Raw genomic sequence first — 136168 nt, forward strand, 5'->3', positions numbered from 1 at the left:
TCTGCAGCTCTCCCACACAGTCGTACTGCCAGTTCCCCAAATAGAGAGCGCACAAACAGGGCCCCCACTCCCACCAACAGGCTGGTCTAGCCTGATGTGGTCTGGATGGATATAGTGACAGCGCCAGTCTCATATGTACCCTCGCCCATCGCATCATTTGCCAAATCTCACTCGATGGGTTGTTAGTGGAGTAGATAAAATATCTAGACTGTGACTTATAACATAGAGAATAGAGCTGCAATAATCACCAAGTGAGTACAATAATCGTGTGTGTTCAGAATAATATCGCTCTCACTCTTTTACTTGCATCACCTGGCAGAATGTGAGCCCGCTCAGAAAAACAGATTTTAAAAAGTAGATGGAGGTAGCGGTCGCGGTTTCAAGCTGTTCTGTGTTTAAAGGGCATCTGAGGCTTTTCTTGCGTCACCTGTGTCGAACTCTGAACTGGTGCTATATTTTCCTCCCTGTTTGTACACACTGTGTAAAGAGTTTACATGAATGTCCCCATTCCCCCGAGCCTTTGACCCTCACTTTGTTGCAACTGTACATTCCACTGTCTAATAGTCGGGGGTGAAATGGGTTGAGGTTTAATCAATCAACGGCTTTGTTTTCATCTCACCCTGTTTATATGTTTATATGTGTCCCTACAAAATGGAGTGGTGACGTAGACCATGATGAACAGCTTTCAGAAAAATATGCTCTGATTTGAGAGTCTGCACACACACATTTCCTTTTGAATTTGATAATTATAATCACAAAAGCACATTGTAGGAAGCAGTATTATAAGAGCACATCTCTATTTAAAATGCTTTGAAGGGACCAGGAGGGGCAATTATACAAACAAACGAAAAAAACATAAATGATGATTCATACACAAATGTAGAATTGCCGTACATGTGTAATGAATAGTGAATTATGACAATCAGGATGTACCCACAGCAGCAGCTCACAGGTTGCCCTGGTATTCCAACATCAGAGCTCAAAGCCCCTCCCAAAGACTCAAGCACACACACTGGTAACACACACACACACTCTTTCACACACGCCCTTCTAAAGCCAAGCTGTTTGAAAAAGCACAGTCTCCAGTTGTTTCTTTTTCCCCATAATCTTGCCTAATGTTAAATTTTTTATGTCACATCTGTTGCACCGCTGATAATGAGCACACTGGTATAAAATGCCACATGGACCAGAGAATGATTTATTGGTTTTCACAATTTCTGGAATCTGATCTACAGAATGATATATCAAGTACTCTCTTTGGGGAAAAAATGGACACTATTGCTTTTTGAATGCTGCCTGACTTTAAATTGAATTTGTTGGGAAACAGCTTCCCAAGTTTTCGGCAATTTGCAGGCCCTCTTGTAAAACATAATACCTTCTCTGAAAAAAAAACAACTTTTCTTATCTTTCACTGCAACGAATTGATTACACCCAAAAAGCTGTCATGCTGCATTACAGCCGAGTCGATTCTGAATAGTGTTTAGAAGAGAAACAATCCTTACTAAATATCATTTAGTGCATATTTAAAGATCTCACACAGCTTGACCCTTAAGGAGGCAGAGAAGAGAGAATAGAAATATAAAGCAGGCACATTTTCCTCTCAAACAATTGACACTTTTCCCCTAATTTTTCAACAAGAAGCACAAAGTTACAAATGATTTCGGAAGAAAATCAGCAAACAGCCCCAGGTATCGAAAATAGATCATCGATGTTACTCTTGCTTCGCCCAGTTTTATAAACCTGCATATCGTAACATGAAGCGTTTATGAATGTTAGGCCTTTGGTGCTTCAATGACAGTGGCTGAGGTTGTGATTGTAGTTTAAAACACTTGCATCAAAGGCCTGTCGGTGTTTTCCAACAAGGAACTCTGAATTCAAGGAACCATTTTAAAGCTCCCTGTCCTCCGTGATGTTGCCCCAAGGCCGCCCACCGCGGGGGTGACGGGGTTGGATGGGTTTTCATGGACAAAGTGAATTTTTCCAGTCGTTCACTACGCCGAGTGTGTAAAATCGATTCTTTGCGGCATTGAGATGAAAACAGTAGCTCGTGTAAAGGGGCTGGTGTCAAAGAGTAGGCAGCTCGAGGAGAGGGGATTAGTTTGGGGACATGTGTTTGAAGGCTACATTAATAAGGCGCGCTTTGACTCGCCTCCACTGAGAGTGCTTGTGATATGAAAGACCCAAAGAGATGAGAGGAAGGGTTTGTCAGGATGTGACAGTCTGAGAGCCATTTAGTGGCTGTTCTTTCTGTGCCCCTTTCACTTTGCTTTGTCTTTGGTGTGGGCCGAATTAGAAACCGCTCAAGTGAGGTTATCCTAGGACAAAGTTTGACGGGCCTCAATTATGAACAGTATGTGCAATATATAATTAGCAGTCCTGCAATTTTACCATGGCAGTGCTCTTTGCCTCTGAAATAACCCTGCCTCTTTGCCTGCAAGGACCTGTAACCATGTTTTTTTTTTTCCCAGTGCCTCTAAGACTTTGTTCTTGCAAGAAATCTCCAGTTGATCTAGAGTTGTTGTATTGCAGTATTAGATCAGCAGCTTGGACGGAATAACACTTTAGCCCAAAGAAGAGACTGCGAAAACCGGTGTGTTGGTTTTCGCAGAAACAAGGAGACCGAGCTCGAGATGCAAAGTGTGTCGGGTTGCAGCCGCGGCATTCGACTGAGCGCTCCCCCGGTCCTCACAAAGTGCGAAACTGCAAGCTCGCAGCACAACGAGTTAAGCCTCACGCTGGGCGCTCTGTAGCTATGCCAGGTTCAAGCCCTGGGTTTCATATTGAGTGAAGTCAAATGAAAGAAATTCACTTACTCATGCTGTTCCACACTCAAATCCATAACTCCCAGCGTTAAATTTGCTGCATTTGCATCTGGTGAGCGTTGGGGAGGAAGTATTCACGCTTCGCTGCTTTCCCCGAGTAAAGTCCGAGATGAAAACCCCAGAGTTTGCGTGACAATGCTCTCTGGAGTGATTTTCAAGACTAGTGTTATTGGACTGTGATTTCAACATGGCTGCAGGCTCGGAGGGCTTGTTGAAGACACTCACAGTGAACGCCCCTGGCAATCAGAAAAACTCATGCAAACTTGAAATGAAATGAAACATAGAAGAATTATACATATATAAATATATCTTAAGTGAGATGTTTGTGTATGATATTATAATTGTGAAGAAAAGTGTGATATATATATAGGCCTAGATTAAATTATATACTGTAAAATGTCATCATCTCTTCAGTTTTATATATTAGTGACCATTTTGTACAGATTTTTTCCTTTTTTAATTCATCAAGAGAGATATTGCATTTCACACGGGCAGATTATTTATTCATATGCAGAACATTTTTATATTTGTTTGAAAATATTATCTGTATAGATGACAGTTAGCCTCTGTAATATACACTGGAGTTCATTTTTAAATTCTAGGGTTTTCTTTATTAGCACTCTGAGTTTGATTTTGTTTTGATTTATGAAAAGCTTTTCCCTTAAAACGCTTGTCCAGCACACTGTCTGCACCTTGGCCTCTATGTAAAGGGTCACCTTGAGGTGTAGGACCAACGCCTGTGCTTAGGGGGCTTCTCTTGCTACTACTCATTTGCTGTCAGGGGTTGTTTTCTGTTCTTTTTGTCTGTTTTTGGTTCTGCCCCATCCTGTATTTGTGATTCAGTAATGTTGGAGATAGTGAGAAACACAGATGTTGTGGTAACTACTGTGAAAGGTGAGTTTGTGGGCCCACCTGCTTCATATAGAGCCTTGCTGCTGCTGATAGATAGATTGATTTATTTGGCTTTAACTGTCCTCTGTGTGTTATGGCTGCTTGTGAACAGGAGAGGCAGCGATGTGGATGTGGATGCTCAGTGGAAAAGCATTCACAGAGAATAGAGAACAGGCTCTTTTACCATTACAACAGGTGGAAATGCATTTTTGTCGCTCATTCTGTTCCAGTCGTTGCACAAAGTGACTTTAGGTAGCAGTGAAGCTAAACCACACAATCGTTAAGTAAAACCACAGAGATGGATCAATAAGGGAATTATATGGATTTATAGCTTTTTTTTCTCTTATTTTGCCATTGTATCTTTTTTTTTTATAATGAACCTACATTCTGTAGTATGTATATGAGATTTTTACATGAATGTGTGGATGTTCAAAAATCTTGGCATCAAAAATAGAAAACAAAAACAAATCGATATGTAAATAGACCAAGTCATTCCTAGCGAGTTCAACAAATTGTTATGTCCAAAAGAAAATGTTTTATTAATAAAATATGATGGGTACAAAGGTATAAACAAAACAATGCATGTATAGTCTCAAGCAATCGCACGGTGCAGTTGAAAAAATGTTGTCTACATGTTTTCTCAAAAAAATGAGAAAGAGAGAGAGGGAGAAAAGAGGTTCCATGTTAGAGGTTTACAACTGTAGAGAATGAAACATTATTTTGGTATCTGTGACACAGGCATGCTCAATCTTACTGTGATCTGTTATGTGGTGATGATGAAGATGATGATGTCGATGATGATGATGGTGGTGGCTAAGAGTGATGAACGATTCAGAACGCTTGAATGCACCCCAACCAGAAAACCCACCAATAATGGTGTACTCTTTCCACAGAGTGATTCTCCCATTTGTAGAGTAGTGTGATATAAGAACAAAATAATACAGAAAATAGATCTATAATATAATGATATATAAATTTAAAAGCCTACCGATACTGGAGATACTAATTTATCAGTGTGGATGCCATGATATTCTGTGAGAAATGTGTGTGTTTTTCCCGTGAGAAGACAGTAGGCAGTTGAACCTGCCTTCTTTTGTACATAATTTGCTGTGATTGTGTGTCTAATAAAGTGCAGCTCTCTTGTACAGTCGTGGCGTCTGGATCTTGCTTCATGCTGAGTACTTACAGTGGGGTCAAAGGTGTCTGGTTGTCTGTTATAGGATGGCTCTTTGGAAACGTGGATACAAAGCTGTGGATGTTCAGGTCCCAACACTCACTTTGTAGAGGAAATGCAAATACTGAAATAATTGTAAAAAAGTAGGCCTATTAGGTAAAAATAAAGCTATGGGATCTTATATTTTTTTTATTTTTTAAAAGGTAAGAACAACAAATTTTGTTTTACATATAAAGCCATATGGAGCCACACAAAGTATTAAAAATGTATTTGAGTAAGATTTGGAATCAAAGTCTTGGACTGTTGCATTACAAATAATTTGTAATTATTTCTACTCAATTCTATTTACAGAGCAAAAATGTTTGAGAAAAATGAAACTTCCGTAGTTACTTCCATAGACCGGTTATGTAATTTTATATATGTACAGAACATTTTTTTTATGCTCGTTCTCTTCTCTGTATGTTTAAGTGTGATTCCAGTTGCGTTATGAAAAGTCTTGGAGCAGAAGCGGCTCAGGTGTCCTGGCGCTGTGCCGGCCACCGGCCGTCTGTCCGCCTGTATGGCGTGTTCCTCAAATCTGAGGCGGAACACAGACAGGTTTAGTGAGGTTAAAGATAGAGTTTCAGGAGCTCACAGCATGTAAAACATCAAACATGACAACACACACACATTTAATACATCCCCATCTGGCTCCTCCGGGAAGTGTCACATTACATTTACCTGTGATGATGTCCTCCAGAGCGCCATCCTTCCCCTCGCGTACCTGGGGCTTCACCTGCCGCTTCTTCAGCTCCGCTATCAGGTCCATCTGGGGCATCTTGGGCATCATAGGCGACTGGCAACGGTCCAAAAAATAACAGCCGATTATAATCCTAGATATTTCTAATCAGGCATTTTTGGGCCTTGATAGTCCATTAGTCGAGTTGTGAGTCATTAGGGTTTTAGTGAAACGTTTGGGGGACACTTGTTGTTTTAGATGATAATTTGGGGCAATATGAGGTATTTCCTGAAAAATTTTAATTGTGTGCATCTCTGGCATCACAGCAATATTCAGAAATATGCATCTGATTTTGATAAATGTTAGATCTAAAATGGCTACTTTGTATGATTAAAGTCATTTGCACAAGGATGGTTTTGCAAAATGGCAGTAAAAAAACTCTTTAGTTTCTTTAGTCAGGAACACCCCTAATGTATTTCTGTACATTTATAATAACACACCAACAACCAATCAATAATAATCTCTAATATATGATTTATATAGGGATTATATAAAGAGTGGACCTTAAATCTCCTACCTTTTGTGCCCCAGCCTTGTTGGGAGATGGTGATTCTTTTTCCTTACTGATCTCACTCTCCATTTTCTTTTTCTGCTCATTGTCCTGCTCTGCTTTCTGGGTTCAGTCAGGGACACAGGAAAGAGTTGGGATGATTCAAGCATTGGAACACATTGTAAGGGATAAATATCAGAAACCTACCGCACATCCTCACCTTGTAGGCCTTGATGAAGCGTACAAATGTGGGGAAAAACATGGAAGGCTGTGTGGTTTTGGGGTTCTCTCCGAAATACTCCACTACAGAGCCATACGCCTCCTGGAGGGAGAAAGACAGAGTGAGAGAAGATGTGACATGTTTGTTTATAGAAGGTGTGATAAGGTGTGTCAATGAAAGTTTGTTTTGGATTGTGCTCTAACCACTGCTGTCTTGCTGTCTTTGACTAAAGACTCCAACAGATCACAGTTGGTCTTGATGAAGTCCTTCAGCACCGGGCTGTCGTCCTGCACCAGGAACTCTTTCTTGGTCATCTCCATTCCCCGTTCTAGTGAGCGGATATCATGAAGAATACCGTCCAAGGATACTGAAAAAGAAACACAAATATGTTTAATCTCATGAATGATTTACAGTAGCGAAACTACATAATTATATAGTGTGAGTGTACGTATGTACCGAGGGCAGCCTTGTCCACAAAGTGTAGATCTGAGTAGAAGGAGACCAGGTCGGGGTATTTCTCCTGGACGATGCTGGTGATGAAGTGAAGCAGCGTCTGGGAGCGATCTGTGGACTTGGTCTCCAGCAGCTGAAAAGTAAAGACAATGATGGAGTGGATTTTTTTTTAAGGATTTCAAGGTGTTTTTCATTGTTTTTAAGGTACTCCGAATGTTTGTCTTGAAGTGCAAGAGTCAGTATGTAAAAGCAGGACTACTTACAAGGTCCAGACTCTGCAGACGAAACCCGTAGGCTGTGCCCCTCTTGCTGCTGTTCATATAGTTACCAAAGGCTAGAATGATCTGAAGGAGAACAGATGAGATGACTTACACACACTCACAGATTTTGGATGCTCCATTTGCACGCTGTAGTCTCTTTTACTTACTTCTAACATCTTCTTCAGTTTGTCGGAAGACTTTATGGACATGGAAGCAGAAATGATCGAGTTCAATTGCTGTGGATGAGGAAAAAACAAAAGAAATACATTAGTTTTAGAACCTAAATCTCAAGTCACACGCACAACTGAAAAGTCGCCTTCCCAACGGTTACAGTCCGCTTGACAAACTGACCGGCTGCAGACGCTTGACAGTCTCCGGGAAGTTGCCCATGAAGGTGAGGGTGTTTATTCGCTGGCTCAGACGAGGAATCTTCCCGAAGCGAATCATAAATTGGTCTTCGTCAGACAGCTCCTCCATTGGACGGCCCTCCTTCTCGTAGTTGAGCAGCAGCTTCACTTCATAGTCTGATGGTATGAACCGCTCCAGTAACTCCAGGAAGTCTAAGGTCAAAGTCCGCTGGTCATACCTGGACAGAGAGTGGTGAATATAGTAACATTTGGACAGTTAGGATAGAAAGCGCAAAGGACGAGTCTCAAAAATGTCAGGTGGAGAATAGAGAGAATGAAGACACATGGATGGAACAATACAGCAGATGGTCAGAGAAGTTCGTACCTCTCTATGGCAGTGCAGATGTCAGGCGGGCTCATTCCCCCCTTGCGCAGCGTGATGGCCAGATTCTTGGCCTTGTTGGGCTCGATCAGCGACACCTTGCTGGGGGTCTTCTGGGCCACCTTCTTCTTTACAGAGGACAGGTCTGCTGGGGCAGCCTGGGCCTTGGTCTTAAACTGCTCCTCAAACATCTCCATGTTCAACTCCTGATATACACAGAGAGCGAGAGGTGGATGGTAAGAGATAGGAAGCAGAGAGGGTTAGGGGGGAAAACAAATCGTTGTTGGGTATTCTCACATCAAACTGCAGTATTCTGTCAGGATATACAGTGCATGTAGAGAATGGAGTGTGGGCCCTCTTACCCCTAAGATCTGCTCGTCATCCAGCTCGTTGAAGACAGTGCCTGACACCTGGTTGGGTTTTAAAGCCTGCCAGTTTAATAATGGCATCCTGAACTTGGTCTGGATGGGCTTCCTGCTCTTAAACCCTGAGGAAAGAGGGAGTGATACAAAGAGAGAGAACATGAGAGAGAGGACAAATGGTGTAAGATCTTTGCTAATCCATTGCATGACAGGCGATTGTTTTCCAACTTATGATGCTTGTCGGTACATCTTAGAGCCTATCGTCAACCCTTTCCTTCTCAGTCAGTCTCCTTACCAGGCTGAGCATTGGGTGCTCCAGGCGGAGGCGGGGGTCCACTGCCAGGCGGGGGAGGGGGAGGTGGCAGACCTCCTCCGGGAGCGGGAGGAGGCGGAGGTGGAGGTGGGACAGCTCCGCCAGCCCCCGGTGGAGGTGGAGGTGGCGGTGGAGGTGGGACAGCTCCGCCAGCTCCTGGTGGAGGTGGAGGTGGAGGCGGAGGAGGAGGAGACGCAATCTCCCCTGGACAACCAGGCAGGGGAGGGGGTGGAGGAGGAGGGGGCGGAGCGGCGGAGGCGGGGAGGCTGGACGCTGAGGAGGCAGAATCGGGAGCATCGTGGCCTTGGGCGCCGGGGCGGGGGGGATCAGAGGCCGGCGCCGGGACGTATTCGACCACGGTGACGGGCACCACCTGGATGTCCAAACCCCCCGAGGCGGTGCGTCCCAACCGGATCAGACCCTTGTCCTGCAGCTCCTGGACCTTCTGCTCCAGCTCTGAGGAGCTCAGAGGGGAAGTCTGGGTCAAACGATCCCTGTCCCGCTCCCTCTCCCTGTCCAGCTCCCGCTCCCTCTCCCTCTGCTGCAGGGTACTGACCTGGGAACAGGACTCTCGCAGGCTTTCCTGTAACACACACACACACACACACACACACACATAGATACATAAGTTATCTCCACAAGAAGGAAGTTTCGTGTTTAAACAGCAGGAGGAGATTCATCTGAGAAGATAGGTGCAAATACTCTCTTATCTTTGAATTTTTAAATTAAAAAGATGACTTATTGAAATAAAGTCAACTGCCATCATTTTAACCTGATTTCAGTAAATCATTGCAAGAGTGGTGCACCTCTCTTGGCTAATTAATCTCATTAAACCATGTACAGGTCATGGGGCAGTACTTACCTTGAGCAGCTCAGTCTCCTTGGTGGCCTGCATGAGCAGAGTTTCTAGCTCAGTCATTCTCTCTGCAGTCTGACTCTCAATCTCCTGTAGCCTGGCACTCAGCTACAACACAACACATAAACAACACCAACAGCATTTAACAACCTACACCATCATGGACAATTTGCAGGAATTTGCCTCTCCTTTATCTCGATTTCTTTCATTTTTCATTTGGTCTGTGTATTCATGGCTGACCTGTGAGTTGTGCTCCTGCAGGTCGTCCACATGCTCCAGCACCCCTCCTCTGTTCTCAGCATCCTCCAGCAGGGCTCCTACATCAAACACATTGTCCAGGTAGGCCTGGATCTGGACCTGCAGCTTCTCACTCTCTGTCAGCTTCAGACTCTAACACACACACACACATACACACACACATTAAGTATCATAGCACGAGTCAAGTCAATTAGGGACTTGATCGCTCAACCATCTTGTGAAACAGCAAAAAACCCTGCTTACCTCCAGATACTGGTCTAATCCGTGGTGAGTAAACTCATACTGCAGATGGACCCGGAAGTTCATGTTCTCCACTGAATGGACCACGATGTTTATGAACTGCATGCAAGCCACCTGAAGATGGAGGCAATCACATACGGCAATTAATTACCAGTCAGCCTCTCAGTATATGTGGGAAACTATCAGGCAGATAGTAAGTTTGTGGACCTACCATGAAGTCGATGTTGCTGTCATCATTGGTGAAGTACTCCATCAGTTTCTCAAAGCGGTTCTTTTCTCTGCTCACCTAAGATAAGAGGATAGGCATAGACATATCTAAATGTTTACAGGAATATTCATTTACATTGCTGCCCACATGGGGGCGTAAGCAGCCAGGTCGCCCGACTTACTCTGACCATAAACGCAGACTGTTTTTTGATAACTGATATCCATTACATGTGGCAACCTTTTCAACAATGCATGCATCAGGTATATTTCGTAGTTCTTCATTGTACTTGTGTTTAGAATTCCAACATGCACGTACACACACACACACACACACACACACACATACACAGACACACGCAACTCAGTTCTACATGAGTTCTAAACATGACCACAGTGCATGTGAGGGGTGGACTGTGTCAGTCATAATAAGATGAGTAATAGGAGAGGGGAAGTCTGGAACAATGGTATGACTGAATGAGCAACAGTCAAATGGGAACATGCAATGTGATGAAATTAATAATATAAACTCTTCTCACCTCTTTGAAGTTGTCAAAGGCAGAGAGAATGATGTCATGTCCCCCTCTGACGAGGCACACGGCAGCCAACAGCTCCAACACGAGGGCTTTGGTCCTGTCACAGAGGAGGGGGGTAAGATATGGGTCGACAGATGGATAACACACACACACACACACACTCACACAAATGCACTTACCTGGGATTCCTGCTGTTGAGACTGAGGGTGATCTCGTTGACACAGCGTGGATGAGTCATCACCAGGTTAAAACCCGACTGCAAGCAAAAGAAGAACATAAGCAGCTGACCCAAGAGAGCTGATGTGTTCAAAAAAGTGCAGAAAATGTGTGTTGTGTGTTTTGTTTCCGTGTGTAGTCGGAGTGTAGGCTTGTCAGAGAAGAGCTACACTGCAAAAAACAAGTCATTTAATCAACAGCAAGTCATTTAATCTGACATTAAGTCTTTTCCAGCAAACAAGTGAAAACAATGTACTGAAACAAGTGAAACTGCAGTGGAGACAAGTGGACTTATGTCACCCCACTGGAAGAATCTAATTTCATGACTGAATATGACATGAATGACTTGTTCAGATGGATTGGTTTTGCAGCGTAAGGGAAGAAGTCCGGGTGTAAGACTCTACCTGGTAGTTCATGATGGCTCGCAGACACATTATGCATACATGCACGTCGTCTCTCTGGGTGGCTAAATGGGGCTTTTTATGAATCTTGTTCACCAGAGTGGTGCTTAACCTGCAAAGGGAATACAAGAATAGGGAGACGTGAGCTAAGAAAAACGACGTGCAAATGGTTACATGCTGAGGCCCAGATCTGCTAAGAGGGGTGCAAGTTATTACCACGTACAAAAATAATGGTTGTAACTGTCTGCAATTCTGTCATGCAAATGAGTTTGACCATAGTTAGTAGTTAGCCAATTATAACAAGACCCCAGGCGCTGTTTTGATCTTCCACTGTGCGTGTCTGACAGCTGAAACATGGCATCAGGTGGAAGGGGAAAAAAAGAATGAACTTCTCAACAAATGAGCGAAGAATATGTGTGAAGGAGGCTGCGAAATATTAATGTATTCTTCATGGTGGCAATGTCTCCATGTCAAGAGGAACTGCTGTCTAGCAAATAAATACCTGTGAAATTTAATGAGGTGGGGAGCAATAAAGAAAGTGTCATATAATTAATCTCCGTAACACTGAAACATCTGAAAAGGCATATTGATTAGGTTAAAAACACATTTAGTTGGCGCCCCCAATTTGCTGCATATTTTATAGTAACAAAAAGCTTCTACATTTGGTTAATTAATCAGAGCCATCACTTTTTATGAGTGCATCTGCATTAGTGAAGCCACACACATTTAGTAGATCTGGGCCTGAATATGCAATTAAAAAGACTGATTTGCAGAAAGACAGAGATAAGGTTCGGCTCGACACAGTTCAGCCCCTCTGAGACATTACACCGTGATCACGCCGTTTCTCCCTTGTATGATTCTGTTTTACGTTTGTATGTGCAATCATTTGAAGTTGAAAGTTCCCTTTTGGTCAGAATTCATAATGCAGAGTTCACTATGTATACAATCTCATCATGTATACAACATCTTTGGGTTCTTCATATGATCATTTGTGAATTATGGACATCAATCTAACTCATAACTTATTGACTCCGCTGATCCTTGCTGCTGTACCTGACTAATCCTTCATGTCAGGAGGTTCCTACCTTACAGTCAGGGCCCGAGCCGCTCTGCTCATGCCATGTGACTGGGAGCTGCTGGTGGTCTTATTCAAGTCTTCCATTGACCTCTCTGTAGGCTTTCCTCTCTCCGACAGTGTGCCGCCATTCTCAAGTCCCTCTGTGTCAAACCTGCGGAAACGTTTATACATACAGGATGAACATACATACAGATATGTATCATTTTACTGGACAAGCGCCACCGGTTTCTGAGAGAGAGTTCATATGCTGCTGGCACTCACGTGGCATCGCTCTGTGCATGGGACAGGTACTCCACCAAAATATCCAGACCTTTATTCTCCTCATTGAGAAACTCCTGGGCCCATCTAGAGAGAAACAGAGAGAATGGATTGAGCACATTTTTGTTGTTATGTACTATATATTCTGTGCTCAGATTGGTTTTCTTTGCTCTGCTGCACACTGGACTCAAACTGCCTATTAAGCATCAAACCAGTGGGGCCCATCCTGACTTCACATGCTCACCCGATGTGATTGGTACGAAGGGAAATCTCCAAGTCTTTAAGGACCTGGGTGGCATCCTGGATCCGCTTCTTCAGCTGGAACAAGAGAGAGTCAGTATTCATGAGCCTTTGTGGACTGAGAAGACTTAAAAAGTGTTAAATATGAAAACAAGGTGAGGTTTTGCACCCACCCTGCGTGGCACCCCTCCTTGGTCGTGGTAGAAGCTCTTGATCTTGGTCAGATAGGTGGAGGGGGGGCTCTTCACCTGGAAGCGCTCCTGGGACAGACGGCGTCACAGAGGACAAGGTCAAAGTTTGCATTTGACAGAACTAGCAGTGCACAGTGTCTATAGTTAGCATCGCTTGTGCTATTAAACACAACGGCCACAAACCGCTCTCTGTTTCCATGCCGACGCCTCTAAGGCATCCGTTGCCACCACAAGAGTCTTGTTGCAGGGTTTTACACTGCGCTCTGCTCTGTACCACACATCCATTTGGGAGTTTTATGTAAATGTACAGTGCAGTACAGTGTTTCATTACTGTGCTCCAGTGAACAGAACTGTAAAGCTTAATAAGATAATGGTATGTTAAGGTCTAAATGTGAAACCAGCTCTTAATCAGTGCTTTACGTTTTAGGTAATAGTGCTCTTACCTGATCACAGACCAGCTCCCACTTCTTTTCATTGTCATACTGACTCAGTAGCTTCAGTTTATCTGGGGGCAAGTTCATGTAGCTCTGAAAGAGAAGAGAGAGGCCGGTAAAAACCTACAGAAACTGAAGTGATCAGCTGGATTATGTACTTCAGAATGTGATTTTGGGAGGATGCAGCAGGAATATTATATATATGTATTTATTATTTCTGGCACATAATTGTCAGGTTGTAGCTTAAGGATTCTTTTTGTTCTGCATTTCATGTTAAGGCCTCTACTGCCGTTCAGCACGTAATTATTCCACATCGTCATTTGAGCGTCGCTCCTGCGTATGCTGTGATGTCAAATGTTATCAGACCGCAAATGCTTCTTCAGAGTAAAGCAGAAGGATGAAACTGCCAGGCTGAACCACAGAGATGACTCAGTGTTTACATGTATGTATTGATGGTTGTCAATGGGTACGATCTGCTGCAGAACACACAATACAATTTTGTACTGGTACATAACGTTTCGAGAAATGATTGAATCTACCCTTTCAGAGCCTATATGTATGTGACAATTAAGTCTAAAAATTCTCACTAGAATGCCCATACTGAAGCCCATACTGACGATTGTCCTGGGTTAATGAAACGAGGCACATACAGTGGCATGAAAATGTATGTGAACCCACTCCACTACTAAGCAATTCATTTTTTTTTTTTAACAAACTTGACTTAAAGAGAGATCATCATAAAAGTTCTAACACTCATAAAGAATGGTGTGGTGCGGCAAATAATGCAGAAGTCAAAACCTTTCATCATTCACTCATCAAAAAATAGTCAAATTCAATTATCTACATTTAACTAAATACTCTCACATGCTAGATTTTTTTCTTTTCATTATGAGTTTGTACTGTCACGCACATTTCTATAAGCTGCTCTTCACTTTATGAAGCACTTTGCACGGATCTCAGGAACCCCCCACCTTCACAAAAAAAAAACAAAAAAAAAAAAAACAAATCAGAAACTATGCAAATGAATATAGTTTGAGCGGCTATATACTGAAAGCAGGTGGGGCGATTTTCGTGGGTTTAGCTCGACTCAACCTCTGCCTATAAATGCCATTTCTGAGTAATCGCTCTCTTCCTATGGTGAGGCGTGACATGTAATGTGTAATGTATTTAGAGACAGCGCCCCCATCCAAAGGGAATGAGTCATAAGTCATTGAATGGCTTAATGAATGTGGAAACAATATAAACCGTACTATGGCTGTCCCATTCACCAGAGCTCAACCCAATTGAACAATTATGGAAGATTCTGGACTAAATGAAGGAATTTCTCGGGGAAGAAAGATGTTGTATCCTTCAAATAGACTTAAAATCTATCTCAAAGGCCACTCAAGCTGTTCTGCTTTGAGCCAATCACCCTAATGAGACATTCAGTGTTGATGTTTATTGGGATAGTTACCTGTAATCTCAACTGTACATAGGTTTAAGACAAAATTAGCGCAAGTATGCATGGTCGTGAACTGCTACCCAGCATTATGAGAGACTGACCTACACTAAAATATGTTGTTAAAATTATTGTTTTATTCTTTTTTTAATTGGTGTGAATCTGTTACTAAAAGTTACTGTTCTTGGTAAGGAGTATGTTTGATCATTTTCTGATGAGTAACTTAAATAATGAAAGAAAATGTCATATCGCATCATCGTTTACCTTTTAGAACTTTAGGATTATTTTATACATGGATTTTAAATAAAACAAAAGTTGAAAGCTCTTTGGCTACTGTTGATGTGCATTGAGCATGTAATCCTATTCTTCATTGGGTGTTATTAGAAGGCATTTTTGAATCTTGACTCTACCAATGAGGGTGTGGTTGTACAGTGTGCATGCTCAAGCAACAGTTTGTGGTTTTGTTTTTCACACAAAAGAAGAAAAAAGAAAGAAAAAACGGAAATGGCCTCTTGCCTTGCTGGGGAGTAACAGGTTTGTGTTTGGTGGGGTGAGGGAGGGGTCCCATGGTGGTTTTTGTAGGACAACACTTATAACAGAAAAAACACAGTAAGACTGGTGTGCATGTTCATTTGCATTGACTGACATGAACATCAAGGGTGTCACAATTTAGAGAGACAGTGTAGAAACTAAGGGGAAGTCCAATTCTCAGGTCCTGGCTGAGTTACTCAAAATCTGGACTCCCAATTCAACATGATCACTTCTCTCTCTCTTGCCGTGCCTCTTATACACAGTTAGGGACAGATGGCACAGGATGATGTGTGTTTAGATTTTAGATTAATAGGAATTTGGTGAAGGGGGAAGTGAGGTCATACTCTCACATCACGCAGAGGGACTGCAGGGCAGGAAACAGGCAGAGGCCGCACTGGTTCAGTTTCAGAGAGGATCTGCACAATCTGTCACACATATATTCCTAAATAGTTTCCCCAAAACCGTAATGATGATTACAAAAATGAAATCGCTTTGTGACTCGTGTCTTCAAGCATGATGACATGTGCATTCTCAGAGGAACAAAGGGTTTGTCATCTGAGTGTAAATGAAAAGGTTGGTGGATGATATTTAGGAGAAGAAAGTGTTTAGCGATGAGTCAGACATGAACTTTTGTCAGTTGTGATTGTTGTGAAATTCCAGAAACTTTCCCCTTTTTCAGGATTTTTGATACAACTTTGGGAATTTTGAGGTAAATTTTAGAATTATGGACACTTTCGGAATGTATATATTACTTTAGAATATTTTGAACATTATTATTGATTGTCTTTGTACCTATATTATATTGGAAAGGAAAAAAATACTTAATGAGAGAGAATCCTGAGAAGGCGTGATGCTGTTTTAAAACTGTTTGCCAACTTTTCATTTTCTTTTACAGCAAATGCCACTACTGTCAGTTTAAATAAGGATCATTTCTCAGACAAAGGGACTCTCACACTCAGAAAAGGTTACTAAGACAAAAAAAAGTAAAGTTGTTGGCCAATACTCTTTCTAGTTACCATCCTCTAAAGGGGAAACATCTTGCTGTTGTTGTTCTCTTTATGTGGCTCCTGCTTCAGCGCTGTTGTGTCTGCAGACATTGACAACAACCTGCTGAATGTCACTAATTAGTTCTCCTGGTTGAACTGATCAGCTAACAGGTGAAGTCAGATAAAGGTGAGTTTGAGTTTGAGCTCGCAAGTGGGAGCTAACCTTTAAAGATCAGTTTTGTCAGAGAGAAATGTTTTATACATCCTCAGATTCCTTGGACAGTTCATCCTGTGTGTCTCCTTTTGAAAACATTCATTATTGTCTCCCATAGCCAAGAGACAGAAGAGGAGATTTTGTCCCACTCATAACCTGTGATGTCACACCAAAGCACCATATGGAAAGATGGTGAAGTTTTATTTTTCTGCGAGGGAGCAGATAGCAGCGCTACAGCAGCACCGTATAAAATAAAAAATATATAAATCTAATTTCGATGTAAAACTTCAGACAAACTTTTTTATGAGTTCACATTCTCAAACTTCTAATCGATGTTAATGGAGCAGCTGCAGGCTATTTGTCAGCCTGACGTAACAGCTTAGAGCCTTGGTTCTCTTGGTTATTTCTGTTTGTTAATACGAGTTAGACTATCCTAAACCATAAAAATCAGATTCTTAAATTGATTGGTATTCCACTCCATTTGGTGTTTTTCCACCACATCTAAAAATAATGTATCAAAAATAAAGTCAGATTCAAGTGCTTTGTCATCCCTGACACTAAATAACATAGGTTTTGATAGCCTGCCTTATTTTGAATACTTAAAATATTCATCACCTTCATCAGGCTGCATGTTTTTCCAAGTTGTTGCAAAAATGTCGAAATAATGATGAAACATTTTGCCTTCCGGTCTTATGGTCTTTCTCATGTAAACTGTGTTGCTCAACTTCCTCTTGGGGCCAGCTGCCCAGGCAGCTCCAACAGACGCTTTCAAATGAACAAGAGTGAATGAAACAAGCCAATTTGATGAAGCCGACCACAATTGTTGGTCAGTTTGTTGATGACTTATCTCCACTACTCTCCACTGGCTACTACCAATTTTCCACTCCACTTTTGTGCGAACATCATTGGGCAAAGTGACAGGTCAAATCACTCCTTGCTAGATCTTGTGCCATTCAGATGGCTTGTTAAGTGGCTCTCTGAGCTCACCAGACACACTGCCCTCTGGATCCAAGTATCTTAAAAGACTATGATGAGATTGCCAATGGGAAAAAAAGGCTAACGTAATGTCCTGTGTGTTCAGTCAAATTGGTGTTTGGCAGCTCAAATCACTATAGTCAGAGTGCAAAAATGCTCAAGACACAAATCAGAGTACTTGCTACTTATTATAAGCTGTAAACTGATAAATTTGATGTATGTTTTTTTCTTAGCCTCTTTGCCATGTGTACCTTCATAATCTTCTTAGCCTCTACATGTAAATACCTAACTGGCATTGTGCAAGAAATATAGCAAGTGTATGAAGTCTGTATTGTCATGTGTTGTGCAGGGTGTGTGCCCTCTGCCCTCCTCTCTGCTCACTCACCAGCACCACGTTGAAGCGCCCCTCCAGCTCCTCCTCTGGGGGCATGGGCAGTTTGGGGGGAGCCGGCTGCTTCTTCTGCAGGGTCGGCGTGGGGTCGCTCATGCCCGAACCGGCCCCTACTGAGTTCCTGGCCTCCCGGCCCTCGGCCTGCTCCTGCTCCATGCCCCCTGACGCCACATTCCCCATCACTAATCTCCACAAGTAATCCAGGAGGAAAGATTGAGGTAAACTCCCTCTCCTGAGAATTCGGTGTATTCCGAAAACAAGAGCGAGCCCGCGACTCTACAAACACTCCAAAACTCAGCGAGGAAAAAAATCGTAAAAATCGCAAGCAGGCCTAAATCAAACCACGTCCTCTGTTTTTTGCCCTTTGGCCTTTCAGTGAGAGCAACATCAAGCCACCGGCCTACTGCATCTGCCTCGGTCCTGAGGAGAGGGAGGCTGACGAAACAAGGCTGCTCACCCTCATGTCTGTCCTCTCTTCAACCTGTCCCTCTCTCTCACAACCTAACAAACCTTGAAAGTGCCTGCTGTTATGGCACTCTGAAAACGACCCGCCTCTATCTTCCCTCGCTGCTCTTTACACCAGTTGACCGAGAACTCCTCTGGTGAGATCAGCACAGAGGGCTGCGAGAGGAAGAAGTTGGGGACTTTGACACACACTGCAGCACAGACAGAAACCGCAGCAGCACAAAAGCAGAAGAGTAACTTCCTGTACGAGGTAGCAGCAAACACACAGAGGCTGGGGGTGGAGAGGGCCGGGCGGAAGATGAACGCGGTACAGGCAGGGCGCATGGCAGGAGGATGGAGGTGAGGTGTGGGGACGGGAGAGAGCAGTGACAGTGTCCGAGGATGAGAGACACAGATATGCAGGCATTACACAAACGTAAGGTGAAGAAAAGCAACTCACTGAGACAACTTTTCCTCCCTTTACCATGAATCCACCTGCTTTGAAATATAAAAGTTATTAATTTTCTTGGAGCTAACTTCCTTTCCATTTAGCCTAAGTAATTCTGACCATTTCCATTCACATGTGACTGAATTGTTTGTGTGTTGTTTTGTGTCAGGTGAGGTGCACTTTGGGTAAGGCAGAGAGGATTGTCCAATAGCGTCACACTGTGTTTGAAGCCGACTCCTACAGGGAGTGCTGCTGCCTTCAAGGTCTCCTCGTGAATTCCTGATTCCTGCTGTTTGGAAATCATAAATCAAAACAGCAGCAGAATGAAGAGGAGAAAGTGTGCATCAGGCATGTAATTGGTATTTTAATTAGTTAAATAGAAAAAAGCTACATATCATAGTAGAATACATTACTTTTATCATCAGTTGCTGACATGGCTTCTGTGCCCGCCAGACTGATGCCCCCAAAACATCATTTCTCTGCAACTTTGGTAGCATAGACAACTACAACTTTCCCAGTTGTATTTATCACTTTGATGGATCATTCATGTGCACTTTAACTCCTAAGTACTATATTTCAAACAACACTTTGAGGCAACATATCATCCCAGGGAGTGCCAGTGCCTGTTGGTATTATGTGTCCAGGTATAACTCTGAGAATAACAAATTATTTATTATTGATTAACTTGGCTGAACATTACTACCAGGAAAAATCTGACCAATAACAGCTATTTGAATGAATAAAAACTGTTATTTGATACCAATGCCACGCTGCGCCCAGCAGCGGGCGCACTTTCACTTTCGCCTTGTTGTTTATGATGCCTTCAAGTGTTGTCGGAAATATTGTAATTGTGAGGTGAATGCACGTTACCGACCCAACACAGTGGTACATACGACTGGGAAAAGCCGGAGTTATCCGGTGATATCCAAGTTGTCGTCTGTGACGTTTAGGGGCGGGGAGCATGGATGACGTGCCAAAATGTGCTGGTTAAAGTGATGTTTACAGCAAATTTTGGTTAATAATTACAATAACAATTGCACGCCTGATGTGAATTTATCTTCTTCATTCTGCCACTACAGCCAGGTGCCACTTGAGTTCTAAAATTTAAAAAAAAAATCTCTAATTTTTTTGTAGTTTTAGTGTTAGTACTTTCGACCAAAAACACTTGAACCCCGATAAGTCTTTTAAGTAGGAGTTTACGAGGAGCACGTGAAGGCAGCACAAGTAGTTAACTAGCATTCCAAGATGACGGATCCAACGTCGCCAGAGGACCACTGGAAAGTAAGTAGCTTACTAACTTCATCATTTTCTTTAAATGTTATGTTCATTTGATGTGTCACAGCGGTGATTTGTGATGAACACTGTGTCGATGACAAGCAGCTGAAGTTGTGCTATCGAGCAGATGAGCTTTGTTAGCTTGTCAGCTAACGTTAGCTAGCTAACTTTTGCTAACGTTGCAGTGCTGTAACATTAACTTTGTTAAAGGGCAGCAACAGTAAAGTTAGGCGTATGTGAGGTAAGAAAGTGTCTTGGTCAACTTTGCCTTGTCAAGAGCATTGACTGAAACTTCACATGACGTGCTGTGTCCTCATTATCTCCGTGTGTTTGTAGCTGACCACTAATTAGCTAGTTAGGAAAATGCAGCTGTCACAAAGAAGGATGTGTCACTTTGCCTTAACCTTAGTTGTGGTGGTGTTAGTGTGGTTTGTGGTGTGGTGTGGTGTCGTACATCAGCCCTGCCCCCCAAGTACCCCCAGATAGAGATGCTGTAGACTTCAGACCCCCATTTGATAAAGGGGTTTGTCTCAGGGATCCTCATCTGGGACGTTTTGTTGTCTTTGTGTTTTTGTTGTCTCGGCTGTATGTAGGGAGATGACGGGGGGAGTGAAACCTCTGATCAGATAGTTAGTATTAGTAACCTTTATTTACACAGGGAAAACATATTGAGGGCAAGTACAAATATGCCATGTTTACAAAATAGCAATATAACGCAGTAATACAATAATAAAATACGATGATATAAGGAAATATGGACAACACCCACATACACACACCTAACCCCTCTCTCATTTAGACACATAGACCTACATACCTAACCTCAGAAAAGTTTATTTTTATTTATATACACTCTGTGTATACTTATACCATTCAGCTTCTAGTGAATGGCATAATGGTGTGATTAAACTATTCGTTATTTTTCTGGGGACCCCCTGGAACCCCTCAGGGACCCCTGGAGACCCCGGACCTAAACGGAACCACTGCTGTCATGTGGTGTGTCCTAGATTAGACAAAGGGCCTATGCTGAAAGCACAGGTCATTCCTGATTTAGCCAAATCAGGACAATTGTCAGTGGGGGTTTAGACTACCTGTGTCAGGCTGGCTATTGGTCTATTGTTGAAGTAGTTAAGGCAGCATCATTTCCCTTGTTATTCCACTCTCTCAGTCTCTCTGTTTTCTCCTCTCTACATCTTCTACTGTCTGGTGATGGCTCTGCAGACTGACGGTGCTTTCAGCGACAATGGCTTTGACCACAGTGAGTATTTAGTTAGTTCAACTCCCAGTGTTGGAAATCAGCTGTCATGTCATTCAATATTTATACTATGTGATGTCAACCTTGAGTTTCTGGTCTCAGGGATCTGTCTGTCAAGCTGTGTCTGGTTTTGCGTCTCACAATGAAATTATTTTGACATCTTCCTTCCCCTGTAGGTTTCTTTACTGAGACAAGAAAGGGTACCGTTGTCTCCAGAGCCAACAGCATCGGCTCGACAAGTGCCTCCTCAGTACCAAATACAGGTATCATGTTGGTAATGCACTGAATTTGACAGACAGTCATAGAAAATGTCAGAATTTGTGCTACTTTTAGATAGTGACGTAAATGTTGGAAATAAATCAGATTGTTTGTGCGACTGCCTGAAGAAATTTAATGATTTAATAAAAATGCATGCACTTGTAGGCTTTATTATGTGTCTCTCACACTTTTTTACATTATTTTTTTTTAATGCCTTCAAATTTAATTTCCAAGTGACCCAGTTCAGTTTGCCTTTTGAATGTGCTTTTGTCATTGAGCACAGTTATTCTTAGTGTTGTCACGGTCTGAGCTCAGCAGCACGTTTCTTCATCAGTGTCTTGCTTCTCTCTGGTACAGATGATGAAGACAGTGACTACAGGCATGAGACGTCATATAAAGACTCCTATAAAGACCGGCGGAGACAAGCGCACACACAGGCTGAGCAGAAACGTAGGGATGCTATCAAGGTAAGGCCACAGTAGACAGCGGTAGGACGTATGTCTAATCATTTTGGAAAAGTTTTAGAATTGGATCGTATTTTTAGATTTCCATTTTCCCTGTAGTCATGAATGGATTTCTCTCTTATTCTAGAAAGGCTATGATGACCTCCAGTCAATAGTACCAACCTGCCAGCAGCAGTCTGAATTTGCTGTGGGAGCACAGAAGATCAGCAAGGCTACTATTTTGCAGAAAAGTAAGATGTGGTTTATAGTGTCTCTCTACATACAATGAGATCCATAAGCATTAGGACAGTGACATGGTTTGAAGCTTTGGCTACCTACAACGATTACTTTGGATGTTAAATAACTCTGTGACTATAAGGTTAGAATGAAGATTGTCGGCTTTAGTTTGGGAAGAATCTTTCTGCCGTATTGGATGAACAGATAAAGGACTACAGCCTTTTTTGTACATTGCCCATCTATTTCAGGGTGCTAAAACTATATGAACGGATAAAGATTACCCTTTATTACAACCAAATACATCTCTCAGGACTTCATCTTGTAAGTGGGATTGGGTATACAGGTGAAGCACAATTTATACAATAACAGTGCTATAAAAGGACTATAATAATGTTCCCACAAAAGTGTTTCTACAGTCTTCTTTAATTTACAGACTGAGATGGAAAAAGGGAAGATGACAGGATTTCCAGATACAGGAAACGACTGTGGAGAGATCACGCCTCTGGGAAAATAGAAAATTGCCACCAAGTCCTTTTTAATGCTTGTGTAAGTCAGTAAATCCCTGACTGGTGCATATTTTTTTTTTTTTTTTTTTTACAGCCATTGACTACATCCATTTTCTTCACAAAGAGAAGAAGAAGCAAGAGGAGGAAGTGTCCATGCTGAGGAAAGAAGTGATGGCATTGAAGATCATGAAAACGTAAGACAGTGGTTCACAAACTTTATCAGCCAAGCCCCCTGTTGTGTCTTTTCTGGTGTAAAACAAAGGCCCAGTGGCTGGTGAAACAGGCTCTCCCTGCTTTAGGATGAAACCCATAAAGACATTTTGCTTCATTTGCATTCATAGACAGATGAATAGATACATGGAAATGGAAATTCTGGTGCCAGACAAGCAGTGAAAGCATTTCTTAGCTGATGGCCTACTGAGTTTGATGCTGGCACAGAACATAGTAGAGGCAATATGAGATCTGCTGTTCCACATATGAAATTCATAAGCTGAGGGAAATAACGTATAAGAACTTAAAATTACGCGTTAGGATATTTTATGTTATCAGAATGCGCTTAAAGGGATAGTTCAGGTTTTTGGGAATTGGGCTATTTTTCTTACTACAGTCAGACAAACTCGCGGATGCCTTTTTTATGTCTCTTTGTGCAGTTTGAAGGTATGGGAATGGTTAGCTTAGCTCAATTGCTGGAAGTCTAGGGGATCAAGTAGCAGCTCTTCTCAGAAGTAGGGAAGCTGCAGAGGCCAACCAATACATTTAGGGTGTAGGGAGAGTTTAGGATTTCTTTGCTGAAGAGATGTGGCCACTACTCCCATTCTGACTTAAACTTGTTTCTGTGGACCAGTAGCAGCTAAACTGTAACTTCTGCAGCATTGTAATAATGCCAGTGCCTTGTGGTTTATCACAGGAACTATGAGCACATAGTGAAGGCCCACCAGAACAACCCACAGCAGGGAGAGGAGCAGGTATCTGACCAGGTCAAGTTCAGCATCTTTCAGAGCATCATGGACTCGCTGTTCCAGTCTTTCAGCAGCTCCGTTTCAGTGAGCAGCTTCCAAGAACTCTCCGCCTGCGTCTTCAGCTGGATCGAGGAGCACTGCAAGCCCCAGGTGAGGAACATTTCCACACACAGCGGACAGCAGATCAAACACCATAATAACTAGTACCGAAGCTAGTGGCCAGCATTGCTTTGTCCATTTTGAGATGTTTAGAGACTATGGCAGTGTGGTTAACCTGTGCCTCCTCTGTTCCTTCCTAGACGCTGAGAGAGTTTGTTGTTGGAGTGCTCCGGCAGCTCAACGGCCAGCTGTATTGATCCTGTACAACCTCTGGACCCAACTCGCTCCCAGAAATTGACTCTGGGTTTACTCTGGCCACTCAGGGTGCGGTAAAAACTTCACTCAGCCAGTTCTGTCGCCCTCAGGCCACACTGCAGTATTTACACTCACTTCAGCCCATCAGTGACTTGCAGGCTGCAATTGGATTGCCTCAACCCAAACCGTTGGTGGAGATGAAATGTTGCATTGGATTGAGTGGTTATATGTGTGAGAAAGAGCCCATGACAGTTTACATAAACGCATAGCATGATTATATTTCAGCCTCTGCTGACTAGTCATGTTCCTTACCACTATTCTGATAGGAAATGCAGGAAAGCTTTCTCATCTAACACAGGAGCTCAAAATATTGTCAAAATGACATCAAGAGTTTGCAACTGAATGCTTTAGATGCACTGGGTAGACAAAATACAACTGTAGCCTGCATCTTAATGTAGTCACTGTCTGCAGGAGCCACGGCGCTGCCTCTGTTCAGACAAATCAAAGCCATAGCCAATGGGAGGTTTTGTAACCAAGAGTCTCCTCCTTATAGATTCAGTTCAAGGACAACAATTTTATTGACAATTTTGCTTCTGAAATGTAGGCGGCATAAAGGTTTAAAATTTAAGGATCATTGACAAAATAATTCAACCATATTGCAAATGTAAAAAGCGTTTAAATATGGGCAATCACATCTAAAAAAAATAGTCTAGCCTACATGGAAAAAATTTGTCGTGTTGAACTCGTACCAGTTCGGTGGAAGAGTTGCTGTGACGAACACGTAATTTTCAGTGTTCACTGAAGAGTCAGGTTCATGAATAATGACTCTTGCATTGTTGTTTGAACCAAGACTTAAATATCAGCTGACTTTGCAGCCATGGCTTGAGCTCTGACATTTTTTGCACCTGCTTTGTGCACATTTACCACTTCTCCAGTTGACAGTGCTCAAAGGTAGGAGTCAGTTATCAAGCAGAGGTAGGATTAATCTGGCCGTAAAACGAAAGTACGCCTTGTTTTCCTGCAAAATTCAGTTGTTAATTTGAACAAGACTAAAAAACAACTTGTGAAAGTTATGGAATAGGAAGTGCATGTGCCACCGGTTTGATCAGAGTGCAATGTTTAATGTGAAAGTGTTGAGATGTCAAGAACACGCCTTTCATATTGCAGTTTGCTCATCAATGGGCAGAGAATTAATTTATTTTTTTAATCAACACTCAACATAATTTCTTCTGTTGATGCAGTGGTTTTAATGCCAACATGCTAAATGACAGCCTTTGCATTTACTTTGTCACTGGCTCTCATGTTAGGATCAGGGAGGGGTCGTTCCAAACGGTGCAGTATGGCGCAGCACCACATGTGAATTTTCAACACCACCGCGTAAAATGTCCTGTCAGACGATGTAGGATTGAGCAGGATTGACTTTTGACCTGTCTCGTTTTGTTGCCTGTTGTCCTTTTAATAATTCTCAAAAATTTGCCTAGTATATCACCATCCTAAGAGTGAAGTCAACACTGTGAAGAAATGTATGAAACTGTTGTCCTCGCTGTTTAATTTACCTAAAATAAAATGTGGAAATAAGAAGATGAGGTAAAAATCCAAGAGCTGGACAAGGTCTCAGGTCTCCATCTTTACAGCCAGTGTTCCTGTGAAACCTCTTACATGTTTTCAGAAATAATGGAGGAAGATTTTGAGTTTGGTGATTTTATTGGAGCAACATTCTGTTCACAGTTCAGTGTCAAAAGTTATCGTCAGGAACATTTAAAGTCTTTACAACTCTGACTGTTAGAAATATTCAATGACAGAATGTACAATGGGATGATCAACAAGGTGAAGTGAAAATGGGACAAAGACCCACAAAGTAACTGAAAATTGTGAACGACTGTCCATGCTTTGTACGTTACAAGTCTGTAAATGCAGTTTTCAAACATTGGCACCAAGACAGACTTGAAACGTTACATTTCAGTGACATGTAAACTATAAGCAGAACAACAAACTATGTAAAACTGTCAAAGGTGTAATGAATAATTTGCTGAGATTTTCACCGTGAGCTCAGGACATCATTGGTTTTATGTTCAGGCTTTAAAAAAGGGAATGTTTTGAGTAGATATTATTTGGGAGATGACAATCTCTGTGCTGTCTAATGCTGTAATGTAGTGTTGGTGTCTTGCAAATGCAGTCAACAGATGGTGATTGAGCTATTTTTGTATACATATACTTTCAAAATGTATTGTTTTTCCATGTCTTGACTTTTATTAAACATTGTTCAAAAAGATATTAAAGATATTTGCTCAAAAAAATCTTGAAAGTTATAAATAAAGTACTTGCTCTGGTTTATAGATAGTTCACACATGTAATCTATTTCCACAGCTTAGCACCACATAGGCTTACATTGATGAATCAACTAAAAACAAGTTTTCCTGTTCTGTCAAGTACTTGGTACAACCACCTTACAGTCCTCATCCGTCTCCACACCGACTTCTTCCTGTGAGGAGAGAACCGGGAACATCATTCATTAGTATTGTGACCAAAAATGATAGCATACAAACAAAATAACCATATCTATCATACTATTATTTTCCATCAAGCAGGTGGCATGAAGTTGTGGCTTGAATTGTAGCATTTCAACTCACTAGGAACTGCTTCTTGCTCTTGGGATATCCCTCCAGAATTGCATTCATCATGTCTGATGCCTGAGAGAAGCACAGCACAAAGCAGTTTGAACATTTGGTTGTGAGAAAAAGCATATAAACGTTTGTTTGTCTTAGTTTGTGTCAGAAGGACATTGTAATCATGTAAATTATTTAAAACGAAGGTCTATGGCAAATACAAGAACTCTTTATCTACTAATGTACTTGTCATATTAGTCTTGATTTAAGGAACAAAATATGTATTGCATTTTATAACAACATCTGGACCAACAGGCATTCTGAATGAAATTAACTTTCTAAATTGCCAATATGCTAATATTCTACAATAAGTAACTGTGTAAACTAAAACTGCAAAATACTTTAATGCATCATTTATTGTTTAGCCCTCATTTTAATGTAAGTGGGTAGTCAGAATATACATCACCATTCGCTTCCTCTTTTTCCACTCTTTCACGTAAACATTGCGATCTTTGTAAACCTAAAAAAAAAAAAAAGGGAAAATACTATAAGACATGTACTACATTTTATGAATTGGTAAATTACAACAATCTTTACTAGATTTCTGAGATGAAGGTTCACTCTAACTGACAAGCAGGAGTGCATTCCCCCACCTTCTCTTTCTCTTCTGGTGTGACGTGGTTTGTGGCCGACTTTATCTTCTCCAGACGCTCTCTGTACCCAGAACACTCTGCTTTCAGCTCACGGATCTCTGACATCATTTCCTCTGTAGTCAGGGAGCTGCTGAGCTCCTTCAGCTCTGTTACCACAGATTACACAAGATTGCACAACATCCCCTTAAAAAAAAGGCAGTACAACAAAAACAACATGGTGCCTCAGGCTTAGAGAAGTCCCATCCAAAATATTTACTGTACTTGTTAATGAAACCGCAACAACCCGTGGCCTACAACAATGTGCACTGCAAACATCTTGACACTGTAAGCTTTGACGAAGATAAACCACAAAAAAACAACCTTTGAAGAATAATTTTGTCTATCTGGAAACCATACATCACAGAAAACAGTGTAACCCACCTGCATCCAGCTGTCTGCAGCCCTGGCTGATGGTCTGCACCTCTGTGTTGAGCGCGGAGATCTGACTGTCCATTGCCTTCAGATCTGCATCATTCACGTCTTTGAACTGAGCCTGTGGGGACGTTTGTGGTCAGTTTGAATTGAAAATACAACATTACTCCAAGGATCCGGCTGTACAAACGGGATGTGTTATTTCAGAGCCGACTCCCTTAAGGCCACACTAAGCTATGTATGGACAGACTAACCTGATCGGCGAAATAAATCTTTTGCTTGCCGTATATTTTCTCCTTGATCTTGCCCTCCAGAGCCAGCTGCTCCATGGCTTTGACCACCGCCTGGTAAAACAGGAATTGGCAAATTCATCATTAACTGTAGCTCAAGTCAACGCGCACGGCATTTTTACAGATTAGTTTTAACCTCACCGTTTTGCCAAATCCATGCTGCTTTTGTAAGTTACAGAAGACATCTTGGGCGCTGTAGGGACGGTTCTTCTCATTCAGGTAGGCAAGGATGAGCGTCCCGCCTGTGGATGACAGCAGGACAATCTGATAATATGAGCATAAACAAAAGATCCCCACTCTTAGATTTTATATACCTCAAACACCTCTTACAGTCCTTGAGATTAATTGATAACAATACGAATGTGACCTTCCTCAAGCACTTTGATAAGTTATATGATCCTCCTGCCTTTTGAAGAACAAATCTGAAATGTAGACTCTGACTCTTCTTATCTATCAGACTCTGATAGATAAGGAATTGATTGAGAGATTTTGTATTTTGTTAATATGTACAAACTTTGTGATGTAGTCACTCTTCCTTTGAATTCAATTGCCTGTCAATCTGTATTTTGTGTTTGCTTATAATAAAAAAAAAATAAAATCAGATAATACAGTATGAGGGATGCCAACAGTTATGCTCAGAAACATTACACACACAGAGAGAGTCTGTGTCAGTTCACCAGACAAGCACGACATTTTAACATATAATAATATTTTCATATCATTCATATAATAAACATCATACTTTAACATTAAAGCGTTAACTTGGAACTTTTGGTGATTTTAAGAAAACAAATTCCTGATGGACTAACATTAACATTTTTTGACTGCCTAGCGCTAAAGGCATAACATTAAGTAAGAGATTCATAATTCATGTTCTTGTGTTGATATCAGCTTGTCCCACATTGTTAGCCCAATGACAGAAGAAAATAAATACTATTTTGATCACAGGTTTCATTCTCCCCACTGTGATCTCCCCAACTGCAAGTTATGCAGTTCTTTTCTAAATTATATCAAACACAAATCTCCCCAGATTCGGTTCTTTAAAACATCAAATCTGGCTCCGTGGTGAAACGTGGATATATTTGGGGTCCTTACCTGAGAGGAGCTAGCTTACCTTGTTGGCTGTCTGGCTAACGTTAGCTAGTATCGCTTCATTCAGTGAATACTGTCTGCTAGCTGTAAAGTCTAACGAACGTTGTCAGCTGGATAACAATGTCAACAATACTGGCTATCTACAGTCACTATATCCAAACATCTAACTAACTAACTAACTTGAAACTTACCGTTATCCTTCTTACTCATTTTCCTCGACTTTGACTCGAACTCAGCCAAGTTTCGCGCGGAATATGCGTCACAGAAAAGATCGTTTATGTTTTAGGTACGAGGGCTCACTCGATAGTACAGAAAACCGTTTTTTAGGTCGGCAAATGTGGGCGTTATCCCTCACGCCCTCCTCCATGCCTCTAAAACATCCAATTAAAAACGTAATTTTTAGCTCTGGATATTATTAACCGTACTTTCAATTTTATGCGTATTTGCTCCAAATAAACCTAAGATGTTTTAACTGAAAATACCTGCCTTTTCGTCGGCCACACTTCGTGATGAGGTTTGTGGTACCCGGAAATCGGGGCGGAGTAAGAGCTCTTCGTTTTTTCCTCCTCTCATGTCACAGTAAAAACACAGGCTCCGACTCGGACCGTCACAGCAAAAACTCTTATTTCATGCAGTAAATTGACTAAATAAGCCGAAATTTGAAAAATGACAGTGAATGACTAACTTGAAATACTATTTTGTCGTCACTGCATTTCACCATTAATAAGAGAATATACTGTATATTACAAAGATGCGGTTGTTGGCCCTGATTGCAAACGCTTGCTTTTTTGCCTGGAGACTTCTGATTAGTCTAAAGAGCTTTGTTCATCTGAGATTACGTTTCTGTGTGTGGAGAGCAACAGCTTCACGCATTTTTTGGCTTCATCAATTATTTTGGATGTGAACTGACAGATGATAAATGTATAAATCCAGTGTCCAACCACTAGAAATGACCCCCTGTGGCGCTTCCGTGAACTTTCTTTTCCTGTGAGGCAGTTTCAGAAGATATTAAATGTCAAATCATTTTGATTTTGATTTGAGTCTAGTTCCAACATCATTATCACAAAACATAACAAACATAATTATAAAACTGTTTTGTAAGTAACCATTAACATAAAAGCATAATCCACACAAATTTAATTGCAAACATTTTATTTAATAAGATTTGCACATCAAAACATATCAAAACCAATTACAGAGAGGAAAATACACTACTGTGCACATTACATTATTATACTGACTATAGATCACTCATATTGAGGAACTGACTCTTCATGGAGCAACAATGAGCAACATTCTTGTTAAAACTGAAGTGATCGAAACAAGTCATCCTCTTCTTCAGCCTCAAAATCCCAACAATTTCCCATCAATTCACATTTTTTCTAGTCCATCTCCATGAACGTGGATCCAGCAGTTCTATCTATTGTACTAAATCCCTCACAGCTATGATTTTCTTTTCAAAATGACAATGAAATGGAGCAATTTGTTTTTCTCTATTAAAAACCCAGCATTCTCAGTCTGATTGTTTGAAATACGTATTTCAGTAAATCCCAGCTGTGGCTCATTTAAGTTTGAATGACCAAGTGCCGTTCCCATTTTAACATAAAAACATAATAGAGGGCTTTGTTTGTCCATCACAGGGAAATCGGGCTGACCAGCACAAAATAATGTTTACTGCACCCCTGTTTTCTTTTCACATACAATAACAAGCTGATTTAAACCTTTACAAACTCACACTTTTAAATAGGCTATCAGGAAAAGTTTCTATACCAGATTTTCATGTAAACATGTTTCCCCCCTACAACAGTAAAAGATTCATGAATTGAAGAATATTTGATTTTTCTCTTTAAAAGATCAGCATGACTGTCAACTACATGAGATACAAAGATGGGGACAAAGATATAGTAATTTGCTTAAATATTGCTATTGAACAAGAAAGAACAAAACAAATAACAAACCTGTGAGGGCTCATCCAAGGTATTAAACATGGACACAATATGTTCACTGAGCTGTATTGAAGAAAATGAAACACATTTAACTCCTCATTTAATTCACACAAAGAAAAACAGGGTGCGTACCTCACCTTGAGGGACACATCCATGAATGCAATGAGCATCAAACATTGTAACATGACATCCTAAATTCCTCTGGGTCTGGTACCTTAAGACTATACCGTCACATTCTCTCTGTAAAATAGATAAAATAAGCTTTCTAAAATGTATGAAGATGCCTTCAAAGGATAAACAGAGGAAGAAAAATGGAAAACAGAAATGAAAAATGCACAAAGAGCAGTAATTGAAGCTTCAATCCAAATAGTATACCATGCTTCATCATCGAAGACCATGCTATCCAGATCCACAGCTACTGACAAGTGCTTAACAAAGATGTGAATTCATCTCCGTAAACAATTCACATCAAATACACCATGTTGTCTTCAAATAGACCAGAGCCACATGCTACTTGAAAAGACAGTAAGGGCACTAAACTTCATCAGCAGCCTGGTGAACTGCTGTTTCTGAAAGAGTGCCGGGAAAGATTAACAATCTGGGTCTTCTTTATCGTTTTGCCTTGTAAACACCAAATGAAAAAACTCTGCTCAATATCAACTTCATTACCACTGTTTCCAATCACTAAATAAACTTGAACATGAAATGATATCAATACCGAAGAGACTGCTCAAACTTTTCAGTTGGAGGTTGTGTAAAGTTGTAAAACAGTTTGTCAGCGCAAACCAACAGGAATGTCATATTTGGTCCCATGTTAAATAGCCCTGTGTGTCTACACCTCCAGGCAGAGGACAGTTTATCAATATGGGTACTGTTATGTTTCATTCCTAGTGATCAACAAAGTACCCTTATTACTTACAGGCGCATAAAATCACAAGACTGCAACAAGGCTCAATAATGCTGGTTCATTTAATGTTTCAAGACTTTTTTGTTGTTGTTTCATTTCCTATTGCTCAGCCTACAAAATAAACGTTTTCTGGATGATGGTGGTTTACGTTAAAAGCACGGGAGAAAGAGGTTGAAAAGTGAGATAGAAAAAAAAATACTTCACAGTGTGATATCAACTGATGCCAATCAGAAGTAGGGCTGCTGGAACCTAAAATCATCTCTCATGTGTGCACACCACACACACACACACACACACACACACACACACAGCTCATCAACATATATACTGATCATAAAGATGCACATGTACACACGCACACACGTAGCTCATCAACATATACACTGCTCATTAAGATCCACGCATGCACACACACACACACACACCCACACACACCCCTCACTGTGGTTTCCCCAGCAGGCTGGACAGGAAGTTGGACCCCTGGCTATCTCCCCGTCTAGCACCCCCTCCTCCCCCAAAGGGATCCATCTGGTTCAGTTCAGACTGATCCAGCATTTCAAAGTCCTCTCCGTCCAAGTCTGTGTCCAGCTCGGAGCTGGACTGCTTGCGGTAGCTGCGGTGGGCCCCGGCCCTGGGGGGGCCCTCTCTGCGCTGGGCGGCGGGAGGCCGAGGCTGCATCGCCCCGGCCAGCGCCGCCTGGATCATGTTGCTGGCGATGACTCCGGCCAAGTCGCCTGCGAAATCAGAGGCGGGCGGCAGGCCGCTGAGGGAAAGCTCCGTATCCAGATCCTCCTGGTCCGAGTCCAGGTGAGCGTCCACGTCCAGCACCGAAGCCCGGGGACCGGCCATCCCGGACAGACCCAAACTTGGCAGCCCGATGCTGGTGTCGTCGTCGTCGTCCATCAGAGTGGCATCTGGGTTTATGGAGGGGAAGTCTGGGAGGTCCCGAGCAAAGGATTCCTCAGGGTCACTGTGTCTGTCAAGATCTGATCAAGGAGAGACAGAAAGGGGCAAGGTCAGGGACAAGAACTCTCTAGAAACAACAACAACAACAACAACAACAACCACCCACATCAGCAGTAAGTGTGTACTTGCCTTCAGAGCCCTCTGTGAGCGGAGTCTGGCCGCGGGACAGGTTGAACGTCCCATTATCAGTGTAGGACACCTCAGCATCGGAGTGCTCAGAGTCGGTCAGCGCAAGTTCCTTGGCAACAACAGCATCGTCAAACTAGGAGAGACGATAGATTGAAAAGGTTGATTAGATTTTAAATTCAGCACTGTGTCGTTTTGCAGATGTTAGTCTATACTACACCATAAACATCGACCCTGCGCTGCCATAGAGGGCCTGCCATCTTTCTCTCTTGAAGTGTCAAGTTATTTTCACTCGGACACTCTGCAGGCTTCACTACAAACACACTACTCATGAACTGAGTGATTGGGTTACCCGAGTACTGGCTAGAGTCGGATATATAGGAGCAACAATCTCTCTTAAGAATCACACGATTATTGGCTTTTCACAATAGTAAGGATTTAAGTATGACAAAAGATAAATAACTTAATATTGTGTTGGAAGCTATAATCAAAGAAAACACTGGATTCACTCTTCATAATCAGTAAATTCTTGGTGATTATTAGGGTGTATGGACTATTTGCTACTAGCTAAACCACCTGTTTTCAATAAGTAAATGGCTGTTATTAAATACATAACAAATATATCCGTCAATGATTTTCTTTTTGTCAACTATTGTCAACTATAATTGCCAACTATTGAAATATTTGAAAATTGCAACCAATGTCAATTTCAGTGTCCATCCTTAGCGTTGTGATGCATTTCACTGATAAAAACGGCACAGGAAAAACTAATGTTAGTACTACAGAATAATTGTCAAATTATTCATATTTATTTAAGAGGTGATGTGAGAAGTGAGCATATAATGGCAAAGCCTAGTAAAATCATATATATTTAGAACTATACTGAGCTCTAGAAAGAGCTATTATTGTAATTTTATGTTAAATAACAATAAATCTTTGGGTTGAAAGTGACGTTAATGCAGTCTGTTGTCACAATTATTGTGTTAGAGTCCAATTTGAGGAAAACCTTTGAAAAGCATGGCTATCTTTAAAGCTCCAACAGAAAAAAAAATCCTTATTGGCCGACATATTTTAGATTTATTATGTCCCTAATTATGTGTAATGGTTTCACACCTAAAAGGCCCATGTAAGTCGGGCCATAACACTTCTGCCATAACACAATTCTGGCGACAGCAGAGAGAACAAGTAGGACCATGTTCAATAACAATGATGTCAACGGAAACAGTGACAGCTTAACTCAAATACTGAGCAGCTTTTGAAATGAAACAATTTACCGCTGGGCAGAAAGCAGCCAACTCCTCCTCACTGTCACTGGCTTCACCGGAGGCTGCGCCGCGGATGGGTTTACGCAGGACTGCAGAGCAAAACAACAAACACATGCAGACCAAAGTTCATATAGATTAAGGTACTCACTTGAGACAGACAGATTGAGGTGGGAGAGAGAAAATTTCCACTAATTCATAGTTAAATTCCAGTATACAGGATAACTGGTTTAGGGGGGGATTACATTAGTGACGCCAAGACAGGCTGTGATATGGTCAAACATGCTTACAACTACATGTCAAGTCTGACATATGAAATATAGGAAAACCGGGGTATTCAACTCATGTTCATCTGCACTGACTCAATACTGCATTGAATACAATGATAAACATTGGATGTACTACTTACACTGATTATCAATAGGCTTTGACATCATGTATCCGCGGACACTGAAGTCCAGCCGCTGCAGGACTGGCTCCAGCTTCACACACACATGCTGCAAAACCCTGTGGTAGGCTGCCAGAGGAGCCAGGAGAACAGCCAACACTAGAGGAGAGAGGAAAAGAAAGGAAGAAAGAAAGAAAAATTGCTGTTTTGCTGTTTGGGACAAGGGATAAACGCATTAATTTGTGGTTTATATAGACTTAACTCAATAGATTAAGTTTCTGAGTTACTCTCCTCAGCATAGAGACACACCCACAAGTCCATGTAAGATTCAACAGAGAGGCAGACAGAGTGAAGCAGAGGGAGCCACAGGGAGTTAACATGAACAAGCTGCTGTGGATTGTTATAGACGTCAGAGCAGAGGGCCTTGGCAGGGCTTGTGTCCCCGGCTCTCCAGCCCGCACTGGTTGGAGGTTAGGAGATTAGCCCTTTCTCAGCCTGACCTCCTTAGCCATCTAGCTGGCTCCCTCCCTCCTTCTCTCCCTCCTTGTGTGCCTCATCCTGGCTTTAATCACCTCACAGGCTAGGCCCTGGTACTAGCGCCCTGCAGATCTGGTTTCACCACCCATGCATTTTTAACAGGACCAGTCAGGCTGAGTTTCCCTGCCAATATAGTCCTCTGAATGGGCCCGGGCCTGTAGTTAGGACTGGGTAAAACTACTGGCACTCACCAGCAGAGTATGAGAGCACCAATCCAGGAATGTAGCGTCCTACCACAGCCAGACAGGTGAACACTCCACAGGTCAGGATGCAAAACTGAGAAAAAACAAAATACATGAAATGTAAGAAGGAATTGGGCACATTTTTGCATGCCATGTGGGAGTGTCCTCTAGTACACTCTTTTTGGAAGGGGGTACTGGAAAAACTCACAAAGTGGATAGGGCAACCCCTTCCAAAAACACCACAATCTTGCCACAAGGAATCACCAAAGCAGAGTTTGGGCTAGCCTTAGCAGGCTTTATCAGGGCAGCCAGGCTCATTTTACAGAACTGGAAGACTCCACACGGACGGATTGGTTGAGGCTAATGACTGAAACTGCCTCTTTTGAGGATATGATTGCCAGAGTGAATGATCTCAAAGGGAAATCTAATGTGGCCTGGAATCACTTCCTCATATATATATTAAGGATGTAACGTCTTAGAGTGTGGAGTTTTTTGTGGGCTAAGGTGGGGACTTAGGCTACATATTCTATTATGTTGTATTAATGGAATACACCAAGTTTTTGTGAGTTTGAGGTAGGGATTTATAGGTGTTGTCTTGACTGGATGCTTTGATTGACTGCCACTCTTCATTTTATTTTATATTCTGTTTTATATTATTTATTTACTTTTTGTATTATTATTATTTTCATTTTATGTCTGTTTTTGTTTGTGCTTATGTTTCCATAGTTATCTTTGTCTGTTTCACTATTTCTATGTGAAAAATTTAATAAAAACTTAAATGACAAAAAAAAAAAAAAAAAAAAATGCATGTGCAATTAACTCAGCACCTACAATGTATGTAAACTATGGTGTATGACTCAATGCTGACATATGAAACTGGGCAGATTATTAATGAATTTTGCTGGCTTGTGCTATGTCAAATAAATGCTGTCAGAATGTCATATCACAGGTGAGTTTGCGGTCTTTACCTTGCCTGGGTTGAGTCGTTTGTACTGCACCATGCTGGAGGCGAAGGCCGCTCCGCTGACCCAGGCCTCAGCAATGTGGTGGCACAGTTCAGGCACACTGAGGACGCCAGGCTGCACCAGACCCCAGCTACAGAGACAGACAGAATTACCAAACACCTTTATCCTCCTCCTCATTATCATCACAGTCATCTTCATGACAATACTGGCTGGTGGTTACAGTAGAGGAAGAACAGTAGCATACCTTTCATTTTCTGATTCATCCAATTTTTTGACTGTGGAGAGAAAGAACATCCATCACCTTAAGAAACCTCATACACTGAGTGTACAAAATATTACAAACACCCTCATTAAGTTACACCTGCTTTTGCACAATCAGTGTCTCAATTCCACCTTTAACTTTTCTCCTCTTTTTCATTTACGATCTCCTCTTAAGTATAAAAGTGAAATTTGTACGTGAAATCAATAGCTTTCACCTGGATTCAGCCGGTCAATCGATTTTATATTTTATACACTCAGTGTGTAACACCAGCTCAAGTGAAGAGGGGAAGGGAAGATTAATAGTATCGAGTAGAATATGTAGGCCCCTATCACTTGCAATGTCTAGAGTGACTGCTGACAGCGGATTGCACATCTACCCTAATAGTAAAAGTGCATTAACTAGATCAAACTAGATCTTTGGTACAACTAACACAAGAAAGCCAAGACACTCAGCAGGGAAAGTAAAAGCACAGAGCAGGTGAGAGACCCGTGAACCTAACAACCCCACAGGAGTAACTTGTGGCACCTCTAATCTCAGGCCAAATCTTATTCCTCCAGGTATCAACACAGACAACCACAGCCAGACCAGAAGCCAGCAGGAACAGCAGGCGGAACGAGGTCAAGGCAAAGAACCTAGAGGGAAAAAACAAAGGGAGCACACATATGAACATGCATTCCCAATAAAAATTAACAAATTTCTATTTGTCAGTATTGGATTAAAATTAATCTCAGCTAAATTCTTTTTCATAACCTCTTTGGCTTAAACACATGTACTTGATGCTGTATCTTAATTTAACCACAAAACCTTTTGAGTGATGATAAAAAGTCTTGACAAAACAATTACATGTCACTAGTAACAATAGTAGTAATAGTAATAATACCACACCTTCATTTCTCTATAGACAAGGACCCTCTCCTATACCTGAATACTGTACTAAAGCAAGTACAATGGACAAGATTTTGCTCCTGTTGAACATGTTCACACACACTTTAAAGAGTACCAAGAATACCACTAATATTCAGCATTACAATGTTATTCATATGTCCAGACAGTGAGTAGTTTGGTCTGTATTTGTGATCCACTGTTTCCTTTTGTCAGAAACAAGAAAGAAGAGTTTATCCCACTCCCTGATGTGTGTTATGCTCATGAGTAACTCCATAGAAGATGAATTACAATAGGTAGTAAAGGTGACTTGGACAGTACCAAGGATAACAAGAGAACATTTTCTGGTTCAGACCTGATATTACTGCTCTAATATAAATTACACTTGGATGGAACAATTCAGACAAGTGTTATATGAATCCATTTGGTCTGTCGCCCATTCACTAACAATGGAGCAGCTGCAGGCCGTACATCTTGATATCAGCACAGATAACAGGCTTCGTTTCTCTGGTTTCTATCTTTGGGAGAGAGTTGTCCGTGTTCACACATATTGATCGGACTGCCTTGGGCCTTAGGAATAATTCAGGCTCTGTGTGAATTCTTAAACTGAGTGGTGCTCCACTTTAAGATCACAAGGTTTCACAGTTTCGTGGCCACAACAATGTAACATGATTCTGCCAATCAGCAATTAGAAGAGATTAACCTAAAATAATTTGTTGGTAGAACAAGGCCTATTAGTACTTGGGATAGCGGTGCATATTAGTAGCTACAGTGAGAAAAGTAAATCACACAAAGGTAAAATGTTTAAGTAGAACTAGACCAACATGTTCAAAATGGATTGTGCTTTCAGAGTGAAAACCAAGACGGGGAATTCCCCACTGTGCAGCCTGGGCCACACAATCCCCGCTACTCTCAGAAAGGTTACCCATATCACCTCCCCATCTCCATACTACATGTGACTTGCCATTTTCAGTCACTTCATGCATTAGTCTGGGTTACTCTGCATCTCTCTGGGCTGAAACTAGCCTGTGCTACTGAGTGTGTGCTGAAGCACAAGTAAAAGGGGAGAGAGAATGAAGGGCCTGACATGCCCACTGGTCTAATCAAATAAAGACTGCATGCCTGAGCCGAGGGAACAGGCTGACCGGCCTCTCTCTCCCTCCGGGCCTCAGGTCAGTGGTTCTTGGCACACAACAACCTCAAGGTCACCAAATTTAGCCAAAAACTCTGATGTACATGTCCCACACTTTCTACCTTTACTTTCTTCTCTATGTTTAACAGGGGATTTTCTTGTTTGTACAGTATACTATAGTTTAAGGTTGGCCTAATGTGAAGGTGCCTGTGTGAAGTTGGGTATACATGATGGCACATACAGGACAGACTGCAACTCTCCATCGTGTGCCAATACTTGATGTGTTATAAAGAGCTAGTTTACCCTATGTCATATACAACGAGAAACACCAATAATCAAATTCCTGTTACTTCTGTTGAAAATACACTTGATTTCGTATAAACTACAGATTCTATTTTCAGCCTCCCAAACACAAGCATCAACAATCAAATTAGCAAATAGGATAATCAACACCAACACACTGAGATTAAGATTAAGGAAATGCCAGACATCACTGTTAGATTAGTCTTTGTACAGTATTTTAGCCTTGCTATACTCTCTGCTTTGCCTGTCTATAAATAGCAACACGAGTGAGCCATCTGCCTTATCTTGAAATGACAGGTGAAACGTTTGCATTGTGGGAAAGCAGTCGTTGGCTTTGGCGTAACGACTAAGCGCGGCCTTTGTATTGTCTGTATTTAGGTTACCATAACACTGTAAAAACACTAATGAAAACGCAAGCTTGATATCAAGTAGCACTAACATTACAAGTTACATAGCGGAAACTTACCAGAACACAACGTTGACCACTGTGTACACAAGTATACACTGAAAGGGTCGTTCCCACACTAAGACGGACTGCAGGTAGGTCAGGACGGGCTCGTACGGTCCTAACCTCGCCTGAAGAGAGGCTTTGACAGCCCGCACCTGGCCGTCTCTCTCGCTGGAGCATGGTCGACTTCGCAGGCAGACATTTGACCCCTGTTTTGCAGAACAATCCCCCTTGGGCGCATCTCCCATTGTCCCAGTGTGCGCCATCTTAGTGTCTAGCATCGATTAAGTAAACCTGTAAAATAAAGACTTTAGTGGAAACCGGTAACCAGTTTGAGGGGCAAGACAGCGCCACGGAACAGCTGAGCTGACAAGATCGGCTACCGTTAACAAACGTATGCTAACGGCTGCTAAGCTAGCGCGACTAGCTGAATCATCGTGCTAGCGTCTAACACTAGCTGTCTGGCTATGTTATAAGCAAGCTTGTCGCCGTAACTAGTGTGATAACATTGTAAGAACACCTGGCACTCACTATATTGACATTTTTGCAGAAGTGTAGCGCTCTCAAATAGATATTGACAATATGGCGTAACCTGTTTTTCTGTTACTGTAAGACAGTAGGCTGGCTGTGAACACGTGAGACCTCAGTCGTCCAATCAGAATCCGCAGGCCCCCTCTGTCATGCTGCATTCATGTCGGATGGGAAAAACAGACGATACAACCCAACGGTTAAAAGCAACGATTTGTCCGTTTTCTGCTGTTTCATACTTGTACATGCACTTAGAAGGTGATGCATTAGATTTTATGTTTTTACAGTAAACCAGACATTGAAATGTCAATCACAAACGAAAAATACAACAAGCAATCCAACAAGTAATTTAAAGAGCTGTAACTTGTGATGAAAGTCGTTCTTTCGTTTTAGTTTAAATGAAACCAGCATGCCCTAACTTGACTACAGATATTTCATACGTCAAACGAAACAAAGTCGTCCATCACCAAACCTGAGTGCCCAAGTACTATTTAGTGGTCTAAGATAACATGGACCCACAACACCACAAAACTGGTCAGAATAGCGCATGTACTTCCTTGGGAGGCAGAGGAAGTTTGGTATCTCTCTAACTTCTACCGCTGCACTGTAGGAAACATACTGACTGGGTTGATCACAGCATGATATGGCAGCTGCTCTGTTCAGGACCTCAAAGCACTGCAGCGGGTGGTGAAGGTGACCCAGTCCATCACTGGGACCTCTCTCCCATCCATAGGACATCTATAGCAAGCATTGCCTGAGGAAGGCCCACAACATCATCAAAGTCCCCACACCCCAGCCATACTAGTCTGTTCTCCCTCCTTCCATCCGGCAGGCAGTAGAGATACATTAAATGCTGGACCACCAGACTCAGGGACAGTTTTTACCCCTAAGACATCAGGCTCCTGAATATTGCCTAAACAGTTCATGTTCTGTCACACATGTCTGTGATTACACACTTTATTGTATAGTATATACCATACAATATCTATATTATGTGTCCTACATCTACAGGCCTATATATGTGCATATAATGGTATATTTAATACATTATAATATATATTGTACATGAAATATCTATAGGCTATCCAGATCAGATTTTACATTATTTATCTTATTGTATATTACTATATCACATCTCCCTATTATATATTATACTAATATCATCAAATTCACACTACTTTTGCACAAATAGCCTACTGTTACTTTGCACATCCTGTGTAGGCTATAGGTTCATGCCAATTTACCTCTGTTATACTTACACAACCTGGAGTTGCACAACTTAGTTTGTATTATATTTGGATATTTTCCTTTGCTTTTACTGTAAATATTTTGCACAAGTATTGTTACTCTATATTAGTGTCTCTATGTTTACTATCTGCTTTTTGTTCCCTCTTGTCTTTAATATTTTTCTTTTTTACTATCTGAAGATCCGCAAGTAAGCATTTCATTGCAATGTCTGTGCTATGTATAGACTATATGACAAACTTGAACTTTATCACCTGCAAGCTCACATGAACGCTATTTTCAAGTACGAAAACCACCTTTCTCGTGTGTGTGAATGCAGCATCAGTGCCGCATTCTTACCCCCCCCCCCCCCCCCCCCCAACCCCACCACCACCACCAGTGGAGCAGTTCCAGGGCAGATTGTAGAAATAACGGGCGAGTGACCTCGGCCACGTCCAAAGACGGTTCCCCAACCGCAGTCCCTGTATGCTAGACGGCCTGGAACGCACCCAATACCCACGGTGACGCTGTAGTTGTCGTTACCAAGCGGGAAGGAGCGGGTTGTTGCAGCAGATTGACCCGCCTCTGTTTTTCTTATGGTATTTGGCTAGCTGGCTAGCTAGCTAAAGAAGAAACATGCCGCGGGAAATCATAACGCTTCAACTTGGACAATGTGGAAATCAAAGTATGTTTAAAAAGCGTACAGTTTAGCTAGCTTGGTAGCTCTTACCTCGCAAGCTAGCTTGCTAGCCGTGCAGGGGTTGTAACTTAGCTAAACATTTAGCTGAAATGGATCTGTCATGCATACTGCTAGCTAACGTTAACCGCTTTCATCTGCTAACTTACTAGTATCAGGTCTAACTTAGCTAACACTTTGTTTTCGCTGGATCCGAGTACATAGCGTTATATGTCCCACCATGGAATATAAGAGAACGGTAACGTTAACGTTACTGATTTAGGGCTAACGTTACGTATTTGCTAGCTAGCAAGGAGCATTTCAATTGATATCCAACACAAGGTACAGTGTCATTCCAGTAACGTTATAATTGCTGCGTTTACCATCTGGCTAGTCGGCTAACGTTATTGTGACAGCAGCTAATTATAATAAGTAAACGTCCCGTTAACGAGCTCCCTTGTACATTTTGCAGTTGGTTTTGAGTTCTGGAAGCAGCTGTGTGCAGAGCATGGCATCAGCCCGGAGGGGATTGTTGAGGAGTTTGCAACTGAAGGGACCGACAGAAAGGATGTATTCTTCTATCAGGTAACTGGAGCATCCACGGACTACATTATTCCCTTCGCTCTTCTGTCATGGCCTACAGTACTAGTAGGCAATTTGACATTCAGTAATAATCTCATAGAGTATAAGAGGAGAAAATAGATCTATTGATGCAGGTGGCCTACCTGCGTCTCTTCCACACATGCTATATTCAGACCCTCTTCATTTGGTAGAGGCAGTGATGATGCATATGCGTGCAACTCCATTGTAAACCACCAGATGGAGCAGTTGCAATGTAAATTGAAGCAGCATAGCCCTTGCAAGGGCAAAGTAACCTACAGACTGCAGATCATGAACATAGGTTGATGTATTTTGCTCAGTATTACCACCTAACCCCTACCTGTGTCTATAACCCCACAGGCCGACGATGAGCACTACATCCCTCGTGCCGTTCTCCTGGATCTGGAGCCCAGGGTGATCCACTCCATCCTCAACTCCCCTTATGCCAACCTGTACAACCCAGAGAACATCTACCTGTCTGAGCACGGTGGAGGAGCCGGGAACAACTGGGCTAGTGGCTTCTCACAGGTGATCGTCGGAAATGACAAGTTGCGATTCACTCTGTGTGGTTAATCCCAATTGAACAGATAAAAACTGAATAAATCTAAAAATGTGCTTTCCCAGGGTGAAAAAATCCATGAAGACATCTTTGATATCATTGACCGGGAGGCGGACGGCAGCGACAGTTTGGAGGCAAGTCCCCAGTTTATCACAAGGCGACTGTCCCTGTTTCACACTTGTTTCATGAGGGTTTACAGAGTGTGAGGGTGGGCTGGTCAGGGCTGTGACAGTATGGAAATCGGTATGAAACTGATCAAAAAGTAATGTAATATTGCTGTATGTGGTAGTATCATGGTATAGCCAGCTGAATATAGTCAAATTACCCTCTCACCCTCAATTTAGAACTGGTATAATAAACATTTCTATCCCTCTCCTACCCAAGAGCAACTGAGGTGTATCACTGCATCAGGAGCCTAAACCAAACATGGCAGACAGTATGAAATTAGATAAAACATCACAATTATTGTTTTTAGTTTTCATGATTAGTTTATTTCAGATTCAACCCGTGGGCTACATTCTCACGAAAACATTCACTTACAACAAAACAAAGACGAAAAAAACAAAATAAACTAAATCGTAAAAGGCGGTTATGGCGGCATGCCTTTTTATTGATGCAGTAATGGTTGCTGCTGGTGTGAGTAAAGGCTTATCTGCAGGAGTTTGGGTGGGCTCCAAGACCTCCTACACCTCTGTTCACACACTGACTGTCCTACATAAGGAGAGCTTCAGTGGGAAACGAGAAAGGGAACAGATTTTTCTATCTGTACAAAAGGAGATAATTTGTGATTGTAGCCATATGTGACTGACGTGTGAAACAAGTCGACTTGTAGTTTTTTTTTTCTTTCTTTCAGTCTCATCCCCTTGCATTTCTACTGTGGTAGAAAACAGACTTCCTTTGAGCGTAGAAATGAGTGACTTGATTGAAACTACTTGGAAAATGGGTGCCCACGCGTGTCATCTTAAAACCAGCAAAGCCCCAGCCATGCCTCCAGTATTATTCCAAGACGTCTTTTTTTTTTTTTTTTTAAACTTTCTTCAACTGCCAGCCTCCCATAAAACAACACTCGCGTTTCCCCTTGGAGGTCTGCAATTTCTGTAACTCATTCACATTATGACCCCACATTATTATTTAGTGTGTGCACTCATGTGTGCATTGGATAGGAAGGTTGGCCGAACTGCCGTGTGTGTGTGTGTGTTGGCAGGGTGTGGCGTGTAGGATGTCTGGTGATAATAGCTGGGCAAGCGTAGAAGGCAGGTATTACAGGGCCGTCTTGGGGGGGAGAGGGAGCCTATTTGTGAGGTGGGGCTGCACTCCCATTTATATAACTGCCTAGGAAGAGAGGCAATTGCTCACCCACACACATTCAGCTTTCTGCATCAGTACAGTATACAGTAAGCTTAACACAAACGTGGCACCTGGCTGTACATTTGTCTTGAAGTGCAAGTAATAAGTAACCTTTTCTCTTTGTAGGGGTTTGTCCTGTGTCATTCTATTGCTGGGGGGACGGGCTCAGGGCTGGGTTCCTATCTACTGGAGAAACTCAATGACAGGTCAGCGCACACACACACACACACACACACACACTTGTCATTTCTTTAAGTTGGACCAATAATAACTGAACATTGATGAAGAATCTAAATTCATGCCTCATTCTACAATTGTGGCACCTTAATTCCTGTGACCTGGTTTGTCAGATATACTGTATATCATATGTGTTTGTGTGTGTATGTGCATATTTTTCACATTTCTAGGTACCCAAAGAAGCTGGTGCAGACTTATTCTGTCTTCCCTAACCAGGATGAGATGAGTGACGTGGTCGTCCAGCCATACAACTCACTGCTCACCCTGAAGAGGCTCACCCAGAATGCAGACTGCGTGGTGAGCAGCACTCCTAAATGGATGTTGGTTAATCCCATTGCTGTCTTTGTCTTTTCTCTGGGATGAGATTTAGGGTGCCTCAAACTCTGGAGCATTGACTTCTGTAGTTCGGTTCATTTCTGTAGATGAGAACAATGACAGTTGACCTCGTGTGGCAGCAAATAACCGCACAACACCACTTGAAACTGTGAGTCAGTGTGACTTTTGTTTACAAGCCCTGGTTCGCTTGTAATTGTGCAGTGTGAACCTGAGCAAACCAAATACAAAATGCAAAAAAGTTAACTTTTCCACTATGATTCGGACCAAAGAATACAAATGTGATAATCGCATACTTAAAACAGGAAACAATACATTTTTTTCCTGGGAAAGGGTTCTACCAAATTCCCAATAAAACTATACTGTGATGCCAGACTCTTACATGAATTTGGCTTCAAGTTTTCTTCTGATGTAAGAGAGGGAGGGTGGGGGGGAGGTTGGTTGTAAGTACTTGTTTACAGGTTACAGGTGTATCATACACTGTTGTCACAGTGCCATAAACGGAGCTGACTTTTAAAAATAGTTGCCTATACTGCACTGGACAAGTTTAGGCAAGACCTGTTTTAGTTTTCATTTAAGGGATTTAAATGGATATGAGTATAGTGACTGTTACTTAAGCGTGAAATTGTGTGGTTTGTTCATATGATTACCAAATTGTAGCTTGTCATTTTAAATTATGTAATTGATATTACAATACATTTTCAGGTCCACAATTCTGACTTTGACCATGCATTGATACATGCTTTGATACCACTGAATGCAATTCTGTCCAAATGAACAGTCTCTCTATAACAGTGGTTCTCAACCTGGGGGTCGGGACTCCCCAAGGGGTCGCGGGATAATTTTGGGGGGTTGCAAGATGATTTATGGGATAGGAAAAAATATATTTCTACTATACAAATGTATTAACTTGTGTATTTTTCTGATTTGTTTTTGTGAAATACTGAATAGGTTTCAGCCTCTAGGCCTCCTCTGATAATTAATGATATTTAATCAGATAATCTCTGCGCATGCTTGCCTGTGACGGGGTTTTGAGGCATCACTTCATTTTAAGGGGTCACAAGACAAAAAGGTTGAGAGCCACTTCTCTAACACACCATCGACTAGGTGTTGTCAAGCCACTCATTTGAAAATGCACTGGCCTAATTTGTGACGCCATATGACTGATATAACCTAATGTTTTTACTTTTAACAGTCCCTCTGTGTAAGAGCTCATTCTTATGCTACCTCACTGCTTGTGTACCAGGCTAATAAGGGAGCAAACCTCAGCGCCAACGTTGAGGCATTACAAATCTAGCTTATTAAATCTCAGTCATAAATTGATGATTGTATTAGTCTGAGATGCTCTGACAGTCTAATGGTGTTTCCTCTCTAATACCTACTTCCTCCAGGGCCTTACATAAGGCCCTCACGTTGATTAAATTAGCCAGAGAGCTAATAGAATCTGCCCAAGAATTGGTCCCCCTGTTGCGACTGTACAGTGTGCCTTTTATGTTCAGCCCTCCTAACAACAGCACACTGTGTTGCTTCTTAAGAGGTTCCCTGACTGCTTCATTACTCTAAGGCCCTCTCACTCTTTCTTTAACATCATAGCAGCGTATTGCCTTTCACCCTGTTCTAGTGCTGGAAAGAATCAGCCTCCTATCTCCTCTTGGTTTGTTTGATAATTGCGTTCTGTCTTTGTGTGTGTTGTGTGTCAGGTGGTGTTGGATAACACAGCTCTAAATCGCATCGCCACAGACCGACTGCATATCCAGAACCCCTCCTTCTCCCAGATCAATCAGCTGGTGAGTGACAGATCCTCCAGTTATGTTCCCAGGTCACAGTCATCAGGTGTCATCCTGTTTTTCACATGGGACTAGTTTGCAGTCTACCTGTGTTTGACCAAAGACAAAAGCCGAGACAAACTGTCTGAGAGAGACATCTTGCTCGTGGCAAAAATTACAAGATTTACAAACCAGTTTGGCAAGCCACTTGCACGTCAGACTGGATTTTAGCTTTCTCAGAAATGAGTGACACATAGGTGCTTTTTAAAAAAGGTTTGTCAGATGTCTCACTGTCGGTTTGCTTTCAGGGAGCCTGCACTTCAACATTTTGAATGTAGGCAATATCTCTGCAAGTTATTTGCAAGCTCTTCCCAAGCTTTGTCTCTAACTAAACCTTTCGACACGCAGGTTTCCACCATCATGTCTGCCAGCACAACCACCCTGCGTTACCCAGGATACATGAACAACGACCTTATCGGTTTGATTGCGTCCCTTATCCCCACACCCCGCCTCCACTTCCTTATGACTGGGTACACACCGCTCACCACTGACCAATCGGTGAGTTGAGTTCATTGGCCGGACACAGGGATCCATTTTTGATGAGTGATACAGCGAAATGTGATGTCGTGCTGCTGTTGGGTCTGTGTGCTTCCCGAAGCTTTCCACTACCACTCCTTTCCTTCACTTCCTCACCACAACCCATCTCGGTTGTATCACATGAGACAATAAAAGTGATTCAGCATCATTAATGAGATGTCAGTTGATGATCTCATGCCAATAAACATAATATCTTCTATTTGTAGATATCAGGAAGTTAGGATTTGGAAGGAAGTTGTATTTTCTGATGGTGTTCAGTCAAAATAATTCCATTTGCAAGTCTGACTTGAGTCTCTGCTTTTGTGCAAGATCCTTCATGTTTGTTGCTTTTGTAACAGTTTGTAGTTATTAGTGTATTATTGGTATGTTAGTACTTATTTTACCGCAAAATTCGATTGTTGATTGATAATGAAAAAAATGATTTTTGTGATGCAAATAGACCGCGTGTACTCTACATCCGATCAACAAAATACCAAGTCATTTTGAATTACTCTCCCTCCTGCGTCTCAGGTGGCCAGTGTGAGGAAAACCACAGTGCTGGATGTGATGCGGAGGCTTCTGCAGCCCAAGAATGTAATGGTGTCCACCGGCAGAGACCGACAGACCAACCACTGCTACATCGCCATCCTCAACATCATCCAGGGAGAGGTCGACCCCACACAGGTAGGTGTGCGTGTGTGTGTGCGTCTGTGTGTGTGTTTTAACGTGCAGTGTCAAACTATCACCTCAAGCATTCCAAATTTCCTAGAATCCACAAACAGCAGTGTTTTGCATGTTTGGAGAGTATGCAAACCTGTTTCTGCGAACTCTAGGTGCATAAAAGCCTCCAAAGGATCCGGGAACGTAAACTGGCCAATTTCATCCCGTGGGGTCCCGCCAGCATCCAGGTGGCCTTGTCCAGGAAGTCCCCTTACCTGCCCTCCGCCCACCGAGTCAGCGGCCTGATGATGGCCAATCACACCAGCATCTCCTCTGTAAGTGCTCAGCGTAGTTATGTCAACCTAGGCCTGTTCAGTTACATTCTGTTCTAGTATGTATTTACAGAGTAGATTTACTAACAAGCGAGACCTGTGTTTGTTTTGAGTAAATACTTGAGGACATGCATCGTCCTAAAATTGAAGCTGAGCTGCCACAGTAGCAGTTTAAGGGGAATTCCACAGAAATTAAGTTTTGGGTTGTTATGCTGCAAAAGTAGACATCTTCTTAAAATACAGATTTTTTCGCTAGTTTGAATCATGAGCTGTCAAGATCAAGGAAAATGCAGTCCAATGACACCATCAAATTACATTGCCTGAGATGGCTGTAAGAAACTTTTATGGTCAGTCATGTTGCAGAGCCTATATTAAACTTTATTTTTTTCATAATTCTAGATCCTTAACATAGGTAAGGGAAAATTACTGTCCATAAAATTTTCTTTCAGCCATCTCATGGAAGTACAGTTTAATGATGTCATAGGATTGTGTTTTCCTTTATCTTGACAGCTCATAAATTTAAACTAAAACGGTAGGGAAAAAAAGCTTGGGAAATTTGAGAAAAGTCAGGATAAAAGTTATCTTCAGGGAAATTCCCCTCAGCGAGCGGTTTGGGTGTGACCAGTGCTGAAGTACATCTCCTGTCCCTTCTGTCGCTATCCCACAGCTGTTTGAGCGGACGTGCCGGCAGTACGACAAACTGCGTAAGCGCGAGGCCTTCCTGGAGCAGTTCCGCAAAGAGGACATATTCAAGGACAACTTCGACGAGCTGGACAACTCTCGCGAGGTGGTGCAGCAGCTGATAGACGAGTACAGCGCCGCCACGCGACCCGACTACATCTCCTGGGGCACGCAGGAGCAGTGAACTGACTTCTCGTCTTGTGTCTAAACAGCAGCCCAGTCAGCATTAAGCGCTGAGCCGGTTACCTCTATCTCAAGTCACGTTCCCTCACTCACCGAGATCTGAAACTTTTCCCCACATGTAGGAGGCCTACATGTGGGGAAAAGTTTCAGATCTCGGTGACAAATATGTAGACATTTGCCCCTCAGCCCCTCATCTGAGAAATTTATTTTTATTATTTATAGATTTGATATAGCGTGGAATGGCATAGCCGGTTAAGAACAGTTATAACAATACCTACTACACTGCACTAACCAGTAAATGAAATGGTGAAATTTAAAGTATTCATGTTTTTTTCTGGGGCCTTCTCAAGAACCACCAGATTCCCAAACCCCATTTAAATAAAACAATCCTGCCCTAAGAGTGATGGTAAGAATCCTGTCGCCTCTTCCCCTCGAGTTTGTGCTGAAGAATCAACATCTGTATTTCTGTCCCTGTACACAACCCATTACGGATGGGTATTAATAGTTTGACGTTTTCCTTTCTCCTACACTCTGCCTTTCCCCTCTTGTCCTGCATTCTTTCTTTATCTGTTTTTAAACAATGTAAGAGAACCTGTTGCCTTGTTTTGGTGATTTTTTTTTATACTGAGTGCAGTCCTCTTTTTTTATTGTATGTCGTTGATTTACAGTGGCACAAGCCTACACAGCATAGGAAATGTTTGGGTTAAGTAATGGGATTAGGATTGACAGAATGTGTGACATGATGGTTAATGATATGCTCTGAGTCCCAAACATTTCTGGCACGGTGTGTCGTACTTCTTGTCTGCTGCTGTGTTCTCATAAATACAAGCACACACACACAATCATTAGAACCCAAGACGATAATCAGGCTGTCGTAAAAAAAACCAATATATTTCTAATTTATTGCTGCAGTGCATGCCTAACGAGATCGTCACAATTTGACGTTGGGCTTAAGCCAAAAACTGGTGGTGATTGTGTCATACAAACCGCATCGACATTCAGAGAGCAGCTGCATTTGTGTCACCTATAACAGAGAAAGTAACAATTTGCACAGACGGACATGCGTGTACAAGGATGGAACTAGTTTTAGCACTTCAACCTCGTGCCTGTATATATATGTTCTCAAGGGAAGTTGGTTCATTGGTATTCTCATCCAAATGTATATACCGTTTCCTGTTTGGCTTGTTGGACCTGTGTACAATGATGAATAAAGATGTTTTCTACTATTTTGTATTTTCTCTATTTTTTTTGTTGGCATTGATATCTGTAGGAATAGAGGAGCGTTAAAGTGGAACGTGCTCAGCAGGATGTGGAGGTCATTTTGCACCCTAGTAGTTCAACCAAAGCTCTTAAGGTGTGTACAATGTAATGAAACCCTGTTCTGCACCTCACCTGGAGCTGCTGTGTATCAGCCAGTGGCTGTTCATCCAACTCAGTTAAGGCTCATTACCACGGGGGAACGTAGAGGCACTTAGCAACGCTTGCTCAACCAGCTATTGTTTTTAACCAGAAAAGCCATTGAAGGGGGGGCAGCTTTCAGAGCTCTGCTGCTGGCGCCGAACTTCACCCTTTTATAAAGTGTCCCTGGTTGAAAACAATAGTCTTACACTGCTCGACTAGTCTAGGCACAAGAAAGCACATTTTTTGGAAGGAAATGAGGCCTGAATCTGAACAATAGTACCAAAGACGAAACATATGGTACAATGGTGCTGTTTTTTATTAATTACATACAGTATTTATAGTTTTTATTGCACTTCCAAGTTAGTTAAAAACAAACAATAGTGCAATTAACTATACAGACATTACATAAAAAGGTACCATGCAGCATACAAACAAGCTTAATACAAAGCAACAACATCCGCAGTTTGATTTTTTTTTTTCCTTTTCATACATGTAGCTCGGAGCTGCCTGCAGCTGCAGTAGAAAAAGCAAGACGGGGCTGACTGTGCAATGACTTGTCCAGGCCCTCCATGGAGAGAAGACTGAAGTCTGGTTTTTGGGGCTGGTTATCGCATGTTGTGTAGCAGACAGTACTGTAAAATGATCCTTAGAAAGTCTATCTATGGTCTCAGATTCTAAAACGGTCATCTACTACAATAAAATAAGATGTACACTGTACGTAAAAGAGGATGTCTATATTTATCAGAAGTTCTTACTCAAGTCGAAGGAAAAATAGCAATAAATGAAACTAAATTGGGGGATTTGTCTGCTTTGGGGATAATTCCTTGTTATAAAAGCTTATAAAAAAACATCTTTGGTCCATGCTCAAACCCATGACTTGGCAAAACTTTGGCTTCACAAGTAAACTCAGAGACAAACACCCAGATAGTGAACACAGAGGCCATTTCTTTGCACACAGGGGGAGCTACACAGGATTTACACATCTGACCTGCTTGAGGGAACTAAATAAAAAAAAGCATTCATAGCTCTGATCAGTGAAATAAACCCAATATCGAAATGAAACTGGGTCCGCATTTAAGACATAAAAAAGTTTTTTTTTAAAAATCAGAAAAAATATGTCACAAAGTACGCATAAATAATACTACAGGAGCATTCATGGCCTGATTAGAATAGTTTCTGTTTAAAGACCAGAAGAGAGATGGGGATCTGCTTGGTAAATATGCCTTGTCACGTTTCAAATGGTCCACATCACTGACTGGGGGTTTCATGTATACTGTAATGCTGCTTAAAAACAGCTCAGTTCCATTTCTTCCAAAATACGTAAAATGTGAAAAAAAGCAAAATGGGAAGCTGTCATTTTCAGTTGAAAAATGTTGCATTAGTATAGTAAATGATAAAAGCAAACAGACATTTGAATGCTCCAATGAATTAAGTGTTAGCTAAAGTAGAGACAAGGTTTATGTTGAGGATTACAGCCCAGACAAGCAGTACAATGAGGGACAAATCAGAGCATTTGGTGGAGACAAAATAGACACAGCCCCAAAATCCTTTGGTTTCTGTTAAACAGAATTAGCCCAGATCCTGAATGTCCCATCCAGGAAATGGTTTCCAATCCTTTATCACACACACACGCACGCACACACAACTGATAATCCCAGAGGGAAGAGTCTATATGGCTGTGGCAGCCAAAGTGACTTAGCTACAGAGCTCAACATCTGTTTCCAGTTCCAAGTTCACATGGCTCGCTGCATCAACAGTTCCAGGTAATGCAAGCCTGGCTGGGGTCTTATGAAAACTGACCGTTTCTGATGAACGTGTCAGCATAAGGGTGTGTGAGTGAGTGAGTGAGTGAGTGAGTGAGTGAGTGAGTGTGTTTGTGTGTGTGAGAGAGAGATCCAAAGAGGGGGTGGGGTGGGAGGGGGGTGACGCTGAATGTTCTCACCACTATTCCAGCAGTGCATGAGCGACGATCGCCTTCTAGGAAAGGCAACACAAATATGGCACACTTGGAGAGAAAGAGAGAAAACAGCGAGAGAGGGAGAGAGGAGTAGTGTTTTCATGTTTTCACTCTAAGCCATACCTTCATGGGAGAGTACCACAGCTTCTTGTTACCATAAGTCCTAACTCTTGTGATGCTCCCTGATGTAGCAAGGCTCATGCCAACGTCTCACATTGTCGAGGGGGTTAGGGTGGGGGTTGGGGGTGGGGGGGTTGTTGCCATGTATAGTAACAGAGGTGGTTGCGTGACAGGATGGGGGTGGGGGGTGTGTGACACCTCATCAGCAACCGCATTGGTTTCTGTGGGTTTCTGGCCTCACTTGCAAAACAGCACCCCCACCCACCCCCTCCTCCTCCCACCCCCCACCCCTCCATCGGCCAGCTCCTTCAGCTGGAAAGCTCAGTGAGGGTTTATTTTCACGGATGGGGAGTGAAAACAGCCCTCTCTTTGTTTTGGCTGCTGTGCCGTTCCCAGCGGAGGAGGCGCGGGGTCCTGAGGGCTGGGGCCGGCCTCCGAGGGGCCGGGTGGAGGAGGACGGTAGAGAGGGTGGGGGTGGGGGGTGGGGGGGTTCTTGGGGTCCTTCTCACACTGGGTGCGAGGGCAGCTCCAGGAGGGTGGGGGTCGGCGTCTGGGCCAGGTGATGGAAGCCCACCTCGGTGCGATCTGCTATGGTGATGCCCGTGTCCTCCCCTTTCCCTCGCTGGCGACGGATGGCACTGAAGTAGGCATTCATCAGCTGCATGATCTCAGTCAGCTGTGACAGAGAGAGAGAGAGAGAGAGAGAGAGAGAGAGAGAGAGAGAGAGAGAGAGAGAGAGAGAGAGAGAGAGAGAGAGAGAGAGAGAGAGAGAGAGGTCAGATGGGTGGCTGTCTCAGTGTCTGTCTGGCATTGTCACAGGAGGGTGGGGAGGGATGATGTCATCCAGCTGCTGGAACAGACTGAATCCCCCAGAAACGGTCAGAGGATGATGTTCCTTGGCACGTTGTGGAGGACACACACATGCGCACACACGCACACGCACATGCACACACACCTCATCAACAAAAATAGCATTTCGTATGAGCGGATATTTCATCGCTTTGTCATGTTGTTCAGCTGCTGTTGCAGAAAAGAGGGAGGGCACAGCAGAGTAGTTCATTTGTTTATCTGTCTCCCTGTTACCCAGATCTTGGTGGACATGTCTGCCAAACCGCCATACACCACCGTGACCGTTACCCTTGCTCCAGTCCTGCTAATGCTTGCCTAAACATGATGTGAGCACTGACTAAAACATTACCCTAGCTTCAACCCTCACCTACTCTCTAACTTTGACTGTAACCCTTGAATCAGCAGCTAATCTTGCCCTCACCCTTAACTCCAGGCCTGACCATAATCACCCCCTGCAAATCCGCTCCCTCTCAGACTCCCTGCCCAATTTGCTCAAAACCCTGCACATTTATGACAGAGCTATGTGAGGCCTTAAGTTCATAAAAGTAGGGGCCTTTCTCAGTTGCCCTTCAATTCGCCTGTTCGTCTGCACCAATAAATAAATAAAAGCCACTTTTGTGCCTCACGAGAGATCACAGAGGGATTTTTGTTCCGTGTGGGAAGATGCAAGCAAATCTGCCCAGTGAAAGGCAAGATTTGTTCTCCTCTGAAAAAATGTCTGTTTGGAAGAATATCCGGGTTTCTGAGAAATGTTTTGGCTAATATTTTAATCTAACCACTGCAATAAAACTCACCCCCAGTTGCCATTTAATGCCAGGAAGTTAGACTTTTGGTGGTTAGCATCGGTCGGAGAGCAGGGGCAGGTTGTGTGCTCTCTTTTTAGACCAAATTAATGAGTGTTTTTAAAGTGGGTCACAGAGCTGAGGGGGGGGGTTGGGATATCATGAGCAGACAGCGTGCCTCTTTCACTGACTGTGCAGAACGCTGCATGGTGATAAGGCCAGTGGCCCAGCGCTACACACAAACCAAATCCTGACTGCGGTGAAGATAGACTGCACAGACCTAAACTCAATGAAGAAACTACTGAAGTCAAAGTAAGACCTGCTTTCACTTTGACATTCTCCCTCAGCCTCTACTCTCTGTGCTAACCCGGGACATAGACTGCCATACCTTGGTGGTTTCAAACAGCAGATCCCGATCCCCAGCGGTGATCTTGAAGGTGTTGCTGTCGGAGACACCGTAGGAGCAGATCTGGCCATAAGGGAAGGACTCGAGGGCCTCGGCCTCTCCCTGCCGATACAGAGACACAGATGTAGCAGCTACGCCCAGCCACAGCTTCTGGGAGAAACTCCCTGTCGAACTCTGGAGAGAGGAAGAGGGAAGGAAATGTCAGAACAGTTCATTTATCTTCTCTTAACTTTTTTATCCTATTTTACCAGAGGAAGATTTGCTGAGCATACTCTTTCCAATAACACACGTTTCACATTTATTAAGTTCTAAACATTTCTACCTGGGGGCTGCTCAGTACAACCACAGTCCTCTACAGCTGGACACTGAGCAGCTCCACCAGAGCAGTTGGGGATTAAGTTGGGGATTCCTTGCTCAGGAATACCAATGGTGGTCGCTGAAGTAGGGGTCTCATTTGTTTCCCAGCTGGGTTTCAAGCCAGTGACCCTCTGTAACCTCAAACCATTAGACTACCCCCATCCCCAGCTCTCAACTATTCTGAACAAAGAACAAAGTGTTACAGTAAAACTGAAACATGAGCTCACGACACTCACAATATAGAAGTCCACCTCGTAGAGAGTGCATCCAAACCCTGACCACTGGCGTGCGATGGTGAGGTAGGCGGCCATACTGTCCCTGCGGCTGTAGCCAGCCAGACCTTTCCAGCGCTCCACGATGGAGCCCATGACAGCCACCGCCTCCTCCTTCAGCCGACTCCGCAGACGCATGTCCTGCTCGACCTTCTGCTTGTGGGCCGCCGTGGCCGTGTGGCTCCACAGCGCCCCCGCCAGGAGGCCGGTGGGGAAGCGCTGCGTCGGGGGGCAGCCCTGAGCCGCCAGCTGGCAAGGGGGTAAGGCGGGGGGGGCGGAGAGGGACATTAGGACCCGAGCTTCCACCATGTGACTCGGGAAGAGCTCGTCCAGTGTCGGGCAGGGGGCGTGGGTGCTGAAGTCTCCGATCAGACACTGAAGCCTGAGGGCGGCCAAGGCCTGCAGGTCCTCTTCACAGGCTGGCAGCTGGCCACGCACCACCATCTCATGACACTGCAGCACAAAGACAGACAGAGAGGGACAGATGGGGAAGGGCAGACAGGACAGAGCGAAAGAAGGTACAGTCTGTTAGTAACAGCCTCCCTCCTGCTGTCCACCCATTCAACCCCACCCTGTTTTATTTTGTCCCATAACTCTTTTATAAGAGTCCTCAGGAAAAATGTTCTAATGAACGCAGTGCTGGCTGCCTCTTGGCCCCTCTGCACTGTGGCCAGTGATCTTAGTCATGCTTTTAAAGCATTGTGTTTTATTACAATTGTGGCCTGTAAGACATTAACAGTTGTTAAGTAAAAAACCTAATAATGCAATGAAGTATGGGGAATGAGTCACTGGCAGTGCAGGCTGTTAAATCATATCTCAATATCAGCACTTGAATGGTCACTTGTGTCTCACGACAAAGAGAGCGCTGCTCCGCCGCCTTTGAGGAGTCGTGTTCTGCTCCATTACCTGCTCAAAGAGGAAGAGATACTCGATGCTGTCCACTGATATGCTGTCAGCATCCAACAGGCAGTAGAGCTTGAAACACAGTTTCCATTGGGAGTTAGACTCTGACTCTTTGGTGGAAAAGCTGGATGGTAGAGGGACACAAAGTGTTAGAAAGAGGAAACAGTGGGAAGTATACTGATTTACAAATGGTATACTAAGAATCTCAGGCCTGATGTTAATATCCTGCCATTACATTACCACTATGTGCTATATTGCTGTTAAGTAACTTGGTGGTTTGCTGAGTTTCGTGTTTACCCTGTCACTCAACACTGTGAGGACACAGACGCCCACGCCTGTTAGAAAAACACAGATCCCTTTCATTCCGGCTAGATGCCTTATCGTTAAGTTTGGGACTTTGCCTTGTACAAGCAAATTACATCAGCTTCACCTTGGCTATCCAGCGGCTGCGTTGGCTGCTGATAGACGTAGTGACACAAGTCCAGATTCCCAGCAGGGTGCCGTGTTTGACCAACGAGCCCAGGCAAGGTCAACAGTTATCAAGGATACTGGATAACTTTCAGCGTGGGAATTGGACTAGCGAAGATAAATACACAATCCGCCACTCTGTTCGCATTCTTCTAGCTGGTGACAAATAGCTTGGATTCCTGGCACAGACGTAGACGAGATGTTTTTATAGCATGTCTGGTTGGGCTTTATTGTGTCTGACTTCCTCACGATGTCTGTCTGTTTTACAGGGCGAAGAGTGACATTTACTTTTCAAACCTGGTCAGGATGTCTGCGATGAGAGCGCCGTTCGCCAAGGGCTGCTCCCACAGTGCGTTCTGCTCGTACAGTGCAAACGTGTTCTTGCTGTCTTGCAGACCCAGCTTCTCCTGCAGCCTCCGCACCACCTGGTGAGGGGCAGGGGGAGGAGAGGGGGGGGAGACAGGTGGATAGAGAGAGGGATATATTCTAAGGGTGAGACAAACAGACAAACTGTGCGATTACCTTACTGTGAAAACATCAGTACGACACGTGAGGAAGAGAAAAGTTGTGTTATAAGGTACAATACAGATAAATGCACTCAAACCTCATTGGCAGTAGTGTGTGAGCTGATGTAGAGCTGGCAGGAGCCGGGGCCAGGATAATGCACGGTGCACAGCATCTCCTGCCTGCTCATCAGCATCTGGATCTCCTCCCAGGATGGCACACATTCCCGACACTTGGTCTTCTCTAGGGCCTCGCCGATGAATGACGCATAGTTATCCATCTCAGACTCAGGACTCTGGCTCTGGATCCTGCAAGGCAGAGAAGGGAAAATACAGGAGTGGGTACGTGTGTGTGTGTATGTATGCGCTTGTGCATGTACACTTATTTCAACGGCACATTTGCCAGCTAAATGAAAATGTACCATACTTTAAAAGGGAAACGTTGTTTATGCCCGCGATGTTAATGCTGATCCACAGTCTGTAAAATGTTATGCTATGATTGTAGCCTTTGCGTCACCCTTTTGATTCAACTGAGTTCTTTATTTTCTTTGGGCTGGCAATGCTAGAAAGTCAATGAGGCGAGGAATGACAAATGTTCTCACTTTAGCTCTTAGGGACTTAAAAGGCTCAACATCCCTCAATCCTTCAAAGAAAAGGAAAAAGGCAAAGAAAACATGTTTGACTTTGGGCAGCGCACGGAACAGGAAAAGGTGTTTCCGCTCACGTGAACCGGAGTGACCTGCCACTTCCTCCCAGTGGAGTGTCCAGGGGAGGTAAGTGTGTGCACGTGCGTGTGTGTGTGAGAGAGAGGGGACACAAAAGGCGGGGGACAACACACTCCGACTGGGGCATGAAATCTCCAGCAACACCTTGCAGAGTGTGAAAGGTGTGAAATACAACATGATGGAGTTATGAGCTCAGCCCTATATAAACACAGAGGGAAAAAAAAAATAGGAAGGAAACAATTATACTCCGGCGTTCGTCCCAAAATACACAAAACAGAGAACAGAGGGAGAGAGGCGAACGAGAGGGCCTCAAACTTTCTGCCAGACAGAGAGAGGCCCTCTCATTCCCTCCGATGTCTCTCTCTCTCATGACTACATGGCCACAGGGTGGGTTTTGTCCTGCTGAAACATAATTAGGAATGTTCCACTGAGTCTGTGTGATCCTTCTTCTTCTCTTCTGCTCCCTTCACCCCTCTCTGCTCTTTTCTCCTCTCTCCCCGCCTCTTCTCCTTTCTTTCTTCCTTCCACCTCTCCTCCACCAACGCAGAGCTTATGGCCTATTCTCTCTGACTGTAGACATTCCCTGGGGGTTTCTCAGGGCGCTGGGAGGGCGGGGGAGGGGGGGTTTCTGGGCCCGCTGCCCGGCTCCAGTCCCCAGCTCTGCCCAGCTGCAGCTTCAGCACTGATCCACAGAGCGAGAGAGTGCGTGAGAGCGACGGCAAGACATATCAAACACACACACACACACACACACACACACACACACACACACACAGAGGCAGCGAGTTCCAGGGAGTTATGCCTCGGCATTGCATGCAACTGTTCCATTAGCTTGGGGGGTGATTCCGAGTACAGACATATAGATAGAAAACTGTAGCGGTTTAATGGCATGGCGTTGGAGAGAAAATCTGGAGCAGAAGATTAGCACTGCTAATATAGCTTAGATTAGCATGCTGGACAGAGGGGCTAATTCAGACCTGCAAATCCAGCCCTAAAACACTGGATCTGTCTGGGGGAACACTAACAATGTGAGGGCATATCACGCTACTATATCTAAACTGGCGGTTAGCAGGGCCGGCGCCTGCTTTTTGTCCGCTGTCTAGACCCTGTGTTTTCCCTGCTACTACAGACTGCTGGTTCACCTCCGTCTCCCAGCCCTCGACCTCTTCTCCCTCGCACCCTCCTCCACCAGCAGCAACTGGCTTCTGGTCTACTGCCGCATTCATGTCATATTGGCAGAAGTGGAAGAACAGGATGACATCTTGTTTCTACAACTTGGAAGTGCTCGTGTGTTTAACTCGTTGGAGCACCCACATGCAAAATCATTATATTTACAAATTCAAAATCAAACATCATACACACACTTCCACAATTCGTGACACCAGGTGGGAGATATCGGAGCCCACAAAAAAAATCCCACATCCTCTTTGTAATTACCACTAGGGAGGCTGACGTGAACGTTTTTTCCCCAGTCAGCAGGTCGTATTTACGGTAAATCCAACATAACATGAACATCAGCGTAAGACTGATGCTGCACTCACGTCACATGGGGAAGCCGCTAGATACAAGCTTCCTGCTTGAAAATGGCATTCACATCAGCTTTCAGGTTATAAATACTCCTTGGGACTCAAAGTTTGGATCTAGAGTTCTCCAACTTCCTGAATTTTAACATTACCAGCAAGGAAATACCTGCACTCAAGTGTAGGTAATGATATATTCATCTCAAATAAAAAAAATGAACGATTTTCATCACATACTGTATGTCATTTTGTGATCACAACTCTTAAAATGCCATCTCAGGACACAACTCCTCACTGGATTTTCCATTTGAGGTTGACATTGCAATGTTTGGTATGCTGTAAAACATTAAATCGAATGTATCACTCACTGACCACGTGTTAAGTGTGAAAACGCTGATCTGGGGCAACCAAAGCCTACAGAAAAATTCAATCATGGTGTCTCAAAGGCTTTAAACAAGTTTGAATGCGTGACCACTTCCAAGTCGTTGCTTTAAACCACCACATCGTCTGACAAATGTTCCCATATGATGTGAATCACACAGTCCTAATAAGTCTGCTTCCCCCAGCATCCTGTGAGTGTGTCTTACCTCTTGAGGTGGAATCGGAGGTACTTGAGTACGGTGGGGCCGGGCAGGAAGGTGCAGCTCATGCAGGTGAGGAGCTGCCAGTAGCGGAGGTGCGCGGCAGTGTGCGGGGCGGGCGTGCAGCTGGTCTGCTTCACCAGCTGGCAGTAGACCTCGTCGCGGAGGGGCCGCAGGTCCAGGCAGGTCTGCAGCACGCCCTGGATGATGGGCACCGGCTCCCGCGCCGACTCCAGCTGCTGCAGGCAGTTGAAGAGCTTCACCGCCTCCTCGCGCACCGAGCCGTAGCCTTTACCGCTGTGGTCTGGGAGGAGGAGGAGGAAGAGGAGGAGGGTTGAAGAAGGAGGGGAGGAGATGTCGACAGAGTTGGCGTGGAATGCGTCTTAACTGCTTTGGATTGTTTCTACTTATGCATTGATAGGGTTAGGGTAAAACTAAAATCTGTTGTTTTACCCTTTTTTTTTTTTTTTACCTCTTTGGGAAATTTGTGTGATGATAACATTTTGTCAGTGAGTTGCAAAAAAAGTTTATGTTGTAATACTACAGCTGATAACCACATCTAATCAGTTAAGTGTCACTCTGTCTCACTGAGAAGCTTGGGCTTGCAGAATCATTATCATCTTCTAAATCATTTCTTAAAATAGTTTTCTACAGACTTGCTTTTATGTGATGTCTTTTATCCTGCTACTTACAATCCTTACTACTATACTGTTCTTATCCTCTATTCTTATCTTTTGATCTTGTGGTTTGTTCCTGTTTTTACTTGCTTTAATTAAGCAACAAGCCAAAAGAGGTTGTGGTTTATAGTGACCCGTGTGGCATCGTGCCCAACAACGCCTCTTAACCACTCTAAAATCACTGTAAATCACAGCCTCAAGTGGCTTATGGTTCTATTTTTCTGCCTAGCATTAATAGTCCTTCAACAGTAGCTACATAAAGTGGCTGCTAAGTGCACATAAGTATCGCTATGAGTGGTGAATTTTGGTTAGCACATTAATATTTAAATTAACTGTTAAAGCAGTCAAAGGTCAAATGCTTCAAATGTGACTCAGCCAATCAGAACTGAGGACCGGACCTATCTGTTTCATAATTTAGTTTATGAGTATGATGTCTGTTTATATTTGATTGTTAAAGCACTCTGTAAACTGTGCTTTAAAAAGTGCTACACAAATCAAGTTTATTATTGTTGTGATTTTTACTTGTAACTTCACACACAGTTGATATGACAGTGTATGATGTGCAAATGTTAAAGTGCTTACATGTGTGCTCCAGGCTGCCGTAGGGGAAGGGCAGCAGAGGGGCGTACAGCGGGCCCTGGGTGTACTTCAAGATGGGGTTGTGCTGGTAGATATGCTCCACTACCTCGGGGTTGAACTTATTCTCCTAAAGGAAATGAGGGAATAAAATGATACCATAAACGATACCATCAATAGACACAGTGAAGAAGAACATACTTTCATATGCCTTCAATATGCCTGAAACCAGCCTGGAAGCAGGTCAGTGAGAGGGTGACTGAGTTTGTGTGTGTGTGTGTGTGCGTGCGTGCGTGCGTGTCTGCCAGAGGTGAATGGGGTCAATTTGACCAGGGTCACAATTCAGCTCTGGCAACTTTCAAAGAAGCGGGAAGGTCAAGTGATGACCCAGCAAACCACACCAGCATGACTGACACATTATATTTTATGCGCTGGTGTCAAAGAGTTTACTGTGCGTGTGTTTGTGTGTTTCGCTGCCGATGTGGGTAGATGCCTCCCAGCGGTACAGACGGCTTCCACGCTACTGCCCTCCAGCACCTGTTGGTCATTAGTAATGTTGCCACTGCTCTGGCTCTCTCCTGTCTCTGCATCCCCCCCCCCCCCACTCCCTTTCTCCCTTTTTCTCTGGCTAAAAGACAAGCCCTCATTCCCCCTCCTTTGTGGGGCAAAGTTGACACATTCTTCTAAAGTGTTTGGTGCGCACTGGTGACAGATCGGCTTGTCTGTTTGAACTGCGGGAATGAGATGTTGCTCTGTGGGCCATGTGGAGCATGGAAAAAGCACGGCACAACACCACACACCGTATTCATATACTGTACGTACATGGTTTAGGCCCATAAACAGTCTCATATTTCCTTTGCCCCCCCCCCTCCCTCTCCCTTCTCCCTCAGCCACTAAAGCACACACATTCAGAAATTGTGTAAACTGTAATCTGTATGGTGGATATAAGATATAACAGTTGAATCATTAAATTTCCTCTCCCTTCTTCAGATCTTCTGTGTCTACATTTCTCTGTTTCACACATGGCCTCCGGCTGTGGGTCCAAGGCTAAAGCTGCAATCCCTGCTCTCCCTTGTGTCTGCGGCAGGGACATGCATCTATGCTCAAAGATAAGCGAGCAGTCCCTTTCACACAAAGGGCTCTACTGTTCATTCTCTCTCATTTTGAAGCGGCAGTTATCCTCTGTCCTAATCTCACACTCAAGAGGGAATAGGCCAAGCCTTTTTGAGAAAGTGTGCATGTGTGTAGAAAGAAACAGATGGACAGAGAGAGTGACGGAGACTGTAAAAAGGGAAAGAGTGACAGCGAGTCTTCAGAGGGAAAACCAAAACAGTGAATGAAGGGCATTTCGAAAGGGGGCCCCTCTCTCTTCCACCAGCAAGCTTGGCCCCTCACGGCGGAGCAGACAGGGGCAAGCGGAGGCAGGCAGATTAACCACTTTCTATGAGATTAGAGACTCTCGCTGGGAGATTACGGAGCCTGGAGGCCGAGGAGAGGAGTGCTTATCTGGCCCTGCTGCTTCACGCCAAGCCCTCCTCCACCTCCGCTGCCAAAATGCCCCCTCTGTTCACCCCAGGGGCAGACTGATGCAAGACAAGTCATCTGTCTGCTCAATGAGATTCCAGCACGCCGTGTTCTCTAGCAACCCCTGGTCTAAAAATATGGCTGTCCCTTACTAACACACTGCGCTTACTCCTACCCAGTGTGGAGGTAAAGGGAAATGCATCCGTCCAACACACACCTACTTTAATCTCATAAAGTAAAAACTGCTTAAAATACAACCAGCAAGGCCGATATAAAAAATACAACCGACAAGACCAATATAAAGTCAAGTCATACGCAAGAGATGCACACTCAGTGAATACACGTCAGAATAGCAAAATTGGGTTGTGGGTTTAAGTTAGTTTCACTTCTCAGGTGGCAGCGTTTGTCTATAACTTCATGGTAAGAGTGATAACGTTGATGACGATGATGACGAGTGTGACGATCACGCTTCGGAAATAGATGGTACAATGTTCTCATACTAGAAAAGCATGCTTCAGGTTTCTTTGGAACATTAAGTGAAACCACACACACACACACACATACACATACCCAATACAGAGTTCATGTGAAAGAGTCACTTCTTGACTTGCAACGCCTCATTTTAGTATTCAGTACCTGCAATTTTATACTTTTTTAAAATAATTTTATAATTTTTTTATGTACTTTATTTTGAAATGACCCTCCTGCTTAAAAAAAACAAAACAAGCAACAACAACATGGCAGGTTTAGCAGTTCAACTCTGCTATTATGGGCCATGTCCTGTCCCAGAAAAAGATGAGGTAATTCAACAGAGAAAGGCAGAGGAAACTTTGGACTCCCAGCCCCGTGTGCCCGTGTGGTTTCCATGGTAACAGAGCGGGAGGGAATAACGTGTTGAGCTGCTGTTTGTGTTTGGTGACCCTTATCACAGGTAGTTTGGGAGCAACCCAGTGTATATGTTTGTGTGTGTATGTGTGTGTGTGTGTGTATGTGTGTGTCGCACCTCAATGTCTCGGATCAGGAGCTGAGTAGGCGTCTCTACCGGCGCTTTGGTATCAATGACTTTCTGGACGCCGCATGCCCAGTGCACAGCCTCGTTGAAGTGCTTGGTGTACAACTTGTAGCAGTGCTTCCGCCCGTACACTGTGATGCTCCAGTAGCCTGAAACAGATGCAAATAACATGGATTTCAATGTTAGTGTCACTTCTTATGAAGTTAAATCAGTAGACTTCAAAAATAATAAATGTTTACATCTTGAAAATACATCTTTTCTTGTCTTTCTCAAAAAAAAAAAAACAGAAAATAACATTCCAAAAACAAACTGCACTTTGTTTGATGGAGACTGACTGAAAGTATAATTTAAGCAAATAGGGAAGCCTGTTCCAGTGATGTGTGCTCGACATGGGACACCCCACATATCTGGCATGACTCTCTCTCCCCAGCTTCCTCTCTCAGTTTCACCGAGGATCAAAGGTCAGCCTGAGGGGAACCTCAGACCACGCCAAAACCAAACAAGAAAAGTCATTCTACAGATGAGTTAGGACACAAGTGTTAAACCCCTCGGTGAGTCTCCTCTTGGACAACCTGCAATAAAAGTGAAAAAAGGCGTGCTTCCTCCTTGTGCACAGGAAGTATTAGACATACCCCAGGCAGCCTGGCCCACGGCTGTTATCAGGCTTTCCTGCTACGTGACTTGGCACCAGATCGCTCTTTGTTTAGCTTCTTGGTGAAGTTCAAATGCAAAAAGAAGAGGGTTTGGGACTGAGATATTGGCCCGGTGGTAACACCATCGCCCACTCTGAACCTGTTGGGTGCTCTTTCATTTACTCTGCTTTAAAGGGACATTGAGGTTGAGAAAGGAACCCTGAAGGGGAACTAGTATTTCATGGTAACCACCACAGATATACAGGGGAAGTAACTATGTTTCATGCCATTCTTCTGTGACAAATTTCCCAGCGGCTTAAGAGGAACACACGGCTATTCAGTGGTGAAATGGCCAATACAGCCTGTGACAAAGCCACTGTTGAAAGTACACGTCTGTCCAGGAAAGTCCCCAGGCATATTGAGTTAGTAACTGCTATGTTTGGGTTTGGGTTTCTACTATGGTTTGGACATTTTAAGTGGTTGGGTGAAGTCAGCAGGACATAATCCCCACCATTGATAGACAGACAGACAGGCATAGACAGAGGGTGATGTGTCTGAGTAATATAGAGACTCAAAAAGAACCAGTCATCCCCACGTCTCTTCCCGTACAACAACAGACTTTCCTCTTTATTCTCTCTTTCTCTTGTTTCTCCCATCCCAGCAAGGGAAGGGAGATGCCCCCGCTGATTACTCAAATGTGAGGTTTCCAGACCAACCTTAGAGCCATGTTTTGGACCTAACACAGCTGGGGCTTCCCAAACTTACTCAGAGTTACAGTGCTCATGGGAAGGGAAAGGGGACCGCAAGCCCGTCACATACGAATCAAAAAACCCAAAACAACTTCCTTGGGATCTTTCAAACTGTTTGATCACTACACCGCATAGGGAATCAAGGGAATTAACACAGGTCTTACTGGAGTCTAAACAGAGTTTATGGGCAAGTATACGTGACTGTGAGTCAGTGTGTGTCAGACCGTCTGCGTATGTACATGTATGCGTGTGTGTGTGTGTCTCGCTCACCCGTCTCCTTGTAGGTTTGTTTGTCTGGCCAGATGACGGAGCAGAGGTTGGTGAGGACCAGGGTGCCCAGTCTGCGGGCTCCTTTCTCTGGTCCGCTGTAGTAGTCCAGGGAGTCCTGGCTCAGCACAAACCAGTAGCGACGCTGCTTGATCCAGCTGCCACGCACCTCCCTCAATAGCCATCCTGCAAATGAGATACACACACACACACACACACACACACACACACAGGTGTCATATGACAATTTTAAAATTACTAACATATACTCTAAGGCATGCTACTGTGGGTCCCATACATTACTGGCCTGACAGTGAGCTGCAGACCTCAGTCACATAAGACTAGTAAATAGTTTGAAGTGTTTGTTTTCACCTGCTTGGAGAACCAGATGGGCGGAGTCTACCACATCAACACCATTCAGATAGCGTCAAGTATGTTAATTACAGAAAAGCATTCTAAACTGACTTCAAATACTTTCTGGCACTCACTGTATTGTGCTATGTGCCACCTGAGCAAGTTACAACACACCATGAAAAGCATTTGTCTAGGTGGTGGGTAGGCTAGTCAAGAAGCTACTAGACTAGTGCTGCCACATGTGCAAAAAAAAAGTTTAAAATCCATGTCTTAACTAAGAATAATCCTCATGGCATGTAATTGTCCATAAAGTTTGTTGCAATCTGTGTGTGTGTGTGACTGTGCCTCATTGGGGTGAATACTTGGGTTAATTAGACCAGGCTAAACATAATCACTGAGGGGGGGGGGGGGACCTTAAAGATCTCTATAACACGAAGCAGGTTAAAAATACAGTCAGCTAATGGCATAGGCATTAAAGCCTGCATGCAACCAGCATAATTACCACTTTAGAGGTTAAGAGAGTGAGAAAGAGAGAGAAAGAGAGTGTAAGAGAGACAGAGAAAGAGAGAGAGAGAGAGAGAGAGAGAGAGAGAGAGAGACAGACAGATGGAGAGAGCACTGCAGACATGATTTGTCATTAACACTCGGGGAGAGGAGAGGGAGCAGAGAAGAGCAGCACAGAGAGAGGAAGCCAGAGACATTCTGCAGGCCTGCCCCCCCCCTCCCTCCCTCAGCAAACCCCCTCTCCCCCATAGCACCCGTCGGGCTGCAGCTCTCAGGCCTGCCCCGAGGCCCTGCCAAGCCTGGCTCTAAATGCAGGATTGTTGTGCTCACAGAGTCCTGGGGGGAAAAATCTGCAACAGCCCTGCTCCACAGTTCCCAAACCCCGGAGAACGCACCCCCTCCCCCTTCAGCTATGTGTGCAAATTGTTCCTAATAAATATTTAATCTCACAGTAGATAAATAAACCAATTTGGCTGAGCCCCGGCCAGATGCTGCTTGGAGAGGCAGAGAGACGGATGGGGGAGAGGGTGAAGAGTCCTGGTGAGGGGTCAGAGTTCATCCAGAGGGCTGATGGGGAGGCTGGCAGAGGGCCACCTGGCTGGGGCTATCGGCGGGGGCAGGGCAGCGCTATACACTGGAAGTCTGCCAGTGGTGGGGTGACTCTGTGTGTGTGTGTATGTGTGTATGTGCTTGTGCATGCATACTTGCGTGTAGTTTTATAGGAACAATAAGGCCATGTACCTTCAGCTTCCTACCCCTGTGAGAACGGCTATGACGCCACGCCAGCATCACAGCTTCCTCTGTGGTTAGCAAGCCGCATGCCACCTGCCAGCCAGCGCTCATTTCGCCTACATCTTTCTTCCCTCTGCTCCCTCACTCTCTCCCTATTTACTTTCATCTCCCCCACTTCTCTGCTCCCTCCACGTTTTCTTCCTCGCCTCAAAAGTGGTTTTCCCAGGCAGCTTCACGTGCAAAGCTCCCACTGCCTCCGCTCCTCCAAAATTAAGAGGAGGGAGGAGGGGGCGAAGGCTCACCCTCTTGGGCTATGTTTCCTGTTTCAGAATGCCTCTATATGATATAAGTGGCAGGCTTGAACCCACCATAAACCAACCCAATATAGCCCAAAGCAGAAACCCTGGAGGTACTTAATACCACATCAGAAGGGAGCAGCATCAAAACCCGACGTGAAATGGATAAATAAAACCCATGAGGTAAGTCAGGCTGGGCTTGCTGACAGACTGGCTGTGGGAAGGGGGAGGCAGACAAGCCGGCTGGGGGAGAGAGGCAGGGAGAGCGGGGCTTGTGTGCTACCTTGACACCTCTGTCGCCAACACAGGATGTCCTGCAGCTGCTGCTCTTTTTGGGAGCTTCAAGCGGTGAGATAAGGAAGGGAAACAGAAGAGACAGAAAGACAGAGAGAGAGATACAGCGAGAGAGAGAGGGAGCAGCAGAGTCCCGGGACCCCCTGCACACCCCTCCCATGGTCCCCCATCTGGATCCCATCTCTGTGGCCTGCTAATGTCTCCCCTGGGGGCCACGGCTCGCCCTTAATTTGTTTCATTTGTGACCCCTGACCTCCAACGCCCTGCCCCCTCAAACACAGATTGAGCAAACAATCTCTCTGTCTCTCTGTGCATTTCCATCTATTCTCTGCAAGCTTTCTGTCTCTCTGTGGCTACCGAATGTTTCTCCATGGACTTGTAACTAATGTTCAAAACAACACAACTGTTGCAAATAAACAGACATCTCGCTTTAGAGTTTAATTATAAACTGTGACACTCACACAATCTGAAAAATATGGTCTGCAAGCTATTACAAAATGAGTTTTAGCATTAAACAAAAACCTTTCCCTTTTTAAAAAAAAACTAACACGCTCATTCTCAGTTCATAGAACAGTCAGGTTCCATAATTGGCGACATCTTGCTTTGATTTTGTAAACATACTCCAAAAAGTCAGACACAATTATGACAATATGACCCATTTGCCCATTTTACCTTAACATCAATGTTACTACAGATTATCAGGCCAGCTAATGTTGTCAGATGACTGTCTATGAATTCATATGTTGGCATTTTAACAATGCAAATCGACTACCAAACTGAAAATATCATTGTAAAGCCTTTGCATGCAAAACAGTAAAAGCTTTGAAGTTGGACAGATGTGTATTTTTAACAACAAAAAATAAATTAAAACCAAAGCTTTTCTCAAATTGGAGAGAATAGTAGTTTTTTGGAATTAAACCTTTCAGATAAAGCTTAACATGATTATATGAGCTACTCGGAGTTCTACTTTTTTCTCCCTTTAGATCAAACAGAGCCAGGCAGAAACAGCTGGGGGTATTTCTGTGTAATGAAACTGCAACTGTCATTTACTGGAGCACGAGAAGATCTAGATCATGTGAGGAGATTTCAGTTTAACTGTAAATCAACAATGATACATCAATAAACCAATGTCAACATCTATTTCTGTCACCACATCATGCCCATGACTTTTACAATTTATCCAGCCTTCATCAGTCTCTCCCTGCAATGTTGGTGGCCTATTTTAGACAGCGGGGGGACATTGGCCCCTTGTAGCCTCAGGATGTCCCATTGCCACACCACAAGGGGACAGGCCCTAATGGAGGTGCTCTTTAAAACATATCCCTGCGCACAACACAGAGCAATAAGAGAAAAAGGGAGCGGGATTATCTAATGTCCTGAGGCGTCCTAGTGTTGTGGCTGCAAGAGTGGGGGTGGTGGATGGAAGGGGGCGTGGTGCAAGAGTTGAAATCTCGAGTGACAGTCTCGTCAGTGGCCTAGGGAAAGTAGCTGTCCTCTGTTTGGGAGGGATTGTGCCTCCCCTCCACCCTGCTCCTCTCCTCCAACAGCAGGACAGGGACAGAGGGCAATAGAGGGGGGGGGGCTGCTAGCCAAGGGTGCATGGTAACTGCTGTCATAATTAGGCGATCCGACTGCCGCCATCCCAAACAGGACGTAACTTATCCAAGCGCTGGCATTTTACTGCTCTCTTTCAGTAGCAGGGGAAAAAAATTCACACAGGAATAGCCTATGAGATCATTCCTCAAAAGCATCGGACACGCAAGACAGCGCTCCTAATGCCGGTAGCCGTCATTACATGAACACAGGGAGCAGGGGGGAGAATGCGAGCAGCTGTGGGCCACATGTGGTCAGAGAGGGGTTGGCTGCAGTGCGATAGTACAGCATGGGGTTGTGACAATACTTATTTGTGTAGAATTAGGCTAATTAGTTAATTCATATTTATTATTAGTATATAATACAACCTTCCCCTGCAATGACCTTACTATTCAACTGATCAACAAAGCTAACTACTGTCGCACAGCTGATCATAGCAGGTAGATGCATCCAGTCTTATTGTATGTGCGAAGCGGACTCACCTTTGACCAGCAGTTCAGGGTCTTCCTCCAGGCCCATCTTATTCTTCTCAATGATCAGACTCTTCATCTCGTCAGAAGCCTCTGAGACAGTGTGCCTGTGTGGCAGAGCAGAAAGAGAATGTAAATAACCCTGTTTCCCTCTCAACTCGAGCCTCCTCCTGACTACTCCCTCCCATTTGACAGCCAATTGGCCCAGAGACGGGGGTGAACCCCCCTCGTATGACACCGTGCCAACTAGAAGCCCCTCCGACACCCTTGGTTGGAGGGATGGGGGGTTAAAGAGGGGCGACTGGAAGAAGTGCCGTGAATATCTCCCCACCAGCGTCCTCCCGCTTTCCCTCCCTAGCAGCGCGCAAGCACACACAAACAGACACACACACACACACACACACACTTAGATACATACCACGCCACTGTGGACAGCTCGTCTCTCTTTTATCACTTTGGCTGGCGAGCCAAGCAAGGGACTGAAAATAAACGTGACAGAGCGACGCCGGTCTGACTCCCAGCCAGCCAACTCATGCCGGTCAGAGGAAGAGAGAGAGTTCAAGAGGTCAAAGCCTCGGATAGTTAAAACCATAAACTAACATCAAAAACATCTGTAAATCTGCTAAACCACTGTTCCTTCGTTCCCTCTTAAATGCCTCACTATCACGTCTGCAGCTACCACCACATACAGTGACGCTTCGACATCTGGTCAGGCAATGTTGTGGATGAATTCAGACATTGTTATCTCAGGCCAAGGCCCATTTCCAGCCCATTAGATTGTTTAGCGGGTTTATCTCTCCTCATTTATTTACCTAATTACTCGTTTATTTTCTCTATTTCCTGGGTCTAACTAGCATGTGAGGTATGAGTGACAAACCCCTCCTTCCTTCCTCTCCTCCTCCTGAGAGCACTGCTCAGGAAATGACTCCAGCCGGCCCTCCCTCCTTGGCCTCTAGTTACCTACTGCTTGGCTGGCTGATTTATGCCGTTATTGATCTGATAATTCCGGAAGGTTCCTCCTTACGGAAGGCAGCAATAATCAATGAGTCTGAATATAGCCTTATCTGCTTTGACTTGGCTTACATGACTGCATAAGCCATTTCCTTTCCTTCAGTCTGTCTGCAGTGACCTGGTCTTATCTACACTGCTGTTCATCTAGTTGACCCCTGTAACATTACTTCTGAATCAGTGGCCTGTTGTATTGCCTGCATTAGCATGCGTATGCATGCACGCATACAATTTGTACCCTATATGAGATGCGTTTGCAGTGGCAGATCCCTATGGATTGACATCAGTCTCTAATTTAAGATAATGTACAGACACACAGTGAAACTCTATATGGTGGACCAGTGTTTATGTATGTGTACAACTCGGCATCACGAGAAACCCAGGTTGAGAAAGAGAGGGTCAGGGTCCTGTCACATTATACTCTGTCTGGCTATATAACTAAGCCTGCTCGCCTGCCACAGCAGCAACCAAAGGGGACCTCCGGCAGGCCCTGCATCCAAGGATCCCGCTTAAAGGCATTAAAATAAACCAAGAAATGTGAGGACGTCTCTTATTTGAGGTTGTTAATAACCCCTGCTACATAAACTGAGACATGCATGCAGACAGACAGACAGAGCTAGCCTATATGCAGCCCAAACAAGACAGGGATTTGATCTATAGAAAACTCAGCCACAACTGGAGAATATAGCCTGGTGTGCAATGGAAAGGTGAGGGTCTTTATATTCAAAGCCTAGGATTATTTTGTGCTATTGTCCGCAATAGACATGCATCCAAAATGTCAAGAGCAATGGAAACCAGTTCTGATACCAAGTTAGTTTTGGCCTAAAAACAGTGCTGTCCAGGACTTGAACCAGCAGTCTCGTAGCAATAAAAGGGGTGTATTTCAATTTTACAGTTTATTGAGTAGACTATGTGGTACACATGGCAGTCCAACTTGGAAGAATATTCTTGGAGTTCAAAATCACCCTTGGCTCCCGTGCTTGCAGATTTCTAAGAAATGTTGGCAGTTTGCCATACCACTAGCACAGACAGGATTCCGTTTTTTCAGCCCCTAACTGGTTTGTCCCCGTCTTGTACCTGAAATACTTTCAAAGTCAACTTCACTTTTAGGCAGTGAAGTAGAGAGGGAAGAAGGAGTGAGAGGGGAAAGAAGCATAGGTCCAAACCCTCGTTTTGACCTTTCACAGCACAAACAAGCCTGACCTTCACTTTAAATGCTGCCTTAGCAGAATCAGTGGGACCATTTGTGTCCCTGAGCCCAAGCTAATGTCCAACACACAATCTCCCATTGTGACTGGCTGGAGAAAGACAGCACCACATCAAAGTCATGACTTGCTACATCACAGACACACACACCAACTCGATCAGGTTTGGAGGGAAACTGGTTCCTGAACATAGTGTATAGCTACACACACACACCACTGCAGTTTTGTGTAAAGAAGACTCAAAAATCCAAGAGTTCAAGAGCTGAGACAACAGAGAGACAATGATTAAAGCGTCTCTTACTTTCAGTGTTTGCAAGTAATGTTTAAACTCTTCAAGACTGTACACAAGGCTAACTATCTGAAGACTTCTCCCAGGCCGGAGGGGTCTTAAAGGCGCAGGGGTCAGAGAGTCAGTGGCTGGCCCCTTTAATGAAAGAGGGAGTATGCAATGGTGGGAGGAAGGTTAAAGGGAGATTCATGGGGCATCCTAGTGCATCAGCGGGCTAAGGAGTCTACTTGGAACTTTGTGGGTTTGATACTCAATCTCTCTCTCTCTCTTGTCTTTTTAGTCACTCACTGTACTGTCTAATTAAATTAAAAATCCCTTCAAAATAATTTGCAGAAAGCGGGCTTTGTGCGCTACAGCTTGGGGCAAATGTTTGAGCGCTGTTAGATGCGGGGGCTCTGGGATCTCCACAGCTGTCCAGCAGCCCCCCCATGCTATCGCCCCCACATTCCCAGAAGCCCCAGCAGAGGCCGTGACGGTGGGGCCTTTAGTGGGCAACTTCCTGTGGAGTGCAGGAAACAATTTGACACGGGGATTAGACAGCATAGAGAACGGAGCGAATGCACATCTACAGACAGCACCTTCTCTCCCGTCTGCTCCCTAAACTCCACATTACCTACTGCTGAGGGAAGAATGGGGGGGGGGACGTCACTTTACTGTCCCACTGTTCAAGTTTCAAAGTTTGAAATGATCTGTTGCAAAGCCAGGTATTTATTGTGCTCTGCGGTTCGGGTCTTGTTCGAGCTGAACATAACTTTTGTGTAATTTAGTACTTTGGGTTAAAAAGAGAAAAGCACAACATGGGAGAAAGGCAAAACATCCTTGCAATTCTTTGTTTACGGAAGTGACAGGGAACACATGGAAAACTTCTGCAGCCCAGATCGCATAAGTCAGCCCAGACCAGCAAATAAAAAAACCCTGCTGTTTGCCCCATATAAATGGGAACCTAACAAAACAGCAGAGAGAAAAGTGGTGGGAATAAGAGAGCCAGAAATGAAAAAAATAGGGTTTGAGGCAGGAAGGGGAAGGATTTGTTGGAGAATTTAAAATACCTAGGCCTATATGATCCCACAAATCTGATTGAATAATGAATTAAGAGCATGTATTTATCTCATGTGTGGTCTTCTGGCCTCTCTGTAGGAGTGAGAGAGACTGTTTATATACTGTATAAAGCCAACAAGGCTCTGTCTAGATGGCTGAGTGAGAATGAGAGGACAAATAAGAGTTGGGCTGCTCAATACTCATCTATCTATCACCGATTGTGACCACTTAGTTTCTGTGTGCCCTACTTTCACTATCTCACACATACATCTCTTTCATAGTCACGCAAACCACAACGAAAATAAAGCTGCAGATCCACCCAATGCAACAGCACATGGGCTACTTCTAAAAAGAAGATCATGGTGAGTGGGACAGCATTTTGTCTGCAGTCCCATCGCAGTGACAATTACGTTGACAGTTAAATCCACCGAATATGAGCAGCACAATGTGTTGATTAGGCTGCGGCGTGTCTGTCTGGTGCTAGCTGCTGGAGCGATGAGTAATTGATTTCAGTCCAGGGTCTAATCAAAACGCCGAGATGCTAATTAAAGTTAGAAAAGCAGTGTCCTTGCTCTCGGGCTCGGATGACCGCAGTGGAAACCCTGAGCGCAGACATGTTCCGGCATACAAAGCGGGTCCTCATGACCACAAGATCAGACACGGTTGCAAAAATGACCCTTGCACGGGCACGGATTTATCATCACAGAGAACAAAAATGGAGTTTACAATCTGAGGGATCAAAAGCAGACTGGTGTGCAAAAAGGCTCGGTGTCAGGCAAAGGAATGAGCTCAACCAGCCGCCTTTTAGTCAACGTCCAGCTTCATCCATACGTAAAGTTACCCACCGTTTATTAGACATCTAAACAAACACATGATCCACTAACATAGTGCAGGCTCCTAGGATAAACATCGCCCTCTGAGCAAACCTTCATTACAAGACATGGAGTGGGTCACAGCACTAAAGACTTAATCACAGTTTCTCTCTGTAGGAATCCATCTCTCTCTCTCTCTCTCTCTCTCTCTCTCCAGTCCCGAGCCCCATCCCCCTCCCCTCCCCCACAGCGGGCCGGCTGCATGGGCCTCTGGCTGAAGCTGGGCTGGTGGGAAAATGGGAATGTGGTGATTAAGAGTGGGCCTATATGACCTCCCGGCTAAAAATACGCTGTTTACTCAAGACCACTGCCAAGGAATTCTGGACTAGGCAGAGGGGAGAGAAAAAAAAAATCGTGTTTTGAGAAAGAGGGAGGAGTGGGGGGGGGTGTGTGTGTGTGTGTGTGTGTGTGGGGGGTGACAGGAAGTCTGAGTTTGTGACTCTGGAGGAGAGAGTGCGTGACCAGCGAGACATTTTCATGGAAGAGAGAATAGCTCGGCCAGTTTTAAAAGTTTGAATGATGCCGCTTTATTGGTCAAACTTATTGATGTGAATTCAAACTTTCCATCTTTGCTGATGTTGCAAATAGAGAGACAGCTTGTGATGGTTGGATAGTTGACAGACAGGCTGACAGACACTCAGACAGGCAATTACCAGGGGCCCACTTCTAAGCCTTTCACGCCAACACCCACGTTTCATGCATACACACTCTGTCACACACTCACACACACACCATTCTGAAACACTGGCCTCTTTGAGTCATTACTGTCTGGCATCCCACACCAAAAAAAGTTTTTGACAGACAAAGACTGTCAAAAGTCATCAGAGAAGAAGGGGGTCTAATGAGAAGGCAGAAAGAATGGTGTGAGCGAGATGGAGAAGCCCTCAAATTGTACACTGTCCTCTTTGTACAGTTTGTACTCTGGCCTGCCCCTGATACTGAAAAGGAAAATGAGAGAGAGATAGACAGAGAGAGAGAGAGAGAGAGAGAGCGAGAGAGAGAGAGAGAGAGAGAGAGACAGAGAGAGAGGGAGAGAGAGAGAGAGAGAGTGTGTGTTTGGATGAAAAAATAGCGATGATGTAAGAAAGATATGAGTGTAAGCACTGCGGGAGGCAGCAAGCGGCTTGGCGTTTTGTGCTGCCAGTGGGACAGACAGTCTGCTGCCTGCTACTGTGAGAAGTCTGGGCAAACAACACACAACAAAACAATTACAGGAACCCTGAATAGGTCATAGTAATATCACTAAAATAAAAACCTTCAACGAATTGACGAATCTCCTGGTCCCAGCCTTCTCTGATCTGTCTCTATAGTTGCAGTCAACAAATAGAGCTGTTCCTTCATCCCAAAACTGAGCTCAAACAAAACCACTATCAGAAGAAATTCACTGTATTGTAATGTGGTTGGAATTCCCACAGTATAAAACTTCAGGTGTCAGGCACGGGCCTTGCAAATGATAAGGTTCACGTGTGCGCAGCCGTAATTACTGCCATAGAGGCAGGTCACATATCAAAACCTCAATGCAGTGTAAAAATCCAGTTTCAAGAATTTATCATTGTACTATACTGTACTAACTGTAAGTAATGCTAATGAAGTTGCTAAATTGCAAGCCAGAATGTGCTTTTCCATGAAGTGTTTGTTTTAAAACCAAAAAACGAAACTATCCAACATGATTCCAATATTCCACCACGTTGCTATACACAAGGGTGAAAATATAAACTAGCTGGTTCTGTCAGATTCGTTGAGACATACCACAATGTTTTGATCACATCGTATCTGTGTTATTGCATCAGAAACACAGACGAATATGACTGTGCAAGTGGGCCTGCAGCTATGTTGATGCTTCATGTGCTAATTTACTGAATCTGATTTTCCATTATCAAACTTCTGCTGGAAGAGTCAAAATGGCTTTGAACATCCAGAAAGCTGACAGCCCAGAGCAACGTCAGGCCTCCATCACCCCACACTCTCTGGACCAGTGAACACGTGTCTCCACCCACCACTCTACTTTGACAGAGGCTGGCCTATCTCCCTCCCTAACCACATGAGGCATGCAGCATGACAAATTATCCGAGCATTACCATATTAACCTCAGTCTAGTATGACAAACATAAATCCCCTCTAATTCATCACCATCCCATCTAGGCCATTATTCCAACTAATAGTTCAGATTAATGACTCCTTCTGGCCAGTTCAAGGATATGGCCCAATAAAAGCACAAAGTAAATCAGAGCCGTCCGGCCTGTTATGCGAGACTGGAGATGAATGTGGCACCATTTGCTACGTCACAATGCCCTGGCCTGGATTGACTTCCCCCTCTATAAAGCTGAACCTCTGGGCGTGTCCAGTGATTGGCCAGGTAATGACCGAGCACTACGCTCTCTAATCTCCCCACTCAGTGTGATGATTGCAGCCAGGCTTTTAACACACTCCCTCCAAAACCAGTAGTAAATCATGCCATGTGGTAGCCTGAGGCCTCCTACACCACTCTGTAGAGGTGACACACACACGGACGCACGCACACACACACTTCTAGCACGTCTGAGCCACACCTCTTCTGGGAGTGCTGCTGAGGTGGGGCTGAGTCACCCAGTCCAGTTAGTGCGTCCTCCCTCCTTGCTCCTTCCCTTCCTTCTCTCCCTCAAGAGACAGCATGTCCCGTTTGATTGCAGCAGAATGTCTCAACCTCAGCCCCCCCCCCTCCTTTCCCCTTTCCTGTTGGAGCTTTCTTCTTGTTGAGAGTTGTTGCAGACTCTCCTCTATTAATTTGATGTGTACGCATAGCCCTACACGTCTAGCTTTGTGACTCACTGCATGTCTGCTGTGAGCAGGCAGATATACTGTAGAGATTGTGGGTGAGGGGAAGAGGGGGAGGGGGATGATGAGGGCAAGATGCCAGAGATAGTGTGGTGCAGAGCCTGGCTACATCACTGTCTGAGATCACAGCCCTCCACTAATAGCCTGGGTCGAGCCCTCCATGAATCACTTCTTTTCATTGTCACTCGCATTCACTTGTCAGCCACATGGCCATTTGAATTTCATGATGCGCGGGACAGACAGTGGTTCCTTCCAACAGGCAGTTTGAGTGTACAGGCTTCAAACTCTGGGATTGGATTTGTCAATCTGGCAGCTGGATGGGGTTAGCCTGTGGTTACATGTGAGTAAAGTAACACCTTACTCACTGTGATTGGTCACAACGATCTGGGCTGAAGACTGAAATAAAGCCCCCAAAGACAGTCATGCCAATCCCATGTATGGTGAAACTCAAGAGGTCATGAGGTTAACGAGTGAATATGGATGAAAATGAAAATGAGCGAATCATTGAGTTCAATCTACACTACTCAAATGACAGACAATCACATTATCCATAACCAACTGAAGCACACTGTAGTTAGGGAAGGCTGGACGATCTGTCAGTATAAATGCGAGCGTGTGCGCTTGTGTGTGTACATATGAGAGTGTGTGAGTATGTGCATATGTAGTTAGGGGCATGTGTCACGGTTGGGCACATCACTATGAGCTAACATGCTTGTAGGGAAGTGAAAGATAATGTGATTGGCCTGTGATGACACATGTGCCTGCCTGAGAAACCCACCGCACTCTGAGGAACAATACGTGTAAAAGAAGGAACTAATACTTCCTAAAAGTTGAAAAAAAAAAAAGAATTATCTCTTTATGTTTCTCTCTCCTTACCCATTTGTTCCATTAGCTGTGCGAGTTGGTTGAGAAACAGTCACCTCAGCTGGACTCTGTCAACAAAAGAGAGAGAATGGGGTAAATGGATGATAATGCAACACAAACAGTAGTCTGTCCCCAGAGCTAGTCCCCCTCAAAGACAGGTTTGCCTTCAGTGGCCATGTTACAGTAGAGTGTGCAGCCATTCCTGGCAGTCTCTGCACATAGCTGCTCTGTTCCTGTAATGCTTGGCTTTCACTTGCAAGGGTGAGCTGGTGGGGAGAAATATGGCATGCAAAACAGGCTCATTTAATATAGTGGGGGAACAGAGGAATCTTTTGTGCTTTAGCTCAACGCACCCCGACCAGCTAACCCCAAAATGCTTTTATTCAGATACAGTCATTTCTCTGAAAAGGTTGTTAAACGTAAAAATAGGCCTGGTCTTTGAGATCATGCTCATAACTGACATAGCCGCATGTCTATTCCAGCCTCTTGTTTACAGTGTCACAATCCGATAGCAAAAGGCTGATTCTTTTCATTACCAAAGTCCTCTACAGTGACAGTGACTAATTCTGTATCCACATTACAGACTCATATCATGGTTATCTCTAGCCCACTACACGCTGACTGCTAATAACCACACTACAGTAGAACAAGCAGAGACAGCAGGCGAGAGTGAGAAAGAGAGTAATGGGGGTATTTTATGGTTTGGGTAAGTTTGGGTATTAAAATGATGGTGTACTGATAATTATATTATCTGTTAAACACAGCCACAAATTTCTAATAACTAGGCAAATGTCTAGGAATCTGCCTAAATGCCTACAAACCAAGTCTTTGTGCCAAATAATACGACTCCCTCTCGCTCAGGCATCAGCTTCTTATGGAAATTGAGGTGAATACGTCAACTGACTACACACGGGGCCCCCGCTGGCAGACAAGCTAAATCAAATTTCATGGGTGGAACACTGAACATTTCATTCCAGGACGCCCCTATGAATCAGAAGATGGGAGAGGAGGTTTCCTTTTACAGCGTACAGGCCTCTCGATTCCCAACCTGACCTTGGAAAACCCCATCAGACATCAGAGCTTGCCTGTGTGCAACTTGGACAGATTCCCTGGTGTGCAGGGCAGCGCTGTGTGTCCCCGTGGCCTGACTTGTTGTCTCTGTGAGCCACAGCCTTGAGCCAGCTCCTGTGGCTGCCCCAGCCCAGCTTGGGGTGTTGGCCTACCTGAAACTCTATCCAGGTCAGCTCTGGGCCCCTCACAGTTCACACACCACACTTTACTACTGGGCAAACTGGCCTAAGTATAGGACTTGCCCTGCAAAAACAGTCTGCTGCTTCTTTTTGGACGGCTCAAAAATAACAAAGAAAACATGAACTGCAAATTTATAGGCTAGTATGGAATCCGTGTGACGGTTATGGGGCAGATGGGCTCTGAGGCAAATGAGGAAAAGATGAAGAAGGTGTGGATAATGAGATTTAGTTAATGTTTAACTCAGGGAGAGGTACTGTAAATGTCAAACCAGACCGGCAAGAATAACTGAGTGGTGTTATAAAGCGATTTGTGAATGGAGGCCAGTGTGGCAGGCTATTCCCTACCACTCTGTCTGTCATCCATAAATGATTTAGCCAAGCCAACAGCCCCAGACAAGAAAGTTCAGACAGCCTGAAAACGACAAATCAATTCTAATCACATCACTGTCTGCAAAACTGTAATTCCTTGATATAAATTAATCAGAGGATCAATTGGCTAATAGGTCAGGTAGCTCAGATTAGCATGTTCTGAGTAATTCTCCACAAAAAGTGACACTTTTTTCAAAAAATGGCTTTCCAATGGAGTTAATGGGCTGTGGGATGAGGAACAAGGATAGCGTGCAATGCAGAGTCCTGGCAAAGGCGCTCCCTTTGGACGGGCAGGGGATGAATCACTCCAGACTGGAGCGGAGCATGGAGGGAAGGAGGGAGAGATGCCGTGATGTGTTCGTTCCGTGGCTGACTTCCGCTCTCGTCTCTCCCCCCTCCCCTCTCTCCCCCTGCAGCTCTCCTGGGAGGCTGAGTAACCAGGAGGAAATGCTTGGGCTCTGCCAGTGTCGGCCTGAAGACCAGATGTGTGGCCTAGAGGTGGTGAGGCAGGGACGCAACGGAAACCAAATATAAACCAGCGTACCGTGACACCTCTGAAGACGGAGGGCAGCAGAGCCGGTTAATGGGACCCGCTCTCGGCACAGCAGGACTGTGCCCGTTTGTTCCAAGTAACAGGATGCGTTGCGGTGCTCCGCTCCACACTTACAACTGCCCAGGCCTAGGCACTTGGTGGTGGCAGCTTGGCGGTAAACGTGACTTCACATTGCAAAAAGCTGAATAAAGTTTCAGTGGAAACATGGAAAGGAGAGAGAATGACGGATGTCCTGTCCTAAAATTAGTGCCCTGCTGTCCCAACAGTGGAGGCATTCAGCTCTGTGTGACTGTTTGGGCAGCTGTTGGAGAGCAGTTTCTTTGAATGAGGACTGTAAACATGCAGGGAAGGGTTCTGACATGGCCCTGTGCTCCAAGGGCCAAGCCTACACAAACGTCAGCACTGACTCATGATTCCGACCTCAGTGAGAAGAGTCCTGGCAAGGAACAGTGTGTCGCCTATGGCTTTGGTACTGCGGATGCTACACATCATGACATCTTCTGGCAGCGTGTCGGAAAACGACGCTGGAGATCGTGGTGAGGGTTTTGGATGGCCTAAGCGAGGGAGACTCCACCAGACTTGTGGGTTACTGTGGTCATCCCTGGCAGGAGCTGGGCAGAGGCCTATTAAATGGGGTATTTCAGAGTTAGGCAGCCCAAAACACACACACACACACACACACACACACACACACACACACACACACACACACACACACCAGGGAGGTCTGACCTGCTGTCTGAAAATGTGGCTTGTCAAGCACTGGACGTAATGGAGGTCTCTGGGTAAACGATGGAACATAGGCCTGAGGGGCTTTCCCTGGGACCCATCCTAGACCCCCACCCTCTAACCCATCTCCGACCCTCTGCCCCACCCCCTGTCCTACCATGGAAAGCTAAACAGTATCGACTAGATCCGTATGTTCCCGGGAGGGCCTTAGGGGAGAATAACGAATGGTGTTGGCTAAGTGTGGGTCGGCTGAGGTCTTAATTATTGGCTCAGCATGAAGTATTGACAGAGTTACGATACCCAGCACACACCAGTGACATAGGTCAAGAGGAAACAGGATTTGCAGAGGGCAGGTAATCAATGATCAATATCGTCAGAAACAGCCGAGTAGATTCTGGAACTAAAAAAGCTTGTTACTGCCTTTGGTTACCGTGCAAAAAATCTTTGTCATGCCAATCAAGAAAGGTTCCTTCCGCTTGATAAGTAGCCTGATTACAGGCAACAGGCAAAATCGCATGATGAAAAGAGAAAATGTTGAGTGGGGAAGTGGAAATATATCACTATATTTAATAGATATATATATATATATATAATAGATATATTATTCCTATGGCTAAGGACAAGTCACTATTTTTGATTTTCAAGCAAGAAATCAAGAGAACCAAGATTCTAATCAGTGATGTAACACCAATGTAGAGCAGAGAGCGGCTTTAAAGACAAAGAAGTCAAGTGAGCTCAGTTTTGAGCTACAATATGCAAGTTTATACCCAGAAAATTATCCTACTATAGGCAGTTTCACTGTCATTTTTTCCCAATTATTCTCTGGGGAATTCTACATCAGTTTGACGTTCCCAATTAGGAAGCAGGGAGCACAACTGTGGTGTCTTATTTCTGGCTCTGGGAGAAAGTAATAAAGGTTCACAAATATAGGCCAAACTCGCCTCGTGAATAACAGTCGATGCTAAAATCTAGTGGTATTACCCTTTGATAAAACATCATCTTTGAAAAAGACTAAAGCTAGGCTAGACTGCAATCCCTTAATCAATCCAATTAATCTCGTAAATCCATGTTCTGCTCCAAAAACCACAGGTCTAGAATACAAAAAGCCAATGCTGAGCCCCAACCGCCCCGAGGAACACGGTTCTGCAGATGAAGCATCAGATGACAAGTACAAGACAGACTCCGGCTATGATCGAGGGGCCAGGTTGCATCTTAATGAAGGAGCCGGGGAAGTTACAGGAAAAGGAGCGCTCTGTGTCTTACTTTAAAAGGCCATCAGGCGTCTCCATTGGGACATGTTACTATGATCTTGTATTGATTGCGGATATGGAGCACGGTTGGGTTTCTCTGGCCACCATTGCCAGACAGATGGTGCATAAAGATCAAGAAAGGGATGTTTGCCAAGAAGAACAGTGCTACACACCGACACCTCTCTGGAAACCCCTGGGCAACAGATGTTGCTCTTATCTGTCTGGCTGCTGGTGCCGATAGACTTCTGCTGAGACAATAACTGTGGAAGACCGTTTTCATGCAAATCGCTACATGGTGTTCCACCAGTTGGTCGCAAGCAGACAATAGGGCCAAAAAATAGATAAGCAGCCTATATGCATGTAGTAGCCCCAGGTGGCACCATTTTCATCAAGTAGGCCATGTTGAGTGTAAACCTTGTCTGAGCAGCACAGTGTAACTAGGCCTATCATACCCAAATAACACAGTAAAGATTAAGAATTTATGTGAAACGTCTTAAAAAGAGCGAGGCTGATCTGATGTAAGGAAAAGATACACAAAGAGAGAATTACAACCAGGCACCCAAGCCTGATGAATATTTGAAGGCGGACTCATGAAGGCTCCTTCTCACAGACTGTACATGGAGCGCTGTACGTTGGGTCTTTACAGAAACAGCCTACCTCAATTCAAGGCAACAATGCCCCCTCACAAGTGGGTGGACAATGCTGAACTCTCTGTGCCTGATCAGATGACTAACATTACAGAGAAGACAAGGCCACAGTCTTGTTTGCAATTGAGTGGACAGAGGCCAAACACACAGGATCAGTTCAATTCAACACTGGGTTGTATGGCTTGCATCAGAGTGTGTGGGATTGCTCAATGTTGCCCAAGCCTCAAAGAGCAGGGCCGTGCAAATTTAAACATCAAACTGGGCAGCAGCAGCAGCACATCCTGTGTTCAATGATAGAGGCTTGTGTTTTAACGCTACGGGCGGATCACACAGATGATTCCCACACATTCCCTGAAGACAACAAAATCAAGCCGTCAACTCAGCAACATTGCAGCCTGCTGCTTCAAAATATGGGTAACCTGATGAACACAGGCTGCACTTCTTACTTGTCATCATGTCTTCAAGTGCCATATTAATACTTTGCAAAGCAAGCACTGCACTAGGGCGACTACAGATCCGTTTGCACAGAACAAAAATCTTGCTCCTAATATTGGCCCTCTTTGTGAAATGTTTAAAAGATGACATGCAAGATGCATAGGGCAATCAGTACAGCAATTCAAACCTGGTCACAGATACTACTTAATATTTTACTGCTTATATTAAACAGTTCTAGTATCAATCACAGGCCCGCATTGCTACACAAAGAGGCATTTAATGCGACGAGGGAGGTGTATTAAGTATTCATGCATAGGAGCTGCTGTCTAGTGCAGGTGGAGAGTTTTACCCGTCCATTGGAAGTCAAGTCCTCCTTGTTGCGCAATTCAAAAGACTCTTCCTCCTCTTTCTCCCCATAGTCCCGTCCGAGCAAACTGAAGCCCTGCCTGCAGCACAGAAACCAGCAAAACCCTTGCAAAGGCATTCAAATGAGGTTAAGTGTGTCGTCTTCTGCTATCCAGGTCGTTCAAGTCAACATTCACGGCGCTGTCTCGGCGGCAAGTAACTCCAGGAGCTGCGGGACAGCATGCGGGACAGTATCTCCATAGATATCCAGCGAGGGAGATGAAGGGTAGCATAAGCTCTCTCTCTCTCTCTTTCTCTCGAGGAAACCGTGAAAAGTGGGTTGTCTAATGTTTGTACATGACAGCAGGCATACTCCAAAAACTCAAGGGAAACTGACAGAGAGCTGTCCTCGACTTAATCCGTCCCTCTCTTCAGGACTCCCGCTGGCTGCGCTCACGACACCTTGTGTGGACAACTAATAACGACCGTTAGTAAGCTAAAAAACAAACTTCTGTTGTGTCCAAAATGGCACTGACGGTTCACAAAGTTACACCGAGTCAATAGCGGTTGACAGGAGCGATACTGTAGTTGCCAACAGCTTACAAACGCGTCCTGTAAGTGAGTAAGAAAAAGTACACCTCTGTTGCAGGAGCGACTGTCTGACTGTTGAGTTTGAACAAAAGCGTGCTGCAGCTGGGACAGACTGGGGTGGGCGGGGAGACCACGCCCCCGATGTGACGTGTGGGTTTTGATTGGCTGGACGCTGACACTCCCCGGGATGACACGCCCATACGACACGCCCCCTCACACTGACAGATCATCACATGCCCTTTGATAAACGATATAAGGATATAATCAGATCACTCAAATCATCATAATATCCCTGTAATGTTCCTGTAGGGACTTACAGTGTGTCTGTGGTACTAAATAGTGTGTTTGCAGTGATCTTGTTGTAATTAATGGTAAATTTTATCTCCTATGGTATCACTGTAATATTCATATAGGGATTTTAGTGTGTCTGTGGTACTCAGTAGTGAGTTTAGTTTCTTATATCCTGGCATTTGTTTTTAAATCTCCTATCTAATCGCTATAAAACTCCTATAATATGCCTAGAATCTTCCTATAGTTACTTATAGTGTTATGGTGAACTTTGTTTTCTTTCCTTTTTTTTATCTCCTTACCAATAAAATGCTCCTATAATATTCAACTATAGCCCATTACAGTGTGTTTGTAACACTCAGAACTGAGTTTGTAGTGACCTTATCTTACTTTATGGTATTTTTTTTTTGTAGCACTACAAATATTCCTATTATATTCTTACAGGGACTTGTAGTTTTGCTGTGGCATTTGCATAAAAGTATTCTAAAATGTTTTATAGCATTACCAGACTTCTTTTTCTGCTTCAGATTTGCCTGTCAAACTTTAAAACAATCTTCATCAGCATGTTGGTGAGAACAGTCTTGCTGTGACTTTGAATATACTGTAAGTCAAGTCTGCCTCTATAGGGAGGAGAGAGAGAACTAAACTTCTTCAGATTTGATAGATTGTCATGATATCACTAATTACCTAGGGCTAGGCTATGGCCGACCGACCCAGTTTTTGGTTGCAGTTATAGTACCTTCTCTCTCCCTCTCTCTCTCTCTCTCGCTCTCTGTCTGTCCGTCTCTCTAAATATCTCTCCCTTCTGTCTTACACTTACTCTTTCTCCCATTTCTCTTACTTTTTCTTCTTACACACACACACACACACACACACACACACACACACACACACACTCCTCCCCCACTCTTTCCTCTTCCACTTTGCTGAACACTCTGCAAAGATGCAGCGGTAGGAGGTAGGAGGACTGGTGCTAAATCCAGACACGTGATGTATCCAGCCCCTTCGGCGCTCACGCTTATTTCTCCCTTAATATCCCTTCATTTCCCCTGCTCTGCTCTGTGCAAACTCCCCCCACACATCACAGTCAGCTGGCTTTAACTCGTTCCTCACCAAGAGCTCTTAGCCTCCGGTCTGCCCCCGCGTTTAGCTTTGTGGATACGCTCCTTTGATTCAGTGCACACACACACACACACACACACACACACACACACACACACACACACACACACACACACACTATATCCAGATTTTGCAGTGTAAATGCACACTGTCCCCTCACACACTCTGTCCCTACTGTTTCCGTGAGGGCTTTGGAGGCTGAACTCTCATTATGTGTAGCTCAATAAAAAAAAAGCCCATGGATGCCCCTTTTCAGCTGGGTTGTATTCAGTGTTACGGTCCATAAGCCTGACCAACTCCACACACACATATACCCCAAACACACACATACACTTTTCACTCACATACACATACATACCACCCCACACTTGTACCCCAACTTATCATGTACAACTGTACATGATAAACAGGACAGATTTTACACTTTATTTCAACTTCTTTTAGTTTGTGTCCTGTGCATTTACATGCGCCAGACCTACACTAATGAACACTATGAGTGAGTTTGGACTTTGGTAACAAACGCATTCACTTGTAAGACAGAATATTTCCTCAACTCTTGTCTTGAAAGTACAGCAGCCCTTCCCCCCTCCACTCTCCCTCCGTCTGTATCCACTCTGGAGTGGACTCTCTCTGGGCCAGATCCTCCCCATCCTCCCCCATATCCCAAAACAATACGCTGGGGGCCCCTGCTCCCACAGACCTGCAGGAACATATGTTTTATTTTTAGAGCTCACTCACTCGGCCCACGCTAGTAAGTGAAAAAAGAGAAAGGCCCTCCCTCCATATATGGTTTCTGACAGAGCTGAAGTTTTACCAAAAGCAAGCGCGTATCACGATAACCCTCAAACATCAGGAGAAACCGTAAGCCCAAGATTGTCTGTGATGAGTTTGTTTTATTGTTTGGTGACAAACAAAACATCCAGAACATCTACAATGCAGATATTCTCTCAGTTTCTTTTGAAAGTCTCCCCCAACCTCTTGGTCTCTCCACTCCACCTCTTCTTCCAAGGCAGCGTCTTCCTCTCCCCCCTCCTCACTCCTTCTTCCAGCCCCTCTCTTCCCCTCTTAGTTTCCAGGAGATGACACATGATTCTCCATTAACACTCACACACACACACACATACGCACACATACGCACACATACACACATACATATGCACACATACACACACACACACACACACACACACACACACACACGCACACATACACACATACATATGCACACATACACACACACACACACACACACACATCCATACGCACACATACATATGCACATACACGTACACACACACGCAAGCTAACCTGATACAGTGTGTCAGGTTGAGGCACCGGATCAGGAGTAGGGGGGATGATTTGGTGGGCCTCCCAGTATGAACACAGGCCAGGCTGGCTTGCCTCGAGCCAGAGGAGAGGAGCGGGGAAGTGGAATAAGAGAACGGAGATGGAGGGGCTACATTATGATGGGATGTTGCTGCTGGATCATACAGTGGAGCTGTGAAATCTGCTTGGCTATCTCCACAGGCAAAAGCCAGATAATCCTTGAAAGCACAACAGTGGGATACGACGAAGAGGGTTGTATTTCTGGGAACTCAAATCAGGGCAGCATTACTTACTCGCGCTTCTGTTGTGCACAGTCTTTCACACCCTATCTCTAGTGTGGTGTTAATAAAAGTTTGTCCCCAGCTGATCCCACCTCACTTCCTGACTGCCACTCCTCACAACACCGCTTGTTGAAATTGGCATTTGGAGTTTCCAAGAGAGACGTAGTGTAGAAGCAAGTCGCACATGTCAAGTTGATCGGAGACAGAGCAGAGCCCCCACCCCCATTCTCTCTCTCTCTCTCTCTCTCTCTCTCTCTCTCCCTCTCCCTCCCTCTCTCTCTCCCTTTGAGTTTCTCCTCAGCAGGATCCTGTTACAGCCCGCATCACAGCGAGGCTCTTATGTTGGCGAACCAGATTGATTGTCAACAGAAATGGATGTGAAACCTTGTCTGCCAAGAAGCTCCCTGCACGGTTCACATTTGGGCGACTGTATGCTGTAGTTTCTCTTCAGAATACTCTCTGGGTGACGACTTGATCAAATCTTTTGATATGATTAAAGAGCACAATGGGATTTCTGCATTTGAAACTTGAAGCTTACAATGCGGTCTGCGTGCATGTGTAGAAATGATTCAATGAGAGGCTCTGTGTCTGCACAGCACAGCAGCACTGTCTTTGATGAGCTTCTCTTTGGAGGACCGGGCCAAGGTCAGAGTTCATCTGACATCCCCAAACTAAGGATTTAGGATAGGAACTTACCCCCAGTGACCCCTCACCCGTGTCTCAGACAGGATTTCCTCCCCACTGCGTCCAGCATTGAACTTAAACCCCATCCTGCCATGCCACCACCCCCTCTACCTCCACCCCGGTCTGTTTAGGTCCGACAGAGGTTTAGGCTATGGGTTAGTGAACAGAGGGCTGCTGTTTGATGGCTATTGGCCCATGTAATAGGATAGGGCTGCTGTGGAGCCCTTTAACTACTGCGCCACTTGACCTGAAGTCCCCGCTGTGAAACATCCAGCTGTGTACACGGATAGTTTGTGACAGAAAGGCTGTATGCCGAGAATGTAATGAAATGATGATGGTAGATTGCAGAAAGTTAATTAAAGGAATGATAAGGAAGTGGGAATGACCTGCTTTCCACTGCACACGCAGCCTTGTTACAGGCTTTCAAATGAAACTTCATGTCAGGCTTTGTATCAGAGAGACAATGGGATTCTCAGCCGGGTCAATGCCTTGTCCAGCAGCTTGTGTCCTCCTGTCCCGTTCTGACGTGCCTCTGCCTCAGGAACAGTGTTTACCAGTATTAGGGACGCCACAGGGAGGGTGGTGTTTCTAACCCTGGCTGTGGGCACATCTGTTCCTGGGGACTGTGTGGCACAGAGGCTTGTGTCAAGGGAAGGCCAGACTGTGGAAAACATTCCCAGCTTCAACTTCTGACCCTCTCGCCCCAGTTAACCCCTCATACCCCCCCCCCCCCCCCTTCCCCTCCTTGCCTGGCTTCATTACAATAACCCTTAGCACTCCAATCTTTTACACATTGACTGAGCCTGTTGACACATAAACTGCCAGCAAAACCTGAGCAATGTGAATTTATGCATTAGTTACACTTTGGGTGAATGACAGTGTTGCGAGAGGGGTGACTGTTTTATAACTGAGGCCTCCAAGGGCTGCATTCATATTGACTGCATATACACTTACTAGCTATTTTTCTACCACAGTCTTTGGAGAATAAACAAGGATTGATGCAGACCTCACAAGTGATTGTTAAAGGATAATGTCAAGAACCTTCTCAACCCCCGCAGTTTCAGGAACCGTTTGACACAGCTGTTTGGTGTATGTGGGTAGCAGCTTGCAACAATTTTCTGTCAAAGGAAAGACACATATCATCACTCTCGAAAAGGATTCACGTCTGTGAATAGTAAAGCATTTAGATATGCCAGCAGCATCATTCGAGCCATCCGTATCTTTCATGTAAGTTACATAATTCGACGCTTCGCAGTTGTGCATCATAATCCTCCTATTCATGGAATTTGAGAAGCACACATTCTTCAACATGGAGAAAAATGAAAATAAGAGGCGACACAATATCTTCAGCCTTGTTATCTGAGTCTGTCATCAGAAGCCAAACCAGGACTTTGCAGTTGTCCTGGGACTCGAGAGGCAGAGGGAGAGATAGGAGATGGAAAGAGATGGATAACCAGGGCAGACAAAAAGCTTAGAGAGGTGCGAGACAAAACAACTGAGAGAACAAACAAACAGCAAGGAGAGACAAGGGCCAGACACCCACATATTGCCTGGAATTTGCACATTAAAGAGGAAATTGAATACAGATAAGGCTTTCTGGAATGTAGACACTTCTGTTTAGTACTCTAACTGTTCGGTGATTTAAAAATGCAGCAAACAAGCACCTTTAGAGTATTGTGAAGATTGCATTCAAGCATCATCACTTCCATATGGAGGTAACAAAGTTGAGCTTGTTGTTGTATTTGTTTTGTTTTGCAGGAGTTGCTGTAAAATTCCCCTTTATTTTACTGAAAGTTGGTGTATTATCACAGGCCAGAGGCAGTCCAAGTTTTGAATAATTTAAGATAAACTGAGGTGTTTGGGACAGGGTTGTTATCCGTTGTGGTGGGTTAAAAGCTGAGTGTTAGTGAGAAGGAGAAGATAACTTATTGACAGTTAAGGGAGGCTGGGCAGGGAGCCAGGGTCCTTCAGCTATTTTTAGGACGCTGACTGTGTGAAAGTACAGCTGAATGCAGAATTTATGACACATTGCCAAAATCTGAACCTGTGGAGGATTAGTGGTGTGTGTTTCTGTGTCTGTGTGTGTTTGTATGTGTGCATTATATACATGTGTATGTGTGTGTGTGTGTGTGTGTGTGCATGTGCATGTGTGTGTGTGTTCACATAGCATAATATGCATGTGGTGCAGACAGTGCAGAATTGAGTGCTTGTATCTTTGTGTGTACATTGCGGCAGAGCGTGTTGATTGGCGGTCACCATGGAGAACTACTGAAAGATGGACATGTCAAAAGGATTTGCAGAATCAATGGAAACCGTCTGCTATTTGCAAAGGAGTCTAGCCCTGTGCGTCTGTGCTTGGTCTTGCTCTTGTTTCCTGTGTTTAGATATCAGCCTTGAGAGAGGCTCTTAGCAGTACAAGCAGTATAATTACTGAATATGGAAAAAGTGCCCACTGCTTTACCTCAGTCTGGGCAGCAGACCTTCACAGAGCAACTGAGTAAACTCCTATTCCTTTGGCGCAATTTTGTACATGCAAGTATGTATCTTGGTGTCTTTACAGGGAAAATCCACGCTAAAACAGAATTCTCAAATGCATTCCTGTGATCTTCTACACTTGAATCAAAACTGGAACTTTGAACAACTCCCGCAGCTAGAATCAAGAAAACCAAGACTCAAGACTAATCTTGGACGTTAGCCAGAGATAGGCTACTACTTGAGCAGGGAAGCTGATTTTGTGGATTATTTGTTTTGCTTCAACTTTTATACCCAAATAAGATTTCATTATTTTTAGCATGAACAGTTCTAAACCAGATCCTGTATTTATGTCCCCAGGAAATCATCCAATATACTGTCACAGTGTCAATTGGCCAGCTTGAGAAAGTACACAGTAGCTACAGTAAATGACATCTTGACTTTGGTGCCAAGATCATAGGAATAACATCCCAGGTAATCATACTGAGTAATCACAGTATTACTCAGTATGTATTATTGTGTACTTACAATACTTTATGTTGGTTGATATACAAGATAAGACACTGAAATTAGGCCATTCTAAAATAATGTGTCACATTCTCATTTTTTAGTATGGATACCGTCATATGAGTTCTTGAACAGTCAACCTCTCACATTAGCTGCCTTATGGATCCACAGTCACATCAACATGTGTTTGTCCTCTGATTCTTGTTATTTGTAATTGCAAACAGGCAAAATTACTTGCTGAAATACTGGGACCATGGACAAAGGAAAAAGATATTATCAAATTCCACATTACTGTAATTCATACACTATGTCTTCCAAGTCAAGTTTTAGAGTGATGTGATCACAGATAACCAGGTTAGCCAATGTTAATGGTTGGTGGTTTATGACGCATGAGGATGCAGCATGCATACTAAAAAGTGAAAATGTTCTACTATGGTGAACATGCCGCTCTAAGTCTACATATGTATATCTAGTAAGCAGATAGCTAGAAAAGCACCTCAACAGAGTTTGTTGATGTGGGCATGTTTAAGAGTACGTATGTTGCTATATGAACTGTGTGTGTTTGTGTGTGTGTGTGTGTTTCTGTGTGTTGTCTCATGTTTCTTTCGGGGCTTGATCCAGGCTGTTGCTAGGTGCTGTGACCTCCAAAAGCAACATTCATGGACGCAGAGGTTGAACCCTGCGACGAGTGGGGCTGTATTTTATTTCTGCCCCCTCCCCCTACCCCAAACACACACACACACACACCATAGTATACCACATAGTATACCACAAAGTCCCTATGGGCCCAGCCCGTGGCTAATTCTGTTCACTAATGGTTCACCAACCCAAGGAACAATATCCAACTCCCATCAGAACTAATGATCTCATTTTTTGGTTTGACCAGAGGAAGCAGAAGAGTTTCCGATCTCTAAGAGGATGAATATTTAAATCTTTCTCCCTCAGGAATACACATTTATGTCTGACATTGATGCAAGCTTGATGGGGCTGGTCTTAAACACAGCACAACACAACACAACACTAAGTTCATCAACATCAACAACATCCTCTATACTACAACCTAACAAGAACTGCTTCCTTTTCCAAGTACACATTTTGCATTTCCTGCATAACAGCAGTACCAGAGGAGTCTTGCTTCCCCCCCCCCCATTTGCTCCAGTGCTTCTGTTGCACCCCCACACCCCCACCCGCCCCACCTGCAGGCTGTGAGCGGAGCGGGGGCCAGCTTTCAGAGGACAAGCCGTTCTGTAGCTTCGCTGCCAAAGGTACTTTACTGGAGTTCAGCTCCAAGGAACTGAGCTGGGGAGGGGAAGGACACAGTCTATCCAGATCTCTGTGCATGGCATAACACACTGTAAAAAGGGGTCGGCAGAAGTGCTAACTAAAGACATTCATAGACATCAAAGAGTCACTCCTTGCCTTACTCATTCTGGACTGCCTGCAAATGAGAGAACACTAAAGTAGCTTGGAATATCACCCCATGTCCTCTCACAACTGAATGTGAACCGGACCATTCGATTGTTGTTTATTTGGACACAAGCACGGTAACGTTACCATTTATACGACCTGACCACCTTCATACTGTGTCACCTTTTTATCCACACTCATCATCCCAGCTGCAACTGTCAATTGCCACAGTCAGCAGTTAACATCAAACAAAGCCCAAGGCAGAGCAACAAAAGAGAAAAGACAGTGGGCAAACAAACTGGTAGACAGACTAAATACCTGTGGCTTGTCTGCTGTGTGAGGGAAACACAACCCAGTGGTGTGTGTGTGTCTGTGGCTCTGCCTGTGTGCATGAGTGCATGTGTTCACTTGCACGTGTGTGTGTGTGTGTGTGTGTGTGTGTGTGTGTGTGCGTGCAAGTGTGTGTGTGCGTGCGTGCATGTGTGCATTGGCAGCAAACATAGGGAACAAAAGCGCCTCAGCTCCATGCAGCTTCCACTAGGCCACAGCTGTTGTTGGTATTTAAACTTAATGCAGGTGTCAGTGCTGCTGTCTTTGTGGAGCTGTCGGTGTGCGTATATCTCCTATGTCTCCTGCTGTGAATGAATCAACTTTGGAAATGTGTGCAAGCGTGCGTGTGTATGTGTGTGTGTGTGTGCATGTGCATGTGCATGCGTGTGTGTGTGTGCACTCACGCGAGTCTGTATGTGCGTTAAGGCAGCTCAGTGACAGCAATAGGATTCACGACTTCTCCTTCAGCACACAAGCCTCAATCGCTTGTTTTAACAGAGTAAAGTGGAATCTGATGAGAGCTAGTGAAGATGGCTTACAGGCTGCTCTGCTGTATTGACTATAGGCAGAAGCGGAGGGATTAACCTTTCTCTCTGAAATGAGGAACTTGAATACAGCTGGTACAGAAACTGCACTGTGATGTCTTACTTCTATATCTTTAATACTCGCTAGAAAACAGCTGACATCACCTCCGGTCTCTGTTTCCTATAAGCTGAGCTGGTTGGTGTGTCCACTCTGAGGTGTAAGTGCTGAAGCGGCCTCGGCTTGTTGTAGCAGCTGTCTCGGACGCACCAGTTGAGCTAACACTGGGAGGAGAGCTGTAGAGGTGGGATCCCAGTCTGTGTCTCCCCCGCTGGGCTTATTTTCAGCTGGGATCGCCGGACCCCATGCCAGCAGGAGGACATGCTGGTGTGTGGACACCTGAGAGCAGGCCGTTTTACAGCTCTGTTTACAGCAGTTAACCCACCAATATGCAGCTATGGGGCCTTGGGTTCCCATAGGTGGTGGCCAAAGAAATGTCTATCCTGGAGTCCAACTAGAATACAATCTACACTGCAAAATGATACCTCTTAGCAAGTGATTTATTCAAATATTGAGTCTCAAAATTGTATTTATCTGAAAACGTGAACAATCTGCAGTGCAGTGAGATAATTTCACTTTTTTCCAATGCAAATCAACTTGTTTCAAGAATTTTGTAGAATCAAGTGTCATTTTCTTGATAGTAGTGCAGTGATCTGCCTTATTCTGAATTATGCTGACTTGGTCAGCATAATTCACTACTGTTTTGTGTTTGACATATGAGATACACATAAATAAAGTCAGTGCTCATCACACAAATCTTCACAAATTCCTTCATCTATCTTCCTGACAAGTACATAACAGATCAGCAAAACTATCTCTTGGAAACATCTGGGCATGAGTCATGACTCGACCCCTGTTTGTGAGTAGGTGTGTGTGTGTTTATGTGCTCGTGATTGTGGGTTCGATGGTATGTGTCTATGTGTGAGAATGTGTGTGTGTCTAGGTGTATTTTTGTGCTTGTACCCTCAGCACATGTCCTATGCAGTGTACAATGGCACCCCTATGGAAAATACACATGCTGCTAATGGGGGTAGACCAAAGTACAATCTGATCAAAAAAAAAAATCCCTGTGAGAAACAAGGCAATGGTGGGTCTCCACCTGTGACTTTGTTTTCGTGTGTGTGTGTGTGTGTGTGTGTGTGTGTGTGTGTGTATTTGAAATAAGTTAGAGGGAGAAAGAGAGAGCATGACCTTTTCCATATGTGTGTGTGTTTGTGTGTTTAAAAAAGGTTAGAGAGGGAAAGAAAGAAAGCATGAAAGGAGACCATATCTCTTGGGGCATGTGTGTATGTGTGTGTGTGTGTGTGTGTGTGTGTGTGTGTGTGTGTGTGTGAGTGTGTGCATGTCATGTTTGTGTGTGTATATCCTCCAATGTACTCTCTAATGAATCACTCAAAGGATGATCTGACATATTAAGTTAGATTGTGGCATGTCTGGCTCATTTTGTTAACCCACGAGCCATTTGCCCATTCAGTAATTCATTATGTTCAGGTTTCATGCATTTTGGCTGCGTGAAAGATCATTTCAGAGGCGTAAATTAAAGTCAAGTGATGAATAGATTGCGGGAGAGACTTGGACAACAGCCTATCAGTCAAATCTTGCAAGGGCCCATCATGCAGTATGTGAGGGACTGAGACTCAAGTCTGAGCTCCATCTGACATCTAGTGGTCAGTTGTCACTCTACAGTTTCAGTCTGAATCTTCTGTAAGCAGCATGGCCGTACCTGCAAAATGGTGCCCTCCTATGCAAATAGTCTACATACATTTCACATGATAACGAATGAAAGAGAAAGTCATATAGTGTGTGACACAAGTTTGTTACACCGGTGATTCACATTCTATTTATTGTTTCTAGTCCATCCCTCACAAAAATATCCATCTTAGCCATTTAATGCAGTATTGAATCTTACAATTATTAAACTATCGGCCAATCGGGTGAAATAGTTTCACTAGTTTCCAATGCAAGTCAACTTGATTTAAGATTTTTTTTAATCAAGTGTCATTTATGTCACTTGATATTAGTGGAATGTTCTTGATTCTGCCTTGAAGATGTTGAGTCTTGTTTCTGGAAGATTCCTGAAACTGGAAACAACTTGGATTATTTCACCTCATTGGCAGAATCTGCATATTTTAAGACTGAATACAGGACTAAATGACATTTTTTGCAGTGCACATGGGCCCAAAAAATTGAATTATGGCAATGAAGCCTGAGCTTTAGTTGCAGGAAATTCTGCCTCTTTGATTGCTTTCTCTTTTAATCACTTTATCACTTGAGCCGTTTTTTATCCAGTTGAGCGCTCTAACTCCAACCAGACCAGCGTTAGATCTCCTCCAGACCAGTCTCTATGGTTACCAAGGTCAAATGGGAAAGGTCACTGGGGGAACAGATTGCAATCCAGCCTGACCTTTAACCTCCGTTCTATAAGCTAGGTGCAGATGTGTGGGAGGGTCTGCATATGTGTGTGTATGTGCATGTGTGTGTGTGTGTGTGTGTTACTAGGAGTGTATAAAATGATTTATCAAATTTGTTCCAATCCATATTTTCACACTGATGTCTACAAAACTAAACTACTCAAGTTTGCTTGCTGCTTGACTTTATATTGGGTAATTACTGTATGCTAAACTCCATCTTAATGAATTATGAATTATTGTTTTCCTTAAAACAAGTGGGAAAAATGTGCCAATGGTGTGAGATAATTTCACTTTTCCAATGCAGTTTCACCTGTTTTGAGAATTTTCTTGGGATAATCTAGAAATAAGGTGAATCATTCCACTAGTATCAAGACAATACCACTTTATTAAAGAAAACTCCTGGAACAAGTTGATTTGCATTGTGAAGAATAGAAATGATCTCACTGCATGGACAGTTGCTTGAAAAATAAAAAGATTAACTTCTAGACAAAGTCCCTTATTAAGATGAATATTTGTTTCCCCTGTAGCCTTGTTGCCCTATTTTATTGTCTGTTTGCTGTTGTCTTCTATCTGCAGACATAATGCTATACTCTTATGGTATTTCAGGGGGGAGACCGGTGGCAGGGAGCTTACAAACGGACAATCTGATTTGATTGAAAACATGGTAAATCCCACACTGGCCTGGACGTTCAATCTCACATCATCGCTGACGCACTGCCGTCCCATAAACCCACTTCTTAATCCCAAAGCCTTTTTATTTTGTGGTCAGTGTGCCACCCATCGCCACAAATCCCTCTCTGCCTCAGTCCCACCCAGCCCCCATCCACCCTGTGTGTGTGTGTGTGTGTGGGGATGAGTCTGAGTTCAGGCACAGCTGGCATCATCATCCTGTAACCTGTTCTGCTCTGGACATAATGAATATACTGCTATCCAAAGTGTATTAACTCTGTACCTGGCCATATATGGTCAAGGTCAGATTCTACTGCCAGTAGAACTGTGCCAGCCTGCTGCTGTGACTCTCTTTCTCTTTCTCTCTGTGGCTCTGCTGTGTTGATACTGGATATTTAGGGTTTCCATTCTATTTTTGGGACATGTTAAGATCTACGTTCCTGGAGAGAAAGGCTTTTTGACCATCCTCTCACTAGCGCAGTGAGCCCTTGGCCGGTTGGCAGGCGTGAGAACTGTGCCAGGCAGTGATATGCGATGCCAAGGCAGGAGAGACGAGAGGAACAACTCTGGTGTGGTGGTGATCTGATCCACAGCCCACTATATTATTTGGACAAGTGCTGTCTTTGACTATTTCCTGAAGAACTGTTTGGAGATGGAAGATAACCTGATATGATAGTTTTTTTCTTCTTCTGTGGAAAAACATAGCAATCTACGTCGGACTCAAAAGTTTTTTTTTTGCTTCCTTCCTTTTCCATCCTCCTCTGCACCCGAAAATCCAGAGTCCCGCTGGAGAGAAGCAATGAAATCCCACTGCCAGGCCAATAAGCACTGTGCCAGTTAAGCACAGCTACAAGAATGTTGAATAATATCATTCGGAAACTATACTACTGTATCAGATTAATGTAAAAAATAATAAGAAGAATATAAAGGAAGAAGTGCGCGCTCTCGGCGAAGCGCAGCATCAGCACCAGCAACCAATGCGCGTCCCCGCCCCGGTAGAGGCTGCCCGAGATCCCGGGAAGAGGAGTTGGAGCTGCGCGAGTTAAAGTTGGGCAAAAGGGGGGTGAGAGGATGCTGCAGAACAATCTACGGTCTAATTAACATAGCCTATGCGGAGTTACGTGTCCTAAGTGAAGGATGACTTGCAAAATACTGAGCATAAGCCTCTTATTTTTGGGTTTTCAACATTGCTCATCACGTAAGTCCTGTGAAACAGCAATTATGTATCTCTTATCGTTTGCTATAATATTATAAAAAATATGATAAGATATATAGACATGCCGAATCGACAGATTGTTTCGCTTCTGATCATATGTTTAACATAAAAGTTATGCCATAAAATGCAGTAATAAGAAGTGGAAAATACCACCGGAGGGCAAAATGTACTGAGGTGTTGGGATGTTTGAAGGGCAACACACGTTGTGAAAAACAGATAGCCTTCAACACATCATTAGATTGTACAGTGCCTCTCTTGGCTATTTCAGTAAAACATTGTTTTGTGGGATCACGGGAAAAAGTGTAGGGGCAAAACGTGTCGGTCCTGCAGAAGGTGCGCACGGCGGTGCTCCATCGCACTGGGCTGTCTGCATTGCAGTGCTTTCTCTCAGCCAGCACGCAAGTTTCTGCACCGTATGGGTTCAACTCTCGCCCTGCGTGCAAGGCAGGATGCTGCTCGAGCGTTTATTTTGTTATGTTTCATATGATAAACTCAGGTATGGGGGTGAGAGGTTTTGTTTTTGTTGTTGCTGAAAATTCGTTGTGCACATTTGCAAAGTGGCGACAGAGAGAGCAGCGTCAGTGTCCTAGCCGGGACCAGCCCACTGCAGTACTTTTGGGAAGCCTGTGTGCTCATCACCTGTCCTCAAATCCCTGCATCCTGCATCACTGAGAGCATGGATTCACCTGACGGAGCAAAAAACAAAAAACAAAACATCAAGTCCATGATCAATCAAGCAGTCATGTGGTGAATTTAATTGGATAGAGGTGGGGCTGTGTTTGGGACTGAAATTATGGATTTGTGGGGAACAGTGTGTGTGTGTGTGTTTGTGTTACCTACTATGATATATGCATACTAATAAGCTTTGTGTGCCATGTCAATGACAGGATGACCTCAGAGCATCTTAAAGCCATTGCCTATTAATTAGCACTGTACAGTGAGTGGCATGACTCATTGGTTTTCACATCAGTGGAAGAGTGAGAGGGAGGGAAGCTCTGTCATGTGACTTCTGCATAGTTTGGAATGTGAGATGTTGAATGGTGCAAATTACAACAAATAGAAGTTTCAAATACCACTGTTGGTAATTTCTCTCTGGGGAAATATAGCATACATGACATAGGTGATCGTTTAAGGGCATAGGTCAATATCTCCTGTCCTTATTTATCCCAGGCTCAAGGTTCAACTCAGGTCCATTAGTGCTTTTCTCATGGCTGTTATTGTAAGTGGATCCACCTTAGATAGATGCTATATGTCAAGTGATTATAGGGAAATAATGCTTCCAGTCTAGGCATTTGGTTATTGCGATATGATTTTTGAAGATCTTTGAAGTTTTGAGGTGAAAAGTGGCTTGCATTTTTTTTGTATTTTTTTTGGCTTGTATTCAAATTTTCCCAAGGAGATCAATAAAGTGCAGTCTTGTCTTATCTTATATACTATGTCATGCTATGCTGAGTTTTGCAAGCTACTGTATGTCACATGGTGTGTTGGGGAAGTGAATGGTGCCATCTTTCTGTAGTGGTAACAGATGCCTCTACAATTGAGGGGAAATTGCTTACTAATCTTATTCAAATGTTGCTATTCTAGTGTTTGAATGGTGCTGGACTGTGTATGCGCTGCCTGTGGGTTTGGATGGTAGGAGATAGTGCCCACATTTCTGCCAGTGCCTTACTGCAGGCCAGGCCAACTGTGAATCTGCTGTGTGGATGTACACAGTGGAGCTGTGCCAGATTAAAATGGAGCCTCAGATCCCAGAACACACTGACCCTGCCTGCCTGGGGTGGGGCTCAGACACACTGTGTGTGTGTGTGCTTGTATGTCTGTTTGAGATGGTGTGATGCATGTGGATATTCTTTCAAGTTTGTGCTTTGCATTGTGCACTCTGTCTCGGTTAGCAGCCCAAGCAGCTGTGAGACTGTTTGGTCCATGTGAGGGGAATTGATATTTAGGGAAGGAGGGGCAGGATGATGTGGGAACTTAGCTATTCTATTCTTAGACAGAAGGATGCAGCATTCTGAGCACTGAACTTGAGACACATTGTGATGTTGATGTGCTGCGTAGTTTTTGTTTTTTACCTTTATCCATTCCTGGCGGCAGTCAGACACTCCCCACTGTGATGCCTGCCTGGGTATGAATAATTTACAAACACCCTCGACAGCATGCTATATTTTTCCTGCATTAATCCCTGCCCCTATGTGCTGTTCTGTTACAATGATTTCCTATTACACATTGTATTGGCAGACATCTGTACTCGGTAGACATCTGCACATTTGCAGGGTTGCTGTCTGAAGCCTCAGTAGCCAGTGAGTGACACCCAGCAGAGGTGCCTCTATGCATTTGCAACCAGCAGTAATGATGTGTCAGCCCAGACAGGCCAGCCTACAGTTACAGCAGACTGATGAATCAGCAAGACTGGCGTTAGAGCTCTTCACAGCCATGCCATTCCCCACAGCGCCTTAATGATAGATGAAATGAGAGACTTCCTTGTGTGGTGCAGAGAGAGAGAGAAGGGGGTGTGGTGCAGGATTAGATGGAGAGGGATAAAAACGTGGTGACTGGAATGTTCTGCATAGGCTTCAGGTACATTTTAGCTACTGCAACACGACAACGCCCACTTGGGAAGAAGTAGAGAGAGAGAGAGAGAGAGAGAAAAGAGATCAAAAATAGAGGGCTGATGAGCGAGAGGCAGAGAATGAGGTAATGGAGTCAAGAGAGAGCAAGAGTGGCTGATTTTCTGAGTTGGGAAGGAGATAAGGACAGAGAGGGCTGAGAGAGAGAGAAAGGAAGTGAGAGATGTTGAATGGGAGGAGGGAGGGTTGGAGTGTGTGACGGTGTTGCCATGAGGAGGAGCAGAGGAGTTGGGTAGCCTGGGTTAACCTGCTGTAGTCTGGGATGGAGCAGCTCTTTAAATTCCTGTCATGATTCAGTTCCCTCACCCAGCACGACTCATTAAGGAATCAAAACAAATCAATATACCTTAAGCCATTAGCGGCAAGTTAACTTTTACCATTGCAACTGCTGCACAAATGTCCTAAATACTTTTGTTTGAATGAACATTTAGCAATGGACCGTTTGAAATAACTCTACAGTCCATTAATAGGGTGATGCAGCATAGATCTGTTATTGATTACCTGCAGCATAGAAAGGATTCCTATACGGCAAAGGCAGTGAAACACAGAGAAAGCCTCTCAGCGGTGTAAGGCAGACAGAGAAAAACAGGGAGTCAAGGTCACATTTCCATTACTCAGCACGTTTCTTCCACCTGAGTGTGCTGCTTGTCCTTGCAGGAAGGGTGACGGATCTCTGCACAGTTATTCATTCACAATTCCTCAGTCCCTCACTAGAAGGAACCGCTCTGATCACCAAATCCTCCGTTCCCTCTACAAAGTGATTTCAAAAATTGAGGCTCCACTGCACCCTTGTTCACCTTGCTCCATCTGCAGCCTGCATACTAATTCTGCTAACGTCTCCTGTTTCTGGCCACTGTCGACTGCCTTCTTCTCTGTGCTCCGTGACCTCTGCGATTGTAGGAACAGGAATTACAATACCAGAACTCCTGTTTAGCAATAAACAACTCAAAATCGCCAGGGAAGATTACCTTAGGAGAGGGTTGGATTGGAGCTGCTTTCATCATTTCTATACCATACCTGATACACTCAGATTAAAACATTAAAACATTAGAATTTCTCTTTGTATCTGTCTATCTGTATATTCAAGTAAAACCCACTTATCTGTCTATTTTTCAGACTATCTGTTTTAAATCTCATGGGAGTATTAGAGAACATATTTTGGCATTTGGAATGAGGCAGTGTTTTTCTTGCAGCCCAAATTGAGTACATGGTGCGTTTATCCTAAGCAGTGACACAAACAAGATTAGGTAGAATTACAGTCAATTTTAATAGCCATGGGTTGGGGAGTGAGCCTGAGCAGATGGGTGCTGGTCCTATCAGTCCCATAACCACATACAGAATAAAACCAGCGCTCACCGAAACACAGCCGCAGTCTCTCAGTTTGGCCTTGCTGCATATGAACTGCACACACTTATTTTCCAGACATAATCAGACACAAACCCTAACACACAGACAGACACAAACCCACACACAAACAAAACAACTAACATTTGTTTTATTTATTTCTGATTGTTTCCGCGAAGCTGAAAATCACAGGACCAAGGCCATTTTGTGCGCTCTTTGGAAAGAGGCTGGAGGCGTTGCATATTTGCTTGAAAATGACAATTGTTTATTTCAGAGACAGCGTGAACAATCAATGACTGCTTGCCCCATGCAGTACAGCTGATCCCATCCCACCCGAAATTAAGTTGTTCAGGCAATGCACTGGGAGTAGAGGTCTGTTGGGTAGATTTATAGTCCAGCTCCTTATAAGGAGACATTTTATGGCAGTAGGGACTCTGCACCAAGCACTGTGGAATATGAAGCTTTGTATTTTTTAAACACCAGAAAGACTAAATGATTTTGCCCTTTGTTGCAAATTTAATGGGATTGATCAGGCCAAATTTTCATTGTTTGTGTCTCATGGATAATGCACTATCCACTAATTAAAAACAAAATGATCTTTCCTTATCAGGCCACACAGCTGTACCAGACTTTGTTGCCCAGACATGCAGTATATCATGTGAAATAGGCGTATGAGAATGCTGTATTCTGAGAGCCTCATAGTTCAAGGCCTTCCTCTCTTCCTCTCTTTCTTATCGTCACTGCCAGGAGAATGTGTGGATCCTCTGGTGTCTGGCCTCTATGCCTCCTCCTTCCTGGCCTCCTCCAGATATAACTTCCTCTACTCTGCCAATTTTGCCAAATTGTATGGTAAGTTATCAAGTTGTGTCATTTTTAGTTCATCAACTATTGTCCCTTTGAGTAGAGTCCATATCTCATGGTTCCCTCCATTGGCCTTATTCTCACGGTGGTTATTTTGAACTTATCTCACACACAGGGTGAAAAAAAAAAGTCCTACCAGCTATTAAATTAGCTAGCTAATCTTAGGAACAATAACTACAACAACTGCTTGAATTTAGTAGGGAAGTTAGCTAGCTCACTAGCTAGTTATCTATTAGCTTGCTGCCTAGGCTAGATTCTAGCAGCTATTGGGCCAAATACTTAAAATGTGAACTTAGGTCCCTCCGTATTTTTGAGATCCATTCATTTCTAGTAAATTTTTCAGTGGGGAATCTGTGAAATTATAAATGGTTGCCTGATTCCCAACGTTTACAATAGCAGGACAAAGCTGGGCTTTACTGTAGAGTATGTAAATTCAAAATGGCTGCTGTGCTGTAGGAATAAGGTCAATGGTGGGAAATCATGAGATGGACTCTACTAAGATAATTTTATTACTTTGGTCGTGATTTCATCCAGGTCAGAGTGTTTCCATACCTGGGAACGTATGAATATATTGTGCTATCCCCCCCCCTCCTCTCTTTTCCCCCAGGAAGCAGTGGCTGGTCCCCATCCCCCAGGGACAGACAGCCATGGCTGCAGGTCGACCTGGGCAGGAAGTACCGGCTGGTGGCCATCGCCACCCAGGGGACCTTCAACTCCTACGACTGGGTGACTAAGTACACCCTGCTCTATGGGGATCGCCCGGACTCCTGGACCCCCTACATCATGAAAGGAGGCAACTCGGTAGGTGCCGCTGAGGCAGAATGGTCAGGGACTGCGTGGGGCGAAGGCAGCAGCAGGGATGATGCAGGGATTAACTACAGTCATTCACATGCAATCTTTTATAACCCCTTCTGCAATCGATGGGTGTTCCATTATATTCATTGTCACTAAGGACTGGCAGTGAAACAGAGACGGCACAGCACATTAGCTCTCAGAACTGACAAACACAATCTCTTCATTGGTTCGTCTCCAGACGCTTAATAAGGCGGAACACCACTGCAGTGACTCAATAACTCTCTCTCCCCTCTCTCTCGCTCTCTGTCTCCAACTGTGTGCAGACGATGCCTGGGAACTGGAACTACTATCAGGTGAAGAGGAATGTCTTCCATTACGCCTTCACTGCTAAACACATTCGCCTGCTGCCTCTGGCGTGGAACACTGAGGATGGAGGGAAGATCGGTGTGAGGCTGGAGCTGTTTGGCTGCTCCTACGGTAAAAATGAGTAATCACAGCCGCAGTGGGATTTACTGTCTCTGATTCATATCCGGTGACATTGTACATAACAATTCCTAATTATATCCGATAATATGCCCCTAAGTCTACTAATACTGCACACCAAATGTGCCACACAATATTTTCCCTAGCTAATATTAAATTACTAGGCTCAATATCAACTGATTCACACTCAGTCACTAAGTCCACTAATGTTAAGTAAATGTGTCATATTGTACTTTCACAGTTATTGCTAAATAACTAGGCTCAATATCACCTGATTCATACCCAGTTACATCATACAATACCAATACCTATTCATATCTGACAAATCAATTCAATGCCACTACATCTACTAATATCAAGAGCTAAATGTGCCACATAGTAATTCTCAGTTAATGCTAAATAGCTCAGTAAATGCTAAATTAGGCTCAATATCACCTCATACGTACCTCGCATTTTGATATTTTGGTATTTCAAAATAAACTCTGACTTTCTTAAACCATCTTGCCTGTGTTTCAGACTCCTATGTCCTGCAGTACAACGGGGATGACACAGTGGTCTACATGTACCCAGAAAAGAGGTCCCGTACACTACAGGACCACTATGCCATAAACTTCAAGACCCTGGAGCAGGATGGGCTGCTGTTACACAGCGAGGGGGTTCAGGGAGACCTCTTCACCCTGGAACTGAAGAAAGGACGTCTTTACCTCCACATTAGCCTTGGTATTTGTCAGAAAAAGAATGTACAAATGGTGGTTTGTGGAAGGGATCCTGTTGTATACTGTTGCGTAACTGAAAGAAATGTTGAATTATCTGCCTCACAATGACAATGATCCATCTCAAGAGAGAGGCTTGCTTTTCTCAACCCTGAAATAAAGACACTAAGCTGTGGTTTCTGGGAGGAGATCTAGCATTGCTCTTAGTTTGATTACTGGCGCCCTGCCTGCAGATCCAATAATGGGAGTATTTCAGCATCTAATCTAATTTCTTCATTGCCTGGATATGATTACAGTGTTTCTTTTCTTTATTTTGTTCCCTCCTGTCCCTGTCCCCCTGTTTTGCAGGAAGCAGCACAGTACAGAAAGTAAATGGTCGAACCACGTTGACCGCTGGCAATATTCTTGACGACCAACACTGGCACTATGTTACCGTCAAACGCTACGGTCGACAGGTGAACTTCACAGTGGACAGCCAGACCGTGACAGCCATCTGCAATGGAGAGTTCACCTACCTGGACCTGGACACCCAGGTACTTCAAAGAGCTGGTTGTGCATATCTGCCTGGACAGAAAGTTTGAAGAGATATGTTAGAGATAATGGACAACCCCTCGGCCAATCAGAATGGGCTATTCTCCCAATGCCATGGTATGATACGCAACTAATCATTATCATGCAAAAATCTGCGTTGATAATCCTTCTTTACTTCTACAGATAGATAAACACAGGAAAATATGAATTGATTTTCTAGTTTAATGAGGATGACTGACCGACTTAACTCTCTTCTCTTAGTTATATGTAGGTGGTGTGATAGAGAGCAACGTGCCTCACCTCCCCACCACGCCGAACTTCCGCGGCTGCCTGGAGAACGTCTTCATCAACGGGATCAACATCATCGACATGGCCCAGAGAGAAGAACCTGAGATCCGCATCCCGCGAAAGGTTCGGCTCTTCATTAACCTTGATTGCTCCATTAATCATAGAACTCCAATCATAATCATAATATCACTATTTCAAGATAATATGCATTTGATTCGTAAGCTAATCATCATTACTAATTGTCATTAATTTTAATTACCTTATTTTATTATTTTCTTGCTCACTATCCCAATATCATCAATGGAAATGTGTAAAGCATTCAGCTAAATTTAATATTTTTCTGTTTTCTCCTTTTCCCCCTCAGAAAAAGATGCATTACGCCTGTCGTGACATTCTGCTCAAACCCATGACCTTTGCTGGGCCCAACAACTATCTGCAGGTGCCAGGCTTCTTCAGGAGGCCTCGTATGTTTGTCAAGTTTAAGTTCCGCTCCTGGGACTACACCGGGCTGCTCATGTTTACCCGCTTTGCTGACGACCTGGGTGCTCTGGAGCTGGGCCTGAGCGAGGGCCAGGTCAACGTAACTATATTCCAGCCTGGCAAGAAGAAACTGCAGTTTGCTGCAGGTGGGCCCACGCAACCTCTGTCTTTGCCAAATATTAGAGGAAAGGTTGATTTTAAAGATTTAGGAACATAAAGGAACATGCAGTGCCTTGTGCTTTATGCAACGCTTGATGAATGTTGTGTATTCTGCATGTGATTTCTATACTGATCGTGGAATCATTGTGTGATGGACTCCTCTCTTCTCCCTAGGATACAGACTGAATGATGGCTACTGGCACACGGTGGATCTGGCAGCCAGAGACAACCTGCTGACCCTCACTATTGATGAGGAGGAGGGCTCTCCGCTGAAGATCACCAACCCCTTCACCATTCGGACCGGGGACCGCTACTTTTTTGGAGGTGAGGTGATGACTTGAACAACAACTTGTCAACATAGAGATGTTTGTACTTGTTAAGATTCAAACTCCTGCGTTTCCGCATTCAGGGTGTCCGAAAACCAACAACACGATAAGGAAGTGTGAGACCAAGCTGAACCACTTCCACGGCTGCATGCAGCAGATCTACATAGACAACGAGCAGCTTGATATCGACATTATACTGCAGCGCCAGTGGGGGCGCTATGCTGAGCTGTTGTTGGGCACCTGCGGCATCACTGACAGGTAGGAACTGGGGAATCTAGATTTATGTTTTATAAGTCATATCTTGGAGAGAGTAGACATATATATCCTCAACCCAGCAATGGTAAATGCCTCAATTTCATCAATAGCAGAAAAATGACATAATGACAAAGACGCTTACCGCACTGCAAAAAATATCCATCATAAAAAAGTCATTTAATGAAATGAGGGGTCTTCAAATCTTATTTCTTCCACAGCAAGAGAAAAACGTTGCCAGTGGGGCCAGATAATTTCAGCTTGTTTCAAGAATTTCCTTGAATCAAGTGTCATTTTCTTGATAGTGGAGCAATTTGCCGTATTCTGCCATGTTTCAAGATAGTGACATTTCCAACTGAAGTGGAATTATGTCACCCCACTGGCAGAATTTTTCACTTGTTATGAGAAAACCTAGATGAGACTGAAAATGAGACTAAATGACTTGTTAAGGACATATTTTTGCAGTATGGGAATTGATGATTGGCTTTTTTTTTCAGGGCTTATGCTATCTGTGCATATCCCTTATATACTTATACGTATTATACCATCATCATATATTTCTATATTAATACACATCTCTGATAAAAAGATGAATCATTATCATATCCATATCATGTTCTCTTATGGTGTTATCAGAGGAATCTGATCTTACACAAGACGCATGTGGAGCATTTGGCACTGATGTGTAAATTATAGAAGAGTCTTTAGAGTGAGACAACATTGACAACAATCATCACCTCATAGTAAGTCTCACCTTATAAACCCTGTGTGAGAAACAAAGAGAAACAAAGATCATAGAGAAGAGAGAGACAAGATGAGAGACAGGAATGTAGGTAGCTTTAACTGGCCAGATAAGAAAATCGCTTCATTATGCACACTCTCACTGTTACAACCTCAAAATACTCAGGTTAATCTTCCGTTTTGTTTGCAGATGTACCCCAAATCCATGTGAGCATGAAGGCAGGTGCATCCAGTCCTGGGATGACTTTATCTGCCTTTGTGAGAACACCGGCTATAAAGGGGAAGTGTGTCACATGTGTAAGTGCCGGCTGACTTCTCTACAGTTAATTAGACCTGGCTGTGCTATATTTCTCCGACAAAAATGTCCTCTACATTTCTCTGACAAATGGATCAATTCTTCTCTTGAGCAGCGGTGTATAAAGAGTCATGCGAGGCCTACAGACTCCATGGAAAGTATTGGTCAGGCAACTACACCATCGATCCTGATCTCAGTGGACCGCTGAAACCATTTGAAGTGTACTGCAAAATGAAATGTAAGTCATCACTGTCAGTAATCCAATCTGCAAACACGATATCATCAGCAATGTGTGAAATATTTTCTGCACCGTAGGATTGATATGAATGGTATTGCTGCGGAGCTGCTGGCTCCTCTGTGGATTGTTGATGAATAGTTGGAAGGCGAACATCAGTTATCACATTCCTGTTGTGTTATCAGGAACGTGTACTGAAATTTCATGGGAAATTAAAAGGGTGTATAAAACAAGACAGGCCCATCTGTTTCAGTGCGCTCATGTGTCTGTGTGTGATGTAATAAAGATTAAAAAGGAAAATCGTGTAATCACTGAGCTAAATCACTCAAATACATTAACCTTGTACTGACCATGCAAATACCTCAGGGTCCAGAATCTAAGCTTTCTTCAAAACATCAGATCTGTTGAATCATAAAAACCTCATCAAGTATCTTTTTTTTCCCCCACTCAGTTTTTACTTTCTTATTCCCTTCATCTTTCTCTTCCTCCATGGGATTGTCTTGCTTGAGAATAAAACACATTTACTGTTTTATGACTGTGACTTCTATCTATCCCTGCATGCAGCGTATAAGGCCTGGACAGTGATTTTGCATGACCGTGTGGCTGGGAGCACGGTGACTGGGAGCACAGTGGACCGGCCGTTCATAGGAGACGTCAACTACTGGAACGCTTCCTGGGACGAGGTCACCGCTCTGGCCAACACCTCCATGTACTGTGAGCAGTGGATCGACTACTCCTGCTACAAGTCCCGCCTCCTCAACACTCCCAGTAAGTGGGATTGGTCAGTGTGCTGCTGATGGACAACGGGGAAGACAGGGAAACTTGAGTGACACACTAACTCATATGTGGTCTGTTTTTTCACGTACTTTTAGATGGAAGACCCTTTGGTTACTGGATTGGTCGCAACAATGAGAGTCACTATTACTGGGGCGGAGCGTTTCGGGAAGTGCAAAAGTGTGGCTGCTCCATCAACCAAACCTGCACCGACCCCAAGTTTCAGTGCAACTGTGACGCCGACTATAGACAATGGTGAGAGAGGGACAGTTTTACCCGTGTCCATGCAGAGGTGGGGACTCGAGTCACATGTCTTTGATTCGAGTCAGACTCAAGTCACAATGTTAACTGCTTGAGACTGGACTTGATGCATGAAGAGAATACTTGAGACTTGACTTGACTTCGGTTCCTGTGACTTGGGACTTGACTTTGACTTGAAAAGGTTTCTATAGTCTTGACAAAAGATCTTGTGTTTGTGTAAATGACGTAGATTGAAAGTAATGAGATTTGCTCCACCAGACGACTGAATTTAAATTCTGTTTTCTGAATTTGTATGGAATGATTTAATTTATTGAAGTTGAAACTGATTCTAGAATCTAGAAATCAAATCTAGAAATCTAATACTATTAAAACAATATTGCATTGAAAAGTCCTAGGTATTTTGTTTTCTTTAAGCCATGAAATTGATACTGGACTCTTGATTTGTTCTGACTTGACTTGGTGTTCTACATTAAGACTTGAGACTTGACATTAATGACATGGACTTGACTTGGACTTGACTTGATAATCCACTGTACATTTAGACTTGGGACTTGACTTGAGACTTGAGCAAAGTTGACTTGGTCACGCCTCTGTGTCTATGATATGATGTGATATAGAGGTCTTAACATCCCCAATGTGGCTTTTCAGGTACTCAGATAAGGGCTACTTGGACTTCAGAGACCACCTGCCAGTAAGGAGGGTGGTGGTTGGGGACACCAACAGGACGGGCTCAGAAGCACGCTTCACTGTCGGGCCCCTCCGCTGCCATGGCGACAGTAAGCTTAAATAATTATGGGTTGTACCAGTACATACGCTCACACAGTGATGTTCGATGTTTTTGAATGGCTTGGGATTTGGTTTTTGTCAATACTCCAACGTCCTTCCGCAGGAAACATCTGGAACACCATCGCCTTCACCAAGCCCACCTACATCACCTTCCCCACCTTCAGGCCCGGCTCCAGCGCTGACATCTCCTTCCACTTCAAAACCTATCGTGACCACGGCGTCTTCCTGGAGAACTCTGATGACCAACTTCGCAACTTCATACGAATAGAACTCAATAGTGAGTTACACTGATTTGAAGTGTTAGCAATGGATCTGCTCCCTAAATATATGTACAATTAGAAAGGTTAGTAGTAGAAATAAGACTTTTATAACTCTTCATTGTTTCTTTTTCCTCCTGTCCTCTCCCAGCCACCCATAACCTTGTGTTTTTGTTCATGGTCGGCGATGGCATCCTTAATGCGACGCTACGGTCTCCTGTTCCACTAAATGATAACGAGTGGCACTTTGTCCAGGCTGAGATCAATGTGAAGCTGGCCCGGATCAAGGTTGATTATCAGCCTTGGGCTGTCATACGTTTCCCGGGTCAGACCTTTGTCACCATGCAGTTTACGCACCCGATCCTTGTAGGTAGGTTGCCTAGGGTAAATATGGAGTGATGAACGGGGGGTTGAGTTTAAAATTGGCATCACATAGATTCAATTTGTCTTCACATAAAGATATAACCACTGATAATAGTATCCTGTGCACCCAGGCGCAGCCAACCGCACCCTGAGACCTTTCCTGGGCTGTCTGCGAGGGTTACGGATGAATGGTGTTCCTCTGGATCTAGAGGGGAAAGTAAATGAAGAACAAGGTATAAGGAGGAACTGTACTGGCCAGTGTCTCAATGCCACCATACCATGTCGAAACAGTGGTCAGTGTATCGAGGGCTACGCCGCCTACACCTGTGACTGTAACAACACAGCCTTTGATGGTTTCTACTGCCATAGAGGTGAGTGCAGGATGAGGGTAATACTGATTAAAAAACGTGAAAGGTGGCATGGTCAATACTTTGAAACACAAGTCTAACTCCACAACGCTCTTTTCCAAGACATCGGAGCCTACTTTGAGATCGGCTCGTGGCTAAGGTACAACATACGAAAGAAGCCCATATCGGACGAAGCGGCATGGGCCAACTGGATCGATCCGCACTACGACAACTTCAGCCTCGGCTACAACGACACGGCCGACGACATCGAGTTCAGTTTCAGCACCCTCCACACCCCAGCCGTGTTGCTCTACATCAGCTCCTTCGTCCAGGACTACATGGCTGTCATCCTGAAGACTGACGGTGAGGCTCAGTAACTCATCCACACCAGTAGCTGATGAGATTCATCATTATGTGCTAATGATTTCTTTTATCACCTCTCCCTCTACAGGAAGCCTTGATCTGAGGTATAAGCTGGGGCTGATCACCCACAAGTACCAGCTGACTCACAGAAACCTGGCAGATGGATACCCGCACTATGTGAACATAACCAGACACAACAGGACCATCAAGACACAGGTGGCTGCTCTCACCAATGTCACCATGCAAACTCTGACCTGTGGTTTATTTCATTTTCTCAGTGAAATAACATATTAAGCCTGGACAAGCTTGTTAAGACAGTTGTGCAGTCGTGTTTTCTTTAACTCAGGAGACTAGGCTAGACAACTCAGTGTCCTCTCTTAAAAAACTCTTTTAAAAATGCATATATTTAGGCTATTTGCTTTCACTTGAACTATGGTCTTTATTTTGATTTAATTCTTGTTTTAATTAAACATTTACATTAACATTTTTATTAATTGCTCACATATTTATTTATCTTGTAAAGCACTTTGTAACTATTGTCTGCTTGCAAGTGCTCTATAAATAAAGGTTATTATTATATGATTGCTATAGTTTTTAATGTATCTATTAATTTACTCTTTGTGTATCTATGGCAGTGCTCTAAAGATGAATACGTTATTATCCCTCACCCACAGGTGGATTACATGGAGCCCATAGTGGAAAAGATAACCTTAGTAGAGGATGCCAGGTTTGACTCTCCCAAGTCCATGTTCCTGGGCAGAGTGATGGGTAAAAGTCTCATTTACCGGTTATTCATGATAACATTTAGCACATTTATCCTGCCGCCTGTCTTCAGACTGTACTTAAAGTGGACACTCTGGTGATTCTTTATTACTTCTATCTGCCCCCTCAGAGGTTGGTGACATTGACTATGAGATCCAGAGACATAATGCTCCAGGCTTTATAGGCTGCATATCTGGGGTGCGGTACAACGTCTACGCCCCTCTGAAGGCCCTCTTCCGGCCAAACGAAACAGACCCTCCGGTGACCACACAAGGCTTCGTCTCCGAGTCCAACTGTGGCGCCTTCCCCCCCATCCTGGGTTATGTACCATGGGAGGTGGATCCCTGGTTCACTGGCATAGGTGAGACTGTACGCCCCATAATGCACCAGTACACAGAGAGAATATGATTGTAAGCTCATCCACTTATGTGTGTACTTCTCCTCTTCCAGAGTATTTTTATATCCATGATGACCTGGGCTTGTTTTGGATAACAGGTAAGTGTTTTTTTCTGTATTGTAATACTGCCTGGTCAGATGTTCCCTTGAATACACTGAGACGAGACGGTGCATTTCTGCCTTGTTTCTGAATTGCTGAATCTGTAGTGTGGCCAGTAATAAATAGTTTAACAGTTTAAATGTTTTTAATATTGGAACAGTATCAGGTAATCTCATATGACATATGTGTCACATTGGGCTTTCACTTCATAGTACAAACATCCTATCAACTATGTGGATTGGCTGTCTCTTTACTTGAAAAAATAACTTGTTTTATGTCAATACTGTCAGTAAATGATACATTTTCATTTATTATTTCTCAGTATGCATAAATGATTCTTTGTATTCTACACTAGAGTGGGTTTATTGAGTGTGTGTAGCTACTTCATAATTCATACTTCTGTTTTCCTCAGCATGGAAAGAAAACAATACACTCTCCAAGACGTAATAGATATATAATCAATGGAGATGTAAGATGTGATTTTGAAAGGTGTGCAAGCTCTGATGAAGATGGTGATGATGAAGCAACAAGGGAGTTTGATGTGAGGGCAGATGAATTGGATTGTGACACTTCTGATGATGACACTGAAGATCTTGACACACACACACACACACACACACACACACACACACACACACACACACACACACACACACACACACACACATGCAACCAAATAATCAGTTCAGTTCAGGTAAAATTTGTTAATAAACAATTTTGTTTTGATATAACACTTACATTAGCCTATAGTGAATGGTTCCATTTCTGATGAATGGCTACATTGTTGCATGTTCCATTGATTAGCTGCAAATTGGAAAGTGTTTCATTGTCCCCCACAATGAAACTCTGGGAGGGACTATGGATCGGCCTGTCATACATAATATCTTGAATGCCACTGATCTGATTTTGACAAAAAGTCAGGAAATGTATGTCATTTTCAAAATGACACTGATTGGCCTAAGGGGGGCGCTACAATATTTGCTTAATTGTCTGCATGTCACGCACAACATCTTGGACGCGAAACCTAAGAGAATGATACGTCTCATTGCTCAAAATTGCACTGATTGGCCCAAAGTTGATGCTACAACGTTTGTTTACTTGTTACTGATTGGCCCAAAGGGTGCCTGCATCCTTCTGAATTGTTGAAGCACCAAATAAATCTGAAAGTTTGCACATAATTAATTCTTGTAGAATGTTTTAGTAAAAAAATGCATCTCTGCACCACATATTTCATCATACATGATTTTATGAAATAAAGGCCCAGTGTGACATACTGCATATGTCACGTTTACAAATATTAGAATTTTCAACTTCAAATATACATTTTTTGTAAATAAAAATGTGTTCTTTGGGGTCTCTTGAGCCTGCTGTATATTCTGCTTCATTTTCTTCTAAGGAAAAATGGGTCCGGGCTCTTAGGGGTTAATTCAATTCATTTTCGAGCCTCTGCCTCTCGCTCTTCATTTCCCTCTCTTTCACTTGCTGTTTCTCTCCCTTCCCCACTGACACAAATCATCAGTTTGAAATTCTCTTTCCTATTTTCCTAAAATCCTCTAATCCCAAATTAGAGCAGGGTTGTCAGATTCCAACGTAGGCTTTTGAGTGTTTATTGAAGCCTCTGACTGAACGCCCTATATTATTAAATGCTGGACAGAACCAAGTACACACTCATAGAAAGTCAGCAGACATTTCTATTGCATTATCACACTGAAGATTATTTCTGATTTCATCCAGTTTAAATCAGATTATTCCTTTTTTTTCATCTAGTTGAGTATATAAGTATAGTCAAGTAAGTAAAAACAGTACAATAAGCTTCAATTCCCATATCACCAAAATCTCAAGCAATCAGAACAATTGCAATGACAATAGAACAATCATGTAAGAGTGAAATGCAAGGAAAAGAAATAGAATAAGAGCTAAGTAGAGAGAGATAGAAGGGATTTTTAAGTAGTGAGTGGAGAGGAAATATTCAGTGGGGAGAGGGTGAGGCACTTCTCGAAAAGATGTGTTTTCACAAATAAGCATTTAGATATATGCTGTTATATGAAGTATGGATTTCTACAGAACGTCAGTGTTTGATATGAAGTTCCTCACGCATTTACATCCCTATGGTAACGTTGCACCTGCAACACATGCTACAAGAAGCCATGTGGGGCAGTGAGACATGGAGTGGGGGGCAGCCTGCAGTACAGTATTACAGATGCAGGAATAAAGCAGAGCAGGCTGAAGTCCCAGGATTAGGAAGCAGCTCAGAGACTCTCCACTCCATCCCCGTCTGAGTCCCTCGCCGGATCAGCTATATTTAGTCTGCATGGTGCCCTCTCTTACTATTCACCGCTGATGGATGCTTTAGCTTAATAGATCATTCAGATGCAGAGGTATTATGCTAATGCAGAACATCAGCGTGTCATTAGAGATTAGTGTGCTGTCCAGGCATCCCGACAATGACCTCCCCTGGTTATCAGACCTCATCCCTGTTTGATATACTGCTGATGATAATATGGTGCCGTCTGAGAAATTACACCTCTTGTCTCAAATATACTCGATAATATGAAATGTGCAGTTCTGCTGGCAGTGAACAAATTCTGCCAGGATGATGAACTGAAGGGAATTATTGCCTTTTTACAGTGTCCTCTCCCTGTGACAAATACCACTTTAGTTAAAATAATATTCTGCCACCTTTTCATACAAATAAATTGCTGTTGGTGTCTGGTAGGTCTTTCCCAGGAAAAATCCTTTGGCACACAGGATGTGATGCATTTTATATTTCCGCTTTGTTTGGAATAAATAGAAGAAGAGCTGGGTAGTCACCTACAGAAACTCAAACTTCATCAACAGAAAATCCAAGGAAAAAGACGTCACAGTACTGGACACACTGTTTAATTGACAAGGTGTCTCTGGGAAATGCATTGCGAAAAAAACGCCAGGGAAATGAGCACTTAGCACCAAAGATGTTGCCAAAATAATAAAAAAAAAAACACGGATCTCACGGATCACCATCATAGAGGAAACTGGCCAGTGATCAGACCTAAATTCAACAACACTACACCCACACTACACCAACACTTTGGCTCACACTTAGCCAACAACATGTGACAATATAACTGCTCTTTTTAAAGTCAGTCAAACAGTACTTGCTCCTCATCCTTAGTTTTTCTCTAGCAGCGCCTATTTTCTCCTCAGGGTGCCGCAGATTACGTTTTCCAGGATCATTCTAACTGAGCTTGTTTTATTCTTCAGTCATCGTCATCCTGGCGGTGTTGCTGCTGTTCGGAGGCTTGTACAGCATCTACATCTACGTGTACCAGCAGAAGGGCAGCTACCACACCAACGAACCCAAGAACCTGGAGTCGCCCAGCAGCTCTAGGCCGCTGACCGAGACGCTGAGGAGAGAAAAAAAGAACCTCCCAGAAATCGAAGAGGAGTTCAGGAGCGACTAGCATCATAGGACCTATGGGGAAGTGGGTGGGGTTGGAGGGGAGGGGGAGGGTGGGGATGGGGAGGGTGAACTGGCACTTACAACAACCACAAATACCTGTATTATGTTTTATAATTCCTTCAACCTTTCTTCTTCATTTATTTATTTATTTTTTAACTTTTTGGCTTGTGTTCCTTTCCCCAGTTAAGTGGGATCTGATGCCTGGTGCTCTACATAGTGTTTTGCTAGGTTCTAGTTTTGCTGGGTTCAAAGTTCAAATCAAGCCCCATGTTGCGTGAGTAGCCAACAAGTCTCACACTGTACTGCAGGGTGAAATACTGAAGTGCCTCATCAGAGCAAGCTTGATCAGAAGTAACCACAATAGCTTATTCAGACAGGGATTTAGTTTAGACACTGTGGGGAAGTGTTGTTCAACAATTCAAACCTAAGTATTCAAGTATTCAGACTTTTGTTTCTTTTCTGGGCCATTTTTGAGGTGATTTAAAGCTACCAATATCTTACTGTATAGATTAAATACCATCTACGGTATACCTTTTGATGACAATCTCTCTTGGAGCCATTTGTGACACCATAGCTCACCACCCCTCCTGGGTTTGAGCAGTGAGCCAGAGCACATCTGAGAGCCGGTGCAGTGAACCACAGCAGTGAAAATACATAACAAAGAAACCAAACCGGCATTCGTGAATAAAGACGTTTTCGCCCCAGCTCTTGAACCAACTAAAGAGAGAACATACTGAAAAGCATGGAGCTTTGAGATGTAAAGCTTTGAGATGATACATATAAAGATCTTGGAAGGTATATACGCTTATATTTGTTGTATCGCAGCCTATAACAGTGCATTACCTATACAAAAACAGCACATGTAAATGGTTCAGAATTGCCATAGTGTCAGTAGATAGCAGCTTTGCCAATTACAGTATGCCCTACTCCTAACACATTCTCAACTATGGGGCTTTAGAAATGAGAGTGCGATGACATGAGGATACCTCTAGGTGTGGGAGCTGACAGACTCGGTGTTGATAGAGAGGAGGGTGACTGTTGGTGTACTGCAGAATCAAAACAAATGTTGAGATATTGGATTTTACCAGGGACTGGACGACCTAAATCTAGAAGTCCTCATTCAAATCTTCCCGTCTTACTTCTGATTGCTTATATTATGGACAAGCTGCCAATAGCTCGGTGCTATAGTCAGAGAGTGTGGCTCGGCAGACATCTCCGAAGACCTCTGATTGACAATATACAGACGGATCAGACTCTCACAATCCTGTCGACTACATCCCCAATCAATAAGCATCTTTCAGGAAATAGCTGCTGCTCCCTTTGACCATCTGGAGAAGCAGACATATATACACACACACACACACACTGACATATGTACAGAGGACCACAAGAGTGTAAATGCTAATCTTGTACTTCTCCCCACACTGCTCGAGTGTTTTGCGTATGCTGTAGGACAGTGCTGCACTGTCATTGCTGCTGCTGCTGCTTCTTTAGCTGCTTTCAGTGGAGAGAGTAGAAAACTCTTTACTCTGGTCCAGTGGAATTTCCCTCTCCGGAAAGGTGAAATTGCATTGGATCCATTTGATGTGTGGTTAAGTCTATCATCACTTAGCTCTCCTTGAGGTGAAAGCACTATTGTGTATGTGAAAAAAAGAAGAAAAAAAAACATGCAAAACATTTGCTAATTATTGGCTATGCATATCTTAGAGCATGAGCGCACTTTGCAGTAAATGCAATAATATCAGCTTCTTCCAGCGCACCAATGATGTTGATGTATCCGTTTCATTTGCAGATGCATAATAGCAATTAGGATCTAATGAGTGTATACGTGAATATATGAATAAGGTGTTTAGCGACTTTTTTATTCCTACGGTTTATATAGAACAAGTGAAAATGAGTGGAAGGGAGTGTTTTGAATGTACATCCTATGACTCTGTAATGTATAGGCAGACACTACAGTAAGACTGCTCTTCTCTGTAGGCTGCTCTGCACTGAAAGTAAAATTACATCCATGGTAGCTTTCTAGCATGCTCAGGATAAAGAAAGTGCAGTACCTGTCCTCTGCAGCACTAATACATCTAAAAAACTGTTACAGATGGGCAGTGCTGTGCAAAGCTGTACTATGAAAGGCTGCAGATGTAAATTAAAGGCAGGACTTGCTAATGTATGAAAATGTACAGATTTGGCCGTCACTGGCCTTTTTCAGGCTATATTTTTAAGAATGTGCTGTAATGAGTTGAATGAAAATGATGAACAGTGAGCAAACAGAGTGAAACTGTTAGTTTGTAATCAATACAAAGAATAATTTGTGGTTTGTTTTTTGTTAAATGGACAATCACCACTCACAGAGTTTATATTAGACCAGTCAACAACTTGGGTCAAATATGCTTTGTAGCCTAATAGGAAATAGTCGACTTATTTATGTATTGTATAAATGTATACACATCACTGTATTCATTTGTAAATGGACTAAATGTGCATTCTGCCTAGCAGCATCACTGCAATGCCACTCATTAGTTAATCCATGCGTGGTCCCTGAGCGTGTGTACGTGTGACTGACTGTACGAACATGTGTTGGTTTGTGTATTCATAGTTTGTTTGTTCACCAAGATCCCCTACAGGTGTTGGGTAATAACTCTTATGAAAACCAATGTGTGCACTGATGCCAATAATCCAACTCACTTATTGTAGTGCACCAACAGTAGAACGGTGAGACAGATACAAGGCCTGGGTGCAGTTCAGAGTGGCTCCTCCCTCTTCAGGTATTGGTGCTCTGTATATAACAACACTACGAGCACTGCTGTAGGGTCTGTGCTGAACTGCTGTTGAACTGCCCAGCCTGCATCCTAATAGTAGAGGCAAGGATGGAGGTTTCTATGGGTAAAGAGGATAAAGACAAACCAGCCAGTAGAGGGAGTACGGGGAGACCAGGAGGATGCCATTGGCTCAAGCAGGGTATCTGCAGGTTTCACAAAGCAAACTTTAAGACTTTTTAAGACCTTTTTAATGCTACCTGGAACTGAATTTAACACCAATTCCACAACCAGAGTAAAGAAACAACACATATTTCTGATTGAACTTAGCTAATGAAAGTCCTGAAGCTATAAATGGGCAGTATGAGAAAACAAACAAAGAATATACGGGGCATCAAGTCCAATTGTGTTCAGTAAAGCAGATAGGCCTACAATAAAAAAACAAACATGATTTGTGTATTGCCTACTAATAACCAGAGTAGTGGCAGCACAAAGAAGCATGTAGTGCATGGTGAAAAAATAACGTGATAACTGCATTTAAGACATTTTAATACTTTTTAAGGACTAAGACTTTTTCAGAGTTTTTAATAACCTGCAGATACCCTCTCAAGAGTGAGACGGGGATCAGATGTTAGACTGCAGGAGTTCCTCGATGAAATCAGACCATGTAAAACCAGAGGGAGGAGCAGGCAGGTTAGACCAGAGTTCACCTCTCTGGGCCATCCAACTGAATCCTATTAGAACAGCTACCAGAAAAGATGATTACAGTTGTGTTTGTGATCACACTGAAATTTAGGAATTTTTCTGTTCTTCCTTAGTACGCTTGGTTTTGTTTTGTAATACTTTCACTGTAAATGACCATTACTGTGTAAATCAAGGCAAAACCAAACTGTCACCTCAATAAAAGAAGCTTGAAGGAAACTGCTGCTGTGATCTTTTAGTATCTTTACACTAAGGTGAGACGTTTCTGCATAGTGATTGTTTACAGTCACCACACTGAAGACACATTGTAATGTATAAAGTTAAACTTTTATTTTTATAGGCATACACTGTACATAGCAGTAAATTCCATTTTGTTTCACTCATCTCTATTGAGAAAGATCTCATTTGAAAGTGGGCTTTAATGTTTTGATTCATGTAAAACTGGGTGCATGGCAGACCTGGATGCAGTAACAAAAAGAGAAAACTGATCAGATGATGAATGATGTTTGTACATTCACATGTGGGGCACTTTAATATTTGGTCAAATACTTATAATTTATGCTTTTCCCATGATCAGAACCTTACAACGGTTACCTTTAACACAGCTCTGTTAATTATGCAACACAGCCACACTGTATCAACCTTTTCCGGTGTGGAATCATTTGGCACTTACATGATTTTTAAAGGAAGACTATTAGCGTATGACTGGTTAATTCGTTAATATATAGTCTCTTTGAAGTGCGAGGACTTCCAAGATCATGTAAACGTGATGGTGAATGCTACAGATGTGCGTGAGCATTGCTTCGAGTACCAGTGGCACGGGTTAACGTGTAAAAATGAAAAGGAGGAATGAGATCTCTCCACCACCAACCACAGTTTACATTCAGTCAGTCGGTTTCTCGTCCGGTTGCCTATTTTTGCAGAACAATGTTATTATAAATGCACAATAACTTATTTCACCACAGAGACATGGTGGTGATGCTAGCCACAGAAAAAAAGGTCCACACAGGAGCATACTGAACTGCAGAACCTGGGCTAGTTCTTCTGAGTCAGAGGGTAACATCACACTACGATACTGAGTGACTCCATAGAGCGGCATTTGACTGAAGCTAATGCTCTGGCTAACATGTTTAATGGTTTGTTTACCCAAGAGACAACACATGCACTGTTATTTCACTGATCATCATTAGGTACAATGTAAAAGCTTGCGTTACGTATTGAGAGGTCAAACAAAAGCCCGGCTATAAGTACAGTAACAAAACCACTGAGAGTAACACACGGTATGATAGGTAACCACAGCCTCTTTGCTTTGACAAGATGGAACAAAAAGCCTGGTGTGATGCTCTTGGTGCGGTAAGCCATACTGATTAATAGTAGGTATTATTGCCATTCTAAATCGTTTAGTTTCATAAGCTTGGCGTACACAGACTTGCAAGGTGGGTGGGTTCGGAAGGGTGGGCGAGAGACAGCAGACGGTACGGGGAAGTGTTGTCATTGAGGGAGGTGATACAATGTTTGCAGAGCAGGATTACACGCTACCAGCAGGGAGGGACTTCTTTATATGTTTGGAGGCGCAGCAGAGAGGGTCGAGTCGCTGACTGTTCACAGAACCTCGCCGGCCAGATGTGACGCTGTAGGGAGGGGGCAGAAGCGTTAGCGGGGTGGCGGAGGAGTTCAGGACGGGTTATGGAAAGGCAGCAGGTGGAGCTAAGTCACGTCTACCTCCCTCTCTATCCCAACATATTTGAGGGCATCGGCTTGGCTGTATCTGTAAGAGGAAGATAAAGAGACGGAGTCAGATAAAGCAGCGGCGCAGACCGGCAATTAAATAAAACTGCACAGTTGTCTTCTTTGTTGACACTGAATCAAGCTGAAAGGAAGTGTATCTTCACTTTAGAAACACTATAGTTGATGTAGATGGTCTGGAATACCCATGACAACAAAAAGACCTGTAGTCAAAGAAGAGCTCCTCTCCCTGCAGGATAGCGCGTTTGGCAAAGATCCCGATGCGGTGGTCTCCATTCACCATCACCACTACAACATCAGCAAACCCACCGTCAGCCAACAAAAGACTGGTGCCTTTCCACAAACATCTTCTCAATTCAGTCTTACTTCAAAACAGTGCTCAGCCTTACCTTTTGCGTAGCAGTTGGGGTTAACCGAATGATTTGCGAAGCGGATTTTGTTTCCTTTTCGCGTGGCGTCCACAACAAAATCTACTGAGAGACGAAGAACACTGATTACTGAATCTAGCAGCGGTACGGTCAGCTATACCAGAGGAAGAACAGGGAATACTTGCCATTGTTCAAGTTGAAAAGGAAGCTGGACATGTATTTGTCATAGATCCTGCCACGTCGGTCAGCTTCATCCTGGGAGATCAGCTACTCACACACACACACACACACACACACACACACACACACACATAATAAACACTGTAAATGAAGTATAAAACTGATGAATTAAGCTTTTCAAATCCGATGGACTTACCTCTCCACAGTATTCTGAGATGAACTCATTCTTCTGAACAGGCTCTTTGATGAAAGTGCCCCACCCGGCTACATCTGAGGGCGCCAGCAGGAGGTGCTGAGAGAAGCCAGATATGTAAGGTTAGAAGACCCTGAACCACATGACTGGACCAAAAACAACAAACTCCCCTTTGTCTCCAGAACAACAGAACGTCGGATTTGAAATAGACCAGGAATCGGACGTTCCGCTGCTGAGACCTTCAAGTGTCCTGCCGTACCTTCTTGAGGCCTCTCTGGATGCTGCAGTTCTTGCAGGAGACCACCTTGCTGTCCCAGTGGTCTGCAGCGCCGCAGGTCATGCACAGATCTGGGTCACACTCCCTCACGGCCAGGTAGCAGGGACACTGCTTAGTGTTACACTGCGTCTTACACCTGCAGCCTGGGAAGCGGTTCTGGCCTGGAAACCATTAAGACACATAACAGCTCAGAAAGGGGAGTGCTGAGGAGTTTTATGGTTTTAAAGAGATAATGCTTTATAGGAGTTGGCAGACGAGAATTAAGATTATGATAAATGATTCCTCCTCTTAATGCATTTGCAGCATGGTTATAAAAGCTCAGTGGCTGAGAAACACCGAGAGCCTCATCAGTCAGAGACCTCTGCTGGCAGCTATGCTGAAATACAACTTTGCAGAGTGTAACACAACGCCCTCTGGGCAGATGAATGGAGAGATCAAGCAAGAATAACTGAAATGTCTCTCCAGCAGACTCGGCTGGGGGAAAATAGTCCATAACAAGAGCTTTGGGCAGCATTTGTCTTCTCCGTCTGCCGTCTTAACCTCCAATTCCCTGTGTGTATGTGTGTGTGTGAGTGTTTTTGTGGATATCATCAAGCACTGTTTAGCTGGAACTGTCTGACTCATACTAATGTCGGAGATGATGTTGTATCTCAGGCACAGTGCCTGTCACGTCCCTTTGATTCCTCTCCAAGTCTTTAGAGCGCACACATGTGCAACTGTGGGCTGCTTCCTGTTTGGCCCCAGCTCCCCTCTGCTACGGGAAAAGGCGAGGTAAGAGGGGAAAGGGAGGGGGGGGAAGAGAAGGTGACTGAACTTCAAACAGAGGAACAAATGAGGCAAAACCAACCATTCAGTACCAGAATGTTCCCTCCATCGAATCCCATCGCCTCTCTCTACTGCAAAGTCTCCAAAGGACAAAATAGAAAATGCATTCCTCCGCCATGTGGCCATTTCGGAAAGAGCGTTCTGGCTCATTTCTGCTGTGACGAATGCCTCGGCGTATTGTGAACGCGGCTCTGTGTTAAACAGACGCCCACCTATCCCTGCCAGAGGACGGTTTCCTCCTGCGGCTGCTGCCAGAGTGCTGCAGGATCGTTTTACATGCTGCTGCCCTGCTCTATTGTGGCCCGGCCAAAGGGCTTTACAGCCACAGAGAGCTTTCAGCGGAAAATACCTTTTCCTCTGAGATCTGACAAACTCTTTTCTCTCAGTTTCAAGGCAGAGCAGGGCGAGGTGTCTTGTGTATTTGTGTGCGCGTGTGGGAGAGCGCGGCGTCGTAGGTGAGCGGGTAAGGTGACACTCACACTCGTGCTCACACTGGCAGAACTTCTCACAGAAATTCTGGGTCATCACACACGGGCAGGAGCTGTCACATGGGTGGTCGGGGTGGTCACATGGCTGGTAGTTGTACACCTGATTGGATGAGTTATCTGGAGCAACAGAGGACAAAGCCTTCAGACTGGCACAGTAAGCTGCGTTGTATTTCAAAGGGCAGAACGGTAATGCAGTGGCGACTGTACAATATCGAGGGGTGAACGTACCTTTCTTTAGCTGAATCTTTGCCCATAACCTGGCACACACCAAGGAAACACAATGAAGAAAAAGGTTTATTCAGCTCTGTCAAAAACTCCTCTGTCTCTTTGCCATTGTGTTGTACATCCAAAAGCTTGACCAAGTGCTTTTGTATGAATAGTAGAACAATGAAATAGAAAAAGACACCCGCACACTGGATTAATTCATCCTTTGTGGTTTGCTCGACAACATTTTCGACCAAAAATGGCGAAATGCCTCTGGAAGACAGCTGCAGTTTAACCACTAATGGAGCAATGTGTGGGTTGAGTATCTTTTTTTTATTTCATTACTGTAAAACTCTCTCTGCACCACTTTATGATCATGTATCAGGCTGAGGATGACCAAAGAGAGGGAGAATAACTGGCTGTCTTGCCTGTGTTTCCGCTTCTTCTTCTGGGGAGAGATCCCTCCGTCCTCCAAAGGAACGCGATGTATCAGGACCTCTTTCACCGCAAACTCGTACACCTAGGGGAGGGGGGGGGGGACACGAAAGTGATAGGATCAACAATAACAACGCAAATATACACAACTGTGAAGGAATTCCGCACTCTTCATCGCAACGCCGTTGTGTAACGTCGTGCCACTCAAGCTGAAAAGCACATCACTGCGATTACGCCGCAGAACATCCTGCCCCCTCCTCTCCTATCAAAACTCCACTGCTGAAGCCAAACGCGCGCACACACACACACACACACACACACACACACACACACACGCTCTCCACCACCTCTGACTGCCAAAAACCAGATTTGGCCTCTTCCCTAGGACACAGACACACATAATGATGCAGCTGGTTTCAGCATTTCCACTCAGTCAAGCAGTAGGCGGGGCCCGCTGGATGCCAGACAGTCCAATACAGTCTTTGGACAGAGGGACAAGAGGTACTGTAAGGGGGGGCGAGGAGGAGGGGGTGGGGGTGCAGAGGGGTGAGGCTGCTTCGACATATCACCATCTTTAGATCGCTCTCATATGTGTACTTGTGCTCAAATCAAAATGAGTTCTGTGTTGAAATCCAAACAGAGGCTGTAATATGTAACACACCGCCCACATAGCGCTCACTTGACGTCGGGCTGGGAGTGTCGCAGATCGTCCCGGGCTGCCGGAGCCAAGAGAGAATGACTGAGAATATGAGGGACGTCACATCTGGTAAGTATCCCTGTTTATGGTGCCACATGCCATTCTCTCTGTAGTCACCCCAATTATCCACACCATAAAACCGCAGGCACAGGATGCATGTGTTACGACACTCGCACTGACGCAAACGAAAGCACAAAGCAGCAACATAGGTATGTTGTCGATTTGAGGGGTTCATGTATCCATTTTGGAAAAGAAGTCATTACCTCAAGTTCATGATTCAATATTTTGAGCCTATCCAGGAAAATAAAACTTCTATCCTTTGTAGGTGGCACGTGTAGCATTTTTAAACATCCATACATCAGTGTTAAATTAATTGTGATAGCTTGGTTTAAACAGTAAACAACTGAGACCGTGGTGAACATGATTGATAGCTTTATCTCACGCCAGTGGTATTGTTGGCGCTGGTGTTTCTCAAAATCAAGACCACATTTTCCATACAGGATATCGCTACTTGTCCCTACACCTCCTCCCTGGTGTCGCTTCACGTCGTTTCTTTTCTCTTTGGCTTTACTGAAGAGGATAAACATGTTGGAAGGGATTTTTCCATCTGCCGTTGCAAGAAACTCTTCCAGCTTTAGCTCCGTTTGCGCTGGAAAAACAGCGCCCTCTTCCTGTTTCGTGCCGTAAAGCAATCCAGCAGATTTCCCGTGAAATCTGACCTGGTAGCACACAATGTAAAATGCATCGTAGAAGCCAGTAGAGGCTGCCAGTGGTCTTGTTTGTTTATGGTAATTATACTAATGTCTCAGAGTTAATGTGGTAAAGAATTATTGATGTTAAAATGCACCTTTAGCACCTTTAAAAAAAAAACCGCCATGATTTATTTTAATCTTGTGCTATTAATCATTTTTGTAAGAGTAAACGCCACTTTTTTTTTTACATTAGTATACGGTAGTATCTCTGCTTATTATGCCAGGGGGCCCATGCAGAGATACAGTATTTGAGGTGTGTGATCAGTGGTCGTCTCACCTGTTTACAGTTCTTGGTACCGATGAGGCGAGCGATGGAGCAGAAGTTGTTGTAGTAGGTGCCGTGCAGCACCCTGAACAGCGACTCCTCCGCCCCGCTCCACTGGACCACACAGCCGGCCTGCTGCTCCCCGTCCTCCTCCCCGGGACGCAGCTTGATGGGAGTTTGGCAGCGCGAGTTTCCCTCTATTACACACACACACACACATTTTAGTACTATTAGTACTATATTATTAGTATTATATTATTCTAAATACCGATATAAATGTTTTGTATCTGCAGACACACACACTTTGGTATTACTACCTCGTGGCAGGAAGTTTTCTCAGCTTTTTGAATCTACACACACACACACACTGGTATTTTTGGCACACACGCACACGCACACACACATACACACACACACACAGAGAACGGGCCATAGGGTTTGAGTTAGCTTGCTGGATATTCAAGACTCACGCTCGCACACCCACAGTTCAAGGCAGATAGCAGAATGTTGCTTGGCAACAGGCTGAATGCAGCATTGCTGTGGCCACATGCTCCAGCACTGGGCCTGTTTAATAATCCGCTCATCAATCTGTTTTTTTCTACATTATCTCAAAACGCGTGAGAGAGACTGCTGAGTCACTGGATGAGCGCCAGTGGTTTTCGAAACGAAGGGCTGGGGAGACTTCCAGTGAGGCAGGCGCTGAACAGCAAGCTCAAAGCACGAGGGGGAGGAGAGGAGGATGAAGAGCCAGAGGAGATTGTTCTTATTTCCCTCCCACTGCTCTCCACATGAAGATGTCGATAGACAGAAAAAAGAAAGTACAGTAGGAGTAGGGGTAGAGGGAAAAAAAGTGTTTGTTTTGGGGCTGAGGCATGCAAAACTAATGGTTGGCTTATTTTGCTTGGAGGGAGAGAGTGGATGTTGAGAGGAGATGGAGGAGCAGAGACAGAGGGGAGCAGGATAGGTTTTCAAAACTGTCATCTGCAGTCAAATTTCACTTCTCCGAAGGGCCGGAGTCGGTCAGCACAGCCGGCCTTACTGAAAGGCAAGATCTGTGGGTGAGTTTACTGTAAATGATGCATCCACTCAGTCATACGCTGACTCAACACTGACACATTCAAAGTAACAGAAACACTGTATGTTGCCTGGGAGCAGGCAGACTTAACTGCCTTACCAGGATTAATCAGATCCTTTAATATGTCTAAGAACCTTCATAACTGCAACTTAAACACAATACTTTATAGATTATACTGCATATACTGTATATGCAAATCTAGAGTAAACATATTAGTTTGATAAATATATTAAAGCAATGTATGTACATATATGTTTAACTAGTACTAGTTCCAATATATGAATAATATTATAATTACTGATAATATTGTATTAATAAGAACACATTATTATTATTATAGCAATAGTAGTAAATGAATGAATATATTTCTTACATGTATTAAACTAACATATCTTGTACATGTACATGTCAAAAACATTTAAAAATGTCCAATATTAAATCTGTTTGAAATTATTCAAGCATATAGTGTATGTCTGTTGCTATATGTTTCAGAATTGATGATCTCAACAGCTGCTTACCTTTTTAAACTTCACCTCACATCCGTCAGTCTAATCTTTAAAAAAAGAGCCTATCTTCCTCCTGCTGTATCTGTGAAACTAAACTGAACCTTTTTCCACTACTCACCTCAGCTGTATGGAGGCTGAAGTGTGCCAACCTAATTATTACAGGCTAGTTAGGACTTTTTTATTATACACTAAATCACTAATAATTAATCACTGAACTAGTCTACAATAATTAGGTTGGCACACCTCCATACAGCTGTGGAGTAAAGAAACTGGTGTCTCCAAAACAACTACACAGTCTACTCCAGGGAGATGGGCGTCCCACCTGAGGAGGAGGTGGTTTCGTGGTCGCTTTCGCCCTCCTTGCCGTCCTCGGCAGAACCGGACGGCCCGGGACAGCTGGAGCTGGAGGGGCGCTGCTGTCTCCGCCGCCGCCGAGACTTCTGGGACCGCAACATGTTCTGATCCGCAAACTCTTTCGCCCCTTTCTTCACAAGAGGAAAGAGTGAGGGAAAAACCAGACAGATAAGAGGAAATAGAGAAATAAGAAGAGGTATTTAAGGAGTGCTACAGTGAACAGCGAACCAGCGAAGGTCGGATAAATGTGGGTGTGTAGAGCAAAACCTGTAACAGGAAGCAGTCCAGGCCACACGGCTCAGTCTCCATGCGGATCTCCTTACTCTTCCTCTTGTAAACATTGGGCGTAGCGTGGAAAGCTTCAATAATAGAAAGAGACACATTTTGACTATCCCTCACATATACAGCAGTAGCTAGCAGCTGTGCATGAATCACTATGTAAAACATGCACAACACCAGAAGAGGACTGAGCGGGGATGTGGTGGAGGAAAAACCCGACTGAACTCGGTTTGCCCACCGTTTCATTTGTGGATTTACATTCACCACTACATCACTGGGAATCAACAAAACTACGACTAAAATAAATCCACAGGAAAACAAAGCAATTAACAGAGAGCCATTACGGTGGAGGAAGCAGTCGTATTTGAAGCAACGTCTGCAGAAGAGTGTGTGGAAGGAGTGTAACGACTGCTCCCGCTGCACGGACTTGGCGAAGGGCCCGTCCATGTTGGGGGTGCAGAGGGGAGGCAGCTTCACCGGGCTGGGCGGCTCCAGGAGGTCCTTGTACCTGCGGAGTTGGCAGCTGGTCAGGAAGCTGGAGACATCAACATCAAAACAACGCTGTCCAAAAGCTCACTAAGAACTTTACATAATCATTGTTAAAAGGGATGGTCAACCCAGTTACAAATGTTAATTATCCACCAAGATTTGAGCGTTCCTAACATTCAATAACTGCAATAACATGGAGCTTTTGGTTGCTGCATTTTCTATAGTGATACAGTTCAAGAGAGCTGCTGGGCGTTCCCTCTGCCCTTTGGTCGAGCGAGCTTCAACACTGGAGAGAGAGAGAGCGACGGCTGCTTAGCGGCCAAACTTGATAAATTCCAAATCTTTTACACAAAACACACCTCTGTTAGCTCAGTTTAGTTGTAATTAAAACATTAGGCAGGAAAAATGTTTTTTATCAGCATAGATTAGCCGTTGCGGCATATTGCTACGAACTTAGGTCGACTGGAGAGACAGCGGCGTGTTAAGGTCGTGTTCTGATTGGACTTCCCCCACTCTTACGTGTGAAAGTACTTTTTTAATCCGCAGCAAAACGGCTCGTTTGGCTGCTCGAAAAATCAACTGATAGGCTTTTCACAGTGTAGAAACGACTTCAGATTCTCACAGTTTCGTGTTTTTACACCCAACAATGACTAAAAAAACATTGTAAGGCGAAATTGCATATTTTAGTTAGCTATCCCTTTCATCTGTTTATTTGCGTTGCACTTGGAGGTCTGAGAAAGTTTTAACAGTGGTTATTTCACCTGTGTACAGTTCTTCACTGTCCTCTGACTATCGGTATGCTCATTTGAAGTTGGACTTGTAAACATTATTTTCTAAGTGAAGCTCTTTCAGATGCTGATGCAACTGCTCCTTTGAGTCGGAGAGCCTGAGAGGGAGCCACCATTATTACTTTTCTCCCCGAGAGCTGGCGTCTCCATGGTGAACACTAAGCAACGGCCTGTTCGGCATTGTGCGCTGTGACTGGTTTCACTGCACTTCTCTTACTTTTCCTTCAGCTCCTCCATGGTGCCCTTGTAGGGGAACATTGAGGCGATGGCTGTAAATATCTTATCGTGCGGTATCTTCTTGCTGCTGGACGAATCCCTCACTTTGGAAGACAGAGAGAAAGCAAGACAGTGAACAGAGTTTGTTATATAAAATCTTCCAATCTTGTCCACACATCAGGTTTTGATAGAGATTCACAAATAAAGCTTGTGCAATGTAATCTCTGAAACATGTTGCAATGGTACAGAGGTTTTCCCAATGCACTGAGCAAATTAAGAATTTGCCTAGTGCAAGCCTGCGTGTTTATATTTTTACCGAGGGCTGAAGTCCAACAGCTCTGAATGAATCGCTTCTCTGTGAACATTATATGATGTGATGTGATACCGTGTAATTCCCTGTGTACAGTATCTATTATGTATGTGTACTTCATGCATGTGTATGTGCACTGGCTGCCCAGGTGTGCTTGTCTTTCACTCTCACTCTGCGTTGGCAGAGTGTGTATACAGCCTAGTTTCTCATAAAGCCTGGTACGAGAGGTCATTAGGTTCTGTAATTAGAGCCGGGCCATATCAGTGTCATGGACAAACAGGTTTCCTCACGCACAGTGCCCATGCTGGGACACGGGGACTGGTTTAAAGTAAACAATGTCAGTGTAAGAGCTGCTGTGGCGGGGTGACCTGCTGGCACTTGTGCAGTATAATGATGGGAACAGTACCAACTGTGTACAAACGGCGCCCTTCTTGTTCTCTCACAGTGTGCGATCTGATGTAGGATAGCAAACACACACAAGCGTACAGCCGAAGACCCTCCACAGCCATCCACAACGCGCTTGCACACGCTCACCCTCGGTAATACTCCTCCTCTTCCTCCTGAAGAAGGCCCCGGCCCCCGCTTTGGTCTCCTCTGAGCCCTCCGCTGAGCTCCGCCTCATCGCTCTCTCCTCCTCCTTCTTGCCCGCCTCCTCCACCACCAACGCTCCTGTCGCTTCCTCCTCCTCCTCCTCCTCCTGGTCAGAGTACTGGCTCAGGGCCTCCACCAGCTCCTTAAAGATCTCGTCGTTGATAAACCCCCCTTCTGGGACACACAAGCACACAATCAACATGTCAGCACCTACTGATGATATCACACACATCAACACATATCCCCTAAACAAATGTCAAAGAACGACATGCGTCCGGCGAACCCCCGTTTCCCTAGTAGACGCCGCGGTGATATATCAGACTGACAGCGCGTGTAATCAAAGCAGGGATGAGATGACGGGATCGCGGCGGGACGGAGCGTCGGACACACACCTCTGTCTCCGTGGACACCGTCGTAGTTGTCGATGAGCTCCTCCAGGAAGGCCTCGTCCTGCTCCAGCACCTCGTCCCCCATGTAGGGGATGTTGTGGAGGAACGTCTCATCCTCCACCTGGGCAGGACACAGCGACACACCGAAGAGAGTAGCAAAGAGAGAGAGAGAGAGAGAGTGTGTGTGTGATTCACCATGCTTTATGCATTCCAATAAGCCTTATGTGTGATGTCAATGTCAGGATGACCTCAGAGGATGTTTACGTTATTGACTATAAATTAGTCCTATACCGTGCCAGGCATGACTCATTAGTTCTCACATCAGTGAGAGGGAGGGATGCGACTTTGTCATGTGACTTCTGCATATGAGTGTGTTTCATGTTTAGTCTTTTGGCAATTTCAAGCTTTTACGTATATAAATTATACCTGCACATGATGCTCAAGTGAGGATTTATGTTATCTTACATGGTTTCCATTCTTTTGTTTAATAGTGATATATATATTGTATGTGATTCCAGCTTATATGAAGTATTGATATGGATTACTGACTAATGAAATCAGTGCATACAGTTGAGCGTGCTGGATGGTGGTGTTTAATATAGAGATGGTCCTGTTTATAGACATTTCACACTCTAACAAAGGTCCGATTGGACCGGACACATAAGTAGTGAAATTAACGAAAATAGTGTTGTATTGCAAGAGCAGTGTGTGGGATCTTTTTCTCGCCTTAACACAATGTATAAATTATGCCTACATGTGAGCATATGCTCAAGCGAGTGGGTGAAACTGCGTGTGGCGGCTGCCCTTCACCTGCAGTAACACTGTGATCACAACACTACCCACAACACAGTGTTATCCATCTCGTACCATGAAGTTGTGCTGCAGAGGCGACCAGGAGTACATGAAGGGGATTCCCGCCACCGTCGAGAGGGGCCGCATGGCAATGGCCTGAGCTTTGAATGCTGGGAAGCCAAACTCCACCGTACACATCTGCGAGAGAGACAGCAGAGCAATCATAAAGACGATTTGACAATTTTACAATAATATAAGTGAATACACATGCTGTTCAACCCCCTACAGGGAAAATAAACCCGGTTAACGCAATACGGAGGACCTCGCCAGCATCTGAGAACACAAAGATGCTGTTATGCCCTCAGGCTGTTTGCATCAGGGGGTTTAGCCATAGAGCGTTAGTCAGCCATGTGATCTTCCCGGAGACACTAGTGACACCTGACAGCCGGGTGGGAGAGCAGAGCAGAACACTGGGGCTCAGGAAGGGGAAGAGAGGACTGAACATGATGTTATCCTCTTCTCACGACACATTACATTACACATCAACACAATAATAGACAGGATTACTAGTTGAGCCAGAACAGCCCGGGCAGGATTATGAGTCAAGACAGAGCTGCACAACAGAAGATTATTAGTTGGGTCTGAAGCAGAAGACAGTATATGTATTATGTGTTATGTGATGCAGTGACCATTCGTTTCTCTCTCTCTCTCTCTCTCTCTCTCTCTATCTCTCACACACACACACACAAACACACACACACACCTTCTTGTTGGGCAGAGCTCCACCAGAAGTCGATAGAGGAATGGTCTGAATCCTGAGCTTGGACCAATCTGCGTTCAGGATGTTTGTCTGCTGCTCAATCTTTTGCCTGTTAGACATGAACAGGGCCTAGAGGCAAACAGAACAGAGAAGATGTCACATATACACACACACACACACATAGTGAGACACATGTACAGACATAAGTCTCCCATCACACATACACACACAAACCCACACACATCCAACCTCAGAAACAGAACTTCACCTCCCTTTCCATGAACAGGAATGTAAAAGAAAAGCAGGAAAAGCAAGAAAAGCAGGCTGACCCACCTTGACCTCCTCGGCTTTTTTAAGGCGTTTTAACTGGCGAAGGCGCATGTACTCCGACTTGACCCTCCTCCTCCACTCCAGCAGGCTGCGGGATGGTGGGTAGGGAGGCTGAGGTCTTGGGGTTGGTGGGACAGGACCGCTGGCCGTGGCTGGAGCTGGAGCTGCTGTTTCCTCCATGGCTCTGTGGAAAACAGGGATATTAAGTGGCAAACCAACCCAGTGGCACTGGGGTAAAGGGTGCATTCCTGGAAACCACTAAACAGTCCAAATTCTGTTAACAACTTCTATTTTTTCCATCCCTAAAAATGTCAAAGAACAGTGGAATCCCATCATCTGAATGCTTGTATTTTGATGAGCATATTAGCATTAGACATTTTCCAAATACCTCCTTGACAAACTTTTCTCTTTCTCCCACTGTCATTCTCTCTTTCTCTCTCACACACACAAGCACGTAACACCCCCCCCCCAAAAATAAATAAATAAATAAAATAAATAGAAAAGATATTCTAATTGACAGCATGTCTGTGGTACTCAATAGTGAGTTTATGACATTATTGTACATTGTGGTATTCTTCATCTCCTATGCTATGCCAGTAATATTACTATTATATCCTCATAGGGACTTGTTAGTTTTGCTGCAATATATGTATGTATCCTTCTAAAATTCATTATAGGATTACTGAAGTACATACAACTCTCTCTCACACACACACATGCTTACAAACTTCCCCATTCACTCTCACTGTACATCTATCAGAAAGACTGCCCCCTTCTGTTGGCAAAACAAAATTGACACCTAATGTAAAAAAAACAGGTATTATCATTCCACCCTGGTGTTTTTCAGCATCTGTTCAGTGTTAGACTGCCGTTGGCCCTCTACCATGGGTGCTAACAGACCAAATAATGAACAGATAGATAAATACATATTATATCCCCATGGATTTAACAGCATAGTGCATCCACATTGCTCAGGAGTGGGCGTGCCTCTTCTGAAAAGCAATATGAAGCGGAGCAGAAAAGTGCGTAGTACAGTTTTTCTGCATTTCATAACCACCAGAGTGAACATCAACTTCCACGGCCGAGCTAAAACAGATTCAAAAATAAGTACAAAGGCAAAACTGAGCCTGGGAAACTGCCGTAGCGTGTTTTTTCCGGGTTACGAGTCGTGCACAAGCTTCAGCCACAGCTACGAAGTGCGCTACGTACTGTAGCTGCAGCCCCGCTGAAACAGGGCTACTGCACAGTATCCATTTAAATTTGGAGCACTTTAAAGACGTGCGCACCAAGCACCATAATGACAGCATGCTAGTCTGGCGGACGCGTGTGCACGTCTACCTCTAGATCCAGTGTCGCAGTTATAAAATACCTTCAAATCCCCGTGTCTTGCGTCCTATTTGTTGCGACTAGAGTCCGCAACGCGATGAAGTCCCCCCTATTTTTTTTTTTTTTTAGTAGAGAGATCCAGTGCAATAAAAACGCTGTATCTTTGCTATGGATCTGACGCAGATATCGTCTCCTCACGGCGAGGGGATCTAAGAAAAATCCCTACGTTGTCCATGAGCATGGTGCTAGAGGTTGTTGTTGTTGTAGCCTACAATTAAATAGCTGCGCACTTGGCGTGGTTGAGACAGCCCGAGCAGGAGGGTGACGTCTTTATTATGATCACAGCCTTTCCTACCAGAGGAGGATTTATTATTATTCTGCGTCCTGGGAATAAAAAAGTAGCGTGGAGCTGCTACAGCATGGCCATTTACACGCACACACAGGATCTGATGTAACTATCCACTGTGCTAGTTACTGGGTATCTAAAGGCGTAAGGAAAGCCCACTACACAGTAATAGGCTACTGTGCGGTGTTGCTCGGCATTGGTATCAATGCAATTTTTTAAGTATAGGAAAAATAACTGTAGTAATCCCATAATACATTTCACAGCAAAACTACAAGTCCCTATAGGAATGTTGGAGGAATATTACAGCGATACCGTAGGAGATATAAAAATATCATAGAGTTAAGATTATTATAAACTCACTGTTGAGTACCGCAGACACCCTATAAGTCCCTATAGAAATATTACAGGAATATTTAGAATAAATATTTCGTTAGATGTGGCCGAACATAAGTGGCTCAAATTAGGCCTAATACTTGATAAACCAGGTAAACCTCAATCATTTACCCTATGGATGTGCAGGTTACCTGTGAATCTAAGGATTATTAATAGTCTACTAGATTTTCTTATCGTAACAGGTGTAGATCTTTGATATTTCTTCCTACATTCCTACAGATGCGTAGCTACTTCTGTCGGATGGAAAAAGCTCAGTTGTTGTTTTGCCCTCCGCCTCCAGGGAGAGCCCAACGCATTTCATCCTCCGTCTTGGGAGGGTGAAGGTCCTCAGTCAGGCCAACGATGCCTTCAAGTCCTGCTTGTAAGATCCTGCTTCAGAGTGTCTAAGTTGTAAATACGACTCTTCACATACTCATGTGATAACAAATTTGACCCTATAACAAAACCAGGTGGCTCAGAGCTGCTTTGAGGTGGAACATCAGAATGAAGAGCAGAAAATCTATTTATTAGCCAAACATGTCGTCAAAGTAGCCTAGCATATGTGCTTAGCACAATGGAAGTGACAATGGAAAAATAAAATAATACTAATCATTTACCCTACCAATTATTCAATGGCAAACATACAATAGGCTATATATTTTTCCATCGAGAGCTGGCTAGTCACATGGTAATCTTGATGCCATCGTGGTTCTGGAAGAGTTTTGGGTTAGTTCATTTGTAGTAGGCTTTATATCCTCTCCACCCCGTAAACAGCATCTTGTCAACTCAGGACTAAGGTAAAAAGAAGAGAAGATTCAGGCTTTCCCAGTCTTATTTACCACTTTGTTGGGTGATTCACGAGCTCTCATCTTGTAATAGTGATATTTCCGACAGCACTTGAAGGCAGCACAAGTCGAACAGCCCCTGCACTTCTGCTGCTCTGACGCGCCTGCGTGAAAACTAAACCCTCAGCGTTGTCTGAAAGAGAGCCCCGCCCCCTTTAGAGTCCCCATCAAAACAGTTCCCTTCTTCAAGAGCTAGGTAAACTGTTCCAAGGATAAAGATAATTAACTTGCAATGAAGAATAACAACAGAATTTCAACATGCAACCAAACAGAACATTTTAGTAACATCTGTATCAGTTTAGTAACATCAGTTATCCTTAATTCACAAGCTCCTCAAGTCAGCTATGTCCACTTATCTGCTGCGTTTGGTTTCATAGCCATGTCATGTTTTAATATAGATTAGTCTTGTCTACAGTCAACAAGCTAGATACATACCAGCTGTAACTTACCAGCTCTTAACAGTCATGATATGTAGGGGATATTCTTCAAATGCCTGTTCAAATTCCAGCATTGGCACTTATTTTATTTTCTCTGAATTATCGTGGGAGAAAGAGCAGGACAAGACCATGATGATCCTGTGCAGGTGACGACTAAGTTGCTGGGAATGGGACGGCCAAAGGAAACTGCTAAAAGTTTTGCCTGCTATTAGCTAATGTTAGCTAGCAACAGTTAGCTCGGCTTCATACAGTTAACCGGTTGACAATAATGTTATTGTTACAATTTAGGGATAGGCTTACTTCAGTTTCTACCTACTCTAAATTTTGCTGTTGCTTTGCACTTTCTCCTGTGCTGTTAATAGGAGGAGCAGCAGCTGATTCTGCTCAGGTGAGGAGAAAGTAGCTGCTCAAATAATTGGAGGAGATGACATTTAAGTTTGTATTGTGCTTGATATTACGCTTGTTACAGACAGGCTTTATACAATTAGCTGGCTGACAATTGTAGCATTTATTACAATTTTAGCAATGCTCTTCTCAATGTTTTATTTTTTTTTAAATTTCACCATTGCTTTTCACTCTTTTCTGCACTGTGAATAGAAACAGCAGGGAGCAGCAGAGCAGGAGCAGCAGGTGATTCTGTTCAGGTGAGGAGAAACTTCCTGGGATGGCTAAAGGAAAGAGTAAATATTCTTGCTAGCTACAGTTAGTCTCCATACAGTTAGCTGGTTGACAGTCAAGGCATTTATTACAATTATAGGGATACCCTTCTCAATTTCTACTCTTAATTTCAACCATTGCATTGTGCTTATTGTTAACAGGAGGAGCAGGGAGCAGCCTGTTAGAA

At 43.9% G+C, this 136168-nt stretch overlaps 8 protein-coding genes across 15 annotated transcripts; 3 read left to right on the forward strand and 5 right to left on the reverse strand.

Moving 5' to 3' along the window:
- Nucleotides 1-5061: 5061 nt before the first annotated feature.
- fmnl1a (formin-like 1a) lies at nt 5062-18561 on the reverse strand. 2 transcript variants are annotated; one of them, XR_013504973.1, is made up of 26 exons: nt 17934-18561; nt 13414-13497; nt 12953-13039; nt 12784-12857; nt 12543-12626; nt 12289-12432; nt 11207-11315; nt 10766-10842; nt 10590-10683; nt 10058-10132; nt 9850-9960; nt 9589-9738; nt 9355-9456; nt 8475-9075; nt 8180-8304; nt 7821-8023; nt 7440-7674; nt 7256-7324; nt 7092-7172; nt 6832-6961; nt 6579-6742; nt 6376-6477; nt 6183-6278; nt 5608-5722; nt 5278-5464; nt 5062-5221 (listed from the first exon to the last, which is right to left on the reverse strand). XR_013504973.1 is itself a non-coding variant. In XM_071925715.2 (25 exons), exons 1-25 carry the CDS (start codon nt 18117-18119, stop codon nt 5400-5402), a joined length of 3363 nt encoding a protein of 1120 aa, XP_071781816.2. In that variant the 5' UTR covers nt 18120-18561; the 3' UTR covers nt 5062-5399. The 2 variants fall into 2 exon arrangements, 1 of the variants encoding a protein (XP_071781816.2); XM_071925715.2 differs by having other exon boundaries at nt 5062-5464.
- Nucleotides 18562-20052: 1491 nt separating this feature from the next.
- On the forward strand, nt 20053-26210 carry mlx (MAX dimerization protein MLX). Its single transcript, XM_071925777.2, has 8 exons — nt 20053-20112; nt 21328-21364; nt 21538-21624; nt 21977-22086; nt 22211-22313; nt 22900-22999; nt 23713-23914; nt 24064-26210. Exons 1-8 carry the CDS (start codon nt 20077-20079, stop codon nt 24118-24120), a joined length of 732 nt encoding a protein of 243 aa, XP_071781878.1. The 5' UTR covers nt 20053-20076; the 3' UTR covers nt 24121-26210.
- Nucleotides 26211-26343: 133 nt separating this feature from the next.
- Nucleotides 26344-29422, reverse strand: psmc3ip (PSMC3 interacting protein). Of its 2 annotated transcripts, XM_071925766.2 has the most exons (8): nt 29362-29422; nt 28220-28320; nt 28043-28132; nt 27798-27909; nt 27378-27523; nt 27191-27244; nt 26749-26808; nt 26344-26600 (listed from the first exon to the last, which is right to left on the reverse strand). In XM_071925766.2, the coding sequence occupies exons 1-8, from the start codon at nt 29378-29380 to the stop codon at nt 26544-26546; spliced, it is 639 nt and encodes a 212-aa protein (XP_071781867.2). In that variant the 5' UTR covers nt 29381-29422; the 3' UTR covers nt 26344-26543. The 2 variants fall into 2 exon arrangements, with proteins under 2 accessions (XP_071781867.2, XP_071781869.2); XM_071925768.2 differs by lacking the exons at nt 26344-26600; nt 26749-26808 and adding an exon at nt 26975-27027 and having other exon boundaries at nt 27116-27244.
- Nucleotides 29423-30342: 920 nt separating this feature from the next.
- retreg3 (reticulophagy regulator family member 3) lies at nt 30343-40079 on the reverse strand. 2 transcript variants are annotated; one of them, XM_071925706.2, is made up of 10 exons: nt 40008-40079; nt 39495-39770; nt 37237-37343; nt 36694-36724; nt 36453-36579; nt 35494-35578; nt 34787-34924; nt 34390-34469; nt 33119-33251; nt 30343-33009 (listed from the first exon to the last, which is right to left on the reverse strand). In XM_071925706.2, exons 2-10 carry the CDS (start codon nt 39755-39757, stop codon nt 32462-32464), a joined length of 1512 nt encoding a protein of 503 aa, XP_071781807.1. In that variant the 5' UTR covers nt 39758-39770; nt 40008-40079; the 3' UTR covers nt 30343-32461. The 2 variants fall into 2 exon arrangements, with proteins under 2 accessions (XP_071781807.1, XP_071781806.1); XM_071925705.2 differs by having other exon boundaries at nt 39495-40066.
- A 1675-nt stretch (nt 40080-41754) lies between these two features.
- On the forward strand, nt 41755-49295 carry tubg1 (tubulin, gamma 1). Its single transcript, XM_071925753.2, has 11 exons — nt 41755-41913; nt 42377-42489; nt 42865-43032; nt 43129-43197; nt 44537-44616; nt 44818-44944; nt 46681-46767; nt 47155-47304; nt 47854-48006; nt 48156-48317; nt 48982-49295. Exons 1-11 carry the CDS (start codon nt 41865-41867, stop codon nt 49177-49179), a joined length of 1356 nt encoding a protein of 451 aa, XP_071781854.1. The 5' UTR covers nt 41755-41864; the 3' UTR covers nt 49180-49295.
- A 3647-nt stretch (nt 49296-52942) lies between these two features.
- plekhh3 (pleckstrin homology, MyTH4 and FERM domain containing H3) lies at nt 52943-84022 on the reverse strand. Of its 2 annotated transcripts, none has more exons than XM_071925783.2 (13): nt 83375-84022; nt 77805-77860; nt 69715-69809; nt 65463-65645; nt 63803-63960; nt 61282-61405; nt 60029-60326; nt 57298-57505; nt 56991-57118; nt 56229-56349; nt 55287-55775; nt 54676-54867; nt 52943-53332 (listed from the first exon to the last, which is right to left on the reverse strand). In XM_071925783.2, exons 1-13 carry the CDS (start codon nt 83507-83509, stop codon nt 53162-53164), a joined length of 2358 nt encoding a protein of 785 aa, XP_071781884.1. In that variant the 5' UTR covers nt 83510-84022; the 3' UTR covers nt 52943-53161. The 2 variants fall into 2 exon arrangements, with proteins under 2 accessions (XP_071781884.1, XP_071781883.1); XM_071925782.2 differs by having other exon boundaries at nt 56982-57118.
- A 13155-nt stretch (nt 84023-97177) lies between these two features.
- On the forward strand, nt 97178-115235 carry cntnap1 (contactin associated protein 1). The gene is made up of 24 exons (XM_071925711.2): nt 97178-97238; nt 101975-102076; nt 102696-102889; nt 103207-103360; nt 103883-104086; nt 104428-104612; nt 104872-105021; nt 105263-105524; nt 105712-105861; nt 105947-106121; nt 107047-107153; nt 107267-107389; nt 107951-108154; nt 108259-108415; nt 109070-109197; nt 109311-109484; nt 109616-109834; nt 109959-110198; nt 110298-110537; nt 110626-110753; nt 111212-111305; nt 111430-111660; nt 111750-111794; nt 115036-115235. Exons 1-24 carry the CDS (start codon nt 97178-97180, stop codon nt 115233-115235), a joined length of 3927 nt encoding a protein of 1308 aa, XP_071781812.2.
- A 3959-nt stretch (nt 115236-119194) lies between these two features.
- Nucleotides 119195-133751, reverse strand: ezh1 (enhancer of zeste 1 polycomb repressive complex 2 subunit). Of its 4 annotated transcripts, none has more exons than XM_078284608.1 (20): nt 133368-133751; nt 132002-132182; nt 131672-131797; nt 130984-131106; nt 130120-130237; nt 129671-129901; nt 128828-128930; nt 127678-127841; nt 127322-127413; nt 127023-127185; nt 125132-125316; nt 123399-123490; nt 122995-123023; nt 122758-122883; nt 121436-121614; nt 121180-121275; nt 120989-121070; nt 120825-120905; nt 120639-120723; nt 119195-120457 (listed from the first exon to the last, which is right to left on the reverse strand). In XM_078284608.1, exons 2-20 carry the CDS (start codon nt 132176-132178, stop codon nt 120397-120399), a joined length of 2313 nt encoding a protein of 770 aa, XP_078140734.1. In that variant the 5' UTR covers nt 132179-132182; nt 133368-133751; the 3' UTR covers nt 119195-120396. The 4 variants fall into 4 exon arrangements, with proteins under 4 accessions (XP_078140734.1, XP_078140733.1, XP_078140732.1 ...); XM_078284607.1 differs by having other exon boundaries at nt 120621-120723; XM_078284606.1 differs by having other exon boundaries at nt 120582-120723.
- Nucleotides 133752-136168: the final 2417 nt, after the last annotated feature.

This window comes from Centroberyx gerrardi, chromosome 7, assembly GCF_048128805.1.
Source record: "Centroberyx gerrardi isolate f3 chromosome 7, fCenGer3.hap1.cur.20231027, whole genome shotgun sequence".
Taxonomy (NCBI): Eukaryota; Metazoa; Chordata; class Actinopteri; order Beryciformes; family Berycidae; genus Centroberyx; species Centroberyx gerrardi.

What these genes read in the sequence shown, in the direction of transcription:
- tubg1 (XM_071925753.2), top strand. Translation starts at nt 41,865, where the DNA reads ATGCCGCGGGAAATCATAACGCTTCAACTTGGACAATGTGGAAATCAA. An exon ending in GGGCTAGTGGCTTCTCACAG is followed by an intron (nt 43,033 to 43,128) that starts GTGATCGTCGGA and finishes GTGCTTTCCCAG; the next exon opens with GGTGAAAAAATCCATGAAGA. An exon ending in GAGAGGTCGACCCCACACAG is followed by an intron (nt 48,007 to 48,155) that starts GTAGGTGTGCGT and finishes TGCGAACTCTAG; the next exon opens with GTGCATAAAAGCCTCCAAAG.
- fmnl1a (XM_071925715.2), bottom strand. Translation starts at nt 18,119, where the DNA reads ATGGGGAATGTGGCGTCAGGGGGCATGGAGCAGGAGCAGGCCGAGGGC. An exon ending in AAGGAGGGGTGCCACGCAGG is followed by an intron (nt 12,858 to 12,952) that starts GTGGGTGCAAAA and finishes CTCTTGTTCCAG; the next exon opens with CTGAAGAAGCGGATCCAGGA. An exon ending in GCTTCATCAAGGCCTACAAG is followed by an intron (nt 6,279 to 6,375) that starts GTGAGGATGTGC and finishes GACTGAACCCAG; the next exon opens with AAAGCAGAGCAGGACAATGA.
- mlx (XM_071925777.2), top strand. Translation starts at nt 20,077, where the DNA reads ATGACGGATCCAACGTCGCCAGAGGACCACTGGAAA. An exon ending in AACGTAGGGATGCTATCAAG is followed by an intron (nt 22,087 to 22,210) that starts GTAAGGCCACAG and finishes CTCTTATTCTAG; the next exon opens with AAAGGCTATGATGACCTCCA. An exon ending in AGGAGCACTGCAAGCCCCAG is followed by an intron (nt 23,915 to 24,063) that starts GTGAGGAACATT and finishes GTTCCTTCCTAG; the next exon opens with ACGCTGAGAGAGTTTGTTGT.
- retreg3 (XM_071925706.2), bottom strand. Translation starts at nt 39,757, where the DNA reads ATGCTAGACACTAAGATGGCGCACACTGGGACAATGGGAGATGCGCCC. An exon ending in GATTTGGCCTGAGATTAGAG is followed by an intron (nt 36,725 to 37,236) that starts GTGCCACAAGTT and finishes TTCTCTCCACAG; the next exon opens with TCAAAAAATTGGATGAATCA. An exon ending in AACGACTCAACCCAGGCAAG is followed by an intron (nt 35,579 to 36,452) that starts GTAAAGACCGCA and finishes GTTTTTTCTCAG; the next exon opens with TTTTGCATCCTGACCTGTGG.
- plekhh3 (XM_071925782.2), bottom strand. Translation starts at nt 83,509, where the DNA reads ATGCCTTTGCAAGGGTTTTGCTGGTTTCTGTGCTGCAGGCAGGGCTTC. An exon ending in CTCCGATTCCACCTCAAGAG is followed by an intron (nt 57,506 to 60,028) that starts GTAAGACACACT and finishes TCTGCCTTGCAG; the next exon opens with GATCCAGAGCCAGAGTCCTG. An exon ending in CACACACTACTGCCAATGAG is followed by an intron (nt 57,119 to 57,297) that starts GTTTGAGTGCAT and finishes GCCCCTCACCAG; the next exon opens with GTGGTGCGGAGGCTGCAGGA.
- cntnap1 (XM_071925711.2), top strand. Translation starts at nt 97,178, where the DNA reads ATGACTTGCAAAATACTGAGCATAAGCCTCTTATTTTTGGGTTTTCAA. An exon ending in AGTGTACTGCAAAATGAAAT is followed by an intron (nt 107,390 to 107,950) that starts GTAAGTCATCAC and finishes CCCTGCATGCAG; the next exon opens with CGTATAAGGCCTGGACAGTG. An exon ending in GGGCTTGTTTTGGATAACAG is followed by an intron (nt 111,795 to 115,035) that starts GTAAGTGTTTTT and finishes TTTATTCTTCAG; the next exon opens with TCATCGTCATCCTGGCGGTG.
- ezh1 (XM_078284606.1), bottom strand. Translation starts at nt 132,178, where the DNA reads ATGGAGGAAACAGCAGCTCCAGCTCCAGCCACGGCCAGCGGTCCTGTC. An exon ending in GAGGAGGAGTATTACCGAGG is followed by an intron (nt 128,931 to 129,670) that starts GTGAGCGTGTGC and finishes TGTCTTCCAAAG; the next exon opens with TGAGGGATTCGTCCAGCAGC. An exon ending in TGGACTGCTTCCTGTTACAG is followed by an intron (nt 127,186 to 127,321) that starts GTTTTGCTCTAC and finishes CCTCTTGTGAAG; the next exon opens with AAAGGGGCGAAAGAGTTTGC.
- psmc3ip (XM_071925766.2), bottom strand. An exon ending in CACCAGAAGAGAAAGAGAAG is followed by an intron (nt 27,245 to 27,377) that starts GTGGGGGAATGC and finishes TTTTTTTTTTAG; the next exon opens with GTTTACAAAGATCGCAATGT. An exon ending in GGAAAAAGAGGAAGCGAATG is followed by an intron (nt 26,809 to 27,190) that starts GTGATGTATATT and finishes TGCTTCTCTCAG; the next exon opens with GCATCAGACATGATGAATGC.